This window comes from Tachysurus fulvidraco, chromosome 10 (assembly GCF_022655615.1).
Source record: "Tachysurus fulvidraco isolate hzauxx_2018 chromosome 10, HZAU_PFXX_2.0, whole genome shotgun sequence".
NCBI lineage: Eukaryota > Metazoa > Chordata > Actinopteri > Siluriformes > Bagridae > Tachysurus > Tachysurus fulvidraco.
Genome location: NC_062527.1, coordinates 2967863 through 3112041, shown reverse-complemented (window position 1 = coordinate 3112041; position 144179 = coordinate 2967863). Strand labels below are relative to the sequence as shown.

The window sequence follows — 144179 nt, the reverse complement described above, 5'->3', positions numbered from 1 at the left end:
CATTAATCAGAGAATCAACCAAAAGGAAGAGGTGAGATTTTATTGAGATCGTGTGACACAGGCAGACACTACGGCTGCAACAGACCTAATTTAGAGGTTTAAAATATTAAGAGCTATCTTGTGAAGAGTCATGATATTGTGTAGATTCATATAACCCTAAATATTTCCTATCTGTTCCAGATATATAAAATTATATTACAATAAATTACAATAAATATGTAATATAAATATAAATATAATATAATAAATATAATATAAAATATATATAAAATATAAAATAAATATAATATAATATATAAAATATACATAATATAAAATTATATTACAATAAATTACAATAAATATATATGTAATATATTACAATAAATTATATTACATAAAATTATATTATAAAATATTACACATATATAAAATGTGTGTGTGTGTGTGTGTGTGTGTGTGTGTGTGTGTGTGTGTGTGTGTGTGTGTGTGTGTGTGTGTGTGTGTGTGTAACAAAGGACAGTGACATTGTTGCACTACAGAAACTACAAAAAGTCAATAGATTGAGACTAATCATGATAACTGTATGTATTTTCTTCCACTTACTACACCTGTGTCTGCTCTGTCTCAGGTTGTTGCTAACAGGGACACTCTGGAAACTTTGCTTTGTGTGGCTTATGTGTTCGAAGTGTCGACCAGTGAGCACGGTGCCCAGCATCACATCTACAGACTGGTCAAAGACTGATACACCGAGATTTAGGCCGTTAGACCCCTTTTTACCACTACGACAACTACTACTGCTACTACTACAGTTAAAAGCACCACAGCTCCCCCTACTGACTGCAGTCACGTGCATCGGGGTATTGCTGTCCAGAGGCCTGAGCAGACAAGGCATCACTACAGGAACCTTACACAACGGGAACCATTGGAACGCTCGAGAATGTCAGGAGGTCACTGTGCATGTTGTAACAGGCATTTTGTGTTCTCTTGTGTTTTTCTTTTTGTATAACAGAACCTCTGATTAGAAAGAAAATGCATGATGTTTTTTTTTTTTTTGCTTCTTCTTCTTTAATCCAGTTTTATTCAAGAGTGTTTGTTATGTCTTTCACACAGTTGCATGTGTGAAGCTCTGTCTGGTGCTCACCTAGTGACCACAGATATATAGAGAATCTTGTATAGACTCCAAAGTGGAGGAAAAAAAAAAGGTACACCAAAATGTGATGTTTATTTGGCTCGTTTCGTGTATGGTCATCTCACAATATTTTTATGCAATTATGCAAGAGAAATTTCGTATTTAATTCAAAAACTGTTTTTTGCGAGAGTAGTTTGTCATGGCTTCGGTTTAGGAAGCTTATGAGTTATGAGCTGAATCTGGTGTATTAAAAACATTGGATAAATCCTGTTAACAGTGTAAAGGGGTCTTTAAGGACTGGAGCTGAAAACTACTGACATATACTGTTTGACTTCAATTCATTGTGTACTATTTATCATATATATATATATATATATATATATATATATATATATATATATATATATATATATATATATATATATATATATATATATATATATATATATATATATATACAGTACAGACCAAAAGTTTGGACACACCTTCTCATTCAAAGATTTTTCTTTATTTTCATGACTATGAAAATTGTAGATTCACACTGAAGGCATCAAATCTATGAATTAACACGTGTGGAATTATATACATAACAAAAAACTGTGGGGGGAAAAAATGACCCCAAACACACCTCCAGGCTGTGTAAGGGCTATTTGACCATGAAGGAGAGTGATGGGGTGCTGCGCCAGATGACCTGGCCTCCACAGTCACCGGACCTGAACCCTGATCGAGACGGTTTGGGGTGAGCTGGACCGCAGAGTGAAGGCAAAAGGGCCAACAAGTGCTAAGCATCTCTGGGAACTCCTTCAAGACTGTCGGAAGACCATTTCAGGTGACGACCTCTTGAAGCTCATCAAGAGAATGCCAAGTGTGCAAAGCAGTAATCAAAGCAAAAGGTGGCGACTTTGAAGAACTTAGAATATGACATATTTTCAAATGTTCTCTTTGAATGAGAAGGTGTGTCCAAACTTTTGGTCTGTGTGTATATATATATAGATATATATATATATATATATAGATATATATATATATATATATATATATATATATATATGTATATATATATATATATGTATATATATATATATATACATATAGATATATATATATATATGTATATATATATATACATATATATATACATATATATATATATATATATATGTATATATATATGTATATATATATACATATATATATACATATATATATATATATACATATATATATACAGCACTGTGTAAAGGTTTTAGGCAGGTGTGAAAAAATGCTGTAAACAAAGAATGCTTTCAAAAATATAAATAATGAGTGTTTATTTCTGTCAATTTACAAAATGCAAAGTGAGCAAACAAAAGAAAAATCTAAATCAGATCAATATTTGGTGTTACTGCATTTTGCCTTCAAACCAGCATGAAGCGATGGCACGACCCCCACAGAGCCCTGATCTCGACATCATCGAATGTGTCTGGGATTACATGAAGAGACAGAAGGATGTGAGAAAGCCGACATCCACAGAAGATCTGTGGTTAGTTCTCCAAGATGTCTGGAACAAAATACCAGCCGAGTTCCTTCAAAAACTGTGTGCGAGTGTACCTAGAAGAATTACTGCTGGCGAATTCTGGTCACACCAAATATTGATTTGATTTAGATTTCTCTTTTGTTCATTCACTGCATTTTGTTCATTTATGAAAATAAATGTTTAACACTTCCATTTTTGAAAGCATTCTTTTTTTCAGCATTTTTTCACACCTGCCTAAAACTTTTGCACAGTACTATATATATATATATATATATATACAGAGATCAAGATGTATTCTTTTCTAACTTGAAGCAGAATTCTGTCACGTGCGGAAAGAGAAAGATAGCCACGTATGAGAAAGTGTGCCAGTATGAGCCTGCACAAAGTAAACTGGGAAGACAAACTTCGAACTGTGCATATCAGGACTTGACTACAGAGTCATGTGTTTAATTTGTAAGCTAAACCTCCCAAATCACATTTTGACAAAATGAAATTAAAGGAAGTAAATGTCACAGCCTCTCAGTTTACCTGTATTCAAAATCTTAAGTCAATTCTACAATTCAATTGTTGACCTTAGGGTTTGTACTTTTTTATTTGAAAATCTGTATGCACAAGATGGCTGCCACACTGATCGGCACACCAGACGTGTGTGTCTGAAAAAATAAAACGAATAAATCCAACCATCACTTGGTGCAATGAAACCCACACTAATGAATAAATAGTGTAGGTTTCTCCAAGATTATGTGACAGTGTCTGCAATTGATTAAACATACTAAATCACATGCTTAGGACTTATTATAGACATTTCATAGAAAACTGATGATCACAGATGTTTAAATTCAGATGTGCCATCTAGTGGATGTCTCTTTAATCCTGCAGTAAGTCAAGGATGCAGCCAGTGTTACCACAGCATCTACACACACAATTACACAAAGAGTCATGTGTCAAGTATTCAGTTAATCTGATCATCTTAATCGGTACATATAGTGTCAGCAAACTAATTGTGAATCTGTAACTGACGATTAAAAAAAACCTGAATGAATATGGCAGCAGATTTGACGACATTGTAACGACAACCCAGATGCCTGAGTTGGATCCATATGCGGTGTTTAATGACACGTGTATTAGGAAACAAACATAAGTCATAGTCACAAAGGAAAGCAAGCGTCAAACAGAATCAATCCACGTGGCAAACAAGCCCAAAGGGCAAACACAGAAAAATTAGACACCAGTATCAGCGTGAGAACTAGCTAATTACTCAGAACCAGTATGTGTTTACTGAGTGAAGCAGTAATAACCATAGCCGCAATATTAGCAGTAAAAAAAGGCTCTTAAATAGAAAGTGTCAGGTGTTTGAATAGTCTGTATGAGTGATCTGACCGGCCAAGGGAAGAAACTGTTGCAGAGTTTGCTGGTGGTGACACAGATGCCCCTGTACCTTCTGCCAGGTGGTAGGTAGGTGAAGTCCATGGGATGGGTAAGAGGAGTCATCTGGTGGCTTTGCGGATACTGAAGTAATAGTGGATTTTCACCATGGTCCTGCATATAGGATGCTTTCTCTTGTCCCTCAGTAGAAGGTAGTGAGGATAGGAGGGGAGACTTTGGCTCTTTTCTGCCTCTGTAGGAAATAGAGGTTTGATTAGGCAGGTGGTCTTTAGAGTCCTAGACAGGTCCTCTTTTGTGTGGTTCAAGAAGATGTTGAAGGTGTCTGTAAACACATGTGAAACACTGACCAAGTATGTTATCAAGACCTGCAGCTTTCAATTCAATTTCATTTTATTTTTATAGAGCTTTTAACAACGGACATTTTTTTATTATTTGATTTGCAAAGCAGATTTGCAGAGATTTATAAGTTCAGTATAAAAATCTATAATCTATATTTTAATATAAATAAAAAAGGTTCTAATTCTTAAATTATAATTTATATTTATCCCTAAAGACAAAGCCAGAGGCAACGGTGATGAAGGAAAAACTCTGTGAAACAATATGAGGTAGAAATTTTGAGAGAAAACAGACTCAGAAAGGAAGTCATACTTATCTGGGTGACCAATCATTTCCTTCCCTGTACAACTATATAGTCAGTTTTAGCGGGTTAATTCAGGTGTTCCACTACCACAGAGTACTTGCTCGGGGGAATCTGAGTGGTCTTCTCTGCTGGCATGTTGTTCTTTGTTGTAAACCAGGCATAAAAATCATTTAGTACATCTGGGAGCGAAGCATCACCATCAGAGATATCATTCATTCATTTTCTACCGCTTAGCCGAACTACTCGGGTCACGGGGAGCCTGTGCCTATCCCAGGCGTCATTGGGCATCAAGGCAGGATACACCCTGGACGGAGTGCCAACCCATCACAGGGCACACACACACACACACTCTCATTCACTACGGACATTTTTATAGAGATGCCAGTCAACCTACCATGCATGTCTTTAGACCGGGGGAGGAAACCGGAGTACCCTGAGGAAACCCCCGAGGCACGGGGAGAACATGCAAACTCCACACACACAAGGCGGAGGCGGGAATCAAACCCCCGACCCTGGAGGTGTGAGGCAAACGTGCTAAATACTAAGCCACCGTGCCCCCCATCAGAGATATGTGCTACAGCTTTGTAGACCACACACAGGACACAGTAAGCTATACAGCTATACAGTTATCACATGAATATCTTGCCATATTAAACTGCTGTGTGTGTTGTATAGATTTGTGATAAAAATGATTCGTCTGTTCTGACTTTCAATGCTTCTTTTCCAAAATGTTTATTTGATTCTATGGTGACAAATAATTTAAAAAAAGAAAAAAACAAAGAAAATGGTTATACACTGCAGCTTTGGCTTTCTTTCATTGGTACAAGAATAATGTTTAGATCTTCTATGTATCCTGCTACGTTAATCAATTAAGTCAGTTTATTTATTTAATTACAATTTTTTTGAAACAACCTTAAATAAATGTAACATTACATTAAGATGTTTTCTAGTCGGTTTGAATGGCATAGCCTTCTGTGGAACATCACCAAAATGCAAATCAGTGAAGACTTCATGCTTTGTGTAGTTTTGTACACTTGAGGCATGATGCTTTTCTTAAATCATGTTGTTCCAACACGACACAACTTTACTGAGTACAACAACAATGCACAAACATGAAGCCATTCTACTCATTCGCACCGGGCTACATTACGGTTACCTTTTAAGACTGGGACGGATTGTGCCGTGACTCTTTGTGTAAGCAACACTAAATCCTTTCGAAATCAACTTCGTGGATCCCTTAGAGACCTTGCAAAACACACACCAGTTGTTCACCAGGTATGAATGTTTCCTGAGGTAGGTGACTATAAACAAAAAATCTATTCCTCTTCAAAATGCATATTTTAAGGAATACAGTGACTGCTGGGTAGATTTCAAGCATACATTTATGAGGAAAAGGTGACAGAATCTATTCAAAATCCATATTGGTCATCTTTTTACTATACCCCAGGGTTCAAGTTCATATTTTCAGTATGGCTGAGAAAAATATCTTTCTCCCTGTGTGAATCCACTCTGTTTAAAGAAGTTTAACCTTTAAAATGTGCAACAACAAGTATTTTAGATTTCTGTTGGTTTATATATATATATATAATACAGTATAAATAATATATAACAATCCATTTTATTTTAACAAAGTAAACTTTAACAAGTATATGGTAACTTTGATGCAAAGTGTGTGTGTGTGTGTGTGTGTGTGTGTGTGTGTGTGTGTGTGTGTGTGTGTGTGTGTGTGTGTGTGTGTGTGTGTGTGTGTGTCTGTGTGTGTGTCTGTGTGTGTGTTTTAGCTAACTGTCCATAAAATAAATTCAGTATTTCTCCAGCAAATTGTATTTTCCAAGAAAATAACTTCTGATTGACAGTGTAAAAGGGGCGTGTACAATAGTTCTATCTAATAGCACCAGAACACACACACACACACACACACACACACACACACACACACACACACACACACACACACACACACACACAGGCGCGCGCGCACTTTCAGTCCATTGCGCTCTGAAGACCAGGAGCTCCAGAGATGTTCACGTTGACGTGACTGAAATTGCGCGATGATCGTCACGTGGAGGTTCCTGACCATCTTGAGTCTGGTCAGTTACACAGAGTCCGAGTGCTCCTCGACATCATACTACAGGGACTGCTGGATCCGGCGGTTCCCGGGACTGCACGTGGACCCGGAGGAGTCTCAGCGCAGAGGCGCGCAGCTGCTGCAGCTTTACCGTGGAGACAGCGCACAGAACTGCAGCCGAGCCTGCTGTCTCTCCTCCAACTGTGAGTCCCAGCCTCCAAATATCCCCCTGTGTATAAGCTGTATAATTGGGTCTGAAATGTTTTCATGACATTAAAATATTCAATTCAATTCAAATTTATTTCTATAGAGCTTTTTATTTGAGCAATTGACATTGTCTTAAAGCGGCTTTACAGAACAAAAGCTTAGAACAACACGTTATTATAAAGAATAATATAAAGATTAATATGATACAAAAGTTCAAGATGAATATTAGGTATATTTAAATGTGTTTGTATTTATCCCTACTGAGCAAGTCTGAGGTGACTTACCCTTAGATGGTGAAGGAAGAAACCTTAAGCGGAACCAGACTCAAAAGGGGAACCTCATCCTCATATGGGTGACACTGGATGGTGTGATTATAAATATACAGTCTGATAAATGTTGTATTGATGAGGAGATTGTTGTCCTCAAAGACCACATGGAGTTGGCATCTCCTCTATAGTATAGCAGGGTCTAAAATACATAATAAACATAAAACTCTCTAAATTATTTTAGCACTTCTGTACTATTTTGCTTTTAATAATGGAATGACCTACTTTTAGAAATGTAAAAGTACAAAATAAGGTATTTAAAAGAAATATATGGTGTATAATCCTTGCAGGAATATCTTAACTGAGCTCATGAAGTGTGCAAACAGTATAAAGACCTTAAAGGCACAACAGTGGAGATTATATATATATTAGAATGCAAATTGCTGTATGATTTTTGCTCTGTATTTGATGTTCATGAATGTTCTGATTTGGGGTGTGTGTGTGTGTGTGTGTGTGTGTGTGTGTGTGTGTGTGTGTGTGTGTGTGTGTGTGTGTGTGTGTGTGTGTGTGGCACTTAGATGAATTGTAATTAAAACCTGCTTGTGTTTATGATATAAGTTGACCCATTCTCTCTCAACTCGCAGCCTCCTGTAATGTGGCTGTGTTTCATTACTACACCACTCAGGACAGTGTCAATTGCTTTCACCTCCACTGCCCAACACTGGAAAGCTGTATACGCCATCAAAGGGCCAATGTCATCGTCTACAATGTTACCAAAGGTGGATGTTCAAGTATTTAATTATTGTCTACACTATATGACAACAAGCTTGTGACCAGCACACCCATACATGCTTTTTATACATCCCATTCCAGTGTAGTTTATCATAATTCCTTCCCCTCTTATGGGAAGGCTTCTCACTAGATTTTGAAGCATGGGGAATGTTGGCATTGCTATGCTGGAACAGGTTTGGGTCTCAGTTCCAGTAAAGAGAAATTACAATTCTATAGCATACAAAAACATCCTCTACAATTTTGTGGTTCTAAATTTCTTGTAAGTTTGTGAAAGTAAAAAATTTGGGTGTGATGGTCAGGTGTCCATACAGGGCAAGAGCTTTTGTCAATGGTTACATCACACTTTAAAATTAGGGGAAAATGTGATCCCAGTGACTTGATCCTGGCATGGATTTGGTGCTAGATGGTCTTGCTTTTCTCCTGAAATTCCACATATAATGGTCTAAGGAGTTTGCAAAGAATGGTATAAAACAAAAAACATCCATTGAGCAACAGATCTGTGGGCAGAAATGCCATGGTGATGAGATTATACATTTGGCAGTGACCAGGTCCAAGCAGTAGTCAAACACCTTAACCACTGAGCCACCACATTCGTGATAAGATGGGGCAGAGAAGATGGCTAGACTGTTTCCAACTTAACAGAGAGGCTAAAGTAATTCAAATTGTTACTATTTACAACCGTAGTAAACAGATAAGCATCTTAAAACAGAAAAACTGTCAAACCCTGAGGTATATGGGCTACAACAGCAGATCATCTCATCGGGTTCTAATTCAGTCAGTCAAGAACAGGAATCTGGGGCTATAGTAAGCACAGGCTCATCGAAACTGGACAAGCAAAACTGTTAAATAAATAAATAAATAAATAATTAAACAAATTAATTAATAAATAAATAAATAAATAAAAGGAAAAAGTAACAGGCATTGTATTTGAGCCTAACCTTGTATCCACTGTATAATCCGGTTCCTTTTCTTGGGTTCACATTTTTTTAAATTATTATTTTATTATTTTTTTAAAACCTCTTTGCCTGTATTTGCATGATATTGTGCATTGTGCTGCTGCTGGCTTGTTGAATACTTGCAGAAAATCTACTGTATATATGAATGGTCTCATAAGGGAGTTGCCTTATTAATTAAATTATGTTTGAACCAGATAATATAGATCCAGTATGACAGCTTGAAACGTTTATGTTTGTGTATTGCAGGAATGGATCCTGACCTTTTGATATTTGGGAAACCCTTCCCCTCTAATGCCCAGGTGCACCCTTACCTGGCCTCACTAAACATCTCTGATTCATCTGGCACAGACAGACGTCAGTTCAACCGGCCTCACATGGACCCCAGCAGCTCAGCACATCCTACTATTCTTGCCTCTACTCCTATTACATCTACCAGCACACCAGCATCCAGCTTTCCCATCTCTTCTTCTCCGCCTCTTTCTGTTTATTCCACTCAAGATAAGCAAGACACATTTCCGGCTTCAGCGATACAGACATCTACAGCCCTGAAGCAGTCATCTCATCTCATTTCTTCTCGTATTATTATTACCAATCCTTCGACAGACCCTACTATAATGTCTACTACAAATACGTCCCCAGCTCCTAGGAGATCAGTGCAAACCTCTGTCAGATTAACAAACAGGCAAACAAGCTCAATTCCCCAACCCACACATACTTCCAGTACCACTATAACACCTTCACAACTATCCAGTCAGCTTACATCAAGCTCATCATCCTCCTCCCAAGTAGGTCTCCTTGGAACCACAAGTGCATATACGATCAGCCAAATTGTATCCACAGAGATAAAAACAATGCCATATTTAGCCATTAGTACAACCCTCAGTAGTGGCCGTACCACAACAACCTCGCTTGCCCCTTTCTCAGGTACAGGAGAGACTACAACCGTCTCTGTTCCGTTGACAAGTACTCCAGAAAGTAGTACAGGAATACCTGTATCACTCAAAACTACTCCACCTAGTAGTATAGGAATGACTCCAACCTTGACTGTTCCTCTTTCTAGTACTCTGCAAAGTAGTACAGGAAAGACCCCAACCACGATTTTCCCTTTCTCAAGTGCTCCACAAATTATTACAGAAGAGACTTCAACCTTGCCTGTCTCTCTCTCAAGTATTCTGCAAAGTAGGACAGAAAAGTCCCCAACTTTGACTGTCCCTCTGCCAAGTTCTCTGCAAAGTAGAATAAAAGAGACTATAACCCTGCCTGTCTCTCCATCAAGTAATCCACAAACTGATACAGGAAAGACTACAACCCAAACTACACTTCCCCCAGCCCAGCTAAGCTCTGCAAGTGCATCCATTGCCTCAACTCCAGCATTTATTCCAGTCAAAACCACAACAGGTTATGGAACTACAACTACAGGACCACAACTGGTGACGAATACCATAACAACCACCTCATGGTTCTATAATCATGCCCAAACACCGCAATCAACAGCATCTCCTCTAAAAGTAAAAAAGATTACTCCATCCTCAGCAACAGATGGAGTTTCTCAAAAGCATTCCAACATAAATGTGGGTACCACTGATGTTTCTGTGACTAATATCAGTCCAACGACGTTAAATAGACTTCACTCATCTGTGGCAGCTTCAGAAACCAACTCTGACCTACACACATCAACAACAATCCCTACCATCTTGGAGGACAGCCAACCGTACCCCAACGACACAAAAGGTTACGTTAGCCGTAACGTTACGACAGGTAACAGTCCACAGCCTGTAAGTGATGGAGAATTGTCACAAGTTTGGCATCTGGCAGCTAACTCTGTCCTGGTAGCCTTGGCAACCTGCGCAGCCTTAGCTTTTGGTTGTTGTTGTTCAGTGCTGATGGTGGCGAGCTGGAGAGGAAGGAGGAGGAGGAAAGGGAGATACCAGACAAAGCTAAAAGGCAAGAAGTGCTCCATGCGCCTCATCAAATACGTCTTTGTGAGGGAGAGCTCGTGATTCAGGTCCTTCTGACACTTTTGTGAGATTTCAAACTTGCCACACGATCACGGTTACTCGAACTCGCATAAAGGAACGATCCATGAAGTTCATGAATGTGTGTACGTTTCTTTTCTGCCTTAAATAAAATCAATATAATGTTTAAAACAAAAAATTGTTATATAAAGACCAAAATGAATTGAAAGCTTTAACATTTCCAAGTATTGTATGAGTGTTTATCAGTCACCATTAACTCTTAACCTTAACCATGATGAGTATTATGAGTTTATCTGAAACGTCATGAATGTAATACCACTCGCGTGTCTGAGAAAATTCAGCAGTTCTAATAATCTAATAAACATCTAATAAACTCATTTCGATAACTATTGCCATAAATAATAAAAAAATATGGATGTTTTTAGTTCTGTAGAGAAACCAAAACCAGCAAAGAAATCTTGATGTTCACATTAAGTAGTTTGATGGGTGCTTCCAAGCAAGACCGCCAACAAGCTAAGTTTTGTTCTGTAAAAGTAGTTGGGCTTTAAGTGCTAGAAGCTGTTAAGTGTGTTACAGCGACCTGGGCTTGCTCTAGTTTTTGCTCAAACGGAAAGAGCCGGAACTTTTTTCGAAGGAATCGTGTTACACTTTTCCCACAACCCACAGATCAGAACAGAAACTAAATGGTGCGACTGGGTTTATTTAGCAAACTTTGTTGAAAGAATTCTTTGAACGGGGTAGGGAGAGATCATTTACTCTTACTGATCATGTTGTGCTGTTAGAGTAGACTGTTAGAGTCATATTCATGCATAAGAAGCTGGAACGTTTTCCTGGTTGTGTGTGTGTGGGGGGGAATGGCGAAATAAATAAATAAATAAATCGTACGCTTCATTAATGTGTCACAACATAAGCAAGTGTTGGGTGCAAAGATTTTATTTGCCGTTAAAGAGAATAGACGACAGACGGGAAAGACGGAGAATACAGAATGAAGGTATTTGGTAGATAAACTCAATGAATCAAACATCTTAAAGTGATCATTTATGAGATCCAATGTATCAACAGAACTGCATTATGGCAAACAGCTGAAAACTGTTCATGGATCTTTTAACTTCATGGAAACAAGTGGCATCTTCTTTCAGCTATTTATACTTTTTTTTTTTTTTAGACGTTTAGTAGTTTCTTCACTGCCTCCTTGTACTGCTGCAGGTTGTTCTCTGTCTCTCCGTCGTTCTTGAGCTTGGTCACGGAGTTTTTGTACTCCTGCACCTCTGGCCGTCCCAGCAGCTCCTCCCGCGCTCCTCCCTCTTCCTCCAAGTTCTCTTGTGCTTGACGCATACGCGACAGAGTTTCCAGAATGTTCTTCTGAGAGGGGCTGTCCTCCCAAACGTACTCCTCCATGTCAGCTCGTGTCTTATCTTTCTCCCACGCCTCTGTTTTCTGAAATGGAGAAGTGGAAAACGAACAGTGTTTGAATGGTAAAACCGGGATAACACCAGAGGCACATCAAGGAGTAGTAATAATCCTGGATTTAGATCACCTGCTTAAGTAGATCTCCCTAGCCTAGTACTGCATTTCAGGCTAATCATAAATGTAAAGTCTTGTGTGAAGATCTCATCTCATCTATTAAAGCCTTCAACCTATGAAAGTCTCCAACATTCCTGCTAACCGAAGAGAAAAAATGCTCTCTCACTGACTTATGCTTTGTGCTTTAGGCAACGCTTCAAAATAATTGGATTTTATTAAGATATTTCTAATGTGTTGACCCTCTCTGATCGAATTAGGTCCTGAGTTTAAAGAGGCAGAGTGATTAGTCGTAGGCCTGATGATGTGATTACCCTTTCGCAAAACAGAGAATAAAGGTTTACTTAATTATGCTGCATGCATTCTCTTGTTTTTAAAAGGCCCAGGACAGCTACATAGTGATGTCTCCATGATGTAACACGTGTGAGCTACATATACAATTGTTGGGATTAAATAGCATCCGATACATAAGTCTTTCTCTGTAGATCAAATAAGTAAATCTAAGTTTTGTACCAAATCCAAAACGTTGTCGTCGGGGGCGGTTCTAGGCCTTTTTTAGGGTGGCTCCAGCGCCCCCTGTCTGTGATCTCAGCCACCCTAAAACTAAAAGTATCATTTTTACTTTCATAAATAAACAATAAAAATTACGTTAAAATGTAGGACGTGTCGTCGATGGGAAAGAAAATTATTTATCAGTTTGATCCAAGAGCGAATTTTTTTTACTTTGCTTTTACGCACGTGCGTTGTAGTCTTTCAATAGTGTGTCATCAGCAATAGTGCGTCATCATCATCGTCCACGCGCAGTCAGAGCTGGAGGCGTTTATCTATAACGTTAATCGGCGGAAAGCCGCAAATACGGCAACCAAAAGCAGTGAAATGTCACTATTCTTATTACCAGAGTTGTAGCACAAACAAAATATTAATGCAAACAATCCATTCAATACTGAATAAAAATAACATTTACTGATTTGGTCTTTGTCTTGTGAATATTTTTTTATTAATGACTGCATTCATAGGACACACTGTTCGTAGAGAATGCACATGAACTGATTTGATTCGAGACTGGCATCATTACATCATGCATAAAATTTTGGTGTCCGCTTTCGCCATTTTAAATAATACCATAACTTTTGGCTTACTATGTAGTCATATAATATATAATATAAAACTCTTCTTGTTTTAAATTCTCACTGAGGGCTAAAAACCCCTAAAGATGAAATCCTAGAAACGCCCCTGCTTGTCGTAGCAGTAGAAATGTTTCAGTCTGCTCTTTTTAACAGAATATGCAGTTTATGCAGAAAACTTTAGCTTTAGATCAACATGTTGTTTAAACTAATAGCAATGTTGCCGTATTTGTAAGTAAATCAGGCCTCGGAGATATAAATCACTCGTATGGTCACTAACAATCACTACCATTGTTAGCTCCATCCCCCGACCACCCCCGCCTGCCCCTAGCAACTCAACGTCACTAGCTGTGTCGAGCCATTCGCTGGCACCTCTATGGCAACCATTGTAGCCGCAAAGGCCAGTGGACATGGTTACACTTCCCAGCCAGGAAGGCTAACAATACTCGACCATGGCCTTTCTCTGGTAAAGCTGTGTCCTTGGAGCAAAGCGAAGGTGCATGTTACGAAAAACAAATAGTCCATGTGGTCCTTGGGGAGAACAGCATGCTGGGAAACGCACCTGACCGATTTAACCGATTTGGAACGGGCCGTTCTGAGGTATTCTGCGAGGAAGTGAGGAATGTCAAAGCGAGTAGAAGGGAATAAATAAGGGTTTTGTTTTAGTCTTGTTCTAAACTCTAGGACAAACGTGGCTAAGCTGTGTACTGGTAAAGGGTGTGGTCTTTTGGGTCTCACAAATGTCAGTGTGGGAGAAGTTCAGCCGTATCGTATTCATTCGCCCGAAACTTACACTGTAGTCAATTACACCCTCCAGCTTTGCTGTGGAACGAGAGAATGACAAGTATTTAAGGTGTGTACACTGCGTCCTGTTTGCTGGTGTAATCATGCACTTCTTCACTGTGAGAAATGGGGCACTGCAGAAAGTCCCTCCTCATCTGGTCATTTACAACCAGCGACTGAAGAGTGATGTGTCTGTTATTCTGCCAAACACTAACTAAAGCACACTATTACACAAGCCCTCTCTCTCTCTATCTGTCTGTCTGTCTTATCTGTCTGTCTGTCTTATCTGTCTGTCTCTCTATCTGTCTGTCTCTCTATCTGTCTGTCTGTCTTATCTGTCTGTCTCTCTATCTGTCTGTCTGTCTTATCTGTCTGTCTGTCTTATCTGTCTGTCTGTCTTATCTGTCTGTCTCTCTATCTGTCTGTCTCTCTATCTGTCTGTCTGTCTTATCTGTCTGTCTCTCTTATCTGTCTGTCTGTCTCTCTTATCTGTCTGTCTCTCTCTCTATCTGTCTGTCTCTCTCTCTGTCTGTCTGTCTCTCTATCTGTCTGTCTGTCTCTCTATCTGTCTGTCTGTCTCTCTATCTGTCTGTCTGTCTCTCTATCTGTCTGTCTCTCTATCTGTCTGTCTCTTTATCGCCATCTCACTCTCTAACCCCATCTCGCTCTACATCTTACTCTGCCTCGATCTCAATATCTCGCTCTCTCTCTCTCTCTCTCTCCCCATCTCGCGCTCTCTCTCTCTCTCTCTCGCCCCATCTCGCTCTCTCTCTCTCTCTCCCCATCTCGCTCTCTCTCTCTCTCTCCCCATCTCGCTCTCTCCCCATCTCGCTCTCTCCCCATCTCGCTCTCTCCCCATCTCGCTCTCTCCCCATCTCGCTCTCGCTCTCTCCCCATCTCGCTCTCGCTCTCTCCCCATCTCGCTCTCGCTCTCTCCCCATCTCGCTCTCGCTCTCTCCCCATCTCGCTCTCGCTCTCTCTCCCCATCTCGCTCTCTCTCTCTCTCCCCATCTCGCTCTCTCTCTCGCTCTCGCTCTCTCTCTCTCCCCATCTCGCTCTCTCTCTCTCTCCCCATCTCGCTCTCGCTCTCTCTCTCTCTCCCCATCTCGCTCTCGCTCTCTCTCCCCATCTCGCTCTCTCTCTCTCTCCCTCTCTCTCTCTCTCTCTCTCACTCTCGCTCTCTCTCTCTCCCCATCTCGCTCTCGCTCTCTCCCCATCTCGCTCTCGCTCTCTCCCCATCTCGCTCTCGCTCTCTCTCTCTCTCCCCATCTCGCTCTCTCTCTCCCCATCTCGCTCTCGCTCTCTCTCTCTCCCCATCTCGCTCTCTCTCTCTCCCCATCTCGCTCTCGCTCTCTCTCTCTCCCCATCTCGCTCTCGCTCTCTCCCCATCTCGCTCTCTCTCTCTCTCTCCCCATCTCGCTCTCGCTCTCTCTCTCTCCCCATCTCGCTCTCGCTCTCTCTCTCCCCATCTCGCTCTCGCTCTCTCTCTCTCCCCATCTCGCTCTCGCTCTCTCTCTCTCCCCATCTCGCTCTCGCTCTCTCTCCCCATCTCGCTCTCGCTCTCTCTCTCTCCCCATCTCGCTCTCGCTCTCTCTCTCTCTCCCCATCTCGCTCTCGCTCTCTCTCTCCCCATCTCGCTCTCTCTCTCTCCCTATCTCTCTCTCTCTCTCTCTCCCCATCTCGCTCTCGCTCTCTCTCTCCCCATCTCGCTCTCGCTCTCTCTCTCTCCCCATCTCGCTCTCGCTCTCTCCCCATCTCGCTCTCGCTCTCTCCCCATCTCGCTCTCTCTCTCTCCCCATCTCGCTCTCGCTCTCTCCCCATCTCGCTCTCGCTCTCTCTCTCTCCCCATCTCGCTCTCGCTCTCTCTCTCCCCATCTCGCTCTCGCTCTCTCTCTCTCCCCATCTCGCTCTCGCTCCCCCCCATCTCGCTCTCTCTCTCCCCATCTCGCTCTCGCTCTCCCCATCTCGCTCTCGCTCTCCCCATCTCGCTCTCGCTCTCTCTCTCTCCCCATCTCGCTCTCTCTCGCTCTCCATCTCGCTCCCTCTCCATCTCGCTCTCTCTCTCTCCCCATCTCGCTCTCGCTCTCTCTCTCTCCCCATCTCGCTCTCGCTCTCTCCCCATCTCGCTCTCGCTCTCTCCCCATCTCGCTCTCGCTCTCTCCCCATCTCTCGCTCTCTCCCCATCTCGCTCTCGCTCTCTCTCTCTCCCCATCTCGCTCTCGCTCTCTCTCTCTCCCCCTCTCTCTCTCGCTCTCTCCCCCCATCTCGCTCTCTCTCTCCTCCCATCTCGCCTCTCGCTCTCTCTCTCTCCCCATCTCGCTCTCGCTCTCCCTCTCGCTTCTCCCATCTCGCTCTCGCTCTCTACCCATCTCGCTCTCGTCTCTCTCTCCCCATCTCGCTCTCGCTCTCTCTCCCCATCTCGCTCTCGCTCTCTCTCTCTCCCCATCTCGCTCTCGCTCTCTCTCTCCCCATCTCGCTCTCGCTCTCTCTCTCCCCACTCTCGCTCTCTCTCTCGCTCTCTCACACTCTCTCTCTCTCTCTCTCTCTCTCTCTCTCCCCATCTCGCTCTCGCTCTCTCTCTCCCCATCTCGCTCTCGCTCTCTCTCTCCCCATCTCGCTCTCGCTCTCTCTCTCCCCATCTCGCTCTCGCGCTCTCTCTCTCCCCATCTCGCTCTCGCTCTCTCTCTCCCCATCTCGCTCCCTCTCTCTCTCCCCATCTCTCTCTCTCTCTCTCTCTCCCCATCTCGCTCTCGCTCTCTCTCTCCCCATCTCGCTCTCGCTCTCTCTCTCTCCCCATCTCGCTCTCGCTCTCTCTCTCCCCATCTCGCTCTCGCTCTCTCTCTCCCCATCTCGCTCTCGCTCTCTCTCTCCCCATCTCGCTCTCGCTCCCCCCCATCTCGCTCTCGCTCTCTCCCCATCTCGCTCTCTCTCTCTCTCTCCATCTCGCTCTCTCTCCCCATCTCGCTCTCTCTCTCTCCCCATCTCGCTCTCGCTCTCTCCCCATCTCGCTCTCGCTCTCTCCCCATCTCGCTCTCTCTCTCCCCATCTCGCTCTCTCTCTCTCCCCATCTCGCTCTCGCTCCCTCTCCATCTCGCTCTCGCTCTCTCGCTCTCCCCATCTCGCTCTCGCTCTCTCGCTCTCCCCATCTCGCTCTCTCTCTCGCTCTCCCCATCTCGCTCTCCCTCTCGCTCTCCCCATCTCGCTCTCTCTCTCGCTCTCCCCATCTCGCTCTCGCTCTCTCCCCATCTCGCTCTCGCTCTCTCGCTCTCTCTCCCCATCTCGCTCTCGCTCTCTCCCCATCTCGCTCTCGCTCTCTCGCTCTCCCCATCTCGCTCTCGCTCTCTCCCCATCTCGCTCTCGCTCTCCCCATCTCGCTCTCTCTCTCTCCCCATCTCGCTCTCTCTCTCTCCCCATCTCGCTCTCGCTCTCTCTCCATCTCGCTCTCGCTCTCTCCCCATCTCGCTCTCGCTCTCTCTCTCCCCATCTCGCTCTCGCTCTCTCCCCATCTCGCTCTCGCTCTCCCCATCTCGCTCTCGCTCTCCCCATCTCGCTCTCGCTCTCTCTCCCCATCTCGCTCTCGCTCTCTCTCTCTCCCCATCTCGCTCTCGCTCTCTCTCCATCTCGCTCTCGCTCTCTCTCCATCTCGCTCTCGCTCTCTCCCCATCTCGCTCTCTCTCTCTCCCCATCTCGCTCTCGCTCTCTCTCCCCATCTCGCTCTCTCTCTCTCCCCATCTCGCTCTCTCTCTCTCCCCATCTCGCTCTCGCTCTCTCTCTCTCCCCATCTCGCTCTCTCTCTCCCCATCTCGCTCTCTCTCTCCCCATCTCGCTCTCTCTCTCCCCATCTCGCTCTCGCTCTCCCCATCTCGCTCTCGCTCTCTCTCTCCCCATCTCGCTCTCTCTCGCTCCCCCCCATCTCGCTCTCGCTCTCCCCCTCTCGCTCTCGCTCTCTCTCCCCCCATCTCGCTCTCGCTCTCTCTCCCCCCAGCTCGCTCTCGCTCTCTCTCCCCCCATCTCGCTCTCGCTCTCTCTCCCCCCATCTCGCTCTCGCTCTCTCTCCCCCCACCTCGCTCTCGCTCTCTCTCCCCCCACCTCGCTCTCGCTCTCTCTCCCCCCACCTCGCTCTCGCTCTCTCTCCCCCCACCTCGCTCTCGCTCTCTCTCCCCCCACCTCGCTCTCGCTCTCTCTCCCCCCACCTCGCTCTCGCTCTCTCTACCCCCTTCTCGCTCTCGCTCTCTCTCCCCCCACCTCGCTCTCGCTCTCTCTCCCCCCACCTCGCTCTCGCTCTCTCTCCCCCCACCTCGCTCTCGCTCTCTCTCCCCCCACCTCGCTCTCGCTCTCTCTCCCCCCACCCTCGCTCTCGCTCTCTCTCCCCCCACCTCGCTCTCTCTCGCCCCCCACCGCGCTCTCTCTCTCCCCCACATCGCTCTCTCTCTCCCCCACATCGCTCTCTCTCTCCCCCCCAACCTCACTCTCTCTCGCCCCCCACCTCGCTCTCTCTCGCCCCCCCACCTCGCTCTCTCTCGCCCCCCACCTCGCTCTCTCTCGCCCCCCACCTCGCTCTCTCTCGCCCCCCACCTCGCTCTCTCCTAATTCTCAAGGTCTCTTCTGTTGAATCCCCTGTGGCACATTGTGTACATCATGGAAACGCAACTGTCAGCATGCAGGAGACCGATGAAAACAACGGAGACCCTGAATGTATGTCCGAGAAGAAAGATGACGCGGCTACAGCTACGATGATCGGTTCATATCCCATAGAATAGGAGCACTGGCATCACACACCAAGGCCGAGCGAATACTTCAGCACTCGCATTTGGTTTGTTCAGAAGGACTTACCCACGACTCGTGGTACAGAACAGTGAGCAGGTACATGGCGTAGTCATAGTTCTGCTGTCTCAGTGGACAACTGTGGAGAAAGCAGAAATACATTTTTACAATTAACATGCTTATGCTAAAGAGAGTCGACCATTTTTAAAAGAGAACTGTTTAACAAAACTACCACATCTACAATAGGAAAGCTTTGAATTGCAACAAATCGGTAGTGGGAGGAATCTGAAATCGATTCTTTTCCCACAGGATTTCTTGTGTGTTAATGATGAAAACGGAGAGATGAAGTCGATCAAGTTATTTTCTAAGCAAATTAACATGCTGTATTTAGAAGCCGACACCATAGAACTGAGAGGCTTGATGGACTCCTCCTTATAGCTCAGTTGTCGTTTACCCTCCCTGTTGCTCGTCTGATGAGTCGGGGCAGGTGATGTCTACTGCCATTTCTGGTAGATACCAGAGTGATAACGTCCCTTTGGTTTAACTCCGGTCTCAGCTGAAACACATGCCAGCATCTAGCAGCTTTTGTTTTTTTGTGCAAGTTTCTAACATGACAGATCACAAGCAGGTACGTTAAATATCTGCCACGGATGCCTGTAATCGTATCGCTGGTGGTCTCACCGGACGGAGATCGACGCCCAGATGTACTGAGTAACAGACGATGTTCGACTGAGTTTTTAATGTATTGTGTTTGGCATGCACGCGTTTGCAATACACAAGCCGCTTTACTGCAAGCTTTGGTACAATGAGTCCACTGCACCACACCTTAGGAACACCTTGGGTTTTAGCATGCTGACAAGTCAAAAACACAGAACAACATTGAGCAAACGCAAAGAATGCCTTCACCGATGAACAGCCTGCGACAGCGTGGAATGCTTTGACAGACCTAGTCGATATTTACACCTTAACAAACCTATTTTGAAAGTAATTTGTTCCGTGTTGAAAAGACGCTTGACTGAAAAAGTGTTCCGAAGAGTTTTACTAAAGGATTATGGGTATCTTGACTAGACAGCGTGTTGGACATGATGCCACTGCGATGTGCAATGTTATGCCATGTGCTGCTCGTGTGTTTACTCCTTAATTCTTCCCTGCAGGTCAACGGTGGCTCAAGCGGTTAAGGCATTGAGTTGTTGATTGCCGTTTGGCCCTTGAACAAGGCCCCTAAACCTCTCTGCTCCAGGTATCATGTTGTATCATGGCTGACACTGTGCTCTCACTGTGCTGTAATGTCTATGTGACAAAATAAAGGCTTCTATCGATCTATTGCTCCTGCACCAAACGTTCGCTTAGCGATTACCAAAGTACTCGTTACTATCTAAGAAGGGAATATTCAATGAAAGCAATGCCGCTTTAATGATAACCAATAAGATGGTTTTAATTGTTGCTTGAAAATATTCCACAGATCGACTTAATATGCGACTTTATAAATAGAAGAACTTTTTAACAACAGTGCTACGTGTTAGAAGGTGAGAATGCGGTGCAGGCTACCTGTCAGTGGTGATGGTGAGCATGTCTGTATCTTTGTTGTAACGCTCTCCGCACAGTTTGATCGTTTTCTTCCTGGCATGGTCGTCTAGGTTCAAACTGGACAGCTTTACCTGAGGCGACGATTAAATATTAATAGACGGATTGATATTAGTCTGGTTTTCATATGTAGAAATATAGAGAATAAATGCTCTCCAGGCAATAAAAAAAAAAAAAACTGAAGCAAAGTTTCAGATGATATGTACTTCAATAATAAATAAATAAACAAACAAACAAACAAATAAATAAAAATAGATAAACAAACAAATAAATAAACAAATAGATAGATAAATAAATAAACAAACAAACAAACTAATGAATGAACGAATAGATTAATCCATTATTAATCCATCATCAAGTGCGACTGAAGCATATGGCAGTAGAGGAACTGATAAATATGATGTTTAGGTGCAGGAGTAATAATAATGCTTTACATTTGGTTGTAGTATAAAGAATGGTATGTCAATCAGAGATTAAGTTATTAAACTGGTGACTTGACAAGTAAGGATGTCATATTAACCTGTAGATTAAATGCTGATAAAGATAAAAAAAAATATGTAAATAATAAATAAATCCTGTGTCTTTACAACTAAAGTACGATCTGACGACAGAAAAGTCATTTTAAGGTTCAGACGAGGCTCACTGTGAGTGTGACGATACGAGCGTCTGGGTTCCTGAGCGATGGTCCAGCAGACACGAAGTCCTTGGTCTGTATCTGGATGGGAAAACGTTCCTCGCACTTCACATCCGAGTCCAGTGCGGCAGGCCACTCGGTGCAGAATGCTGCGACAAACAAAACACAAGCTCAGAGAGTTCGGAAATGCAACTGTGCTGCTACCGACAAGAGGAAGGGCAGATTTATAGAAGACGTACGTTTGAGCGCTTCACAATGTTTCTTGATGGCAGCTGGGGTTAAGTGTAAGAAGTTGGGAACCTGTAAGACAGTGACATGATGTTGATTCTCTAAAAGGAAAAGAGAATAATTTATATAGCTGAAAATAACGTCACAGTGGTACTTTGCATGGATCAGATTTGATAAGGAACTCGATTTTTCAGCAAAAACGTCTATACAGAACAGAGAGTAGTCTCCATGGTGATTGAGTCATGCTAGCTAGCGATATCTAACTTGTTCAGTGTTAGCACACACGTGTTGGAAGGCCTGGTTTAGATATCCGTGTCTGCAAATTTGTGAAGAAGCAAAAGCACTGCCAGCGGACGGTCGCACAGACGTCTGCCGTAAGACTTGAACGTGCACTGAAATTAAAGAGACTCAGTTTTGAAGCCATGTGATTTAGCTGAGTAATATTAACACCATCAATTTTCATGCATCCAATATGATTATCACACATTTTCAAAACCCTGAATGAAATCAAACTGAGCTCACACCCGAGCTGAGAATCGAACCCACGAAGCACATGAAAACATGAAACACGTTACCAGTGTGCTACCATATACTCTTTAATCGACTAAATTTAATACTATAGCTATAATTATAATATAGTTCCCATTAGGATGCACAGTGTATGGGGCGGGTGCGCAGTGTAAGGTGCTGGTGCGCAGTGTAAGGTGCGGGTGCGCAGTGTAAGGTGCGGGTGCGCAGTGTAAGGTGCGGGTGCGCAGTGTAAAGGTGCGGGTGCGCAGTGTATGGGGCGGGTGCGCAGTGTAGGGGGCGGGTGCGCAGTGTATGGGGCGGGTGCGCAGTGTAAGGTGCGGGTGCGCAGTGTAAGGTGCGGGTGCGCAGTGTAAGGTGCGGGTGCGCAGTGTAAGGGGCGGGTGCGCAGTGTAAGGGGCGGGTGCGCAGTGTAAGGGGCGGGTGCGCAGTGTAAGGGGCGGGTGCGCAGTGTATGGGGCGGGTGCGCAGTGTATGGGGCGGGTGCGCAGTGTAAGGGGCTGGTGCGCAGTGTATGGGGCGGGTGCGCAGTGTAAGGTGCGGGTGCGCAGTGTAAGGGGCTGGTGCGCAGTGTATGGGGCGGGTGCGCAGTGTAAGGTGCGGGTGCGCAGTGTAAGGGGCGGGTGCGCAGTGTATGGGGCGGGTGCGCAGTGTATGGGGCGGGTGCGCAGTGTATGGGGCGGGTGCGCAGTGTAAGGGGCGGGTGCGCAGTGTATGGGGCGGGTGCGCAGTGTATGGGGCGGGTGCGCAGTGTATGGGGCGGGTGCGCAGTGTATGGGGCGGGTGCGCAGTGTCAGGTGCGGGTGCGCAGTGTATGGGGCGGGTGCGCAGTGTATGGGGCGGGTGCGCAGTGTGCTCATCTCACCTTTATGAGTTCCAAATTGCCCTTTTTCTCAGGAGGCACTCCTCTTTTCACTGGGTAGCCCATTCGCACTGGTAGTGGCACAGCATCGGGTTTAAAAGGCTTAGCGGTGGGATAAACTGCAGTCCAGTCCTGATCCACCACCATCCGCTCTGTCCGCGGCTCTCCAGCCTGCATTGCGCAGAGGAAAAAAAAACCCTGCGTGTCATTCCGAAGCCCGAACTGAAACGTTTTAAGATTAAACTAAATAAAGAAATGAATCAGTACTTGCCGCCCGTCTCGGTTTCCTCGGGCCCCGACTGCCTCTCTCTAATACACCTGAAATGGAAATAAAGACAGCTGTGAAAATAGTTTAATGACCTTTAAGTTTCATTAAAGGTGATGACTACTATTATATTAAAACAGTTTAATTAAGCTGTCGTGATAGTAGTTACATCACTTGTGGCTAAGGTTTATAATAAATAAACAAACAAACAAACAAACAAACCAACCTCATTCATTTTATTTGCCCTTTTAAGCACCCGTGGGCCATCAGAACAACCGAACAAACAAGGTCTTAATCCTAAAACAGTTCTTTATGTGATTATAGGCTGTACATATGACTTGTGACTATACTGTATGTCTGTATCTCAGCATCATTACAGATAACAGTTGCATTAAATCTATTTGTTAACGATCGCATTCACATGTTGCTTCGACATCACTACTTTATAGTATCGTAATAATTTAACACAGCATGAACTAACCACGGCCCTGTACTCTTTCACCTATTAGTGCTTCCACATGCTGATCCAGCTCATTAGCTAAGGAACACTTATTACTGAGCTGAAGCTAAAGCAACTACACTGGCATGAGCAGGGGTTACACCAGGATTAGGACAGTGTTGGCCAAGAAGATTTTTCCCCTTTGTTACGACAACATGCGTGTCGTTTTCTGCCGTCAATATGGTTATGGTTGTTTGAGCTAGCACGAGATGAGAGCTGACTCCAATGAGGTCCCAGATGGTGCATGTGCTCCTCACCCAACTCAACACAATGTAAATAAGTCCTTTGAGAATACAGAGAAAGCAGCAGCAGGGTGGATCCGAGATTTGAACTCATAACCTTCCAATCATTAGTCCAACATCTTAAACACTCAGATACGACTTTCCTATAAGAGATCATTGTGGATTAGGTTACGGGTTGTGGATTGGGGGACAGGGTTTCCTCAGAATGATGAGGGTACCTGTCTCCTGAATTGCACAAAACAATAAACTAGCTAACAATCCACACCATGAGTCTTCCTTTTTTTTAAAAAAAAAAAAATTCAGGCTAATTTAATAAGCCAACAAATGTTTTACATGCAGCTTTAAGTTCTTGGGAGTTCACATCTCTGAAGATCTGTCCTGGCACCAGAACACTTCAGCTCTGGTTAGGAAGGCACAACAAAACCTGGCGTTCTTGAAAAGTCTTAAGAAATCTCATCCATCCCCAGGGATTTTAAGGAGTTTCTACCGCTGCATCATCGAGAGCATCCTGACCATCTCCATCACTGTATGGTACAAATGCTCAACTGTGTGTGAACGTAAAGCCCTGCAAATGGTGGTCAAAATCACCCAATTTGGCACCACCTGCCATTGAGCACCTCCACCACAGCAGATGTCTGCGCAGAGCTCACAACATCATCAAGGACTCTTCACATCCCAGTCACAAACTGTTTAACGTCCTTCCATTAAGGAGATACAGGAACATCCACACCAGAACCAGCAGGTTCAGGGACTGCTTCTGACTCACACTACATCATTAGTACACTGTAAAAAATACTGTATATAACTTTTGTACAATTCTACATACAATGTTCATATTACATATCGTTTTTTTTTTAATACTCCTCATTTCTCTACATACATAGTGCTTTACATACATCTGCACTATTTTATTTATGTGTATCTTATAGCCTTTATATTTATTCACTGTATAAATGTTTACACATATATTCAATTCAATTCAAATTTATATCTATTGAGTCTTTTACAATTGACATTGTCTCAAAGCGGCTTTAAAGAACAAACACAGAACAAAAAAGTGATTATAAAGAATAATATAAAAATTAATACAATACAAAAAGTTAAAGATTAATATTAGGTATATTAAATGTGTTTGTATTTATCCCCAATGAGTAAGTCTGAGGTGACTCAGGTGACTGTGGGGAGGAAAAACTCCCTTAGATGGTAAAGGAAGAAACCTTGAGAGGAACCAGAGTCAAAGGGGAACCTCATCCTCATATGGGTGACACTGGAGGGTGTGATTATAAATATACAGTCTGATAAATGTTGTACTGATGAGGAGCTGGTTGTCCTCAAAGATAACACTGAGTTGGCATCTCCTCTTTAGTATAGCAGAGTCCAACTGTATCTCTCTCTAAATACACACACACACACACACACACACACACACACACACATATATATATATATATATGGTGTCCAACACACTAGTCTACTTGCACAATTGCTTCTCTTTGCACTTCTGGTAGATGACAAACTGCATTTCGTTGCTGTGTATCTGTACTATACAATGACAGTAAATGACAATACTATAAAATGACAATAATACAATGACAATCGATGTACATAGATAAATCTATCCATGTACACTTCGAGATAAACTGTGGTCTTGTGCGCATATAAACACACACACACACACACACACATATATATATATATATATATACACACTGTGAACTATATACAACTAATAATAATCTAGAATTTTTATTCGGTTAATTCTTATTTCTTTTATTATTCGTTATTTCCTTTATCATTAATTATGTTTACCTTCTGCTCTGTGTTTATGTTCTGTAAAGCTGCTTTGAGACAATGTCTATTGTAAAAAGTGCTATACAAATAAACTTGAACACACACACACACACACACACACACACACACACACACACACGCCCAGACAGACAGACAGACAGACAGAGCTTGTGTGCTCTACATGAGAAAGTGCTAAAACATTTATGAAACGGTTAGCACGTTCACCTCACACCTCCAGGGTTGGGGGTTCGATTCCCACCTCCGCCTTGTGTGTGTGGAGTTTGCATGTTCTCTACGTGCCTCGGGGGTTTCCGGATAAGCGGTAGAAAATGAATGAATGAATGTATACAGGTTGTTAACACAGTACAGATTATTAACAGTAGTGACTAGGGATGCCACAATTCTCAATATAATATTGAACCGTTCGGTACGACATCCACGGTTCAATACGCGCTTGTGAATTGCGTTTTTTTTTTCGGTTTTACGTTTAAATAATTTATGTGCTTTTTACTTCTCTCCGAATTGACTGTTTGTGTGTGCCAGTATGTCTACGAGCTGAGATGAGGAAACTCCTCCCCGCGAGTAAATGTTCAATCTCTATGCTCTAAAGTTAGGGGGCGCTGAACCATCATTCCACACTGCCTACTCAAACGGAAACACTTCCAATATGATTACACATCTGCGGCGCCATCACCCAGCAACATCAATGTCTGAATGCAGGATGGAAGAGCAGGTAATAAAGTCCTCCAAAAAACAACAGTCCCTCGCTGAATCCTTCCAGCATACATACCCAACTGGTTCCGAGAGACACATGAAAATCAGTGTTGCAATGTAACGTAGTACAAATACTTTGTTACTGTACTTAATGTCACGTATCTGTACTTTACTTCGCTATTTAAATTTATGTCAACTTTCACTTTTACTCCACTACATTTCCGAGATAAAATGTCTACTTTTACTCCGTTATATTTCCACTAAGCATCTTCGGCATTTATCTATAACGGCGGCAACCAAAAGCAGTGAAATGTCACTATTCTTATTACCAGAGTTGATAGCACAAACAAAATATTAATGCAATATCAATACTAAATAAAAATAACATTTATTTAATTGTTCTTTGTCTTGTGAATATTTGTTTATTAATGACTGCATTCATCGGACACACTGTTTGTAGAGAATGCACACATACATGAACTGATCTGATTCAAGACTGACATCATTACATCATGCATAAAATGTTGGTGTCCACTTTTGCCATTTAATAATAGCATAATTACTTTTGATACTTAAGTACAGTAAATATCAGATACTTTAAGACTTTTACTTTAGTAATATCCTAAAAGGTGACTTTCACTTCTACCAAAGTCTTTTTCTAGTGCGATACTTGTACTTTTACTCAAGTATTGCTTTCTAATACTTTATACAACACTGATGAAAATAACAAAGGCAGTAGGGGTGTTCATTGCCAAAGATTTGCAGCCGTTTTCGGTGATTGGAGATGCAGGCTTTTGTCATCTTATAAAAACTCGCACTTTTTTCAGCATCGAGATAATTCCCGACCTCTATGAAAAGACATGCAACAGTATTGTGTACGAATTGGCTCAAGCACAGAGCCTTGCTCTGACCACAGATGGTTGGACCTCGCGGGCAACCGTGAGTTAACTCACTGTAACTGTTCACTAGGAACTAGTGGACTTTTCTTTGCTTTTAAGTAAAATAAAGGAGTATCGCAATAAATCGTTTTTATTTATTTCTTCTTAACCTCTTACTGTTCCTATTGCCTAAGCATAGAATAACAAAAAAAAACCACTTGTGTTAATCCATCAGAACCGAACCGAACCGAAGGTATGTATTGAACCGTGGGCTAATTGTATTGTTGCATCCCTAGTAGTGACATTTACAGTCCTGTATCACAAACACAACACGCATAGTGACAAACCCTCACCTTGGCTCCCAGCGCCATTGCTCGTCTGCAGTCTTATGGAATATGCGAATCTTTGGTTAAGTAAAATAAATGTGTTAAATCCGTTCCTTTTGCATGTTAACCTAATTAAGGGCGAAAGCACGGGACTCAGCGTGGACGCCGCCATGATGCGTCTGTCCGGTGTGTCACGTACCGTTAGAGGGCGCAAAGATACACTGAGCTTCACATCATTTCCGCAACAAGTCTTGTGGTGTAAATGCTATCCAGATCTGCGCCTTGATCGTGCGTAGCGAAGATCGTACTACGGTGGCTTAGACGGCGCAAATCCGCACCTGTCTTAAAAATGCGAATTAAAAAAACTTTCGTTGGCACATAAACACATAAATTATTCGTTCAACATTACATTTTTCTCAAAACCTACCTGCACATTGATCATACAGATAGAATAGTATGTTGTGGTATTATACCAGTGTAGTGTACTGTGGTATAGTGTAGTATAATGCGGTATAGTGTGCTTTAGTACGGTGTAGTGCAGTATGGTATGGTACAGTATGTTTTTTTTTATTGTGGGCGTGGTCTTAGCGAATGGAGGGCGGAGCCAAGAAAAGTGAGTTGTAGCAAACTACACCTGACCTTCACATTAACCCTCCAACGTCAGAGGTATCACAGTGTAGTATAGTATTATATAGTATAGTATAGTGTAGTATACTATACTACATTATACCGTGACAGCTCACGTGTATTCTGCTCACGTCACGTGATGTCACGTAAAGATAAAAAATTGGCACAACATGGACATGTGACATTCTGAATATTAGCATAATATATGCATATCCCTCTATTTGAATGCATTATACATACTAATACATACTGCTTACTTACCCTCGTTTATGGGGAGAAGCAGCCTTGTACTGTCTGTTTTGGTCTCCACCTTGTGGGCAATTTTCAGTATGTGAGTGACCAAGCAATGCTGTGGTGGAATAATAACAACATTATTATTATTATTATTATTATCACTCACTCAGTCATTTTCTACCGCTTTATCAGAACTTCTCGGGTCACGGGGAGCCTGTGCCTATCTCAGGCGTCATCGGGCATCGAGGCAGGATACACCCTAATATTATTATTATTATTATTATTATTATTATTATTATTTCTACTACTATTATTATTACTATTATTATTAATATTTTATTAGTAGTATATTTTTTTATTTCATAAAATATGTTTAATGTACAGTAATGTCACATATATAACATATATCACATATTTAACAGTAACTATAAGGGTAAAAACAATTTGCTATGAATTTGTATATGTAAAATGGTTTATTGCAAATTACTGTGTTTTCATGAAAATATTACCATAAATGGAGCACCATGCAAAATGTGTTGTGGTTAATTATTAAACCTGGTATATACCTGATACATAAAACCCTTCTTTCTGTCTGACCACAGCATCCATCTGATAGCATTTATTCTATATTCAGAGCTGATATAGAACTTAGCATGAAACATAGAAGACCGTAGAAATTACTTCCTCATGGTGCGTTAGCTCCAAGGTCTCATCTGTAAATTAATTATTTGACCAACATGCTGTAAACACTTGTGAGAATTAACTTCACATGTAATAGTAAAGTTGCATCTTGAGATTCACTTATTATCAGTTTGGTGTCTGTACAACACCAGATTATTACAGACTTAACAGGTTCAGTCTGCTGGCAGAAATGTATTTGCTTGTTAGAGGAAAAAAGTGTAATTACTTCTGAACACCAAGGTTTCAGCTGATGGGACAATTTCTACAGAAAACCGATGAGAAATGCTTATGATGTTTTACAAGAAAGAGACACTTGAGACATGAGTGTTGAACAAAAAAATGTAATTTATTGATTATTAAAAAACTATTTATAACCTGTAAAATTTGTACAGATGTTTTATAAATTACATTTTCTTCTTAAAATCCTAAAAATATATATTTATACTCTATGATATTAATCTTAAAATTATTTGTAACTTACGATTCTCATCTTAAAATCCTAAAAATATAAAATAATATATATATTTACAGATCTACAAGAAACACAAGAAACTTACTACATATATTATATCTCTTGTGAAGAATATGAAGTTAACAAGAAAGAGACACCTGAGACCTGAGTGTTGAAGAAAAATAAATTATTTATTGATTATTTAAAAAGCTTAAAGATAATTTATAATTATATATTATAAAATTATATATTATAATTATATATTATAATTATATATTAAATAAAATATAAATATTATAATATAAAAGCTTATTGATTATTTAAAAAGCTATTTAAAAACTGTAAACTTATTAGATATTAGTACATTTGAAACATGAGTGCTTGAAGAAAAATAAATAATTTATTGATTATTTAAAAAGCTTAAAGATGATTTATAATTATATATTATAAAATTATATATTATATATTATAATTATATATTATAATTATATATTGAATAAAATATAAATATTATAATATAAAAGCTTATTAATTATTTAAAAAGCTATTTATAAACTGTAAACTTAGTACAGACATTAATACATTTATAACAAAACAAATGCTCAAATGTAATTGGAATAGGTTAGATTATTTTATTACTATTATTTTAGTAGCATGGGCAGTTCCAGCTGTAATTTATTGAAGGTTAAATTTGTTGTTAATATTTATTATTCCAGAATAATTACTCACAGAGTAATGCTATCATAGGCAAAGTGCTGTGGTATAAATGCATTAACAAACTGTACATTATTGGTGTGGATGATGGTTAGAGAGGGTTTAGAAGAGGCTGAGAGGGGGGTTAGTTGTGGTTCAGGGAGTTAGGTGTGCACTACAAAACTACTACTATTTACAAAAATCTTAAAATCCTAATAATATAAAATAATATATACATATTTACATATCTACAACAATAAAATATACTAACTATAGATATTATACCTCTAGTGAAGAACATGAGGTGATGAATATGAGGTGAAGACTATGTACTAAATTTACATCTCTGTCATTAAAGCCGAAATCATCCTAACAGAAATTTGGACGGGCCTACTGATAAAATCCACCTCCCCATCAGGATCCACACGCCGCCTACTACTAGGAGGAGCTTCCTGATTGAAGTCCTCTTCATCCCTCCTCCTCCTGCCCTGCCGTGGGACTGGAAGAACCATGATGGCAAAGGCATAAGGCTGACCAGGCACTATGTCATCGATGTTCACATGATAGTGAGGTCGGGGTGGAGGGACTGTAGAGTAGCGTGGACTCCTCAAAGGGGATGGACTTCTTGCAGGAAATGGGATCCATAGACGGGATGGGCTCCTCTCAGGAGATGGGCCCCATATAGGGGATAGACCCCTCATAGGCGGGGATGGGCAGGGGATAGGGGATGGGCTTGACACCTCATGCTCACCACCATCACGGGCTTCATTCGGTCGCCTCGGCCCGTTGTCGTCGTCCTCGTTATCGCTGTCCTCGTTATCGCTGAGCTCTCTGCTGTAGTAGAGCTCGTCCTCTGAGAAATTTTCCGCCGTCCCCCTCCGTCTCCCTGTGTCAAAAAAGATGAACAATCAATGTGACACATCGAATACCATCTGATAAAAGGAAGCACAAATCTTTAGTTTAATAGCACAGTGTCTGTTTTGTACAGCAGGAAAATCTCACTCTAAATCGGCTTTACACAAAAAGCATTTATTATACACTACAGTGATAAATAAAGCCTCGCTGTCCAGAATTTAAACAGCAACTTTATACTTTTGGTTAATCTGCACTGTACATTGCCACACTAGCTCTATTTATTTGTACTGATTGAGCTTCGCTCAGCTCGCTGACTTTCCTAACAGCACCTTTCAAACTCAGCTTTCACAACAAATGACACTGAAAAATCGTTCTCAGAAATATCTTCAAAACATAAACAATTAAGGAATTTCATCCTTTTTATTTCTCCTTGTGAGATATACATAAATATGTACAAAGACAATTCTGTATGAGAATAAATATTGGCTTCAATTTCCACCACAAGCTTGTGTTTTTAAAAACCATAGGCTTAGTTATCATACAGTGAACATTTATTAAAACATTTTGCCAAATGGTTTAACGTTTTAGACTATTGTTATACTGTTTATGAATCAATTTCTGTAACGCAAAACTGACAACACAAAAATAATTAGCTATGCTAACTAGCCGTCTAGCTAATCTTTGCTACCATTCTTAATCGGCTTGACTTTAATAAACTCTAAGTAAACTTTAAAAACAAGTTAAAATTATAATTTAATACATTTAGAGACACTTATAATCGAGTCTGTTGGCCTTGATACTGTCATTATTGACTGTAGTGTTGTAACTTTATATCCGCTAACTTTAGCATAACGATCGTGTATGTAAATAGATTAGCCTAATAACGATTAGCCGAACAGGTCGCGTTCCTCAAAACCACATAAAACCAGATTCCTGATTGCGTTTCCACCTGTTTAGTGATATATAAAAGCGATTTAAACACTTAAGTGGAAAAAAGGAAAAGGTCAGAAGTTACCGTTCCAGGGGTCGTACAGTCCGCTCCATCCGGGCTCGGGATCCACATCCTGGTGCTGCGTCGCGTCTCCTCCGAAATTCATCGTCGCTACCGGTGTAGAGTCGGTGTAGTGTCGATCAAAATCCACAATTGGAGGCGGACAAGAAGTAAAATAGCGGTGTTGAAGTATTGCAGTCGCTAATCCACCTCTTGCGAGCTTCACCACCGCGACACTTTTGATTTAAAAACATTCCAAGATTTAAACCCAAACAAATGCCATTACCAGGTCGACGTGTCACGTGACACCAAAAAAAGCTACCAGTGAGCAGAGGATTCGGGAAAATTCTTACTGATGGTGTCTATAATATATAAATGATTAAGGTGATATGATTTATATGATCAATGTGAATAAATTCCATATATTATACAGTCATTTGACAAAATCCCATAAAAGTTCTCATAAAGTAATGTCTAGAGTAAATAATAACAAAGTATTTTTGAATTCTAGCTTTGAAGCTGAAATCCTGCATTATGTTGGTGACATTATCATGTGATCAGTAATAAAAAGTTCGCAAGACCCATTTTGATTGTACATTTATTTATTGCACAAATTCACCATTACATTACCAGGAAATGCAGTATAATAGACAACAGACCAGTTTAAAAGAGTGATGAATAAAATGTACAAATTCATGTCTCCGGGAGTCTCGCGCATATTGATAGCGGCTCCCTGATGCCCGCAATCTAGAGCCAGCGAGCAAGAGCGCGCATGCGCGGCAGAGAGGTAGGGAGAGCTAGAGAGCTTGCCTGTGTGTGCTAGAGTGCGCGTGTGCGTCATTAAGTGCATGTAAGACCGAGCATCCGGATTGGCCTGTTTCGGTAAGTCAACCAATCAATTGTCAGTGTGTGGGCGGGGCTTTTATCTCTTCTCCGGAACCGAATTAATCAGTGTATTAGTGATGGGAAGTTCGGTTCTTTTCCGCGAACCGGTTCTTTCGGACAGTTCGATTTAATGAACCAGTTCAAAAATCCAGTTCACCAGTTCTTTTACGTCCTGACGTAATGACGTCATTCACAATGACGTAATGACGCTAATTCCATTATCCAGCTGCCGGCAGATATTAATACAATCAATTTAACACATTCGAAAAGTTCTTTGTAATCATAATTTTAGTTGAATACGTTTCTTACATTTAAGTTTTGCAACTAAAACACGCAGTACAGGCATTTATGTGCAAACGTGGATGTTTTACGTGTCTTAAAGATATAAAGTTAAACTAATCTTCATCAATTTACAAAAAGCGGCATATAAAAATACAGACTAACCTGCACAATAGTCAATAGTAAAATTAACTGACATATATTGAGTGACATATTTTGATTTTTTTTTTATATAAATGTTTAATAGCTTATGACTAGTTACTATGCATATCCCAATATGTATAATTTGCTCTGAAGGTTTACGCATGCGCAGCATCAACAGTATGTCGGACGCGTCCGAAACAGTTCTCAGTTCAGTGTACTGATGATTCGCTGTATCGGTTCAGTAATTCACGCATGCGCAGTATCAACAGCTCGCGCTCACAGTTCTCTCAGCACAACATGTCTCAGTTCAGTGTACAGGAGTTACATGTACTCCGGGATATTAGTTTATTTAGAGTCAGACCGACTGTCAGGCATGACCGAAAGTGAGTAACTTTAGTAACTTGTGGATCAGCGCTGACTCAAGTCGCGAACTGTTTAGAACGAATCAGTCCGATTTGGTGAACCGGTTCATCCAGTTCACTAAAAAGAACTGGTTCAAAAGAACGATTCGTTCATGAACTGGCCATCACTACAGTGTATCTAGAAACAGGAGCGCCATCTTGGCTCATGGCAGGGAGAGAGAGCCCCAAAAAACCACAGTATAAAACACATTTTACACCATCATGGCCCATGGCAGAGGGAGAGAGCCCCAAACAGCACAGTATAAGACACATTTTACACCATCATGGCCCATGAGGGAGAGAGAGCCCCCATAAAAACACACTATAAGACACAAACACCATCAAAAACAAAAAATATAATATTTTACAAGTGTTTATTGTAGTTCATTTGTGGTCTTTGACAAAAATACAAATGAAAATACACTAAATGCATATTTATTCACTAAAAGCTTAAAGAGTCATCATAACAATTTACTGACAAGATGCATAAGTTGAAACCAATATTCTTTGGCATGGAGTCTAGACAATGGTGGTGATGCTGGGCTGAGTAGCAATGCTGAGATCTGGATGAATGTGGAGCTCAGTGGAAGGATCCATGGGAGCTGAATGCAATGACGACTGGAGGTGAATGGGGTGGAAGAGGGTCACGTCGATTTGCCTGAAATGACAACTGACAGCATCTAAGGAACAGCTTTAAACTTGAACAACTATGACACATTTGGTTCAAGAGGATTGAGGCGAAAATATGATTGGTTTAAGAAATAAAACCCCAACAGTCAGCTGACAAGTTCGAAGTGGAAGACAGTGAGAGTGTCGGAGAGAGAATGTACTGTAATAGTATGAAGATGGTCACTTATTGTTGAACCATATTCACTTCATTGCGCTCAATCCACTTCCCAGGTAAAGCCACGAGACTTGAATGTAATGATCAAATTTTTTAAATGTTATAATTGTTGCTTTTCTTTGCCATTAGTCTCACATGGTTTACATGTTAGAGCAACGAATTAAAGGCCGACCAACGGTTTCCATATTAACAGTACAAAAAAAAAGAGAAAAGGACGTGCCTTTTGTGCAGTCATACAGAAAATGGGAAAAACGTGAATTTTGTTGAATTATTAAGTATTTTAAAGAAAACTGGTATCTCTCACTATCGGGGTACACATTTTAAACCTTTTTTCAACATATCTAGCCTTCACTACATAATGAACATGTTCTGTTCTCCCTGCAGATCCTGTCATACTTCACCTTCACCCTATAGATACACCTGATTTCCAAAAACCAAAGGCACTTTTAAGAGTCAACCTCTATCCATTCTTCATCATTTTCTATCCCTCTCTCATAACCTCTCTGTCCATCTATATTTCTATCTCTTCAATGTCTATCTGTTATCTATCTCAATTTCTCAATCTTTCCCTTTTTTCTGTTTTTGTCTACATGTCTGACAATGAAGAAGCCTCAAGAAGAAGCTTCAGAGGTTTGATGACAAGCGAGAGGAAGGAGTGTTTGGTCATAAGAAGAACCACAACAGTGCATCCATCAAGGATGCCACCATTATCATGGTAGGTGCAATTTCTTAAAGTAGTTTTTGTTAATACAATAAAGTTTACATGAGCCACTAGAGTAATTAAAAATATACAAAATAATATGCTGATAAATAGAATGAACATCACGTGCATGCAATTCTGAGTCCATAACAAATACAGGCATGCATTATTACAGAATCACAGGTGAAATATAATAATCAAACTTTCTTATCAACGAGAAATAACAAACGGACTGTGTTCATACTACTACATTCATTAAAGCATTTTACAATGTACACACGTCAAGTGTAAATGTATGTGCAGCATTCACCCATTTGGTCATATAATCTCAAAGATTCTGCCTTTATTTATTTATTTTTTTAAAATAAATCTATAGATTGTCACTGTCCAATTGCACAGTGGTTACACAATCCTATCAATGTAGGCGATAAACCCGAGCGACTAATGTTGCAAAAAATTCTCTTTTTACCCTCATGTTGTGAGATTCATCTTTTTAATGTTTTTCTAAATAGAAGAGTTGGAATTTGCTTCTAGTTTATGAGCCTTTCCTGTTTGCACATACTTGGTATACAAAAGCTAAACTTACCATGAAGTTAAATATCCTAAATGGCATTAACCTGGATGCTGTCATTAAGAATGATATATATTTTCTAAATAATTAATATTTAGTTATTTTTGCTGTTGTTTTTCTATTACTTTAAACAGCAAATTCACAAGGTTGTCATTTCATTACAGCTTGACAAACTCCATGCCATTGGATACAAGCCAGTGCTGCTTCTTGGAAAGAAGAACAAAAAAAAGAAAAAGAAAATAAGTGTGAAATATTAACCCCTCGCTGCACACATTCCCACCTATGCCCAGGTCTATCTTCAGAAGATAGGCTTACTTTATGAAAACATTTGTTAAGGTGAGATGCACACACTGTATTTTCACTTGTTTTTTTAGAACACAAAAGATTTTGTCAGTGTTTAAATCATAAAGGGATCGCTTAACCCTAAAAAAAAACCTTAAATTCAGTCAATTTCACTCTCAACCTCCTTGACAGTAGAAACTTGGGAGAGGTTTCCATTTTTATGTCCAACACAGAGTTTGTTAGCACAACACTGGATCTTTTAAAACAATTGAAGTATTTATCTAGCCTTGTACAGTCAAACAGCACTCAAACCATTTTGTAAGATTTTGGCAAACTACAAATTGTAAGACAACTGACTTCAAAATGTCTCTACCTCTCCACTGCCACTGTTTTTATCTGCATAGTATTGTGAGGTATTGAAAAGTATTGAAAGCAAGTGCACAAGATTTGGGGATGAGGAGCGAACTACTATGATTATGTGATTGGGTAGATTAATAAGACATGGATAATTCTGCATGGGGGACTTCTGAGGACATGTAATGTAACCGTTATTGATCTGGAAAGAAGTGGACACTAACCTTGTGTATTTTTTTGATTGTAAGCAAGTGTTTAAGATTGTTTCATTTTACATTTGTTACTTTAATGTGCATTTATGTTGAAAGGGACATGAAAGAGTTAAATTAATGTCACATGATCATGGTGGAGGGTCACGGGATTACCTGGGAATAGGAATATTAGTCACCTGTTCACTTAGTGTGGTGGAGAGAGGGGGTGAGTCAGGACGATGTATTCTTTTTTGACCATACTCATATACACTTTTGAAAGAAAAAATATCTGTCTGTGCAATAAAAAGGGACTATTAACAGCTGTTTGCCTCACTGATACTTCATAAGGGTCGCAAATGCATTGAGTTCTTGCTTCAGCCTCTCGGCGGCTTTTAACAATGCAAGATAGCCGCTACATATGTTATAACAATATTAGGATTAAACATACTGCCAACTATGGAATTATTATGTTTGGGATGGTTTTTGTAGAAGCCATATTTCCTTTCTGTTTTCAGTCCACATACAACAATATTTTTAATGTTTAGGCATGCTGACCAAAGCAATGTTTGTAGTGACATATACTAATTAGATCCATGAAATCTGCTAAGGTCTGTTTTGGTCACTGAGTCAATGAATCAAATTGTAATCAATCTCAATATAGTGCTGACTGTAGAGCTCACAATGCAAGGGACCATTAAAGGAAATAGCACAAAGAAAAAGAAAGGCATCAATTGTTGGCTGGATACACCACACACACTACTACTAACTTGGAGGCATAAAGCCCAAAGTTTTTTAGTACACGACACAGTCCAGTCTGAACTAAATACAGACTCAGTCTGTAAACAAACATTACTCTTGGTGTCATTTTTTGAATACATATTATGAGCACTCTGTTTTTTTCCTGAATAAAAGACGTATTTGTTTTAGTCACAGAAAATCAAATAAATCTAGATTTGCAGATATCGAGTACATCCAGTAGACTATCAATAGTTTCCCTGGATTCTAAAGTGCCCACAAATCTGGTTAGGAAAAATTTGACTATATGATTCAAACAGATTAACACTTAAAATATGTACAGTTCAAGTTCATGGTTAACCTCTATTTTATAAATGTGTGTAAAACAAGACTTGTTTAACTTGCACAGGTTGGACCCAGGATATCAATGATGATCAGCTGATTATGCTGCACCTCACACCCTGTGACCCATTGGAGAACGCAAGCAACCGCGAGGTGTTGAGGACCATGCGGTTGGAGCAGATGAGCACTAAAGAGGGGGAGATGGAGCAGACGACCACTACAGAGGGAGAGATGGAGCAGACGACCACTACAGTGGGGGAGATGGAGCAGACGACCACTACAGTGGGGGAGATGGAGCAGACGACCACTACAGTGGGGGAGATGGAGCAGACGACCACCACGGACTGTTCAGGAGTCAGGAACATGCCCAGGTGTTGTAGGGAGGTCATACACACGCCTTGACTGGCACGAGATGTATCTGGGGTGTCTGTAGAATTAATAGTAAAAACAAATTCACTGTTAAAACACAGAACTGTTTCAGTGTTTGAATTTATACATAAAACTCATTTTTTAACTTCATTGAACTTGGTATGTACAGGAAACTGTAATATAAAATAAACCAGACATATATATGTGGTAGTGATAGTACCAATAGTAGACTTACCTTCACATATCTTGTGGAAAGTGCCAGATGTAGAGAGAGACTTTTTTTTGTGGTTCCACCCCACTGCATGCAAAGTAACCATGTCCACCCATGCTGTTGAAAGCAAATAATGAGGTTATGATGCGTAATCTAATAAAAGGGATTTAGGAATATTGCAAGCACTCTGATCACCTGCTTTGGACATACAGTATATTTGGTAGTCAGGGCACAACGTGACAGGTAGCTGTTCACTTGCTCCACCTCCTCTCCGGCTGTTGTTCCTGCTCCTTCCTGGTTCCTACCACTCCATTTAATCTGTTAGTAAATGGTGGAAGAAATTCAAGTCAATTTTATTTATATATCCCTATATCACAAATTGCCTCAAAGGGCTCTACAATGTGTACAAGAAATTGTTAAGCAAAAGGCTACCTAGTATAGTAGCTTTTTCATTTCATATTATTAATGTGCTTGTATACATTACAAATGTACATATGATGCAAATATATTATACATACCTCACACTTTGTAGCATGGGCTCGAGCATGCATTATGCTGAGGAAGGGTTTCATTTCGGTGAGCTCCTGAAGGGCAGGAAGGACTTGAGCAACTTTCTCCAAGTATGGCCAATATTTGCAAGCCACATCCATAGCAAAGAATTTTGCCTTGGCTGGCATGAGCTCCTTCTGAAAATACAGGGGGTAGGCAAATATCTCCCCCCTGTACATTTTAAGGGCTTTCAGAAGGAACCCATGGTGACAGCAACATCCATCCCATCTTCATCCAATTTGGAAGCCCTCCTTGAAGTCTCCCTCGCTGCTGTTCACTGGGAGTCCTCACATGAGCCTCTTCCCTGTGTCTATGACACACATAACAAACACAACAAATCAAATAAAAGCAATGGAGTCTTACCATATATAGCATTTATTCTCTCAATTTGATTTTAGAGTAGTTGGTAGGCAGAAGTATTTGAAGTGGGGAGGAAATCAAAGTCGGACACATACGTATGGTTATTTTTTTTAACAACTCTTTTGTCAAGTTAAGATTAAAACTTGCATTTCTCACTGCTTTCTGTATGGTGTCGACAAATGTAGACACCACACTGTCTTCAGCCACAAAGAGCCCTTCAAAAAACCAGGATCTTCAGAGCCGAGGAAGAAAGAAAATTAGAGAATCCATCCTTTACATATATAAAGTAAATAAATAAACCAATAAAAAGACTGAAACAAAAACCACCTTGTGTTTCGGTGAAAGCGATATAGCTTTCTGTTCCCTTCGGTGGAAACAGCCAACATTTCCGGCATGCAGGCTGGGCAGGAGCACTACAGCAGAGCTGGTCTTCTTCAAAAGAAGCGTAGGAAAACTCCAAGAAGCTCCGCTGCAGTGCATCGCCGTTGATATGTCCATTCTGGAAGATAGATAGAAAGAAATAGTATTTGTGATGATGTCTGCTTATGGAAAGACATGTTATAAGTAATAACAGTAATAACAATTACACTTACTCTTCCTGCACACTTAGTCCGATGCTCCAGCAGCTTTGCAATGGCTTGTCTGGAGAATCCTGGAGCGATGACCTTGAGCTCCTGAAAGGCGCTCAGATGGTCCAGTGTATACAGCATTGAATTGCTGACAGAAGCTGGCCAATATCCACTCCTAAGGAGGTCCTTTGAATCAGGAGTCCACTGCTGCTGGCATGTTTAGTTGAGCCGGGTTGCCTTGATCCACGCGGAATCCTATGTTCTGTCCTGTCGTTGTCGTCTTGTCCTAGTCTCTGTTTGGTGCTTTTTAAGTTATTAAAACCTGTTTATTTTATCCCCGTGCCTGACACTATGACACGAACTGCCGTGAGACTGGGTTGTCTCATCATGGTGATATATCTCACTTACCAATTAAAAGCAAACAAACTAAATATCTGAAGTTTAAATAATTCAAGCCTCCTTCATAATGCTTTGTAAACATGTTCTAATAATTTGCACTTGCTGTGATTTATCTGCAAGTTGTTTTTAGACATTTATAGTACAAATAAATGTGCGGGTGTCCTTACTTTTTCACGTGACACGTCGACCTAGTCAATCTAAAAAATCAGATGTGTCACGGTGGTGAAGCTCGCAAGACGTGGATTACCGACTGCAATATTTCTACACCGCTATTTTGCCTGTTCTCTGCCTCCAATTGTGTATTTTTATCCCTACACCGACTCTACTACAGCAGAGACCTCAGCGATTACGAGGACAACGACAACAGGCCCGGGCGACCAAATGAAGCGCATGATGGTGGTGAGCATGAGGTGTCGAGCCCATCCCCTATCCCCTACCCATACCCACCTATGAGGGGTCTATCCCCTATATGGGGCCCATCACCTTTGAGGAGAACATCCCCTCTGTGGGTCCCATTTCCTGTAAGAAGCCCATCCTTTTGAAGAGGCCACCCCACCCTACACTTCCTCTGTCCCGACCTCACTATCATGTTAACAACGAGGACATACAGTAGTGCCTGGTCAGCCTTATGCTCGTGCCATCATGGTTGTTCCAGTCCCACGGCAGGGCAGAAGGACGAGGGAGGACGAGGACATCAATTGGGAAGCTCCTCCTAGTAGTAGGCGGCGTGTGGATCCTGATGGGGAGGTGGAATTTATCAGTGGGCCCATCCAAATCTCTGTTAGGCTGATTTCTGCTTTAATGAGAGAGATGTAAATTTAGTACATAGTCTTCACCTCATGTTCTTCACTAGAGGTATAATATCTGTTGTTACTATCTTTTATTGTTGTAGATATGTAGATATGTATATATTATTTTATATTATTAGAATTTTAAGATTTTTGTAAATGTAGTGCACCCCTAACTCCCCTCTCAGCCTCTTCTAAACCCTCTCTAACCATCATTCACACCACTAATGTACAGTTTGTTAATGCATTTATACCACAGCACTTGATGATAGCGTTACTCTGTGATTAATTCTGGAATAATAAATATTAACAATAAAATTAACTTTCATTAAATTACAGCTGGAACTGCCCATGCTACTAAAACAATAGTAATAAAATAGTTTTGAAATAATTAAAAATAAAGCACAACTTATTCCATTTACATTTGAGCATTCATTTTGGTATAAATGTATCAATATCTGTACTAAGTTTACAGTATATAAATAGCTTTTTAAATAATCAATAAGCTTTTATATTAGAATATTTATTTACTATATAATTATAAATGATATTTAAGCTTTTTAAATAATCAATAAATTATTTATTTTTCTTCAACACTCATGTCTCAAGTGTCTATTGTTCACCTCATTCTTCACAAGAGGTATAATATGTAGTAAGTTTCTTGTATTGTTGTAGATATGTAAATATGTATATATTATTTTATGTTATTAGGATTTTAAGATGAGTCATAAGTTTCAAATAATTTTAAGATTAATATCATAGTTTAAATATATATTTTTAGGATTTTAAGAAGAAAGTGTAATTTATAAACATCTGTACATATTTTACAGTTCATAAATTGCTTTTTAAATAATCAATAAATATTTTTTTTTGTTCAACATTCATGTCTCAGGTGTCTCTTACTTGTAAAACATCATAAGCATTTCTCATCAGTTTCTCCTATAATTACACTGTAGAAATTGTCCAGCAGTGTTCAGAAGTAATTGGGGGAGACCAGGGACAGTTGTAACACTCGTTGCAATTTTTAGCAATACATCAAAAACCATTTTTACTGGAATAACCAATTTTGTTATATTATAAACTTCAATCTGTCAACTGCTGAAGCAATATATTTAAGTGGTTTTATGAAATATGTACAGGTTGCAAAATTGATTTTAATAGTCTCTCCACTGTTACAACCATCCCAGTGTACAGGGGCGGTTGTAACACGTCATCTCAATGTTAGCTAGCTTGACTGCTAGTTTTGACACTTAGCCATTTATATTTGTATCTTACAAAATAGTGATTCTAATACTTGTTTGAATTCATAGACATTTGATCCTATATCATCATCCAAAAAAGTACATCAGAAAGAAAAGATGTTGTTTTTTTTTTTTTTTACCTCCAAAACAATCTTTTGTAGATAACTCCGTCAGGAAGATTCTAATGTGGCTCCCTTTATGGCAAAAATGGAGGGAAACTAACTGAGCATGCGCAGTGAGTGTGATCACTCTAGGTTGTCTCTAATTGGAGGAATTCAAGGTGTTACAACCGTCCCGTTACAACTGTCTCGTCTCCCCTACACTGTTGTCCTCTAACAAGCAAATACATTTCTGCCAGCAGACTGAACCTGTTAAATCTGTAATAATCTGGTGTTGTACAGACACCAAACTGATAACAAGTGAATCTCAAGATGCAATTTAGCTATTACATGTGAAGTTAATTCTCACAAGTGTTTACAGCATGTTGGTCAAATAATTAATTTACAGATGAGACCTTGGAGCTAACGCACCATGAGGAAGTCATTTCTACGGTCTTCTATGTTTCATGCTAAGTTCTCTATCAGCTCTGAATATAGAAGAAATGCTATCAGATGGATGCTGTGGTCAGACAGAAAGAAGGGCTTTATACGGTGGCCGAGAAGTGCAAAACACATTAACAAATCCGAAAACACAACGACAATTCAGACAACCCGGAAACGGCAGGTATGGAATCTTATGTGTAATGTGTAAAGTTCTCCGTTTAAATATAAGAAAATAACAGAATTAATCCACAGTAACCCATCCATCCATCCAACCATTCCAACTTTTCCCTGCCGCAGACTGTTGAACTTCATTTACAGTATACCTTGAGTGACAGGTGTCTTGTCCAATGATCGCTAAGTGTTCACAAACTGCACCAACCTCTTACGGGTTGTCTGAATTGTTGTGTTTTCGGATTTGTTAATGTGTTTCGTGCAACGACTCAGACAACCCGGAAAAAGTTGGTATAGTTTGTGAATGGAAACTTACCGATCATTGTACAAGAGACCTGTCATTCAAGATATACAGGTGAATGTCAGGTGTCTTGTCCGATGATCGGTAAGTTTCCATTCGCAAACTATACCAACCTTTTCCAGGTTGTCTGAATTGTCGTTGTGTTTTCGGATTTGTTCATTTGTTTTGCACTTCTCGGCCACCGTAGTTTTATGTACCAGGTATATACCAGGTTTAATAATTAAATTAATTAAAAATAAACCACAACACATTTTGCATGTGTAGTACCCTCACCGCCTGAGGGGATAAGTTAACTTGTATTATGCTATTTGTGAGACCGCATGGTCTCCATCATTAGCATGAGAATTATAACTAGCACATACAATACACAGACAAACTTTTACACTATTAACAAGAACTTAAACGTTTTAAACGTTTGTTTGGTGTCATTTATATTCTTTAAAATAACTACAACATGTAAAAACACATTTTCAACACTGTTAAGGTTTTCCATACCTGATGAGGGGAGATAAATGTTACTAAAATAAGCGACACGGAGCTGCTGCTGCTTCACTGTCAGTGTGTATTGTTTAAGCAGCGCGTCCTCTCCCCACTCAGGTGAACGCTTCAGCCAAGACAAAAGCAATCGAATGATCGATTGTCAGATAACATTAATACAATTATTTAATCACTATTATTTATTTACTGTTTTTTTAAACCAACACACTCTCCCCTTCGAAAACAAATGTTCCGACATTCAAATTCTAATTTATGAATGCACTGCAGATTAAATGTATGTACAATTATTCAATAAAGGACTATACTGGACATTATGGTCTGTTGTCTTCTTTAACTATGACCCTTTTCCCCCCTGTCTGTTTCAGGTCTTTTCGGTATGCAAATAAATATATGGGCTGATACTGTGACACTGGGTATGTCCATGGTGTAAAGTTCTGCAATTCATATGGTGTGAGGTAAAATGATATTCTGTTTGGATGTATACTATAGCATGCAGGGGTTCCCAGGTAATCGTAGGTGAATGTTTTTGGGGGTCTCCTCTCTCTCCTAGGCCATCTGTACCCCTGTTCTCCTTCACCGTTACTTTCGTCTGAGGCTGCATGAGCATCTGCTACATCATCAGGTTGTCCTGCAGGTTGTTCCTCATCCATCGCATCACCTTCCTGTTGAGGTGAGCATTCGTTCATTGTTTGAGCTGTTTCATCAGCATTCGTTATCTCTGGGTTAACTTCTCTTCCTTCCTCTTCAGGTTTGCTGGGCTGGACAGCAGGTAAGTATGTATTATCTAATTCACTGTTTTCTTCTGCAGGTTGCTGATGCTGCACAGCAGGTAAGTAATAGTAATAGTCCTCATCCTCCCCTTCTTCTGGACTAGACTCATCTTCGCCGGCTAACCTTTGTGTGTTCACTAGTTTCTTTGTCTTTGACTCCTTCCTGAGTTCAACCTAAAATGGTAGGTAATCACAAGACAGTAAGAGATTATGGTGAAGAACATAAGATCTTCCCTTTCCTTGTTTCAGTTTCATTTCATAAATCAGTCTCCCTTGACATACTACTGTGTGTACCACATCTTCCCAGTGGTTGCGGAGCTTCCCGGTCTGACCTCTTGGTGTCAAGTTTCGCACTAGGACACGATCTCCAGGGCACAATATGGAACTTCTCACTTTCCCATCATAATTCTTCTTATTCCTCTCTGCCGACTTTGCTGTCTGTCATACTCTTTATAGTCCATAGTTCCTGTTTCAGAGATCAAGCCAAAGACCAGATCCACATCCTTGTACAGTTTAGTAAATATAGGTGTAGAGGAGAGGGCATGTGTCTTAATCTTCCTAATTTAACTCATACAACTCAAACACTCATTAAACAGAGATACATGTTTTCATTTCTTTAAAAACCATGGCATATACAAAAAAACTACACAGGCAACATGTTTATAACAAATATAATAGAAATCAAGAAGAAACCGAAGATGTCCATTATAAGAGTATGAGGAGACTTTGCTGATTTAATGGTAGAGGTAAGTGTGTTCTGATAATACATTTAACACAAAAGCTCTGTTGTAAACTGTTGTGGAAGTTTTGAGGTTTGCGAGAATTAAAGCATAAAATATCACACTGGTAGACACGGGCAAGAGTAAAAAAGGTTTCATGTTTGTTATTGTGTTTAGCTGTGCAGCAGGACCCAACACTCTGCACGTAACCTGAGAGAGGAAGGGCAACGATCATTGATTACATCAAGATTTTATAGACAGGATTCAGACAAACAGGACAAAACATCATCAACCATTGGCTTAGAAGCATCGCCTGCTCATCTTCTGACCAAACTAATCTGTACCTACCAAGGTCCCACTGCAATCTCTAGTCACAATAACTACCAGCCATGAAAAATACAGAAGCATAGAAGGACAGGTTCTTATGAACATCTCTAAAGTTAAAACTTCCACTACAATTCCCCCTTTTGTCTCTGGGATAATACACAAAATTTTTACTTTTCATTAATCTGTAACAAAATCTAAACTTTAAATGATATATACCAGTATTGTTAATCAACTACTTAATCCACAACATTGTTAGTCAATTGCTGAATCAGTATCAATTAATCAGCTAGAATATAATCACATATGCCTTAAGCTAAGCTTATTCATGTACAATCTCACATCAGCGTATCATTTCCCATGAATGCTGCATAAAATACATGATCTTCAGTGGACAATATTCTGTTTTTGTGGGGACAGCACTCGTATAAAAAATGCAGTTAAAGGCAAAGCATTAAGCATTAATCTTGTTGTAACTTCACTACAAGTCACAGTCTCTACTGTCTGTATTCACCTTTGTCGGTTTCTGGATCAGTCTGGGCAAATTCGGAGAAATAGTCATCGTCAAATGGAGGAATGCATTCAGTCTCGTCGTCAATATCGTCCAGTTTCACAAGTTGTTTGGTCGTTAGGTTGGACATTATGATGTAATGAACGCATTTTTATGCACAGGGGCCAAACAAACATAAGATAAATACCACACTCACTGGGATTATCACTGATAGATAGGGAGTCCACTGTCCAAACAGTGTATACCAGAGTCGCCGACTATGATCTCTGTGTTCGTCTCGTTTCACTTGGTTTGCTACTTTGTGCATATCATGCAGTGCATCAGAGATAGACCCATGGTCATCATCATTAGAGGGAATGAAGGTGCAACATTGATCTCCTATCATGGCACATACATCTCCCTCTTTAGCTAATAAAATATTTAAGGCTATTCTGTTTTGTGTTGTAGTCAATCTAAGGACAGCGAGTTCTTGCTTGACACCTTCGGCTGCCCGATTAGTGGAGTTAATATATGTGACTTCTAGTTGATTCCATATCTGAGTCATCCCATATTGTGGGAAGAAGGAATCAAAGAATTTACTGTTTACTTTTTAGTCTGTGCTCTGATGGGGGAAATCATCATTGGAAACGTCTCTTTTGGGTCGCTTTATCGGTGAGTGTGAGTGAAGTATGACCACACCAGGGTACTTAAACTTTGCTAAAGTACATGCTCCTTTCCAGTTACAGGGTAAGGCCAAATACACGTTTTTACCACAGACCAAGTACCAATCGTCAGCCCTGAGTAATGTGCCGGTGTCAGATGGATGAATAAGGGAACACTCTGCCTGTGGGCAGGTCCTGTCATCCGAATATGGGTAATATAAGTGAGTGCATCTCTGGCTGGCGATATTACCTAATGGTATGTTTCCTGTTCCTACAAAACAGTGTGTCTAGTTTAATTTAGGAGGAGGATGTGCAATCAATGTGTTAATTCTGGTTTGATTTACCTTAGGTGTTCGTTTCAACACACGCATTAGAGTCCGTAGACATGTAGTGGCATTAGTTAAATCAGTCCTCCCAGGTCCTCCATCTTCACACCATGGGAATCGTTGTGTGTTTGCTAGCAGACGTGGAGACAATCATGCACACATAACAGGACTCATTTCTGATCATTTTGGCAGTGTAGTTGGCGAGTAGCCAGTAAGTGTTTTCATACACGTTTCTGCGACTTCTACTAGAAGTGGGATTTTCTGGAGTCTTTTCTGCATTCTCTTTTATTAACAGGCAGATCATAAGGATGCCAATGGTCCCTAGGATTCTAGGGTGATAGTTAACAAGGCTCCTCATCTTAACAGGAGCTTCTACCTTGCCTACTACTTTGACCATCCTTTGAAGTCAGATCTTTGTGTGTGCGTGTGTGTAGATGACAGTCTGGGGTGGTAGTCAGTATGTAATACTGTATAATCGTCTACTGCCATCTACTATCTTAAATGTCACATTTACTTCTCTCACTAAGTCTATAAACTTCATTAACATTTGTGTTTAGACACTTTCAGAGTCAGTTGGAGCTCACGGGAGAGGTTACTAGTACGTCACCGTGTGCCCTGATGCTCCTTTTTGTTCCTCTTAGCAGTTGATTCCTGTTTTTTCCTCTGGCTCAGGGACCCGCTTACAATGGCTAACATGACTCCATGCCGCTCTCTCTGCAACCTTCACCGCAGTCTGTGTGGTCAGAAATACCTGAAATGGTCCAAGCCACCTCCTGCTTCTCCAGCTTTTCCTCTCGAAATCGCCTTAGCCAGCGTTTCCTTCACCTGCTTATAAATTTGTGAACGAATAGAGGACAAGGTTGCATAATGACACAGCATCGCTCACACAATATTTGGTGCACCGACATCTAGAGATACTGTTGTACCTCCCTCCTTTTGATGCATGGTCTTACTCATGCGTCAACTTATTATAGTATGGAAACTATTTATTTGGCAAGAATGGTATGTAATTGGGGCTGTAACAAAACCTATTTCTTACCACACATCCTGCTTTTCTCCATGCTGCTTTTTCTTCTGCTGTGCAACGTGCCTGAAGATCCACAAGGTCAGCTGTGGGAGTTCATATTTTCAAAATACACAAAGTTTCTTTATACATAGAGGATTTTTTTTCAGCTGCCTTTGCTGCTGCATCCGCTTTGGCATTACCCTGTGAAATGGAGTCAGTTATCCCTGTATGTGCTTCAAATTCACATATAGCAATATATTTTGTTCATAGGACTGTATTCAGGAGGTCAGAAATCAGGCCATTGATTCATTTACCTAATAAGTAAGGAAACCTCCAAGTTTCCACAACGTGCCAAAATCATGTACTACGCTGAATCAATATAAATGTAAATACTTTTTGCCTTGTGCTAATTTACATGTTTCTGTTAGAAAAATGAACTCTGCTGCTTGTTCAGAGAGGTTTCCTGGTAATGATTAAGCTTACACTATTTCATATTCTGTGACTGCTGCATATCTCAAACAGCTACGGCCTGTTTTCTAGTTTCTGAAGGCTGATCCATTTACAAACAGTTCAAGGTCTGGATTCAATGATGGATTCAATGATGGTGTCTCCTGCAAATCAGACCTGCAAATTTACTTTAAAGGTAAATTTAATGAGGAAACGCTTCAGCTAACTTCTGATTCCGACTTAAATGTTAAAGTTTTGAATGCTATTGATTTTCTTGAAGAGAAACATACTCCACAGGGCACATATGCAAAGTACAGTTTAGATGCCTACAAGCACATGCCAGTGCACACATTAAATGTAGAAGGTCAAGACATTGTGTTTTTAGTAGATTCTGGTGAAGGAAACTCAAAAAACAAATTACATGAGTTGAGTGAGATGCCAAAAATGACTCTCTCCTGCTCTTCCTCTTCTGCCACTTCCTCGATATCTCCCTCTTCCCCGATACGTTCGAGACCTCACCACAGCTTGCATCATTGTCAGCTGAACTTTGTGTGTTTGTGCTTCTTTCTTTTTTCCTGCTCCTGCTTGTGTTGTGCGAGCAGCTTTTCCGCATGCAGAGCATGATGTTTGATAAGGCTCAGTTTTCCAGTATCCCACATGATGCATAGGTTTTTCACCTTGTCAGATATTCCTGGGATCAGTCCATTCATGAAACTGTTTCTCAAGTGCGCCTCGTACGCTGTCACTACCCCCTCACTCATATCCTGTGTGCGTTGGCGATGAAGATAATGCACAACTGTCTCGCTGTCCTCCTGTTTGAATAGCACAATCTTTGTCATATCCATCTTTACTGGAAAAGCCTCACTACACGCTTCACGTAATTCCGTTATGACGTTAGATTACGTGGCATTCCTCCCGTTCTCATGATCTGGGTGTCTCATCCACAGATTTTCATCCGGCCATACATACTTAATCTTGTAGGTAAATTATGTCAGCTGCTAGTTTTCTTCCCAGCAGGCAGCTCAGTTCAAGTGAGGTGGGATGAAATTATTTGCAAAACTGTTCCAACTCCACACCAAACTTTTCCCCCTGACTTCTCTCGGGTCAGGGAGATGCTCATGAGAGCATGAGGTCTCCATCTGGCTCCGCTACTAGACTTTGTGAGCTTCTTATTGTACTTTTTGTATTCTGTACATATTGTGTAAATAATCTCTTTGGAGTAGAACTATATATATCTTGAATTTTTTATTTATCTCTATATTTCTCCTTATGTTTACCTTCTGTACTATGTTTATGTTCTGTAAAGCTGCTTTGAGACAATGTCCATTGTAAAAAGCGCTATACAAATAAACTTGAATTGAATTAATTTTTCAGTGAGTGTTTCAGGTTAAAACTGCTGCCATCAGGGAGGACACACTCCGTCACGCACCACATTAATTGTGACACAGAATCAGGACCATAATTATTTCTCATATAATTCACAGGTCTAGTGATACACACTGTGTTTTTACTGAGTTTGCTCTTAGATTTACTGTTGCCCACGACTATCTAAGTATAATGTTGACAGTCTCCGTGCCAGAAAACCTGTTTTGTCTCACTGTCTTAATCTCTTAGTCTCTATCTGTTCTCTGTGTTATGTGTGTGTGCTTTATCCTTTTTTGTTGGCCTTTTCTCTTTTCCCCTTACCAGCTTTACTCTCCGGAGAGTCTACGCCGAGCTTTTTCTGGGTTTTCTGAAAACCTCACAAACAAGACACCTTTAGCCCCAATCCCAGATTAGTGCCATGCTTTACCTTTTATTTCTAGGCCATGCACTAGGTGCCTATCCAGGTCCCTGACCCATCGAAAGATCCAGGTCTAAATCCTGTCTTTACAGCCATTTTCACACAGAGATAATAGTTTTAGACAAAATAGTTATAGAAAAAATAGTTGTTAGAGACAAAATAGTTTTACTATTTTATAGTTTTACTATTCAACACTAATAAATTTAACTAGGGTTCTCTGGAAAAACCTTTACAACTTTACAATTAAAATAAAATAAATTCTCTTCCCTTCCTCGTGTCCAATTACTTTTGATTCCGGCGTTGAGGCGGCTCACGGTGAATTACCGTGTCCTCTCAAGCTCATGGCCAATTTTGTGGTTCAAGGTGAAGTTAACAGCCTCCAAGGCGCCTGCAGTTCGCCTCCTCAGGAGTTCCCTTAGCCGAGCCTCAAGCGTGGAATCCTGCCGACAACGCCAACTTGTCGTGGAAGTTCTGAGGTTTGATAGTTTTAAAGTATAAAGTATCACACTGGTAGACACGGCAAGAGTAAAAAAGGTTTCACAATTTATTGTGCTCAGCTGCACAGCAGGACCCAACACTCCGCATATAGCATGAGAGATGAAGAGCCTCGATCATTGAAGAGCCTCATCTACTGATCAAGCTAATCGGGACCTGGCCAAGGTCTGCTAGAAGGCCTACTAGAAGATTTACTGGATGTTGTTTATGCCTAAACTCCATCAGGAAGATTCAAATGTGGCTCCCATTACTGAGCATGTGCACTGTGAGTGTCATCACTCTAGATTGTTTCTGATTGGAGGAATTCAAGGTGTTACAACCGTCCCCTGTTACAACTGTCCCTGGTCTCCCCTATCATAAAGGTGTAAAAAAAAATACAGCTAGTTAAGTTACTTACTGCACAGTAGGGCTACCCATGATTAAAGTAGTCATTTATGCTGACAGTTAAAGTTGAGTTTGAATAAAAAAAAAAATCTGTATTTGATGCTTAAATGCATTATATCCATGTGTCATATTTTTACATAGGGTCAGTAAAAAAATGAAAAGAAAGGCAGAGATATCAGACTTCTTTTTAAAGAAGCAAACACATACAGTGCAGATCAGGTGCAAACAGACCCCAGCCCAGCCCCCAGCCCCTGCATCACCACAGTACCCCAGAGCAGCTTCCTGCCTGATGCTAGTAGTCAGACTTCACAAGAACCACCAACAGGTTTGAAAACCCACCAGTCAGTCAGTCAGTCAGTCACATGTCCAGTTCAGAATTTAAGTTTAGCTTGTTATAAATGGTTTCAGCAGTTTAGGCTTTAGATAAACATGTAATTAGGTGTTGATTTATGTGTGTTCATGTTTTGATATAGCTATGGCATTTTTATTGTGATTATACACTAATGGGTCTTGTGTTATTGTAATAGGTGTATTAAAGATTGACACAGAGAATTCTGACTCTGAGCAGGACAGTGAGCCAGAGCTGCTAGAAGATGTAATAGAGCCCCAACCATCCACATCAAGCACCAGATATGCTGTTCCTGAAGGACCCAATGGCAGGCCAGGAATCTACTTTAACTAATAAACTAGTAAGCAGCTGTTAGTAATATTGTGGATTTCCACCAAAAAGAACCGGGTGCTGGTTCAGAGCTAGTGCTGGAGCTGGTTCAAAGTTGGTTCCACTGGCGAACCTTCTAAGGGTGCTTTCACACCTATAGTTCGGTTCATTTGGTCCGAACCAAAAGCAAATAAATGATACATTGTATATTTTCAGCAGTTTTGGTTCCTTTGCACACCACACTGATCGTTCTGTTCCGCACCAGTTGAAACGAACCAAAATGCAGTCATGTGATAACATCCACATCACTCATTGGCCACATGTATTTCCTAAACTGCTTCTCGATTGGTCAGAATAAACGTGCGGGAAATTTCAACGAAACTCCGGAAGTAAACAAAAAGAGGAAAATACAATAAAATACAGCATACAGTACACCATGGAGAGACGACTGTGCGCTGCAATTATGTTCGTGGTTGTATCTACTACATCGCTTGTATACAGCATTCTATGCAAAGTCTTAATTTTCAGAATAAAGCGCGGATGCGGCTTTAAAATATAATTTTAATGCACTGCAAACGGCGAAGACGCATCGCAAGACACTTCAGGAGGCGGCGAGCATTACTTTTGCGAAACTGTGACATGCTTATCTTCGACAATATTGCCAACGACCCACTACGGCAGCTGGTTTAGTCCAAAATGCGCAATACTTTTTGCAGTTAGATCTATTCGATTTCGGACCGTGTTCTCACCACAAACAAACCGTACCAGAGTTCGTTTGAAAGCGTACCGAGACCACCTCTTCAAGGAGGTCTCGGTACGGTTGTTTAGTCCGCTTTTGTGCGCACCAGAGTTCGATTGCTGCATTCTCACCTGCCCAAACGAACCGCACCAAACGAGCAATCGAACTCTGGTACGATTCAACCGAACTAAACAAGGCAGGTGTGAAAGCACCCTAAGAACCGGTTTGTCTTTCCACCGGTTAAGAGAGCCAAGTCTGACGTCACTGTATACGTATCACGTTTCCCGGCAACGTTAGCGCAGCAGCGGCAAACACAAACACATCAACAATGGCGGATGCTGTTGTACAGTTCATGCTCGTGGCTTTGCGAACCTACTTTCTCATCCAAAAGAAACAAATCCATCGTGTATGTGCAGCTCAATCTAGTTTATATAAACGGAGGGTGCACTCGAGAATAAGGGTAAGTACATAACATTATTTTTTATCAATAACACGGAAATAAAGTTAGCCTTAGCATGTAGCTACCTACTATCATGTGTGCTGATAGTTTAACATATTGAGGTAAAGTAAAAGTGTATCAAACATTAGTGTACTAAAGGTACATTATCAAAACTTAATATTAATGCTGCTGTAATATGTAGTTTATGTTGCATTTTACTCCTACTGTAACTACTGTATGTACTGTTGGATTGATCAATTAACAGAACATGACATTGTTTTTAATCAGAAAGTGGTACATCTATATTGATAAACTAAGGAACCATTGCAAATTCATGTCAAATAATTTGTATTTATACTTTGTACTTATATTACAGAAAAATTATACATGCAACCTATTTTTATCTTGACAGGCAATCTTGTGGTTGAAGGCAAGGGGGAGGTCACCTGCAATATGGGCATACCCAAGATCTGAACACTGGTGGGAGACAACAGTTCCTGCTCAATTTTCGTGTGGCCCCAGAAACATTTGAGTACATCTGCAGTCAGCTGAAGCATGTAATGGAGAGAAGGAACACAAACTATCGCTTGTGTGTCCCAATCCGGAAGCATGTTGCAATTGCCATCTGGAAACTGGCCACAGGCAGTGAATACAGGACCATCAGCCATCTTTTTGGAGTAGGCCTCAGCACTGTATTTAATTGAGTTCAGGAATTCTGCAATGCTGTAATCACGATGCTGCTTCCTTACCACATAAGATTTCCTGATGCCGACAAGTTATTGGAAACGTCCACTTTCTTTAACAATTGTTGGCGAGTGTGTCGGTGCAATTGATGGAACCCACATTCCAATAATTGCACCAGAGAACCGTCCGCAAGATTATTACAATCGCAAAGGCTTACAAGCAGTTGTGGATGGAAAAGGACTACTCTGGGATGTTTGTGTTGGCTATCCAGGGAGTGTGCATGATGCCAGAGTGCTACGACAGTCACATTTGTGGGAGGTCCTAAGTGATGGGGAATTACTAGGACAAACCAAAGTGACCATATCTGGCTATGATGTTGGCTATTACCCGATAGGTGATCCTGCATACCCCATGCAGAAGTGGCTCATGAAGCCCTTTTCAGATACTGGCAGACTGACCCCTGAACAACACACCTATAATTACAGGTTGAGCAGTGCACGGTCGGTTGTGGAGATGTCTTTTGGGAGATTAAAATGACGATGGAGGTGCCTCCAAAAAAGAAATGACTGCAAGCTGGAACTGTGCAAGACAATGGCACTGACCTGCTGTGTTCTCCATAACATTTGTGAGGAACATGGTGATAATTTCACTGAGGAGCACACAAACAGGACTGAAAACATTCAGCCTCCTGTTCAGGCAATACCCGAGCATGGTAATACAGAAGGGGCTGACACCAGAGCTGCATTAATGATGCATTTTAACAGAGAAGTGAGTTATTAAAGTGCTTTGTACCACAATGATAATGTTTGTAATTGTAACAGTTGTGTTAGGACATCCAAACTGTCAAATTGTATTCTATTCCCGTACATTGCTTAAAGAAACACAACCAGACATTCTTGAAAAGTGCAATAGCAGCCAAACATTTAAAAAAAAAGAAGTAAATTCTAAATAAAAAATTTTTTTAAAAACAAACGGTATTGTCATGGTGCAGTTTTCTCAATGGCGTTCACCATGCGCTCCATGAGTCCATGAGTTGCTCTCATTTTTTGCAACAATGCATTTTCCATGTCCTTGGAGTGCTGAAAGAACCGCTCATCTGCTCTTTCAAAATAAGCCACCAATTCGGATATGCTGTCTCTTTTCCCTTTTCCTGTGCATCAAGAATAGCAAGACAGATCAGTAGTGTAAAAGCTATGCATTTGCTAAACAGTTAAAAAATATCTATTACAGATTTGTCTGCTATTAATCTATTATGTTATATTACTGAACTATAGCATCATACTACATCACCGCACTTCATCTTGTGCACACATGGCATACAAGTTCATCATGTAAGAATTCGATTGTAAATGATCAAACGAATGTCAGTTATTGTTTCAAACCTTTAAGGTTGTTCTATATATTACTTTCTATTTGGCTTGTGTACTGCATTCTACTTTGATGAGTGATACATATCAAATCAATTTAATGGTCCTGAATATAAATGAAGAATTTAACTAAACATTGTTGCTGCACCCGAGAGAACATGTATGTCAGTGTTGGTATAGTACATGGTGTGATAATTATTCGCAAATCTTACCACGTTTGTCCTGTGCTGAAGATGTACATGCATCTCCAGAGCTTCTACTCGACGGTGAGGGAGAGCTGCAGCTCAATGGTGGTGGAAACTCAAGGTCATCACCGTCGTTGATGGCAGACAATTCTTAAAAAAAAACAAGAGACAACATTGATTTAAAACATTACTGTCCACTACACACCTTATACAACATTCAGAGATAAGTCATACAATAAAAACACAGCGACTGCTACCCTCGCTAGCATAGCCTGTAAGTGTAAAATAGAACTTACCAGGATCAGTGTGACTTTTCTCAAGCGAATTATTAGCCATTCCTTCGAGTATCAAAGTTGCGGAGTTCAGTGCCCCGGTAAGCTGGAAGGCTGGTCTGTCGCCGAGGACAGAGTCGAGAACATCGTAATGTGGATAACGATGTGGCCGACCACTGCCGCTTCGACCGAGGTCCTTTTTTTGGTCTCTGTACTCCTCTTTTAATTTTTTAAGCTTATTGTTAATTTGACCGACACTCTTGTTGAACCCCGCTGCAGCCATCTCACGCTGAATTTGCTGTAGCACCGGTTTTGTTCTTGTCGCTCCATCCAACTTCTTCTGGACTTCTTCCGAGGACCAGAGTGCAAGTAGGCAGTTGATTTCGTCAACGGACCACTGTTTTTTGGTTTGCACGTCCATTGTTTATTGCTGCTGCTGGTGGTGATTTAAAAGTGGCGCTTGCCGTTCTCTTTTTTCTAACAGTAGCCCGGCCCACAGCCCCTGACGCAAGCGGTTCTTAAGTCTAGACCAGCAACGTTTTGGTGCTACTTAAGAACCATTTTTCCTGGTTCAGAGCCGGTGCTCTGGCTCCGAACCAGCACCCGAACTGCCTCGGTGGAAAAGGGGCATTAAGGAGGTTTTGCAAGATGCTGTGAGAATTGTAAACTTTGCAAGGCCTTTGAATTCTCGATTGTTTTCTGCATTGTGCAATGAAATGGGCAGTGACCATGTCACACTGTTACTCCATACTGATGTGCGATGGCTGTCCAGGAGAAAGGTACTGACATGACTGTTTGAATTGAAGGACGAACTTAAAGCTTTTTTTATCGACCATTCATTTAAATTGTGTAACTCTTACACGACGAAAAGTGGCTCACAATACTGGCCTATCTGGGCGATGTTTTTTCTCGTTTGAATGAGCTTAACCTCGGACTGCAGGGAATTTCAACGACCATATTTAATGTGCAGGACAAAATTGAGGCCATGATCAGAAAGTTTGCTCTCAGGTTTAATTGCATTAACAAGAACAACACAGAAGCCTTTTCGTCGTTGCATGATAGGTTGCTAACAAATTAACTCAGCCTTACCAACAGTGTTAAACGCGACATAATGAAACTCTGAGCTGTCCGCACAATTGCGCAGCTATTTTCCAGATACGGACAATGCAAACAACTGGATTCGCCATCCATTCTCTTCCACCCCCACAGCACACCTGCCCATTTCTGAGCAAGAGAGTCTCATTGAAATCTCTACGAATGGCGCATTGAAAATTGAGTTTAGACAAAAATCATGTTACGCAGAATGATGTTAAATCCCTGGGGGGTAGGTCTCTGTAAAAAGTTTGGGAACCACTGATATAGGCCTATTTATGAAAGTGTATTTCATGTATTTCATACACAAGATAAAATGATAACATCATATACTATAAATTATAAAATAGATTATGAGAGATATATTCTACCTCTAATGGGCAATTATGGGATTCATCCATGCTCCTTGTTAGGTTAATTTGTGTCATAGTCTGTCGACCCCCTAAAGTTGCCTTGGCCACCCCATATATAAAACTCTATTTCCGCCACTGAGGCCAGCAGGCAATTTCTCAGTGTCGGACCTTTACAATCATCAGTGGCACCAGGTCCAGCACCTGTCAAACACCTTCTGGGACAGGTGGAGGAAAGAGTTCTTTCCCACACTACAACCATGGCGCAAGTGGCAGTTAAACCAACCAAATGTAACCCCAGGGAGTATGGCTGTACTCAAGGACAGTCAAATACCCAGAAACGAATGGCCTCTTGGACTCATAACACAGGTGTTTCCATCTAAAAATGGTAAAGAATGCACAGTGGAGATTAAGGTTGCCAAATCAGATGGTACCAAAGTCCTAACTAAGCCAATCTCAGAGGTTGTTGTGTTAGTTCCTTTATAACAAGGGTTTGTTATCTTTGAGTTAATTTATGGTGTTTAGTCATGGCAGGTGGGGAGTGTTCTGTTATGCAAAAGTTGTTTTAAGTTGTCGAAATGTGTGTAATATTATTTGTCAGTAATCTGATTTGATTTCCAGTTGTGTTATATGTTTAATATTTGTATTCTGTGTATAATAAGGCTTAAGAATCCTAAACAAATCCTATACATATTTACAACAATGCATAAATATGTGCAACAATATAATTTAGCACTAATATCCCACACATTTTATAAATATAAATTGGTTTAATATACTGTAGTGGCAGTCATTCAGCGAAAGGCATCATCCATACAGTGCAAAGTTATACAGAGCGAAGAGGCAAAAACTAGTGTTTTAGCTCTCCCTTTTGTTCCCCAGGTGTGTGTGTGTGTGTGTGTGTGTTTTCATACACCCTCCCTGGTTACTGAAGATGTTTCCCTTTAAGTAATCACCTCAACAAGGCCACATACCATTTTCAGTTCTTATCAAACACCTGCACACAAACTCCCTTAATGTTCCCATAACAGTTGGAATAAGGGCCTCTTGTTCTTTCTCATGAGTCTTTCACACAGAGTACTGTAAAAGCACATAACGTTATATAAAAAAATTCATTACACTGGTAGATAAAACCCTTCTTTCTGTCTGACCACAGCATCCATCTGATAGCGTTTCTTCTATATTCAGAGCTGATAGAGAACTTAGCATGAAACATAGAAGAGCAGACGCCACACGGACTGTCCAAGAGTTGGCGGATGCTTTAGTCCAGGTCTGGGAGGAGATCCCTCAGGAGACCATCCACCACCTCATCAGGAGCATGCCCAGGCGTTGTAGGGATGTCATACAGGCACATGGAGGCCACACACACTACTTGACTGGCACGAGATGTATCTGGTGTCTCTGTAGAATTAATAGTGAAAACAAATTCACTGTTAAAACACAGAACTGTTTCAGTGTTTGAATTTATACATAAAACTCATTTTAATCCAACTTCATTGAACTTGGTATGTGCATTTCCTGCAGGGAAATTGGAATATAAAATAAACCAGACATATATATGTGGCATAACATTGGATAGGTGGTCTTTGGTGGCAGGTGACGATCAGCCTACTATCTTTGGCTGCTCTTTAATATCAAACTTAAAATTTCAAATAGTACTGAAGAAGGAAATTTGTTGTTTCTTTTATCTGGTCATGCTTACCATCAGCTGCCAATTCCTTCACATCAGAGAGCCACTGTGACACCAATTCATCTATGCAATGTAGCTCTGTTTTGAGTTCAGCTTGCCTTGCAGTCTCATCCTAGAGTCTCTGACAAGTCTGATAAACAGTGTTAATCATACAATAATCAGGATTAAAACTTGGCAAGTGCACACAACAAAAGGACACCCAAAGCAATTAATAGTAGACTCACCTTCACATTATCTTGTGGAAAGTGCCGGATGTAGAGAGAGACTTTTTTTTGTGGTTCCACCCCACTGCATGCAAAGTAACCATGTCCACCCGTGCTGTTGAAAGCAAATAATGAGGTTATGATGCTTAATCTAATAAAAGTATTTAGGAATTTTGCAAGCACTCCGATCACCTGCTTTGGACATACAGTATATTTGGTAGTCAGGGCACAACGTGACAGGTAGCTGTTCACTTGCTCCACCTCCTCTCCGGCTGTTGTTCCTGCTCCTTCCTGGTTCCTACCACTCCATTTAATCTGTTAGTAAAGGGTGGAAGAAATTCAAGTCAATTTTATTTATATGTCCCTATATCACAAATTGCCTCAAAGGGCTCTACAATGTGTACAAGAAATTGTTAAGCAAAAGGCTACCTATTATAGTAGCCTTTTCATTTCATATTATTAATGTGCTTGTAAACATTACAAATGTACATATGATGCAAATATATTATACATACTGTACCTCACACTTTATAGCATGGGCTCGAGCATGCATTATGCTGAGGAAGGGTTTCATTTCGGTGAGCTCCTGAAGAGCAGGAAGGACTTGAGCAGCTTTCTCCAAGTATGGCCAATATTTGCAAACCACATCCATAGCAAAGAATTTTGCCTTGGCTGGCATGAGCTCCTTCTGAAAATACAGGGGGTAGGCAAATATCTCCCCACTGTACATATTAAGGGCTTTCAGAAGGAACCCACAGCAACCTCCATCCCCTCTTCATCCAATTTAGAAGCAGGTTGGGCAGGTGAAAGGAGCACTACAGCAGAGCTGGTCTTCTTCAAAAGAAGCTCCGCTGCAGTGCATCGCCGTTGATATGTCGTGATGACATCACAGACCATTACCTCATAATGTACACACTACCTATAGAACAGACTAACTGTGTCTCACCACGTTATCGACTCGGTAGAACCATTATTTCGACCACCAAAGACAGATTCACAAATAACCTGCCTGATCTGTCTGGATTTCTTAATGTACCCTCAAACGACCTAGATGCAATGACTAACAGCATAGACGCTATATTCACTAGCACATTAGACACTGTTGCCCCAGTCAGATTACAGAAGGTTAGAGATAAAACACTTGCACCATGGTATAATAGTCATACTCACACCCTCAAGAGGGAGACCCGTAACCTCGAACGGAAATGGAGAAAAACTAAATTAGAGGTTTTTAGAATTGCGTATAAGGACAGTATGTCCAGCTACAGACAGGCTCTAAAAGCTGCTAGGGCTGAGCACCTGAGCAAACTCATAGAAAATAACCAGAACAATCCCAGGTTTTTATTTAGCACAGTGGCTAGTTTAACAAAAAATCAGAAATCTGAACACACTATTTTATCACATTTCAGTAGTGAGGACTTTATGAGATTCTTCACTGATAAAATCGAAAGTATCAGGAATAAAATAGGTGACGCTCAACATATGAGAGCAACCAGTGACACAATCTCACCTAAGGCTTTACACAGCTTTACAAGTACAGGACAGGAAGAGTTAGATAAACTTATTACTACAGCTAAATCAACAACATGTTCACTAGACCCCATCCCAACTAAACTACTGAAAGAAGTGTTACATAAAGCTGGTGAGCCCCTTCTTAATATCATTAACTCCTCGTTATCTTTAGGTTACGTCCCGAAGTCTTTTAAGTTGGCAGTTATTAGGCCACTCATCAAAAAACCTAACTTAGACCCTAATGAACTATCAAATTACAGACCTATTTCATACCTTCCGTTTATGTCTAAAATACTTGAAAAGGTTGTGTCTGTTCAACTGAGCTCCTTCTTACAGGAGAGCAACATCCTTGAAGAGTTTCAGTCAGGTTTCAGGCCCCATCATAGCACAGAAACTGCACTTGTTAAAGTTACAAACGACTTGTTCTTAGCTTCGGACCAAGACTGTATGTCACTATTAGTTCTACTTGACCTTAGTGCTGCATTCGACACTATAGATCACAACATTCTTCTAGATCGCTTACAATATTACACAGGTATTCATGGTCAGGCTTTAAGCTGGTTTAGATCCTACCTGTCTGACCGATACCATTTTGTAGAATTAAATGGTGAATCCTCCAGTTTACTACCAGTTAATTATGGGGTCCCTCAAGGATCAGTTCTAGGACCTCTGCTTTTCTCTATATACATGCTTCCATTAGGGAACATTATTAGAAGACATGGGATTAGTTTCCATTGTTATGCTGATGACACACAGTTATATCTCTCATCAAAACCAGATGAAATAGCCACAGTGTCCAAATTAACTCAGTGCCTTAGAGAGATAAAACACTGGATGAGCTGCAACTTTCTATTGTTAAACTCCGATAAGACAGAAATACTACTCATAGGTCCAAAAACCAGTGCACATAAACTCTCACAACTTAACTCCCATTTAGAGGGATATACTATTACAAGTAGCTCGACAGTGAAAGACCTCGGTGTTATATTAGACAGTAACTTGTCTTTTAAAAATCATATCGCCCATACTACCAAAACAGCCTTCTTCCACCTTAGAAACATTGCCAAGCTGAGAAACATCCTGTCTGTATCTGATGCTGAGAAGCTAGTTCATGCATTCATGACCTCTAGACTGGACTATTGTAATGCATTACTAGGTGGTTGTCCTGCATCTTTAATAAATAGGTTACAGTTAGTCCAAAATGCAGCTGCCAGAGTTCTCACTAGGACAAGAAAGTATGACCATATAACCCCAATTTTATCATCTCTACACTGGCTACCTGTTAAGTATAGAATTGACTACAAACTGCTGCTACTTACGTACAAGGCTCTTAATGGTTTAGCTCCCATGTATCTAACTAGTCTTTTAACACGTTACAATCCTTCACGCTCTCTGAGATCACAAAACTCAGGACTTCTGCTAGTTCCCAGAATATCTAAGTCTACTAAAGGTGGTAGAGCGTTTTCTTATTTAGCTCCCAAACTTTGGAATAGTCTTCCTGATAGTGTTCGGGGCGCAGACACACTTTCCCAGTTTAAATGTAGATTAAAAACTCATCTCTTCAGTCAGGCGTACACATAATACATCCCATAATATCATGCACCAGTACATCAGACCAGCACATTTTTATGAACAGCAGATATGTTAATCCCTTTCCACTGCTTCTCTCTGTACCCATCCCGAGGCATCCAGACACTGTACCAGCTCCCAACGTCCTCTGTGGGACGAGGCCTTTGGACGTCCACTGAGCCGAGGCCGACTCTAAGAATCCTGAGACATCTCCAGTTAGACTCTGTGGTACTCAGGAGATCAGAAGTCCTTGAACCTCACACCAATACAACATTTAACTGACTGTATATTACAATCACACCCCCAGTGTCACCCATATGAGGATGGGTTCCCCCTTGAGTCCGGTTCCTCTCAAGGTTTCTTCCTTTACCATTTTAAGGGAGTTTTTCCTTGCCACTGCTGCCTGAGTCATCTCAGACGTGCTCATAGGGGAATAAATACATATACACTGTGAACTATATACATCTAATAATAATCTAGAATTTTTATTCTGTTAATTCTTATTTCTTTTATTATTCGTTATTTCCTTCATCATTAATTATGTTTACCTTCTGCTCTATGTTTATGTTCTGTAAAGCTGCTTTGAGACAATGTCTATTGTAAAAAGCGCTATACAAATAAACTTGAATTGAATTGAATGTCCATTCTGGAAGATATATAGAAAGAAATAGTATTTGTGATGATGTCTGCTTATGGAAAGACATGTTATAAGTAATAGCAGTAATAACAATTACACTTACTTTTCCTCCACACTTAGTCCGATGCTCCAGCAGCTTTGCAAAGGCTTGTCTGGAGAATCCTGGAGCAGTGACCTTGAGCTCCTGAAAGGTGCTCAGGAGGTCCAGTGTATACAGCATTGAATTGCTGACAGAAGCTGGCCAATATCCACTCCTAAGGAGGTCCTTCAAATCAGGAGTCCACTGCTGCTGGTATGTTTATTTGAGCCGCGTTGTCTTGATCAGCACAAAATCCTGTTTTGTCCTGTCATTGTCGTCTTGTCCTAGTCTCTGTTTGGTGTTTTATTAAAACCTGTTTATTTTATCCCAGTGACTCTGACACCATGCCATGAACTGCTGTGTATCATAGTGATATCTCTCACTTCAACAATTAAAAGCAAACTATACTAAAAGTCTGAAGTTTAAATAATTCAAGCCTCCTTCATAATGCTTTGTAAACATGTTGTAAACATTTGCACCTGCTGTGATTTACCTGTTGGTCATTTTAGACATTTTAAAGTACAAATAAATGTGGGGCTGTCCTTACTTTTTTCTCACTAGAAATTGGATTTGTTTTAAATGACGTTTTATTAAATGACGATTGGATTACTGACTGCAATATTTTTACACCGCTATTTTACTTGTTCTCTGCCTCCAATTGTGGATTTTCATCGACACTACACCGGCAGCGATGATGAAATTCGGAGGAAACGTGACGCAGCACCAGGATGTCGATCCCGAGCCCGTATGGAGTGGACTGTACGACCCTTGGAACGGTAACTTTCTGACTTTTCTTTTTTTTCACTTAAGTATCAAGTGTTTAAAGTGCTTATATATATCATTAACAGGCGAAAATTTTTCAGTGTCATTTGTTGTGAAAGCTGAGTTTGAAAGGTGCTGTTAGGAAAGGCAGCGAGCTGAGCAAAGCTCAATCAATACAAATAAATAGAGCTAGTGTGGCAATGTACAGTGCAGATTAACCAAAAGTATAAAGTTGCTGTTTAAATTCTGGACAGCGAGGCTTTGTTTATCACTGTAGCGTATAATAAATGCTTTTTGTGTAAAGCCGGTTTAGAGTGAGATTTTCCTGCTGTACAAAACAGACACTGTGCTATTAAACTAAAGGTTTCTGCTTCCTTTTATCAGATTACATTTTATCGCATTGATTGTTCATCTTTTTTGACACAGGGAGACGGAGGGAGATGGAAACTTTCCCGGAAGACGAGCTCTACTACAGCAGAGAGCTCAGCGATAACGAGGACGATGACAACAGGCCCGGGCGACCAAATGAAGCACGTGATGGTGGTGAGCATGAGGTGTTCCATGGCAGGACAGGAGAACAAGGGACGATGAGGACAATCAATCAGGAAGCTCCTCCTAGTAGTAGGCGGCGTGTGGATCCTGATGGGGAGGTGGATTTTATCAGTAGGCCCGTCCAAATCAATGTTAGGATGATTTCGGCTTTAATGAGAGAGATGTAAATTTAGTACATAGTCTTCACCTCATATTCATCACATCATGTTCTTCACTAGAGGTACAATATCTGTAGTTAATATCTTTTATTGTTGTAGATATGGTATATATTATTTTATATTATTAGGATTTTAAGATTGTTGTAAATGTAGTGCACCACTAACTCCCTGAACCACAACTAACCCCCCTCTCAGCCTCTTCTAAACCCTCTCTAACCATCATCCACACCAATAATGTACAGTTTGTTAATGCATTTATACCACAGCACTTTGCCAATTATAACATTACTCTGTGAGTAATTATTCTGGAAAAATAAATATTAACAACAAAATTAACCTTCAGCTGGAACTGTCCATGCTACTAAAATAATAGTAATAAAATAGTCTTGAAATAATTAAAAATAAAGCCCAACTTATTCCATTTACATTTGAGCATTCGTTTTGGTATAAATGTATTAATATCTGTACTAAGTTTATCGTTTATAAATAGCTTTTTAAATAATCAATAAGCTTTTATCTTTTACTATTCATATTTTAATTTTATATATAATTATAATATATAATTATAAATAATATTTAAGCTTTTTAAATAATCAATAAATTATTTATTTTTCTTCAACACTCATGTCTCAGGTGTCTTGTTCACCTCATTCTTCAGAAGAGGTATAAAATGTAATAAGTTTCTTGTATTGTTGTAGATATGTAAATATGTATGTATTTTATATTATTAGGATTTTAAGACGAGAATCATAAGTTTAAAATAATTTTAAGATGAATATCATACAGTTTAAATATATATTTTTAGAATTTTAGGAAGAAAATGTAATTTCTAAACATCTGTACAAATTTTACAGTTTAGAAATAGCCTTTCAAACAATCAATAAATATTTTTTGTTTATACTAGTAGCTTACAAAATAGTGTAAATAGAATTTAAAATTCTAATAATACTTGTTTGAATTGAATTGATCCTATAATATCATCCAAAATGTACATCAGAAAGAAAAGTTTTGTTGTTTTTTACCTCAAAAACAATCTTTTGCAGATAACTCCGTCAGGAAGATTCTAATGTGGCTCCCTTTATGGCAAAAATGGAGGGAAACTAACTGAGCATGCGCAGTGAGTGTCATCACTCTAGGTTGTTCCTGATTGGAGGAATTCAAGGTGTTACAACTGTCCCTCGTCTCCCCTACACTGTTTTCCTCTAACAAGCAAATACATTTCTGCCATATTGTTTTAAATATGTATTGGATTTGCAAAGGATTCTTAAGCCTTATTATACGCAGAATACAAATATTAAAACACATCTATGGTAAATATATAAAGATATTTTGAAGATCATTGGCTGCAATACCTAAAGCGACCATTTGGTGGCACTAACACAACTGGAAATCAAATCAGATTACTGACAAATAATATTACACACATTTCAACAACTTTTGCATAACAGAACACTCCCCACCTGCCATGACTAAACACCATAAATTAACTCAAAGATAACAAACCCTTGTTATAAAGGAACTAACACAACAACCTCTGAGATTGGCTTAGTTAGGACTTTGGTACCATCTGATTTGGCAACCTTAATCTCCACTGTGCATTCTTTACCATTATTAGATGGAAACACCTGTGTTATGAGTCCAAGAGGCCATTCGTTTCTGGGTATTTGACTGTCCTTGAGTACAGCCATACTCCCTGGGGTTACATTTGGTTGGTTTAACTGCCACTTGCGCCATGGTTGTAGTGTGGGAAAGAACTCTTTCCTCCACCTGTCCCAGAAGGTGTTTGACAGGTGCTGGACCTGGTGCCACTGATGATTGTAAAGGTCCGACACTGAGAAATTGCCTGCTGGCCTCAGTGGCGGAACTAGAGTTTTATATATGGGGTGGCCCGGGGGTGGCCAACTTTAGGGGGTCGACAGACTATGACACAAATTACCCTAACAAGGAGCATGGATGAATCCCATAATTGCTTCTTTAAAAAGAAGTCTGATATCTCTGCCTTTCTTTTCATTTTTTTACTGACCCTATGTAAAAATATGACACATGGATATAATACATTTAAGCATCAAATACAGATTTTTTTTTATTTCAAACTCAACTTTAACTGTCAGCATAAATGACTACTTTAATCATGGGTAGCCCTACTGTGCAGTAAGTAACTTAGCTACCTGTATTTTTTTTTTTACACCTTTCTGATAGGGGAGACCAGGGACAGTTGTAACAGGGGACGGTTGTAACACCTTGAATTCCTCCAATCAGAAACAATCTAGAGTGATGACACTCACAGTGCACATGCTCAGTTAGTTTCCCTCCATTTTTGCCATAATGGGAGCCACATTTGAATCTTCCTGATGGAATTTAGGCATAAACAACATCCAGTAAATCTTCTAGTAGGCCTTCTAGCAGACCTTGGCCAGGTCCCGATTAGCTTGATCAGTAGATGAGGCTCTTCAATGATCTAGGCTCTTCATCTCTCATGCTATATGCGGAGTGTTGGGTCCTGCTGTGCAGCTGAGCACAATAAATTGTGAAACCTTTTTTACTCTTGCCGTGTCTACCAGTGTGATACTTTATACTTTAAAACTATCAAACCTCAGAACTTCCACGACAACTTGGCGTTGTCGGCAGGATTCCACGCTTGAGGCTCGGCTAAGGGAACTCCTGAGGAGGTGAACTGCAGGCGCCTTGGAGGCTGTTAACTTCACCTTGAACCACAAAATTGGCCATGAGCTTGAGAGGACTCGGTAGTTCACCGTGAGCCGCCTCAACGCCGGAATCAAAAGTAATTGGACACGAGGAAGGGAAGAGAATTTATTTTATTTTAATTGTAAAGGTTTTTCCAGAGAACCCTAGTTAAATTTATTAGTGTTGAATAGTAAAACTATATTTTTGGTTGTCTCTGTGTGAAAATGGCTGTAAAGACAGGATTTAGACCTGGATCTGTCGATGGGTCAGGGACCTGGATAGGCACCTAGTGCATGGCCTAGAAATAAAAAGTAAAGCACGGCACTAATCTGGGATTGGGGCTAAAGATGTCTTGTTTGTGAGGTTTTCAGAAAACCCAGAAAAAGCTCGGCGTAGACTCTCCGGAGAGTAAAGCAGGTAAGGGGAAAAGAAAAAGGCCAACAAAAAAGGATAAAGCGCACACACAACACAGAGAACAGATAGAGACTAAGAGATTAAGACAGTGAGACAAAACAGGTTTTCTGGCACGGAGACGGTCAACATTATACTTAGATAGTCATGGGCAACAGTAAATCTAAGAGCAAACTCAGTAAAAACACAGTGTGTATCACTAGAGCTGTGAATTATATGAGAAATAATTATGGTCCTGATTCTGTGTCACAACTAATGTGGTGCGTGACGGAGTGTGTCCTCCCTGATGGCAGCAGTTTTAACCTGAAACACTCACTGAAAAATTAATTCAATTCAAGTTTATTTGTATAGCGCTTTTTACAATGGACATTGTCTCAAAGCAGCTTTACAGAACATAAACATAGTACAGAAGGTAAATATAAGGAGAAATATAGAGTATTAATATAATAAAAATTCAAGATATATATAGTTCACAGTGTGTATGTATGTAAAGTATGTATGTATGTACTGTATGTATATGTATTTATCCCCAATGAGCAAGTCTGAGGTGATATTATCTACTCCAAACTGAAAAAGATAATGTCAGGAAGAAGGAGAACAGAGTAAATGTAAACTGGACAGCTTTTCACATGTGAGGCAGAGAAAAGTTTAAGAAAAGCACAATCTACTCCAATGAGATTATTTACACAATATGTACAGAATACACAAAGTACAATAAGAAGCTCACAAAGTCTCCAGTTTCTTTTTCAGATGATCCTGACCTGGACGGACTGTCTCCTCGACCACGTCTGGGAGCGGTTGTGTCATGTCGACAGGTTTGCATGGATACAGAGCCGAGAAGAGTCCTTCTTTACGAAGAAGAGTTCACCCTCCCCACCGATCGCGGATCGTACACGTCAGAGAGAAAAGCAAAAGGAGAATGCTGATCCTGGACCTGTCGAAGAAGAGGCTTCTACTCCAGAGGTTAAAGAGCAACTTCAGAGTTTGATTACAATGCCCATGGTGGAAGTAGCAGGGCCAGATGTAGACCCCATGGCCGGATGAAAATCTGTGCATGAGACACCCAGATCATGAGAACGGGAGGAATGCCACGTACTCTAACGTCATAACGGAATTACGTGAAGCGTGTAGTGAGGCTTTTTCAGTAAAGATGGATATGACAAAGATTGTGCTGTTAAAACAGGAGGACAGCGAGACAGTTGTGCATTATCTCCATCGCCAACACACACAGGATATGAGTGAGGGGGTAGTGACAGCGTACGAGGCGCACTTGAGAAACAGTTTCATGAATGGACTGATCCCAGGAATATCTGACAAGATGAAAAACCTATGCATCACGTGGGACACTGGAAAACTGAGCCTTATCGAACATCATGCTCTGCATGCGGAAAAGCTGCTCGCACAACACAAGCAGGAGCAGGAAAAAAGAAAGAAGCACAAACACACAAAGTTCAGCTGACAATGATGCAAGCTGTGGTGAGGTCTCGAACGTATCGGGGAAGAGGGAGATATCTAGGAAGTGGCAGAAGAGCCTTCAGAAACTAGAAAACAGGCCGTAGCTGTTTAAGATATGCAGCAGTCACAGAATATGAAAGTGTAAGCTTAATCATTACCAGGAAACCTCTCTGAACAAGCAGCAGAGTTCATTTTTCTAACAGAAACATGTAAATTAGCACAAGGCAAAAGTATTTACATTTATATTGATAGCAGATATGCTTTCAGCGTAGTACATGATTTTGGCACATTGTGGAAACTTGGAGGTTTCCTTACTTATTAGGTAAATAAATCATGTACAATGGCCTAATTTCTGACTTTCTGAACAGTCCTATGAACAAAATATATTGCTATATGTGAATTTGAAGCACATACAGGGATAACTGACTCCATTTCACAGGGTAATGCCAAAGCAGATGCAGCAGCAAAGGCAGCTGAATAAAAATCCTCTATGTATAAAGAAACTTTGTGTATTTTGAAAATATGAACTCCCACAGCTGACCTTGTGGATCTTCAGGCACGTTGCACAGCAGAAGAAAAAGCAGCATGGAGAAAAGCAGGATGTGTGGTAAGAAATAGGTTTTGGTACAGCCCCAATTACATACCATTCTTGCCAAATAAATTGTTTCCTTACTATAATAAGTTGACGCATGAGTAAGACCATGCATCAAAAGGAGGGAGGTACAACAGTATCTCTAGATGTCGGTGCACCAAATATTGTGTGAGCGATGCTGTGTTATTATGCAACCTTGTCCTCTATTCGTTCACAAATTTATAAGCAGGTGAAGGAAACGCTGGCTAAGGCGATTTCGAGAGGAAAAGCTGGAGAAGCAGGAGGTGGCTTGGACCATTTCAGGTATTTCTGACCACACAGACTGCGGTGAAGGTTGCAGAGAGAGCGGCATGGAGTCATGTTAGCCATTGTAAGCGGGTCCCTGAGCCAGAGGAAAAAACAGGAATCAACTGCTAAGAGGAACAAAAAGGAGCATCAGGGCACACGGTGACGTACTAGTAACCTCTCCCGTGAGCTCCAGCTGACTCTGAAAGTGTCTGAACACAAATGTTAATGAAGTTAATAGACTTAGTGAGAGAATGAAATGTGACATTTAAGATAGTAGATGGCAGTAGACGATTATACAGTATTACATACTGACTACCACCCCAGACTGTCATCTACACACACGCACACACAAAGATCTGACTTCAAAGGATGGTCAAAGTAGGCAAGGTAGAAGCTCCTGTTAAGATGAGGAGCCTTGTTAACTATCACCCTAGAATCCTAGGGACCATTGGCATCCTTATGATCTGCCTGTTAATAAAAGAGAATGCAGAAAAGACTCCAGAAAATCCCACTTCTAGTAGAAGTCGCAGAGGCGTGTATGAAAACACTTACTGGTAACTCGCCAACTACACTGCCAAAATGATCAGAAATGAGTCCTGTTATGTGTGCATGATGGTCTCCATGTCTGCTAGCAAACACACAATGATTCCCATCATAAATTCACCAGCCTCCCTATGGTGTGAAGATGGAGGACCTAGGAGGATTGATTTAACTAATGCCACTATATGTCTACGGACTCTAATGCGTGTGTTGAAACGAACACCCAAGGTAAATCAAACAAGAATTAACACATTCATTGCACATCCTCCTCCTAAATTAAACTAGACACACTGTTTTGTAGGAACAGGAAACATACCATTAGGTAATATCGCCAGCCAGAGATGCACTCACTTATATTACCCATATTCGGATGACAGGACCTGCCCACAGGCAGAGTGTTCCCTTATTCATCCATCTGACACCGGCACATTACTCAGGGCTGACGATTGGTACTTGGTCTGTGGTAAAAATGTGTATTTGGCCTTACCCTGTAACTGGAAAGGAGCATGTACTTTAGCAAAGTTTAAGTACCCTGGTGTGGTCATACTTCACTCACACTCACCGATAAAGCGACCCAAAAGAGACGTTTCCAATGATGATTTCCCCCATCAGAGCACAGACTAAAAAGTAAACAGTAAATTCTTTGATTCCTTCTTCCCACAATATGGGATGACTCAGATATGGAATCAACTAGAAGTCACATATATTAACTCCACTAATCGGGCAGCCGAAGGTGTCAAGCAAGAACTCGCTGTCCTTAGATTGACTACAACACAAAACAGAATAGCCTTAAATATTTTATTAGCTAAAGAGGGAGATGTATGATGATGACCATGGGTCTATCTCTGATGCACTGCATGATATGCACAAAGTAGCAAACCAAGTGAAACGAGACGAACACAGAGATCATAGTCGGGGACTCTGGTATACACTGTTTGGACAGTGGACTCCCTATCGATCAGTGATAATCCCAGTGAGTGTGGTATTTATCTTATTATGTTTGTTTGGCCCTTGCGCATATAAATGCGTTCATTACATCATAATGTCCAATCTAACGACCAAACAACTTGTGAAACTGGACGATATTGGGGACGACGATGAATGCATTCCTCCATTTGATGATGACTTTGTTTCCGAATTTGCCCAGACTGATCCAGAAACAGACAAAGGTGAATACAGACAGTAGAGACTGTGACTTGTAGTGAAGTTACAACAAAATTAATGCTCAATGCTTTGCCTTTAACTGCATTTTTTATATACGGGTCCTGTCCCCACAAAAACAGAATATTGTCCACTGAAGATCATGTATTTTATGAAGCATTCATGGGAAATGATACGCTGATGTAGCGTCTGGTACAGGTCATTTTAGATTTCATGTCCCAGGCACCCTAAATTTCAACATCTACTCCTCAATTAACCGATGACCACTCAGTTTTACGATTTTATTGAGGGCTACAGCAACAACTGGCTCCAGAATGTCTGGCGCCTACACAAAGACCAGATAACCCCATGCAGCTTCTCCGATTGAACTCATAGGGGCCCTCAACACACACACACACACACACACACACACACACACACACACACACACACACACACACACACACACACAACACAATGAGACATTCCTTTTACTAATAAAACCCGAAGATAAGGTAATTCTCATTCTTATAACCCTTTTTGTAATGTGTTCTTCTTTTAAGGCTTGCCTGACTTAAAATTATTTGCTCCTTAATTTCCTGACAAGGGTGTATTTTATTCATGTGTCAGAAAACAACATTGTATTTAACATCAGTTATACTCTAATTACTGATCATGGCATGTTAACATATACCTGTTCTAATGCTGTATGCCCGTTTAAGGTCTGATGTCAGAATGTATACGAAGCTATCGTTTTCTTTTTACTTCCCTAATGAAAGTGCATCTTGTTTTATGTTTCATTTTTGTTTCTTTGCCTTTATAAGAACACAATATCGTATTAACATCAGTTACCCTTCGATTACTGATCCGTGTATATAATGTACCGCTGCCTTTATACCGTCATTACCCTTCATGTTTAGTATCCAAATGACCACAAAATTATCGGTTACTCGTTTTTCAAACAATGGTGTATTTTATTTGAGCACGAAAGGCGCCATACCATCTTAATACACCCTGGATCAAACTTTAAAGTCATCTAAAAGTTTGATAGCTAAACCACGCCCACAGACACCTGAAACAAAGGGAGTTTTTCCCTCCAAAATCCTGACCGAAGTATTGGTCATCTCCCCAAAGATGGGTGGAGTTCGCGACCTTTAAATTGTCACAAACACCACTAATCCGTGGTCAGACTTTCGGAACAGCTTCAAGACGACTCCATCTTCCTTCAAAGAAGTTCCAGCAAGCTTCACTTCCAAGAACGACAACTGCTCTGATCTTCAGGAGAACTTGGAAGAACGTCTGACCCCACCCTAACTGACTTTTCAGAGATTTATCTGTTGCATCCGGACTCTTGTGCAGTAAGCCAATGCAAGTAACCGTTTCCTTTACCAACCAATTTAGATGCGTAATTTGAAGTAGTAATCTTACATTGAATCTTAAGGTGAATTTAAGTTTCTGTGACGATTTCCCAGTTAGGGTGTGATTTAATTTTGAAGTCTAAGCTTGCCATTCCTTTCCTTCCTTTCTCTAATTTCTTCTTTCCAGCCTCTTCCTCCCTTTCCCCAAAATCGCTACACTGATGTGAGATTGTACATGATTAAGCTTAGCTTAAGGCATATGTGATTATATTCTAGCTGATTAATTGATACTGATTCAACAATTGACTAACAATGTTGTGGATTAAGTAGTTGATTAACAATACTGGTATATATCATTTAAAGTTTAGATTTTGTTACAGATTAATTAAAAGTAAAAATTTTGTGTATTATCCCAGAGACAAAAGGGGGAATTGTAGTGGAAGTTTTAACTTTAGAGATGTTCATAAGAACCTGTCCTTCTATGCTTCTATATTTCTCATGGCTGATAGTTATTGTGACTAGAGATTGCAGTGGGACCTTGGTAGGTACAGATTAGTTTGGTCAGAAGATGAGCAGGCGATGCTTCTAAGCCAATGGTTGATGATGTTTTGTCCTGTTTGTCTGAATCCTGTCTATAAAATCTTGATGTAATCAATGATCGTTGCCCTTCCTCTCTCAGGTTACGTGCGGAGTGTTGGGACCTGCTGCACAGCTGAACAGAATAACAAACATGAAACCTTTTTTACTCTTTCCCGTGTCTACCAGTGTGATATTTTATGCTTTAATTCTCGCAAACCTCAAAACTTCCACAACAGTTTACAACAGAGCTTTTGTGTTGAATGTATTATCAGAACACACTTACCTCTACCATTAAATCAGCAAAGACTCCTCATACTCTCATAATGGACATCTTCAGTTTCTTCTTGATTTCTATTATATTTGTTATAAACATGTTGCCTGTGTAGTTTTTTTTGTATATGCCATGGTTTTTAAAGAAATGAAAACATGTATTCACATCTCTGTTTAATGAGTGTTTGAGTTGTATGAGTTAAATTAGGAAGATTAAGACACATGCCCTCTCCTCCACACCTATATTTACTAAACTGTACAAAGCTGGATTTTTATTGTTTATTTGCAGAAAAAAACGTTTATTTTTTTGTCAGTATTTCACAGTACGATTACTGTATTTATAGAAAAATACTGATATAGAGTACAGCAATACTGTTTAAAAGTAAATCTCAGGCAACCACAGCTGCCAGCTTTTTAAGAAAAAACAATGAAAAAACGATCGTTAATGTACAGTAATATCACATATATAACAGTATCACATATTTAACAGTAACTATAAAGGTAAAAGCAGTTTGCTATGAATTTGTTTATGTATAATGGTTTGTTGTTGACTTTTGTAAATTACTGTGTTTTTTCATGAAAATATTACCACAAATGGAGCGCCTTTACTGTTAGGAAGGTCCCCAAGGTTGCCTGTGGATCTGGTGTTTGGCTTGATCTCTGAAACAGGAACTATGGACTATAATGAGTATGTAAAGAAATGGAGGCAAGAAATGCAAGAAGCTTCTGAAATTACCAGACAGACAGCAAAGAAGTCGGCAGAGGGGAATAAGAAGAATTATGATGGGAAAGTGTGAAGTTCCATATTGTGCCCTGGAGATCGTGTCCTAGTGCGAAACTTGACACCAAGAGGTCAGACCGGGAAGCTCCGCAACCACTGGGAAGATGTGGTACACACAGTAGTACGTCAAGTGGGAGAAGGGAGACTGATTTATGAAATGAACCTGGAACAAGGAAAGGGAAGATCTCATGTTCTTCATCGTAATCTCTTACTGTCTTGCGATTACCTACCATTGGAGGTTGAACTCAGGAAGGAGTCAAAGACAAAGAAACTAGTGAACACACAAAGGTTAGCTGGTGAAGATGAGTCTAGTCCAGAAGAAGGGGAGGATGAGGACTATTACTATTACTTACCTGCTGTGCAGCATCAGCAACCTGCAGAAGAAAACAGCGAATTAGATAATACATACTTACCTGCTGTCCAGCCCAGCAAACCTGAAGAGGAAGGAAGAGAAGTTAACCCAGAGATAACGAATGCTGATGAAACAGCTCAAACAATGAACGAATGCTCACCTCAACAGGAAGGTGATGCGATGGATGAGGAACAACCTGCAGGACAACCTGATGATGTAGCAGATGCTCATGCAGCCTCAGACGAAAGTAACGGTGAAGGAGAACAGGGGTACAGATGGCCTAGGAGAGAGAGGAGACCCCCAAAAACATTCACCTGGGAACCCCTGCATGCTATAGTATACATCCAAACAGAATATCATTTTACCTCACACCATATGAATTGCAGAACTTTACACCATGGACATACCCAGTGTCACAGTATCAGCCCATATATTTATTTGCATACCGAAAAGACCTGAAACAGACAGGGGGGAAAAGGGTCATAGTTAAAGAAGACAACAGACCATAATGTCCAGTATAGTCCTTTATTGAATAATTGTACATACATTTAATCTGCAGTGCATTCATAAATTAGAATTTGAATGTCGGAACATTTGTTTTCGAAGGGGAGAGTGTGGTGTAAAAAAAAACCAGCAAATAAATAATAGTGATTAAATAATTGTATTAATGTTATCTGACAATCGATCATTCGATTGCTTTTGTCTTGGCTGAAGCGTTCACCTGAGTGGGGAGAGGACGCGCTGCTTAAACAATACACACTGACAGTGAAGCAGCAGCAGCTCCGTGTCGCTTATTTTATTAACATTTATCTCCCCTCATCAGGTATGGAAAACCTTAACAGTGTTGAAAATGTGTTTTACATGTTGTAGTTATTTTAAAGAATATAAATGACACCAACCAAACGTTTAAAACGTTTAAGTTCTTGTTAATAGTGTAAAAGTTTGTCTGTGTATTGTATGTGCTAGTTATAATTCTCATGCTAATGATGGAGACCATGCGGTCTCACAAATAGCATAATACAAGTTAACTTATCCCCTCAGGCGGTGAGGGTACTACACATGCAAAATGTGTTGTGGTTTATTTTTAATTAATTTAATTATTAAACCTGGTATATACCTGGTACATAAAACTACGGTGGCCGAGAAGTGCAAAACAAATGAACAAATCCGAAAACACAACGACAATTCAGACAACCTGGAAAAGGTTGGTATAGTTTGCGAATGGAAACTTACCGATCATCGGACAAGACACCTGACATTCACCTGTATATCTTGAATGACAGGTCTCTTGTACAATGATCGGTAAGTTTCCATTCACAAACTATACCAACTTTTTCCGGGTTGTCTGAGTCGTTGCACGAAACACATTAACAAATCCGAAAACACAACAATTCAGACAACCCGTAAGAGGTTGGTGCAGTTTGTGAACACTTAGCGATCATTGGACAAGACACCTGTCACTCAAGGTATACTGTAAATGAAGTTCAACAGTCTGCGGCAGGGAAAAGTTGGAATGGTTGGATGGATGGATGGGTTACTGTGGATTAATTCTGTTATTTTCTTATATTTAAACGGAGAACTTTACACATTACACATAAGATTCCATACCTGCCGTTTCCGGGTTGTCTGAATTGTCGTTGTGTTTTCGGATTTGTTAATGTGTTTTGCACTTCTCGGCCACCGTATAAAGCCCTTCTTTCTGTCTGACCACAGCATCCATCTGATAGCATTTCTTCTATATTCAGAGCTGATATAGAACTTAGCATGAAACATAGAAGACCGTAGAAATGACTTCCTCATGGTGCGTTAGCTCCAAGGTCTCATCTGTAAATTAATTATTTGACCAACATGCTGTAAACACTTGTGAGAATTAACTTCACATGTAATAGCAAAATTGCATCTTGAGATTCACTTGTTATCAGTTTGGTGTCTGTACAACACCAGATTATTACAGATTTAACAGGTTCAGTCTGCTGGCAGAAATGTATTTGCTTGTTAGAGGACAACAGTGTAGGGGAGACGAGACAGTTGTAACGGGACGGTTGTAACACCTTGAATTCCTCCAATTAGAAACAACCTAGAGTGATCACACTCACTGCGCATGCTCAGTTAGTTTCCCTCCATTTTTGCCATAAAGGGAGCCACATTAGAATCTTCCTGACGGAGTTATCTACAAAAGATTGTTTTTGAGGTAAAAAAAAATTACTTTTCTTTCTGATGTACTTTTTTTCAATGATGATATAGGATCAAATGTCTATGAATTCAAACAAGTATTAGAATCACTATTTTATAAGATACAAATATAAATGGCTAACAAGTGTCAAAACTAGCAGTCAAGCTAGCTAACATTGAGATGACGTGTTACAACCGCCCCTGTACACTGGGATGGTTGTAACAGTGGAGAGACTATTAAAATCAATTTTGCAACCTGTACATATTTCATAAAACCACTTAAATATATTGCTTCAGCAGTTGACAGATTGAAGTTTATAATATAACAAAATTGGTTATTCCAGTAAAAATGGTTTTTGATGTATTGCTAAAAATTGCAACGAGTGTTACAACTGTCCCTGGTCTCCCCCAATTACTTCTGAACACTGCTGGACAATTTCTACAGTGTAATTATAGGAGAAACTGATGAGAAATGCTTATGATGTTTTACAAGCAAGAGACACCTGAGACATGAATGTTGAAAAAAATTGATTGATTATGAATGTTGATAAAAATTGATTATTTAAAAAGCAATTTATGGACTGTAAAATATGTACAGATATGTATATGTGAAAATTACATTTTCTTCTTAAAATCGTAAAAATATATTTAAACTATGATATTCATCTTAAAATTATTTGAAACTTGACTCATCTTAAAATCCTAATAACATGAAATAATATATACATATTTACATATCTACAACAATACAAGAAACTTACTACATATTATACCTCTTGTGAAGAATGAGGTGAACAATAGACACTTGAGACATGAGTGTTGAAGAAAAATAAATAATTTTTTGATTATTTAAAAAGCTTAAATGTCGTTTATAATTATATAGTAAATAAATATTCTAATATAAAAGCTTATTGATTATTTAAAAAGCTATTTGTAAACTGTAAACTTAGTACAGATATTAATACATTTATACCAAAACGAATGCTCAAATGTAAATGGAATAAGTTGTGCTTTATTTTTAATTATTTCAAAACTATTTTATTACTATTATTTTAGTAGCATGGACAGTTCCAGCTGTAATTTAATGAAAGTTAATTTTATTGTTAATATTTATTATTCCAGAATTAATTAATCACAGAGTAACACTATCATTGGCAAAGTGCTGTGGTATAAATGCATTAACAAACTGTACATTAGTGGTGTGAATGATGGTTAGAGAGGGTTTAGAAGAGGCTGAGAGGGGAGTTAGGGGTGCGCTTTATTTACAAAAATCTTAAAATCCTAATAATATAAAATAATATATACATATTTACATATCTACAACAATAAAAGATAGTAACAACAGATATTATACCTCTAGTGAAGAACAAGAGGTGAAGACTATGTACTAAATTTACATCTCTCTCATTAAAGCAGAAATCATCCTAACAGAGATTTGGATGGGCCCACTGATAAATTCCACCTCCCCATCAGGATCCACACGCCGCCTACTACTAGGAGGAGCTTCCCAATTGATGTCCTCCCTCGTCCTCCTGCCCTGCCGTGGGACTGGAACAACCATGATGGCACGAGCATAAGGCCAACCAGGCACTACTGCATGTCCTCGATGTTAACATGATAGTGAGGTCGGGAAAGAGGAAGTGTAGGGTGGGGTGGCCTCCTCAAAAGGGATGGGCTTCTTACAGGAAATGGGACCCATAGAGGGGATGTTCTCCTCAAAGGTGATGGGCCCCATATAGGGGATAGACCCCTCATAGGCGGTGATGGGTAGGGGGTGGGCTCGACACCTCATGCTCACCACCATCATGCGCTTCATTTGGTCGCCCGGGCCTGTTGTCGTCGTCCTCGTAATCGCTGAGGTCTCTGCTGTAGTAGAGTCGGTGTAGGGATAAAAATACACAATTGGAGGCAGAGAACAAGCAAAATAGCGGTGTAGAAATATTGCAGTCGGTAATCCACATCTTGCGAGCTTCACCACCGTGATACATCTGATTTTTAGATTGACTAGGTTGACGTGTCACGTGACACCAAAAAAACTACCAGTCAGCAGAGGATTTGTGAAAATTCTTACTGATGGTGTCTATAATATATAAATGATTACGGTGAATAAATTGCATATATTATACAGTCATTTGACAAAATTAGAACATGCCACAAAAGGCATTTTTTACAAATAAAACATTTGGGCATTTATTCTACATTTTTTACAACATTGGAAGATTCAGGGAATATAACTAAACAATTACTACAAAAAAGTCTTTATTAAATGATCTGTAAAACGTCATTTAAATCAAATCCAATTTTTAGTGAGGAAAAAGTAAGGACACCCCCACATTTATTTGTACTATAAATGTCTAAAAACGACTAAGATAAATCACAGCAAGTGCAAATTATTAGAACATGTTTACAAAGCATTATGAAGGAGGCTTGAATTATTTAAACTTCAGATATTTAGTTTGGTTTGATTTTAATTGGTAAGTGAGATATATCACCATGATGAGACAACCCAGTCTCACGGCAAGCCTTTGCAAAGCTGCTGGAGCATCGGACTAAGTGTGGAGGAAGAGTAAGTGTAATTGTTATTACTGTTATTACTTATAACATGTCTTTCCATAAGCAGACATCATCACAAATACTATTTCTTTCTATATATCTTCCAGAATGGACATATCAATGGCGATGCACTGCAGCGGAGCTTCTTGGAGTTTTCCTACGCTTCTTTTGAAGAAGACCAGCTCTGCTGTAGTGCTCCTTTCACCTGCCCAGCCTGCATGCCGGAAATGTTGGCTGTTTCCGCTGATGGGAACAGAAAGCTATATCGCTTTCACCGAAACACAAGGTGGTTTTTGTTTCAGTCTTTTTATTGGTTTATTTATTGACTTTATATATGTAAAGGATGGATTCTCTCTTTTTGACACCATACAGAAAGCAGTGAGAAATGCAAGTTTTAATCTTAACTTGACAAAAGAGTTGTTAAAAAAATAACCATATGTATGTGTCCGACTTTGATTTCCTCCCCACTTCAACTACTTCTGCTTACCAACTACTCTAAAATCAAATTGAGAGAATAAATGCTATATATGGTAAGACTCCATTGCTTTTATTTGATTTGTTGTGTTTGTTATGTGTGTCATAGACACAGGGAAGAGGCACATGTGAGGACTCCCAGTGAACAGCAGCGAGGGAGACTTCAAGGAGGGCTTCCAAATTGGATGAAGATGGGATGGATGTTGCTGTCACCATGGGTTCCTTCTGAAAGCCCTTAAAATGTACAGGGGGGAGATATTTGCCTACCCCCTGTATTTTCAGAAGGAGCTCATGCCAGCCAAGGCAAAATTCTTTGCTATGGATGTGGTTTGCAAATATTGGCCATACTTGGAGAAAGTTGCTCAAGTCCTTCCTGCTCTTCAGGAGCTCACCGAAATGAAACCCTTCCTCAGCATAATGCATGCTCGAGCCCATGCTATAAAGTGTGAGGTACAGTATGTATAATATATTTGCATCATATGTACATTTGTAATGTTTACAAGCACATTAATAATATGAAATGAAAAGGCTACTATAATAGGTAGCCTTTTGCTTAACAATTTCTTGTACACATTGTAGAGCCCTTTGAGGCAATTTGTGATATAGGGACATATAAATAAAATTGACTTGAATTTCTTCCACCCTTTACTAACAGATTAAATGGAGTGGTAGGAACCAGGAAGGAGCAGGAACAACAGCCGGAGAGGAGGTGGAGCAAGTGAACAGCTACCTGTCACGTTGTGCCCTGACTACCAAATATACTGTATGTCCAAAGCAGGTGATCGGAGTGCTTGCAAAATTCCTAAATACTTTTATTAGATTAAGCATCATAACCTCATTATTTGCTTTCAACAGCACGGGTGGACATGGTTACTTTGCATGCAGTGGGGTGGAACCACAAAAAAGTCTCTCTCTATATCTGGCACTTTCCACAAGATATGTGAAGGTAAGTCTACTATTGGTACTATCACTACCACATATATATGTCTGGTTTATTTTATATTCCAGTTTCCCTGCAGGAAATGCACATACCAAGTTCAATGAAGTTAAAAAATGAGTTTTATGTATAAATTCGAACACTGAAACAGTTCTGTGTTTTAACATTGAATTTGTTTTCACTATTAATTCTACAGAGACACCAGATACATCTCGTGCCAGTCAAGGAGTGTGTATGACCTCCCTACAACACCTGGGCATGCTCCTGATGAGGTGGCGGATGGTCTCCTGAGGGATCTCCTCCCAGACCTGGACTAAAGCATCCGCCAACTCCTGGACAGTCCGTGGTGCTCGTCTGCTCCATCTCCCCCACTGTAGTGGTCGTCTGCTCCATCTCCCCCACTGTAGTGGTCGTCTGCTCCATCTCCCCCACTGTAGTGGTCGTCTGCTCCATCTCCCCCACTGTAGTGGTCGTCTGCTCCATCTCCCCCACTGTAGTGGTCGTCTGCTCCATCTCCCCCACTGTAGTGGTCGTCTGCTCCATCTCCCCCACTGTAGTGGTCGTCTGCTCCATCTCCCCCACTGTAGTGGTCGTCTGCTCCATCTCCCCCACTGTAGTGGTCGTCTGCTCCATCTCCCCCACTGTAGTGGTCGTCTGCTCCATCTCCCCCACTGTAGTGGTCGTCTGCTCCATCTCCCCCACTGTAGTGGTCGTCTGCTCCATCTCCCCCACTGTAGTGGTCGTCTGCTCCATCTCCCCCACTGTAGTGGTCGTCTGCTCCATCTCCCCCACTGTAGTGGTCGTCTGCTCCATCTCCCCCACTGTAGTGGTCGTCTGCTCCATCTCCCCCACTGTAGTGGTCGTCTGCTCCATCTCCCCCACTGTAGTGGTCGTCTGCTCCATCTCCCCCACTGTAGTGGTCGTCTGCTCCATCTCCCCCACTGTAGTGGTCGTCTGCTCCATCTCCCCCACTGTAGTGGTCGTCTGCTCCATCTCCCCCACTGTAGTGGTCGTCTGCTCCATCTCCCCCACTGTAGTGGTCGTCTGCTCCATCTCCCCCACTGTAGTGGTCGTCTGCTCCATCTCCCCCACTGTAGTGGTCGTCTGCTCCATCTCCCCCACTGTAGTGGTCGTCTGCTCCATCTCCCCCACTGTAGTGGTCGTCTGCTCCATCTCCCCCACTGTAGTGGTCGTCTGCTCCATCTCCCCCACTGTAGTGGTCGTCTGCTCCATCTCCCCCACTGTAGTGGTCGTCTGCTCCATCTCCCCCACTGTAGTGGTCGTCTGCTCCATCTCCCCCACTGTAGTGGTCGTCTGCTCCATCTCCCCCACTGTAGTGGTCGTCTGCTCCATCTCCCCCACTGTAGTGGTCGTCTGCTCCATCTCCCCCACTGTAGTGGTCGTCTGCTCCATCTCCCCCACTGTAGTGGTCGTCTGCTCCATCTCCCCCACTGTAGTGGTCGTCTGCTCCATCTCCCCCACTGTAGTGGTCGTCTGCTCCATCTCCCCCACTGTAGTGGTCGTCTGCTCCATCTCCCCCACTGTAGTGGTCGTCTGCTCCATCTTCCCCACTGTAGTGGTCGTCTGCTCCATCTCCCCCACTGTAGTGGTCGTCTGCTCCATCTCCCCCACTGTAGTGGTCGTCTGCTCCATCTCCCCCACTGTAGTGGTCGTCTGCTCCATCTCCCCCACTGTAGTGGTCGTCTGCTCCATCTCCCCCACTGTAGTGGTCGTCTGCTCCATCTCCCCCACTGTAGTGCTCGTCTGCTCCATCTCCCCCACTGTAGTGCTCGTCTGCTCCATCTCCCCCACTGTAGTGCTCGTCTGCTCCATCTCCCCCACTGTAGTGCTCGTCTGCTCCATCTCCCCCACTGTAGTGCTCGTCTGCTCCATCTCCCCCACTGTAGTGCTCGTCTGCTCCATCTCCCCCACTGTAGTGCTCGTCTGCTCCATCTCCCCCACTGTAGTGCTCGTCTGCTCCATCTCCCCCACTGTAGTGCTCGTCTGCTCCACCCGCATGGTTCTCAACACCTCGCGGTTGCTTGTATTCTCCAATGGGTCACAGGGTGTGAGGTGCAGCATAATCAGCTGATCATCATTGATATCCTGGGTCCAACCTGTGCAAGTTAAACAAGTCTTGTTTTACACACATTTATAAAATAGAGGTTAACCATGAACTTGAACTGTACATATTTTAAGTGTTAATCTGTTTGAATCATATAGTCAAATTTTTCCTAACCAGATTTGTGGGCACTTTCGAATCCAGGGAAACTATTGATAGTCTACTGGATGTACTCGATATCTGCAAATCTAGATTTATTTGATTTTCTGTGACTAAAACAAATACGTCTTTTATTCAGGAAAAAAACAGAGTGCTCATAATATGTATTCAAAAAATGACACCAAGAGTAATGTTTGTTTACAGACTGAGTGTGTATTTAGTTCAGACTGGACTGTGTCGTGTACTAAAAAACTTTGGGCTTTATGCCTCCAAGTTAGTAGTAGTGTGTGTGGTGTATCCAGCCAACAATTGATGCTTTTCTTTTTCTTTGTGCTATTTCCATTAATGCTCCCTTGCATCATGAGCTCTACAGTCAGCACTATATTGAGATTGATTACAATTTGATTCGTTGACTCAGTGACCAAAACAGACCTTAGCAGATTTCATGGATCTAATTAGTATATGTCACTACAAACATTGCTTTGGTCAGCATGCCTAAACATTAAAAATATTGTTGTATGTGGGCTGAAAACAGAAAGGAAATATGGCTTCTACAAAAACCATCCCAAACATAATAATTCCATAGATGGCAGTATGTTTAATCCTAATATTGTTATAACATATGTAGCGGCTATCTTGCATTGTTAAAAGCCGCCGAGAGGCTGAAGCAGGAACTCAATGCATTTGCGACGCATGTGAGCAAACAGCTGTTATTAGTCCCTTTTTATTGCACAGACAAATATTTTTTCTTTCAAAAGTGTATATGAGTATGGTCAAAAAAGAATACATCGTCCTGACTCACCCCCTCTCTCCACCACACTAAGTGAACAGGTGACTAATATTCCTATTCTCAGGTAATCCCGTGACCCTCCACCATGATCACGTGACATTAATTTAACTCTTTCATGTCCCTTTCAACATAAATGCACATTAAAGTAACAAATGTAAAATGAAACAATCTTAAACACTTGCTTACAATCAAAAAAATACACAAGGTTAGTGTCCACTTCTTTCCAGATCAATAACGGTTACATTACATGTCCTCAGAAGTCCCCCATGCAGAATTATCCATGTCTTATTAATTTACCCAATCACATAATCATAGTAGTTCGCTCCTCATCCCCAAATCTTGTGCATTTGCTTTCAATACTTTTCAATACTTCACAATACTATGCAGATAAAAACAGTGGCAGTGGACAGGTAGAAACATTTTGAAGTCAGTTGTCTTACAATTTGTAGTTTGCCAAAATCTTACAAAATGGTTTGAGTGCTGTTTGACTGTACAAGGCTAGATAAATACTTCAATTGTTTTATAAGATCCAGTGTTGTGCTAACAAACTCTGTGTTGGACATAAAAATGGAAACCTCTCCCAAGTTTCTACTGTCAAGGAGGTTGAAAGTGAAATTGACTGAATTTAAGGGTTTTTTTAGGCTTGTCATCAAACCTCTGAAGCTTCTTCTTGAGGCTTCTTCATTGTCAGACATGTAGACAAAAACAGAAAAAAGGGAAAGATTGAGATAGATAACAGATAGAGATTGAAGAGATGGATAGAAATATAGATGGACAGAGAGGTTGTGAGAGATAGGGATAGAAAATGATGAAGAATGGATAGAGTCTTTTTATAGACTCTTAAAAGTGCCTTTGGTTTTTGGAAATCAGGTGTATCTATAGGGTGAAGGTGAAGTTTGACAGGATCTGCAGGGAAAACAGAACATGTTCATTGTGTAGTGAAGGCTAGATATGTTGAAAAAAGGTTTAAAATGTGTACCCCGATAGTGAGAGATAACAATTTTCTTCAAAATACGTTTTTCCCATTTTCTGTATGACTGCACAAAAGGTGCGTCCTTTTCTTCTTTTTTTTTTACTGTTAATATGGAAACCGTTGGTCGGCCTTTAATTCGTTGCTCTAACATACCATGTGAGTCTAATGGCAAAGAAAAGCAACAATTATAACATTTAAAAAATTTGATCATTACATTCAAGTCTCGTGGCTTTACCTGGGAAGTGGATTGAGTGCAATGAAGTGAATATGGTTCAACAATAAGTGACCATCTTCATACTATTACAGTACATTCTCTCTCCCACACTCTCACTGTCTTCCACTTCGAACTTGTCAGCTGACTGTTGGGGTTTTACTACTCAATCCTCTTGAACCAAATGTGTCATAGTTGTTCAAATTTAAAGTTGTTCCTTAGCTGCTGTCAGTTGTCATTTCAGGCAAATCGACTTGACCCTCTTCCACCCCATTCACCTCCAGTCGTCATTGCATTCAGCTCCCATGGATCCTTCCACGGAGCTCCACATTTATCCAGATCTCAGCATTGCTACTCAGCCCAGCATCACCACCATTGTCTAGACTCCATGCCAAAGAATATTGGTTTCAACTTATGCATCTTGTCAGTAAATTGTTATGATGACTCTTTAGGCCTTTAGTGAATAAATAGGCATTTAGTGTATTTTCATTTGTATTTTTGTCAAAGACCACAAATGAACTACAATAAACACGTAAAATATAAGTTTTGTTTTTGATGGTGTTTGTGTCTTATAGTGTGTTTTTTGGGGCTCTCTCTCTCTCATGGGCCATGATGGTGTAAAATGTGTTTTACTGTGGTGTTTGGGGCTCTCTCCCTCTGCCATGGGCCATGATGGTGTAAAATGTGTTTTATACTGTGGTTTTTTGGGTCTCTCTCTCTCTGCCATGAGCCAAGATGGCGCTCCTGTTTCTAGATACACTGATTAACTCGGTTCCGGAGAAGAGATAAAAGCCCCGCCCACACTGACAATTGATTGGTTGACTTACCGAAACAGGCCAATCCGGATGCTCGGTCTTACATGCGCTTAATGACGCACACGCGCACTCTAGCACACACAGGCAAGCTCTCTAGCTTCCCTGCCGCGCTTGCGCGCTAAAAGGTTCGGAGCGCAGTCTCTGCCGCGCATGCGCGCTCTTGCTCACTGGCTCTAGATTGCGGGCATCAGGGAGCCGCTATCAATATGCGCGAGACTCCCGGAGACATGAATTTGTACATTTTATTCATCACTCTTTTAAACTGGTCTGTTGTCTATTATACTGCATTTCCTGGTGCGAACTTTTTTGCGAACTTTTTATTACTGATCACATGATAATGTCACCAACATAATGCAGGATTTCAGCTTCAAAGCTAGAATTCAAAAATACTTTGTTATTATTTACTCTAGACATTACTTTATGAGAACTTTTATGGGATGTCCTAATTTTGTCAAATGACTGTATAATATATGCAATTTATTCACATTGATCATATAAATCATATCACCTTAATCATTTATATATTATAGACACCATCAGTAAGAATTTTCCCGAATCCTCTGCTCACTGGTAGCTTTTTTTGGTGTCACGTGACACGTCGACCTGGTAATGGCATTTGTTTGGGTTTAAATCTTGGAATGTTTTTAAATCAAAAGTGTCGCGGTGGTGAAGCTCGCAAGAGGTGGATTAGCGACTGCAATACTTCAACACCGCTATTTTACTTCTTGTCCGCCTCCAATTGTGGATTTTGATCGACACTACACCGACTCTACACCGGTAGCGACGATGAATTTCGGAGGAGACGCGACGCAGCACCAGGATGTGGATCCCGAGCCCGGATGGAGCGGACTGTACGACCCCTGGAACGGTAACTTCTGACCTTTTCCTTTTTTCCACTTAAGTGTTTAAATCGCTTTTATATATCACTAAACAGGTGGAAACGCAATCAGGAATCTGGTTTTATGTGGTTTTGAGGAACGCGACCTGTTCGGCTAATCGTTATTAGGCTAATCTAATTACATACACGATCGTTATGCTAAAGTTAGCGGACATAAAGTTACAACACTACAGTCAATAATGACAGTATCAAGGCCAACAGACTCGATTATAAGTGTCTCTAAATTTATTAAGTTATAATTTTAACTTGTTTTTAAAGTTTATTTGGAGTTTATTAAAGTCAAGCCGATTAAGAATGGTAGCAAAGATTAGGTAGACGGCTAGTTAGCATAGCTAATTATTTTTGTGTTGTCAGTTTTGCGTTACAGAAATTGATTCATAAACAGTATAACAATAGTCTAAAACGTTAAACCATTTGGCAAAACGTTTTAATAAATGTTAACTGTATGTTGACTAAGCCTATGGTTTTTAAAAACACAAGCTTGTGGTGGAAATTGAAGCCAATATTTATTCTCATACAGAATTGTCTTTGTACATATTTATGTATATCTCACAAGGAGAAATAAAAAAGGATGAAATTCCTTAATTGTTTATGTTTTGAAGATATTTCTGAGAATCAGTCAAATAAATATAAATAAATAAATCAATCAGTACAAATAAATAGAGCTAGTGTGGCAATGTACAGTGCAGATTAACCAAAAGTATAAAGTTGCTGTTTAAATTCTGGACAGCGAGGCTTTATTTATCACTGTAGTGTATAATAAATGCTTTTTGTGTAAAGCCGATTTAGAGTGAGATTTTCCTGCTGTACAAAACAGACACTGTGCTATTAAACTAAAGATTTGTGCTTCCTTTTATCAGATGGTATTCGATGTGTCACATTGATTGTTCATCTCTTTTGACACAGGGAGACGGAGGGGGACGGCAGAAAATTTCCCAGAGGACGAGCTCTACTACAGCAGAGAGCTCAGCGATAACGAGGACGACGACAACGGGCCGAGGCGACCGAATGAAGCGCGTGATGGTGAGGAGCATGAGGTTTCAAGCCCATCCCCTATCCCCTGCCCATCCCCGCCTATGAGGGGTCTATCCCCTATATGGGGCCCATCTCCTGAGAGGAGCCCATCCCGTCTATGGATCCCATTTCCTGCAAGAAGTCCATCCCCTTTGAGGAGTCCACGCCACTCTACAGTCCCTCCACCCCGACCTCACTATCATGTGAACATCGAAGACATAGTGCCTGGTCAGCCTTATGCCTTTGCCATCATGGTTCTTCCAGTCCCAAGGCAGGGCAGGAGGAGGAGGGACGAAGAGGACTTCAATCAGGAAGCTCCTCCTAGTAGTAGGCGGCGTGTGGATCCTGATGGGGAGGTGGATTTTATCAGTAGGCCCGTCCAAATTTCTGTTAGGATGATTTCGGCTTTAATGAGAGAGATGTAAATTTAGTACATAGTCTTCACCTCATATTCATCACCTCATGTTCTTCACTAGAGGTATAATATCTATAGTTAGTATCTTTTATTGTTGTAGATATGTAAATATGTATATATTATTTTATATTATTAGGATTTTAAGATTTTTGTAAATGTAGTGCACCCCTAACTCCCTGAACCACAACTAACCCCCCTCTCAGCCTCTTCTAAACCCCTCAAACCATCATCCACACCACTAATGTACAGTTTGTTAATGCATTTATACCACAGCACTTTGCCAATGATAGCATTACTCTGTGAGTAATTATTCTGGAATAATAAATATTAACAACAAATTTAACCTTCATTAAATTACAGCTGTAACTGCCCATGCTACTAAAATAATACTGATAAAATAATCTAACTTATTCCAATTACATTTGAGCATTCGTTTTGTTATAAATGTATTAATATCTGTACTAAGTTTACAGTTTATAAATAGCTTTTTAAATAATCAATAAGCTTTTATATTATAATATTTAGATTTCATTCAATATATAATTATAATATATAATATATAATTTTATAATATATAATTATAAATTATCTTTAAGCTTTTTAAATAATCAATAAATTATTTATTTTTCTTCAAACACTCACGTTTCAAATGTATTAATATCTACTAAGTTTACAGTTTATAAATAGCTTTTTAAACAATCAATAAGCTTTTATATTATAATATTTATATTTTATTTAATATATAATCATAATATATAATTATAATATAATTTTATAATATATAAATATAAATAATATTTAAGCTTTTTAAATAATCAATAAATTATTTTATTTTCTTCAACACTCATGTTTCAAATGTCTCTTTCTTGTTCACCTCATATTCTTCACAAGAGGTATAATATCTGTATTAAGTTTCTTGTGTTTCTTGTAGATCTGTAAATATGTATATATTATTTTATATTTTTAGGATTTTAAGATGATAATCGTAAGTTTCAAATAATTTTAAGATGAATATTATACAGTTTAAATATATATTTTTAGGATTTTAAGAAAATGAAGAAAATGTCATTTCTAAACATTTTTAAACATATTTACAGTTTAAATAATCAATAAATATTTTTTTTGTTCAACACTCGTGTCTCAAGTGTCTCTTGCTTGTAAAAGATCATAAGCATTTCTCATTGGTTTCTCCTATAATTACACTAGAAATTGTCCCATCAGCTGAAACCTTGGTGTTCAGAAGTAATTACACTTTTTTCCTCTAACAAGCAAATACATTTCTGCCAGCAGTCTGAAACTGTTAAATCTGTAATAATCTGGTGTTGTACAGACACCAAACTGATAACAAGTGAATCTCAAGATGCAATTTAGCTATTACATGTGAAGTTAATTCTCACAAGTGTTTACAGCATGTTGGTCAAATAATTAATTTACAGATGAGACCTTGGAGCTAACGCACCATGAGGAAGTCATTTCTACGGTCTTCTATGTTTCATGCTAAGTTCTCTATCAGCTCTGAATATAGAAGAAATGCTATCAGATGGATGCTGTGGTCAGACAGAAAGAAGGGTTTTATGTACCAGTGTAATGAATTTTTTTATATAACGTTATGTGCTTTTAGATTATTCTGTGTGAAAGACTCATGAGAAAGAACAAGAGGCCCTTATTCTAACTGTTATGGGAACATTAAGGGAGTTTGTGTGCAGGTGTTTGATAAGAACTGAAAATGGTATGTGGCCTTGTTGAGGTGATTACTTAAAGGGAAACATCTTCAGGAACGAGGGAGTGTGTATAAAAACACACACACACACATCTGGGGTACAAAAGGGAGAGCTAAAACACTAGTTTTTGCCTCTTCACTGTGTATAACTTTGCACTGTATGGTAGACGCCTTTCGCTGAAGGAAAATAAAATTCTATCTTTACTTCTTTTGCTTTTACTGTCACCTCTGAGTGTCGGAACTCAGAGCCGGTCTCCAAGTCAACACATCACAGGGTGATCTCTTCTCTTAGGCCTTTAGTTAAATTTCACTGTTAACTCTATAATTACTACAAAAATACTGAGAAAACTCCTCAGACCTGGATGAGAATGAGCAAACTTCTTTATTGTGGTCAATCAGCCAACAAATTATAATTTGCCAAATTCAAAGTAACAAATTGCCAAATTCAAAGTATCAAATTGCCAAATTAGAAGTAACAAATTGCCAAATTAAAAGTAACAAATGAAAACCCCCAAAAAGAGCATGTCATGCAAAATCAATCAAGAAAAACAAGAACTCTCGCGACGTCCTTGCAAAAATAAAAACCACCCACCTTGACCCGCGGACACGGGCACGCGCCCGCGCGCGCACACGCGCCCCTACGCGCACACACACCTTCGCCCCTGAAGAACCAAAAAAAAAACCTCAGATATCTTCTCAATATATACCCTGGCACTCCTAGGAGCCCAGGTGCCATATCACCTTATTTACCGGAATCATCTCCTATGTTTTCTAAATACACTGACCCAATTTCCCCTTATTTCCCATTACCTTTCACCCATATGCCCATTTATGGATTTTCCTTCCCTTATTTTTCATGACCTCAGACTAAACACCTGGGCCTTCTTCAGTCTGCACAACAAGTTTATGAGCACCACATGCCCATTTATGGATTTTCCTCCCCTTATTTTTCAGGGCCTAGGTCTGTGGACCACTGTTTTTTTCATTCTACATAACATGTTATTGCTATGGACCAAGGTCTGAGAACCATGGTGTTCTTCATTTTCCATAACAATTTATGAGCTAAGGTCTGGGAACAATGGTATTTTCCCTTCTACATAACAAGTTGTTATTACAAATATGCTCAGACTGACTAGGCCTGACAGCCCCGAATCTGGTTGCAATAAACATCTTTGGCCTACAACATCACCTACATATGTCTTATGACAGCAATTGTAATATTTTGCAAGACCTAATACTTTACTTTGGTTATAGTATTGTAAGGAATAATATTTTAATTATTTCTATTAAGATTTTTTTCCAACATGAGTCTGACAGTATTTTATACATACAGATCAAAACTGCCACTACAGTATATTAAACCAATTTATATTTATAAAATGTGTAGGATATTAGTGCTAAATTATATTGTTGCACATTTTTATGCATTGTTGTAAATATGTATAGGATTGTTTAGGATTTTTAAGCCTTATTATACACAGAATACAAATATTAAACATCTATGGTAAATACATAAAGACATTTTGAAGATCATTGGCTGCAATACCTAAAGCGACCATTTGGTGGCACTAACACCACTGGAAAATAAATTAGATTACTGACAAATAATATTACACACATTTCGACAACTTAAAACAACTTTTGCATAACAGAACACACCACACTTTCCAGGATTAAACACCATAAATTAACTCAAAGATAACAAACCCTTGTTATAAAGGAACTAATACAACAACCTCTGAGATTGGCTTAGTTAGGACCATCTGATTTGGCAACCTTAATCTCCACTGTGCATTCTTTACCATTATTAGATGGAAACACCTGTGTTATGAGTCCAAGAGGCCATTCGTTTCTGGGTATTTGACTGTCCTTGAGTACAGCCATACTCCCTGGGGTTACATTTGGTTGGTTTAACTGCCACTTGCTCCATGGTTGTAGTGTGGGCAAAAACTCGTTCCTCCACCTGTCCCCGAAAGGTGTTTGACAGGTGCTGGACCTGGTGCCAATGATAACTGTAAAGGTCCGAAACTGAGAAATTTCTTGCTGGACCTTGAAGTGAGGTCCCTTTTTGAGTCAGCAGAGTTGCTGGGGTCAAAATTAGTGGGTCATAGTCATAGTCTTGGTCACTGTCCATTGGAACAGGTAAAGGAGGCCTAGCATTAATAATCGCTGACACCTCTGCCATTATGGTGACAAGAACTTCATGGGTGAGTTTAGTTGTCTTAAGCTGGACAAACATAGTGTCCAATATTTTGCGGGCAAGACTGATCATTCTTTCTCACGACCCGCCAAACTGTAAAGCATGCATACATCCTTGTTTTTTCAAGTAGGTCTGTACAGCTTTAGTGTCCATGTTCGAGGGGATTTTGAGTTCTTTACAAGCACTGACATACAGTAGTTCATGCCTCTGTCAGAGAGGATGGTTTTCACAAGTCACCTGATAGCCTGAAACTGAATATGTCAAGTGACTCTATCACTTCAATATGAACTGCTCTTCTACTTAAACATGTGATAATGACAGCCCATCTTTTGTTTTGGATAACATGTCCTCAACATCTTTGCCACACATTTGTGACTGGGGTGTCTGTGTGTGGAGGTCTGGTGTGAGATTGGACATTTTTTGTGTGCTGAGAGGGGCTCTGAGCCTTTTGCAAGTTATACTGTGGTAAATGATTGTGCTACCCTTTCTTTTGCCTTTGGAGGGTGAGATGTAATTGTCAAGTCTGGTTTGTTTGAACGCATTACACCCTAAGTGGTCGGTCTCACATGTGGTCGGGCTACATGCTGAGGTTGAAAGGTACTTGTATGTCGCAGTTTTTTTTTCTTTTATGCTGTAAACATTTAGACATGGCTCAAATATGGTGGTATGGCCTTTCTCTGTTGCATTAAAGAAGAAAGTTTTTACTGCAAGTGTCTTGTGGATATCACCTAAGCACCCATCCCCTACTTTGATCCACCCCAGGTCTGATTTTTGTGTGTGGGGTGCGTCATGATGGCCACTTATCTGCTTGTGGACTTTGTGAACTCTCACTATGTCCCGTCTGCTTAGCATGAGTATTTGAGCGTTAGAGTCCAACTCTGTAATGAGATAAGTCACAGAATTGAGGTGATTGTGATGGGTAGTAACACTATGTGTGGGTATTTCATCTCTGTCATTAGGGATATTTTCACATTCAGTGAGGCTAGTTAGTGGGATTTGCTGTACCATCTAAAGCTTCCAGTAAGTTACCAATGGATCTCCTACCAATAGTCTCTTTCATACCTGTACATGTTCTTATTGAGTATGGAGAGCTGAGACCACAGTCATTAAACAACTCTGGGCAGACTATTGACCTGTTACTCTGTTCATCATGAATGGCACAGAGTCTTTCTGCTTTGTCTGGACAGCGTGCAGGGTATACAGTAGTTACGCAAGACACATTTTAGAGCATAATGCCTCACTTTCACCACAAACCTATGTGTATTTGGAGTTGATCTTTTCTGGCTCAGCTGTGTCCGGCTCCCAGTTCAGTGACTTTTTGCCATAGGGCTGGATCACTGTGGAGAGCTGAACAATGTTTTTCATTGCCACACTCAGAACATTGGACTTGGACTTTGCAATTCTTTGCCATGTGCATAGATGAGGCACAGCATTTGAAGCAAATGTTGTTTTCTTTTACCAACGCTTTTCTCTCATCCAGTGATTTCATGCAAAACGTTCTACATTTTGGGAGATAATGAGCTTTTGATGTGTAGTTTGTCACTGTCTACTGTTTCGTTAACATGTGTTCGTATGTATCTGGATTGGAGCTAGAAACCAGCTCGGTTTTGTGCGCTGATATTTCTCTTTGACTCTGTTAAGTTTGACATGGTCTTTGGATGTGATTTTTGGGAATGAGTCTACTCTTTTAAAAAGTGTATCCTCGATCGCTTTAGCTGAGCCGTAACATTGTTCAAGTCTATTCCAAATCATCTCGAGACCTGCGACACGGTTATTAATGTGTATGGCTCTGATTTGCTCAGCGTGCACAGCAGATTCTTTACCGAGCCACTTTAACAATGAATCCATCTCCTCATTTGCTGTCAAGTCTAAACCACTGATTGCGTTATTGAAGGAGCACTTCCATGCTCTGACGTTTTGGGGCTTGTCATTAAACTAATTAATTAAAAGTAATTTTATCTCAAATGCAGCGTGAGATGCGTGCTGACATTGTCTACCGATTGTCACTTTCATTCAATAAAGTTGTGTTCGAAATTACGGCCACAATACCTAAATCGACACACTATAAACACTCAGAAATAATTACGATTACTGACAGATAATATTACACACTTTTTGACAACATTAAACAACTTTTGCATAACAGAACAGTTATATATATGACATTACTGTACAAATGAGTGTTTTTTTCATATATTTTTTGGTAAAAAGCTGGCAGCATCAGTATTTTTCTATAACTACAGCAATCGTACTGTAAAATACTGACAAAAAAGTAAACATATTTCCTTATTTTCTGCAAGTAAACAATAAAAATCCAGCTTTGTACAGTTTTATTAAATATAGGTGTATGTATGTGTGTGTGTGTGTGTGTGTGTGTGTGTGTGTGTGTGTGTGTGTGTGTGTGTGTGTGTGTGTGTGTGTGTGTGTGTCCTGTGAGCTAAAATAAATGAAAAGGTAGTTGAAAAAGAGAAAAATGAAGAGACTATTTTAAGTTGTGTGATACCTGTCTCCTATCTGCAAAATAATCAAAACACCTGTTACTTAGAGCTGTTGTCAACAATCCTCCTAATTTAACTCATACAACTCAAACACTCATTAAACAGAGATGTGAATGGAGGTTTTAATTTTAAACAGTTTGTTAATGCATTTATACCTGTATTCTGTGTGAAAGACTCATGAGAAAGAACAAGCTGGCGCTATTAGCTGCCGCTGCTCTGGGAAGAAATTTGAAAAAACCTATAGTGATTCATAATCGTCCTGCACTTATGAATGCATGGATGTATATATGAACTGTTTTTAAATTGATTTAAGGAGTCTGATTTCGGTATCCACGCTGATTTCGGCGGGTTTGTACGCTGGTTGATGTACCTGCGTACCTGTGACTGTTGATGCTCTCTGCGATTGCCGATTTGACTGCCATTGACAGTTATTGACTGTTCTTTGCAGTACTTCTTGCACACGGTACAACTATGAAGATCATTGAACTACTGGTGCGGATGAACTTCATCTGGGTTGTCCTTTCTGTAGTATACCACTCGGTAGCATGGACGACGCTCCAGTATTCTGCGGCGGAACTTATTCAGCTCCGTCTGCGTTCTTTTAATCTTCTGTCAGCTCCACATCTTCCCCTGGATATTGTGTACATACCACGTCGGAAATATATACATCGCGGGTCTCGGCGGGGTTATAACATCGATGGCTCAGGTCAAATACGGTCCTTTTGGTCATCTAAACCACGGCCGCTTAGGAGGCTTACACGGACTGTCAATCAAAGTGCATTAATTAATCCGGCCAGATCGGTTGGTAACGATTCTGGTAAAGACAATTTTTCCTTTGGATTGCTTAATATACGATCGCTTTCCACTAAAGGGCCCCTGGTGTACGATCTACTGTCTGACCGTGAGGTTGACTTTTTCTGTCTAACTGAAACTTGGCAGAAACCGAATGACGTTTTCCATCTAAACCAGTCTGTTCCCCCATGATATAGCTATGTTTGTAAATCTCGTGAAACGGGAAGGGGAGGTGGACTAGCAATACTTTATAAAAAGAAATTGAAAGTATCCCATTTAACTTTGTCTACATATTCTTCATAATTGCCATAAAAATCAATGGTGCGATTCCTGCCATCCTCATAACTATCTACCGCCCTCCCAAGAACAATAATGCCTTTTTAACTGAACTATCTGAACTCTTGATTTATCTATGTTCCATATCCTCAAATGTTATCCTTCTGGGTGATTTTAACATTCATGTAGATAATGTCAGTAATGCATCTACAAGCGAATTTTTATCATGTTTGGATTGCTTTGGTATACAACACTTTAATACACTGCCCACTCATACTAAGGGGCATACTCTTGATCTCATTTGCTGCTTTGGTATAACACATTTTAATTGTAATGTCTCTGATCTATCCATGTCAGATCACTTTCTGGTGTTATTTTATGCCAAACTAGCTATTTTTAAGGTAAACCTGTGTCGCCCGATTACATTTTGGAATATTAAGAATTGATTTGCCTACTTTTGCTGATGAACTTTCCATTTTCTCCAGTAAATCTGATTTCTCTACTGTTGATGAACTGGTAAAATGTTACGATGATGGACTGAGCATGATTTTAGATGAATTCGCACCTGTGAAAACTCGAACTGTCTCATTTATACATTCAGCTCCTTGGTTTACACCTGAACTGCGTGAACTTAAAACTAAAGGCCGTAGGTTAGAGCAGCTGTACGTCAGATCTGGCCTTACTGTTCATAAAGAAATGTATGCTGAACATATTCAAAATTATAAAAATGCACTGACTAAAGCTAAATCCGATTATTACTCCAACATAATTGGAGTTAGCAATGGGAACTCTAGGTCTCTTTTCTTGGTGGTAAACAATATTCTGAAACCACCTGATTGCCATCTGATATGTATTCTACTGACCTATGTGATCGCTTTTTGACTTTTTTTTATATCTAAGGTTGAGAATGTACATCGGCAATTACCTACTGGTACCCTTCACAATGATTCTTGTCAGTCTATCACTCACACACCTCCCCACTCTGTTTTCTCTAATTTTACACTACCAACTATCTCAGAGATAGTAGGTCTGATAGGTAAATCTAAATCTTCGACTTATCAGTTAGACCCTCTACCAACTCCTTTAGTAAAAGCTTGTTTACTGGCCCTCTTGCCATTGATTACCAAAATTGTTCATGCTTCACTTGGTTCTGGTTTTGTACCTCCATCTCTTAAATCTTCTATTATCACACCCATACATAAGAAACCAGGGGGTGATCCATTCAATTTTGAAAATTTACATCCTATTTCAAATTCACCATTTATCTCTAACGTACAGTAGTTGAAAAGTGTATTGCAACTCAAATTCATGAACATCTGTCCAATAATAACGTGTATGAAACGTTCCGATCTGGTTTTCGTCCTCACCACAGCACTGAGACTGCTCTTGTCAGAATAACCAATGATCTACTGTTGGCAGCTGACTACTTGTCCTTCTAGACTTGAGCGCTGCCTTTGATACTATCTCACATACTTATTGACAGATTAGTTTCCATTGGTATTACTGGCACTGTTCTGTTTTGTTTTAGGTCATATCTATCTGGGCACAGTCAGCGTATTCAATTAAATGGTTTTAGTTCAAGAACATCTACAGTCACCACTGGTGTTCCCCAGGGTTCTGTCTTGGGCCCACTTCTTTTCATTATATATATGCTTCCTCTTGGTGATATCTTAAGGAAATATGGTACTAATTTTCACTGCTATGCGGATGACACCCAACTCTACCTGTCTGCCAAACCCACTGGTACTTTTCCTCTGCCGTCTTTGTCAAGCTGTTTGGCTGAAATTAAAGACTGGCTCTCAGCGAACCTTTTGAAGGCAAATGGCAATAAAACTGAGGCTCTGCTTGTTGGCACTAGATCAATTGTGTCCAAATCTAACTGTTTCTCTTTACATATCGACAATACTGCAATCTGTCCTTCCTCTTAGGTTAAAAGTTTGGGTGTCAGGTAGCACACGATCTTTTAAAGCTCAAATTAATAATATCACACGGATTGCATACTTCCATTTGCACATTTCTCCGGTTCTCCAGCAATTGCATTGGCTTCCATTAAAATATAGAGTTCAGTTTAAAATCCTGCTACTCACTTATAAGGCACTTCATAACCTTGCACCACAATACCTTACTCGATTTCTCCAGGTTTACACTCCTCCACATGCACTCAGATCTTCATTTTCAAATTCTCTTGTGGTACCTCGGATTCAACTCACTATTATGGGTGCCAGATCTTTTAGTTATGTTGCCCCCCACCTATGGAATTCTCTTCCCCTCGATGTTCGCAATAGCGAGAGCTTGTTGACTTTTAAAATGCGTCTTAAGACTTATCTTTTTATACAGGCTTTCTTATGTTTTATTATGACTTAAATGCACTTTATATATATATGCTGTTTGTTTATGTGTTTTTTTTATGCAGTGACCTGTATATTGCTTGTAAGGTGACCTTGGGTGTTCTGAAAGGCGCCATGAAATAAAATGCATTATTATTATTATTATTATTATTATTATTATTATTATTATTATTATTATTATTATTATTATTATTATTATTATTATCAATGCATTTCATGAATAGCTTAAGAACAGAGAAAAAAACAACAGACACCGACGGATAACATTAGAATGTTTAATTGTTAAAAATGATATGGAATATTATCTACTATATAACCATCCACGTTGTCTGAGCTTCTTTTGTCTGTAGAGTTGGGCCTTTACACTGACATGGAGCTATTTCTCTTGATTTAATGGTACTGTGTGAAGCTGGATATTTCCAAAGCTCATTCTTAGTCTGAACACTGCATATACTGTAGCTATCAATGGCAAACCTATTATATTAAACACACAACCAAAAGCCAATAGTAAAAATGCTTATGTGTGTGTGTGTGTGTATTTATATATATATATATGTGTTTTTATATATATATATATATATATATATATATATATATATATATATATATATATATTGCATAGAATAAAAGCCATGCTGTATAGTATGCATATGTAAAACTCCGAGTCATAGATAATATTTATCATTAGAAAATGACCAGTTCAGAATTCACCCGACCACTTAGTGCGTTAGATAACATTTAGATAATTATGGATATCTCCAGTGGCATGATACATACATAAATTAATTCATGAACAATATATGTTAAAATTATGGGACATTGTCAAGCCCTTATCCGTTATTATTAAACCATTGTTAAAAACATTAATGACTTAAATAAAGTTATATAATAAAGTGATAACCACTTTACCTACAGAGATGTTGTGAAATAATAAACTGTACAAAAACAATTAATCTACATATCTGGTGGTTGATTGGTTTATAACACAAAGCTGATTTGACTGAAATATAAATATTATCTAGGTTTAGTGCCACTATGAAATACACAAACAAAACCTCTTAGACAGCAGGTTAATATTGCATGCAATACATTTTCAATTTCTTTGACATGAAAAAGAAAAGGCATTGGGAATAAAAGATATTGAAAGCAACACAATCATGCAATAAAATATTCATAATATTTACACTGTTATTAGTAATATTTCTCATCATACATCCACTTACCAACACATTCATAAGGCATGCCTTGAGTTGTCATTTTATATTTAATTTCACAAATACTTTCTTAACATCAATATTTGCAATGTCCAATATCTTAAACAACAAGCTTCTTTATGTTACGTTCAAATGGTCATGATATGAATGTCTTCATCTAAACAAAACAAACAAAAAAAGAGCAGAAAATAGAGGGTCACAAAGATAATCTCAGCATTTTTCACCAACATCAACAGCAGGCATTAAGGATGTTAGAACCTTTTCTTAGTTTTAATATTTGTAAATAACTTTATCTTTATAAGTACAATGTGGGAATATTTCACTTACTGTACTAGTGGTTTAATTTGTATTCCTTTGACGTAGGTTTTTGTCTTTGTGATTGTTAGTTGAATTTGTTTTCCTGGGAAACGACATAAGCATCGTTCAGCATTCACCAGCACAATAATATTACTGTATTACAAAGCTGTTACTAAGTTGTACCGAAATTGTCTTTAAAAATTGTAAAGGATATCAACTTTAATTAGGCTCATACATTAAATAAGAATCATAGTCACAAAGTTCCATGTCAAACTCAACCTGGTTTTCTGTATATTTTAAAACATAAAAATTATATCACAATAATCACAATAAATCAAAATAAGACCTTAAACTAAAGATAGTTTGTGAGATATGGAGTTGATTTGGACATAAGCTTAGATTTTTATTTATATAGTATATTTTTTATTTATAATGCCTTATATGGAATTTCATACTTAAAACAAAGGAGGACATCGGACCTTGGGTTATATAAAAATATATAAGTTTCTGGGGTGTGATAGGTACAGTAATAACACTAGTTAATAGTATATGAGAGCAAATGAATGGTCTGATACTTACATTGGCCCAGCTGATTCATCATCTTGAGCAGATTAGGAAATAGAACATTAAAATAGTTAGACAAGGAGCTTTGGCAACTTGTTTTTTATCAAAACTTACAGTACAAGCACAAACTATGACAGATTTAAAGGCATTACATCGTGTCAGATATGATCTAATGCACTAGACTCCGTCATGCACAATGTCAGTGATTATATCTTCAGGATGGTTAATAATGTGGGCTGCAGGTTAGTGAAATTGAAATATCATATTCACATTGAAAGACAAAAAAACAAACACTGTTTTTACATCATTCAAACAATGCTTTTAAAGGTATGATAGAAATGTCATTTTTGCCACATCGATAGTTTGTGTAAATGATTTACTTTGGCTTTCTTACACTTAGATTAAATGATGATAGCCTAATGTAAAGCATGTAGCAATATCATGCTCATGTCAACATACATATAACATTTGACCATGTAAGCAAGTAAATGAAATTTTCCATGATATCAGTTTAAATTCAAAACACAAACAAGGAAGATTTCATTTCAAATAAAGAGTCTAGCAGAAGACCAGTGGATTAAAGTGGCAAAAGATAATGCGGTATAGTGGAAAATGTCTGGAAGGACAGCAAACTTTAACACCATGCAGGTTCTCTCACTTACCACCCAGTGTTTTAGGTTATGCAAATCGGGGAGAGAAAGGTGTGTTATAGTATGAAAATAACTACAACTTCATATTATAAAATATAATTTCAAACAAAACATGACTTTTAGCCATCAGATGCCACTATCTAACAACACACCCTAGTGTGCAGCAAAGACCCCTGTAAATCCATTCAGGCCCATCGGTGTTACAAATCGGTGTAAATGGACCTCTGTCTTTAGGTTAGACCTCAGCATTATCAATAATTTAATGTTGACATTTGTTCTACTGGATTTAATCCACTTCACTGACCTCTATTTTATTGTGTGTGTGTGGGTGTGGGTGTGGGTGTGGGCTGGTCCTCCTTTATCTAAATTATTAAGTGATAATTAGTGTGATAGTATAGCAGTAAAGGTTCCACATATTATACTTTAAAAGGCCGTAAGGACAAAACAACGGTGTGATTATCATCACATTCCTGTCAAAGCAGTCCAAAGAAAGTCGGTTATAGAAAAATGTATATATCTGGATCAATTTTATTTTATTTTTATCCAAAATTTTCAACATAATGTACAAAGAATGGTTTCATGATTCCAACCCTGGTTTCACATATTCACATATTCACTCACCATCTAGAACGTCGTCAGGCTTCTTTTTTTTCTCATAGATAACAATGATGAGGACTAAAATGAGGACTTCAGCAACGACACCCAGGAAGGGCCAGAGGGGAGCCAGGTGACTCCGCACACGAAGCACTGAGACCATGACAGCAGAGCCAACACTATTAGTGGCATTGCACTCGTATTCTCCAGGATCGGAATTGATGTCCAATTTAATGATTGACAGCTCTGTGTAGTTGTCCTTGCTGCTAATGACAAAGCGGGAGTTGTTGACAATCTCCTGCAAGGTGATTTACAAGGATGATTAAGAACAATGTAATTCAAGAGGAAGTTACCAGGAATTATGTATCTGATGTCAGCAATTATGAATTTGTACTATTATGCTATTTTCTCATAAAATCAAAGCCTGTCCTCATATTTTTTTTAAATATGTGTAAATAAGGCGCTTTCAAAATCCAATCTCTATTCCATGCAGCAGCTTAAGCAATACACCAGGTAGAAGGGCAGCGGATCTCGGTTGTGAATGCAATAAGATGCATTGCAGATGTTGATGTTCTAATTAGAGTCTAGTTAGCCTGATATCTAATGGAAAATGCATTCCTCACATTCAACAGAGTAGCAGCAATGGACATGTATTGCTGCTTGGTTGAATTTAAAGAACAGTAAAAAAAAATATATTATTAAATTCATTCATATAATAAAAAAACTATGTGCTGCCTAGGTTTGATGCCCTTTTTTAAAATTCATCTGACACCATGTAGCTGGTCTTTACTGTCATTACCACAATATCCAAGATGTGATAGACTAGCTCTTGTTTGGTGTAATTCAATATTGCAGTGGGTTTTCAGCTCACAACTCTTTCCACAAGTTAAGTCGTTATAATTCTGAACAAATCAAGAGGGAACGCCATTATAAGTTTGAAATAAACCGAGGTAATATGCTGGAATAACAGTAAAACATACAGTAAAGACACCATTCTCTAGCCTGCGCCAATTCCAGACAGGATTAGGGTAGCCGACAGACTTGCAATATAGGACAGCATTTTCTCCCTCATTCTTATTCTCACTGCGCTTGTGTCCGGTGATGTCTGGAGCAGCTATGGGAGAAAAAAGGACATGAAAGGACATAAAACCTTTTTTTTGTAGTCTACACAAAATCCTTATTTTAATAAATGTATTGCACAGCCATCTATTTTTGACATTTCATGCAAAGTATGAAATATTTTACCCAGGTCATTTTATTTAGCTTTGTGATGATGTACAAATGTAAATACCAACAATGTCAAGGCCACCAGCCAAAATTTATCCAGAATAAAGGTTATAGGGAAATAAAGGAAAAGGAAAAAATATAATGCTTGACTGTGCAGTTTGTTCAACCTTTACTACATCCTCTATGTGAGCAATGGTGTACTGCAGAAACTTCCTGGAATCCTCTATATGTGTTTTTCTATATAAAAAGCATTACACAATCATCCTAGTGCGCATTCAGAGTAAGAGCAGGCTTTCAGTTGAATTTATTTGTCAGAAGAAAGACAAGGGTGTGTATATTTCTCACAACAATTCCAAAACAAAAAAAAAATCCTCACCAATTATTATAATATAATTATTTATTATTATACATTGTATTATACAATGTATAATAATATGTATAATACATTGTATTATACAATGAAGGTCTAAGTTCTGTTCATACTGTATGAGGAAAGGGAGTATTTGATCACCAACCCCTTAGAGAAGCCACAATATAGGTTCTGCAGAACAAAATATAACCAGAGAGAGAAACTCCTTTTCCATACCTAAATCTATTCTATAGTTTCAAAAAAGGTGGCATCTTATGGCACAAATCCTTACTTCCGCAGTATCTGAAGGAATCAAGAAAATTGTAGGACACAAAGAGAGAGAGCTACAGTAACAGTCATGGGAATTTATCCTGGACTCCATTTTAACGCCTTGTTTCATGACTTTGTCCTTTATTGACTGAACTACATGATTTTCAGCTTCTGTTTCTGACTGTTTCCTGTAAGCCATACAGAGCCAAAAAACATGTGATTAAGCTGATTATTAGCCCTAATTATATTTAGGTGCCAGGTTGAAATACATTGACACAGAATGGCCTATTTGAAAAGAGACATCTATAAAAAAAAAACATTAAAGTGCAATACAATTTTTAATCATTAACTAGATTTGTAAAGTTTGTCGCAACAAACTTTGATGTTGGCTTTGACGGTGCAAGTATTCGCAAAGGACGGTGTTTTTGGAGGCATGTAGACATACATGTAAGGATTAGTGTTGCTTTTGGAGGCAAGTGGACAGAAATCTAGGGTGCCAAAACATTTGGAGGTAAGTGGAGACAAGCATGTGACATCATCCAAAAACTCTTGAGGAAGTTCCCCTCATTTGTCTGAGTGTTTTGATATGTCACATGTCCATGTTGTGCTCATTTTTGATTTTCACATGAAATCACATGACGTCACGTGACGTGACCAGAATACTCTTGAGGCAGTTTACCTCATTGTGCTGAGTGTTTTGATATATCACATGCCCATGTTGTGCACATTTTTCTTTTCATGTGACATCATCAGAATACATGTGAGGAAGTTCTGAGTGTTTTGATATGTCACATGTTGTAAAAAGTTTTTTGATTTTGCATATTTTGGGGGCGGGGCTGCGGCACAATGGAAAGGCCAGTCGGTACACCAATTTAAACCTTTGTTCAGAGTATCACCCTAAAGGAGCTGGCCGAGTTTGGTGTAGAAAAGGTGTTGAAAGCTTGTCGAGTTATAAACCTCCAAAATTTATTGTATAATGGGAGTCTATGGGAAAAAAAGGCCATTTTGTGACCCAGTACCTGAAGTACCGGTACTCGGATCGCTTAGAAAAGTAATAGCAACAAACTTCAGACCAGGGTCTACGACATATCCAAATTTGGCGCATGTGGTTCAAAAGCCCTAGGAGGAGTTACTCTTGATAAATCTTTGTCTAAGCTTAAATAGGAAAACAGAATGTTGGCTTCTACAAAGCGACATAATAACGCTACAGTATTTGTATCCTTGGAGAAACCATACAGAGAGAAACCATTAAAACTGTAAAAAACAAGCAACCTTAATCTTTTTAAGTTGGGAAAATCCTACCTTTCACTTCAATTGTGGCATTCGCAGTTGAACTGTCATCAAATGTGTACACACACGTATACTCTCCAGCATCATCTACCCTTGGTTTAAGGATACTGTATATAAGAAATAGTTTAGTTAATGGCATTAGAGTACTACTGTCAGCTCTGTAAGCTGGTGTTTCAACACAATGTTTGGAGCAGTTGCTGCATTCTGTGACATTGAAATGTGTGACACAGATTACATGTATACATAGGTTACTGTATATATATAGGTTATAGGGTATACATATAAAGGTTATATGCAAAATTAAAAATGTTCTGACTAGCCCCTTCTACTGCTACCTAAATCCTGATTTTTTTTTTCTTTCTCATTTAACCTTTCATTGAGCCCTTAAGTCCTGTGGATAAAAAAATATTTCGTTTTATGATAAAGGGAAACAGTGAGAATTGATTTCGGTGATGGTTCCCTCTAATGTAAAAAAAGATCCACTCTATGCTAGAGAAAAAGATCCACTCTATGCTAGAGAAATGCACCCCCACAGAATCACAAAGCCAGCACGATTTTACTTACATTTGTCAGTTGACTGTATAAAACATGTTTTAACATGAAACCAATGGCTTGTGTGCAGCTGATGTACAGTAAGCTATTTTTATTCCCAGAACGAGTGTAAATCAAGGCAGCATTTAAACCATTCCTTGGGTTAGGGTTAGGGTTAGTTATTAATAAGTCAGAGTTATAAAAAGAACTTTTTGAATCTGTGGTGTTCATGTGCTTTAAAAATCCTCAGAAAAAAAAATTGCCGGTTGTGTCGGAGTCTCCAAATATCAGAGAGCCAAAAAAAGTGTAAAGCTGTGCTAATGTGAACTGCTGTGAAAGGTTGAATATTAATTCCATGATTTTAGCTATAAATGTTCTTGCTTTGTGCACCAGGTTATTAGATTATTGTAACCTGATAAATCGATATTTTAAAATATGAAACCAGGAGTACTTTAGGTAAGGATCAGCAGTGTTTCTGACTAGAAGATCGAAGCAGTTGACTAAAAAAATAAATCATATCAGATATACAGCTGTATTGCTCTTTTTAGCATAAGTACTTATTTTAAGAGCCAATTATATTTACTTAATTATACTTTTCTATGTATGTTTTTTTTTTATTCTATACTGAATGGTAGTAGAAAAGCCTCATACGTCTTGTCCTGGCTGACACTAATAGCTATTCCGTCCTAGCTTCATGGTCTCTGAGGTAAAGAGGTAATCAAGATCAAAGATTTTAGCAAAAGGTAACAAGGTGGGAATCTAATAGAGTGCAATGAATAAATGAATGTAGGGACTTATATTATGTTTAGTATGATAATTTGCAGATTGATAAATATTTTGCCATTATTTACAGTAAATGATACATAATTTATAGTGTGCACTGCCTACATGTGCTCAGTGTCCCTCAGCACTTTCCGGGTCCCTTGGATCTCTTCTCCATTCTTCATCCAATAGCTATTAGGTTGAATGTTTGGGGAGGAAGTCAGGTTACACTGGAGTGTGATCGGTGGCCCATGGGGTTCTGTTAGGATGATGTGGTCTGAAGAATTGATTGATTTCTCTGGAAACAAATGTAAGACAAAAGAAAGTAATTTCTAACTTTATTTGTATTGATATAGCCCTGTTAACTCATATTCTGCAAATGATTCTGCAATTTTAAATGCATGTGTGAGAAATACACACAATGTTAATAAAATATATGTAACAAGGAAAATCTTTGGGTTATTTTATGTGTTCAAAGTAATGTCTAATGTACTGTACCTTCTCTGTTTTTTGTAATCAGGCATGCCAGACCATCAAATTCATATATGATTTATTGAACATCTTTTTCCAAAAATCTCATTCATCTGGAAAGGATTTGGGAACATGGTTGTGTCTTATTATGCAGTATTAATGAGGTCAGGCACTGACGTTGGGGAAGGAGGACTGGTGCACAGTCAGCATTCCCAAAGGTGTTCACTAAGGTTGAGGTTAGCACTCTGTGTAGGACACTTTAGCTCTTCCACTGCAACCTTGCAAACCATGTTTTTACAGTATGTACTAAACTTTGCACAGAAGTATTGTCATACTAAACCGAGATTAACCCTTTAGCTCCACTGAAATGAAACTACAATGCTACATCAGAATCCTATACAACTGTGTGCTTCCAACATTGTGGCAACAGTTTGGGGCGAAGGGACAGATATTGGTGTGATCAGGTGTCAACAATCTGTTGACTACTGTATGTAATGTATCCCAGACAGCCACAGAAAGTCTCACCAACTCTCCTTTCACCGGCAAGAATTATTTTTGTTTTTTTATTATCTAACAAACTTAGTTGCTTCTATTTCCCAGGTATAAATTATTAATTGAAACCACAGAATCCCTGACCAGAATAAAGCACTTACTGATAATTAATGAATGACCATGGTATCACAAGCAGCACACTGTTTCCACTCCAATGCTTGACTGTTCATAAATGTGTAATTTCTTTGTACATGACATTTATCTGACCACGACTTCCCAAAAAACATGAAAATCACTTGCTCACTTGTGTTATTTTTTCTTTTCACATCCTCAAGAGCAAATTCTGTGATTATAACAAAACAGTCCAAACACCATGGTTACAGCCATCACCACCAAGTGACAGTGCTCAAGCCATAGCTCTGTGAATCATGTTATGTTACTTCACTTAAAATTAGGAGATTGTGAACACAATGATTTTAAGATGTCGGACTACTGTACATGCGGTAAGCACAATGTTAACTAATTTGTAGTTAGCTGAGCTCATTTATGTGGTTATTATTATACGTATAGAACATTCTGGGAAAATGTAAATAAATGTAAAGAAAAAGCATCGATTATTTCATGTAAACAAACCCTATACAACATCAGAATTATAACATAGCGATCAACACGCAGCCCTTAAACAATAGTAACAAAAGAATATGATATTTGATAAGATTTTTTTATTAAGATATTTAATTAAGATATTGATAAGATATTTGATAATAACAAAATCATCCCAGTTATGGTTAACTGTAGCATTAACTTTTTAAAAACAAATCTGTATACACATTTAGATAAAAATGTGGATCTTTAGAGTATAAACTACAGATGCAAAGGAAGCTGAGCTCCTGATAAGCATGTAGCCTCGTTTTGTAAGCCATCGTGTAACCAGATAGTCCAAAGTGGACAGTCTTCTCCATCCAATTAACACCATCTCCTTTTGTGTTATTAATCTTTTGGGTAGTTGCATTGTTCAGTCAGAACAGTCACCTCAGGATTGCTCATTTGGGATATATATACACACATATTTAAATATATCTAATATTAATCTTGAATTTTTGTATTATATTTATCTCTATATTAACTTTCTGTTTTATGTTTATGTACCGTAAAGCTGCTTTGAGACAAAGTCCACTGTTAAAAGGGCTATACAAAAAAACGGGCCAAGTTAAAAATAACTCACAAAAATATCATTTTTATGGTATCCATTTATAAGATTATGCTAATTTTTATTTTCTAATTATTGATTTATTGTAAGGGGCATAGTGACTTAGTGGTTAGCACATTCGCCTCACACCTCCAGGGTTCTGGGTTCGATTCCCACCTCCGCCTTGTGTGTGTGGAGTTTGCATGTTCTCCCCGTGCCTCGGGGGTTTCCTCCGGGTACTCCGGTTTCCTGTCCTCGTCCAAAGACATGCATGGTAGGTTGATTGGCATCTCTGGAAAATTGTCCGTAGTGTGAGTGAATGAGAGTGTGTGTGTGTGTGTGCCCTGCGATGGGTTGGCACTCCGTCCAGGGTGTATCCTGCCTTGATGCACGATGACGCCTGAGATAGGCACAGGCTCCCCGTGACCCGAGTAGTTCGGATAAGCGGTAGAAAATGAATGAATGAATGAATGAATGATTTATTGTCTTATTACCTAAATATGTGTTAACGCAAAGTGATTTAGCTTCCCTCTCTTTTGTTCTCTGTCCATTCACTTTATGAGGATGCTGTATCTTCATCAGTAATGCAACAACCATAAAATGTGATGCAACTTCTCTTCAATATATCAAGTTAAATGATGGATTCGCATTTCTCTTTAGTCACTACATTCACAAAATCCCAGAACCCTCTGAAGTGAATTGCATGATGTCCAGCTCTTTAATTGTCAGACACTCCCTGATATCTTCTTTACATTTTTCTAACCACCAGCTTGTGGATTATGAAATCGTTGGAACTGTGAGATTTAGAGGGGATGATATATTCAGGGGTTCAACAATGTCTACAGAACTCAATTTTCTAGGTCTAGGATGTTCCATTGATGAGGCATACATGATGAAAGCTACAGGTCTGACACACAAAAGTAGATAAAAAATAATGGCATTAGTTTGATATGTTGTGCTGATGGACATATGTTGTTTGTTTAATTGCCCTGCTGGAAAAAGTGCATCACTTGGACCACAATATCACAGTAGAGACAAAGTTTCTGTTATGCAGGACCTTTACGATTATCTACTGTATTAAGATGGATGACTTGGGAGAAGTGGGAAACATTGCAAGGACATATGGAGGACAATTGTGTTTTTAAAATTAAACAACAATTTGTATTTAGAAATATGAGGCCCTTCAAATTCAAGTCCATGGATGAATCATGATGTCACTGAATAATGCTTCTGCTTCTAGACTGCTCTGATGTTCCATGTTTCATTGAGACATCTACCTACTCTTGTGTGTGGGTGTGCTCTGAAAGATGACCTCTGTTTCCATAGTAGCACCCTACAGCAACAGAGCAGGTAGGACCCATCATCAGGGGAAGACACACTTTCCACACAAAGCCACCACCCCATTTAGCTACTCGATATTCATAGTAAAATAATTACTACTCTTAAGGCAACAAACATTTATGTGCATAATTTGTTAAAAGAATAGGTATTAGTGCACATTTAACTGGCTAAATTAAACAGGTATCAAGAAAGAGCCAGCAAACAGTAGCAGACAGCGTATTCGTCAGCAGAGATCAGAAGGTTAAATTTCAGCACACTACGAGGAGCTGTTGATGATACATTAAGACCCTCAGATGACGCTGCAGCTCTAAAGATATTAAAGCCATATAATTTTATCGTATGCTTATAATGAAGTTAATTGAGAGAGAAGACTGTTAAGGTTTTGTTGGATTTGGAAAACTGAAAATCCTATATTCCTATATTGCAATATTATATCTAATTATAAACGTTTTGGGAGCTCTACCTTTCCACTAGAGAACACGATGTACATTCCCATCTCACTTTTTTCAATTAATAAAGGTTCTGCTCCCACCACCTCACTGTCTTCCCCCTAAACTCTGCAATACTTACTGAAGAGTGTTGAAGTTCAGGGTGTGTTCTATACTCCCTTTTACTTTACTAGGGAAAGAGGTGGATGTGGGGATGGGGATGATTCCCATTTACATATTCATTGAATTTCCACTTGACATTTAGCAGCTGCTGTATATTTTTCTCTTTTCTCATATTTTTTTAAAAAAAAGTTATCTTGTAAAAGAACCAAAGTGAATATGTAAATGATTATATATGATTGTATAATTTTGCTGGGTTAATTCCCTAATTTAATATTACCCAAATCCTGAGTTGACAGTCCAAACCGAATGCAGGGTTTTACCCAGAACCTGGGTTCTTACTTACACATTTTTATTTTCCTTGAGCACTGAAATCCATTTGGCATCATTGCTGGGCATGAATAAGCACTGATATGTGATATGATCAACATGATGATTTACTGACTACTTTAAATGACTATTATTATTATTATTATTATTATTATTATTATTATTATTATTATTATTATTATTACCAGTAGTGGTAACAGCAGAAGATAAACCAGCACACAGTGGACAAATTATGCAATACATCACTTAAATAATACAGCAGGTTTTCTGTCCAACCCTTACCCAGGCTATAGGTTGTTTTCAACCAAGAATATGTTCACAAATCTTTAATAAACTTGTTTTCAACAAATTACATCAAATCATTTGCACAAATGTCCTGAAAATAACCTTTTTGAGTTGGAAAATCGTATGAGGTCTGGAGAGTAAGGAGGTCAGGTTGCAGGTTTGCATGTAGTAGGTCTAATAGATACATACAGTATGAGTGGATCCAGCTTGAAAGGAACAGAATTCTGAACCTTGTTCTGAAGAATTCTGTTGCCTTCATGGTGGGAAAGAAAGCCTTGTTCAAACAAATAGGTCGATGCATTTGTGCTTAACTGTGTGTGAAAAGATGGAAGAAATTACTATCTTAGTGAATTTACTGACAATCTATTCAGGTGTTGCAACCTGATATCACTGAAAATGTTAAATTGCATTAGGTTGTATAATATGGTTGTATAATGAGGTCAACAGACATTCTGCAAACATCTTAATTGGTTTGTAGTTTTTTTACACAAGAATCCTACAGAAATTTTATATTCTCACAGTACTGCAGTAGAGCAGTGAAAAAAAGGGCCTAAAAGGGCCACCTGAACACATTCACCAGGTTTAACACCAGATGCCTCGTCATCTAGAGATACATTAGTAATTAAATGGGTAGTGCAATCGCTCGTTAATTTGCGAATCGTTTAACAAATCCGAAGTGCTGACGATATTTCTTATGCTCCACTGCGGAGGCTGTAAGAGGACCACCAGGACGACCACCAGGAGGACCACCAGAAGGATGCTCAACTGCTGCAGCGCCTCTCTATAAATAGCAACATGCAGCAGATCGAGCTGCTATTTTCGGTGCTGCAGGGAGCCTGTGCACAAGTACTTATCTCAGCTTAACATCATTTTCATTTTCAACAAACACTTTATATTCAGTGCAGGCCGTGGGATAAGGATGTGTTCTAAAGCCCATGTGACGTATGGAGATAACGCATAGTTCAATCCCGTGTGTGACAGTCTGTCTTATTCAATTCAGTTAATATGGAGCTGTAAAAGATCTGAAACCTAAGCATTTTGTGACCAAATCTATGCTTTTAATGTTTTCTCGCTTATTTCATGTCGCAAGACGCATATAATTAATTAACATGTATCTTTTTTCCCCATTAAAATAGCTAGTGAGTTATATTGAGTTACATTTGTACTGTACATTTGACAAAAATGAAAGAAGGTATGACAAAAAAAATCATCTGGCGTCTTGACCGAAAAGGTCGTCGCCATCATCATCATAAGGACACTGAGCAAAAACAGAACACGTAACCTGGCAGCCACAAGACATTTACATAGATAATAAACAAGCGTCACCGTTCAGTGCAGTCACCGCAAGCAGCACCGCCACTCCGAACACCAGCATCACTCGAGTCCCCGAAACAGACATCTTCTGTCTCGTCTGGCAGGTACAGACTATCTATGTACTATGCGTCTGGAACTGTTCGCCGGGTTTAGCAGCGAGCTGATGATAAAGATAGGCTCGTTATTGCGCAAACCTGAATCGGGTCACTGAGCGCGCTGGTCGCCTAGCAGCGGTAAGCAGAGAGCACCTGCTCCATCCACCCTGTGTGAAACCCGAGAGCGCAGCATCACACCACAGCCTTCTCTCGCCAAGTCCCGCGATACTTTCTCGCGTCTCGTGGACTGCTTACAATTTATATCAATTTACATTTACACAAAGAGAAACCATTCATAAGCAGAAGAACCGAATATTATATAGAATGTATAGAATTATTGATCTAAAACATACCGGTTACATCATTAGGCAAACAAATGATGAACTGGAAAAGTATTATTTTAAACATTAACATTTAAAAGAATAGCATAAAATATTATGCAAACACTATATTAAGTTATTTATTTTATGCTATTGTGTTAATATAAATTTCTAGTGTTTATCCAGCCTTTTTTTTTTAGGTCATCATAAACCGTATGACGTCACCTCTAGGCCAAGTGACATAGAGCCTTGGCCAAGGTCTTCTTGCTACAATATTTTTCATGTCATATGTCATATGAAAAAGAATTGTCCTTTTTCGTTATATTAACATGTTAATTACTTCAGGATAGTATGTAGTTATTCAAAAATAATACTTATCTATCAACTTAACATGTTTTGCCATCAAGTTGACATTCATCTAGTTATTTTGACTTAAGATTCATCATTCTTCCACCAAACTATAACACCATTATATTGAATGCTAACTGCATAATAAGGCTGCCGGCTGCTTCACAGATTGCAAGCATGGATTCCATTTAACAACTGGCTGTGAAAGTTTTAAAATATGTTGAAATGCTAGTTGCTATTTTGATTTAGCAACTCATTATTTTCAAGATATGATTCTGCAATTCAACGTAATAGTTTGCTTTTACAAATGTACTGTAAGGTTTCAAGTTATTTCTTTAATTTAAGATTTGTATCATGCCATTTGGATTCATTGCTTTTGAATATTAAATAATGGGTGGGATATACAATAAATTGCCTTTCCATCAAGTCCTACACTGAAAAAATGAATATGTGGTAGTTCAAATGAAGATAATTAATTATGTATAGTTAACCTAAAATTATTAAGTTTCTCATCAATATGTGGTTTCATTGCTTATACTGAACCTATTTGGTAGAGTTATGTAGAGTGATGGCAATCATGTAAAGTAAACCTTACCTTTATTAATTACCTTATCTTACACATTAACATTACCTTAATGTGATTATAACATGTCGAGTAGAATGACAATGTGGTGGAATCGATTTTATTCAAGGCTTTGAAAATACACAATCAAAATCATGTTGGATGTACAAAAACAAAAATAATAATGTAATTAATATAAATCACATAAAGTAAAACATAAACATTAATTAAATTCAGTCAGGGTTTTTTTTTCAGAGTATAGGAGCCCTTTGTACTTATACAATAATTTTTGACTCATTTGTTGCTATAATATATATTGCTTGGGATTTAGTAAGAATTACTGCACTACAGAGAACTTCCTAAGGGCAAAAAATCTACCATTAGTTTAGGTTTAGCATAATCAGCTGATCAGTGGATAAATACATACATCAAGACAAATACATTTTTCTTGATAATCAAGATATAAATCTAAAATTTATTAGATGGTTCAGACTCAATTTAACTCCTACATCTATAAATAAGTGCATCTTTCACCTTTCAAAATTCACACTTGATTTTTTTTTAAGGATTAATTTAAAAAAAAGACATCTTAGCAACAAAAATGTTAGCCAGCCACTGACCAACAGAGCTCCCAGCAATGTGAGTATAACATCCACAGAGTGATAGGTAATCCAGGACATCCTAAAAGACTGTGTGCGTAAGTGAGGAGCACCTCCATTCCTTATGACATATTCAATCCAGAAGACGGCAAGATCAAGAGGCTTTATGGGCTGGTCATGATGCAGTCGAGACAACCTCTGCATATTCTCTTTGTAAGATGGATTATACAGCACCTCCTTTAATGCCTCTAAAAATACAGAGCTGTCCAATGCAGAAATATCCAGTACTCGAGCTGCTCCCTTTTTTCTCATCCTTGACAGGTTATCGGGTTGGTCAAATGCTATAGGTAGACCTAAAATGGGAACGCCATGATAGATAGCCTCCTGAATACCATTGGTTCCTCCATGAGCTACAAAGACCTTAGTCTTTGTGTGTCCGAGGAGGTCATTCTGTGGCATCCAGTCCACTAGCAACGTGTTATTGCCAAGAGTAGAAGGTCGAGGTCCAGTGTGTCTCCAAATGACTTTCTGAGGCAGTTGTGCAAAGGCAGCTGCTATCTCATCTGCAATGTCACCCGCAAGTTCTCCAAAAAGAGATCCCAGAGACATTATGATGACCCCATGTTTCCCTGAACTCTGGACAAACTTTTCTATATCATCAGGAAGTGGTTTGGAGGGCTTGCACTGGAAGCCACCCATATAGATCACATTTGGCATTGTGGGTCGTGGAAATTCAAAAATAAAGTCATTTCGCATGAGCCAAATATCTGCATTCTGAAGAATGGAAAAATAGTCTACATCAGGTCCAAAGTATTTCTGACAGAAAGCCTTGTAAGGTTGGCCAAAATGTTTAGCTTGTTGATAGTAAGTGATGAAGTAACTGAACACATTTATGACTCTCTGTATAAAAGTCATTTTGTCTGTTAGCTCTGCTCCAGGAACAGGTACATAAGACAGAGGAGAGGGAGCAATGGCAAAATGGCCCTCTCCAAGAATAGTCCATCGAACATTGAACACAAGAGGGAGGCCAAGTTTGTGTGCTAATAGCATACCACCTCCCATAGCAGGGTCTGCTAAAACCATATCAAATTTAGCTTGCTGCAAAGATTTCATTAGAGTCTCATTTTCAAAGATCATGGCAGTTATGTTGCAAATTTTCTCATGAATCTCAGAAAACTTTTTCAAGACCTCCATTCCAAACATAATTTTGCCCCAAGAGGATCTTTGTTGTTGTCGCACTTGTAGTGAAGCAGCAACAAAAGTTGCAAAAAAGTCATCATCAAATGTTCCCACATCAACAGTGATGAATTTGTAGTAGGGTGACTCTTCTTTAATGTACAAACTGTCTGAACTTCGAATCACTGTAATGTTGTGTCCTTTTGAATATAATTCCATAATGAGAACTTTCATATTAATCCAGTGGCTTCCATCAACTGGAAATACCAAAATCTTACCAGAATAGACCCCACATGAAACAGACAGCAGGAACAAAACTGTGAGAAGCGTTGAGTAATGCATCTTCCTTCACAACCTACAGAAGAAAAGAACAATATGCTTAATTGTTATACATTGCTTCTTAAAAAGAAAATATAAATATGCAAAGAAATGCTATGAAGCAGAGATGCCTTCAAATATTAGGAGAATTAAATGCTTCTACACAGAGATATATACTGTATATATCATTAAGAATGTTTTACTTTTCACTTTCTTTCTTTTTTTGCAGAGAAACAGCAAATTTCTATTACAATGAAGACTTTTGAACAATATTTTATATATAAGTATATATATAAACTTCACATCTTCTCATTCAGAGATGATCCTGAAGTATTTACAGTAACGTGACAGGCAGAGAAAGCACAGTAGGTAGATTAATAAAAGCAATTGTTAATATGTAAAAATAAGATGAAATACATTGCCATTGATTCAGTCAGTCCTGAAACAATGGAGTCCTTAAAAACCTACTAATATATTAATTTACCTAAAATGTTTTAATCCTGAATTGTTTGCTTGATCTAATGCAGCTTAATTAATAAACATAGTAATTAGCCAAGGTTAGCCATAGTGTTGTCCAGCAAAATAAATTTTTTATCAGAAATTGTTGACTTCTACTTGTAGATGTGCCATAACCTGGAAAATACTAGGAAGTAGGAGTGGTATATAAAAAAAAATTACTTCATTGTAAGTTTTTACTCCAGAAATCACTTTTAGGAGAGTTGCCAAGTGCTTACCTGAGTAAAAGCAAATCTCATGGGTTGCTCAGAATTACAGTATTGTATGAAAATCCTTGAGGAAATGAATACGACCACACCGTTTGAATATGTAAATGAAAAGCCAGTGTGAATGAACCTAAGAAGTATAAACAGTACCTCTGAATGTCCAAAGATCATGTTCTTTGTAGTAGAAATGGTGAAACTTCTGATATGTTTTATAGCTTTAAAGCCATTCAGTTCATTATGTTGCGTAAATGATAAACGGTTATGTATTTCTTCAGGATTTGTTATCTACACAAACCTCGTCCAGAGCATGTATTTGTTCATACATCTAAACTATTAATATTATCATTATTGTCATGAAAATAAAATGTTGTTTAATCCAGAATTTCAAAGGTACGAGCTCAAGTTACTTTTCAAACAATCCCCTCAACGATGACCTGGAAAATAAATGGTGCAATCAGGTCCATCCATCCATCCATCTTCTACCGCTTATCCGGGGACGGGTCGCGGGGGCAGCAGTCTAAGCAGGGATGCCCAGACTTCCCTCTCCCCAGAACGGGAGAAATAAGGGGTTTAAAACAAAATGTAACTTAAACTAAATTTGGGGGACATTCTCAGTGCTAGAGGCACACTAGTCTAACGTCCACGTCTAACCATCATACATCATAAATATATACGGATACTTTTACTAAATTCATCTGCCCATTTTTAGACTCATACTGTAGTAAAATCTATATAACCTCAAGCTTGCATACTTAATCTTTTTTGTGCCAAAGCACCGATATGTTTACTGATGCAAATTTGTTACAGATACCAAACAGCTGATTTGATTTGGACCTGTATGTTTGTCTCCCAAACCATTTAAGTATCTGTCATTTAAACGACTCTCTCCTTTTCCCTGCTTTGGTGCTCCTGTTTCCTGCTTGTCCCTGCACTGCTCCTTCTCTCTGTTCTGTTTAACTTTTTATTCACGTTCTTTGCCAGTTCTCTGGCTGCTATATCCCTCCTATCAAAAAAGTTACTTATTTAGTTATTTCATTTGAATAATTTCATACACATGCATGTGAAAATTTGAGAACAAAATATCAATTGTGTGATTATGAATTTTATTTTTCAGTTCATGTTAACACTTTTGCCTCACACCTCCAGGGTTGGGGGTTCGATTCCCGCCTCCACCTTGTGTGTGTGGAGTTTGTATGTTCTCCTCGTGCCTCGGGGGTTTCCTCCGGGTACTCGGGTTTCTTCCCCCGGTCCAAAGACATGCATGGTAGGTTGACTGACATCTCTGGAAACTTGTCCGTAGTGTGTGTGTGTGAGTGAATGAGTGTGTGTGTGTGTGCCCTGTGATGGGTTGGCACTCCGTCCAGGATGTATCCTGCCTTGATGCCCGATGACGCCTGAGATACGCACAGGCTCCCCGTGACCCGAGAAGTTCGGATAAGCGGTAGAAAATGAATGAATGAACGTTAGCTACAGGACACAAGCTTAAAAAAAGAGCAACATTGCAGTGTCACGTTTATAACATGATAGAGTTAACTGAACACACATTTTTACACATTTTTGTTGAATGCCACAGTGATACAGTAGATAGTGTCACAGTACCACCTTGTAAAACTTCCAAAGGATGTTTAGTCAAATTTGAATGACTATGGACTTACAGACTAATGCGTTATTCAAAGTGTATTTGTGTATTGCACCCTCTGACCAGAACAAATCAGGTACTAAAGATTAATAAATGAATAAATTGATATTTATTAGACGTTTTTGCTCCTGACTGTGGGAAAATACTTAAATCAACTCAGAATACTTGAGTCAGAAATCTTCACCAACAGTCATTTACAGATACCTTGTTAAGTTTAAATCAATTCTGGATCACTCTAATTGTTAATGCATGTTTGAAATATTTGAAATGCAATTTATTCTTCTTCTTATTATTATTATTAATATTATTATTATAAGTAATCATTTGTAATAATGCTGTTTATTTTCCATGCAAATCTGGACTTTGTTTGATGTGGGCAAAAAAAAATAGCTTGAGATCACATCTTTGAATGTTTGATTTAAAGAACATTTTATTTCTTTATTTCTATCACAATAACGATAATAATTAATAATAAAAGTGTAGATGTATGAACAAATACTTTGGATGAACTTTGTGTAGATAACAACATATCTTAAAGAAATACATAACCATTTATGACTTACACAACTGAATGAACTGAATGGCTTTATAGCATATCAGAGGTTTCACCATTTGTGGTGTTGGTACATGATCTTTGGATATTATGCTCAGAGCTACTGTTTATTCTTCTTAAACACATGCATTCACACAGGCTTTTTACCTGCAAGTTAACAGACATACGTTTGTTAAAACATTAAGTTCCTAATTACCTTCTCAAAAAAGTTATTAATATGTTCAATGTTATAGATTTAACAAAGTACTGTGTTTGTGTATTAATAGTAGAGAATGGGTACTCGTCAATTTGATGTCACTGCATTAAAACGGAGGGAACTGGTAATTGAGAAAACTATATTGCTAAGTTGAGGTTACATTTTGGTGGTTATTACTGGTTATAGAATAGGGTATAGAATAAGTTGCAAGTTTGCTTCAAATGTAGACACAATTTGGTTGGGCTCATATTGTTGGGATTTATTGGATGTGTCATGAAATTGCCTCAAGTGGTTATGATTTTCACTTATTTTAACATTAGATGTTAACAATATTTGACACATGAGAACACCAGTAGGGGGTCACGGTGGCTTAGTGGTTAGCATGTTCGCCTCACACCTCCTGGGTTGGGAGTTCGATTCCCGCCTCCGCCTTGTTTGTGTGGAGTTTGCATGTTCTCCCCGTGCATTGGGGGTTTCCTCCGGGTACTCCGGTTTCCTCCCCCGGTCCAAAGACATGCATGGTAGGTTGATTGGCATCTCTGGAAAATTGTCCGTAGTGTGTGATTGCGTGAGTGAATGAGAGTGTGTGTGTGCCCTGCGATGGGCTGGCACTCCGTCCAGGGTGTATCCTGCCTCGATGCTTGATAACGCCTGAGATTAGGCTCAGATAAGCGGTAAAATGAATGAATGAATGAACACCAGTATTTACAAATTTGTTTAATAATCGAGATAGAGAGGTGAAACCTGAGTACATGGTTCATGCTGGTTTTAAGCAATACATCTGTACACAATTACACCCTTTACCTCCTGTCTACAAATAAGCAAATATATCATTCATGCTTAGTTTTATTATTAAGGATTAATTTAAAACAAAGACATCTTAGCAACAAAAATGTTAGCCAGCCACTGATCAACAGAGCTCCCAGCAATGTGAGTATAACATCCACAGAGTGATAGGTAATCCAGGACATCCTAAAAGACTGTGTGCGTAAGTGAGGAGCACCTCCATTCCTTATGACATATTCAATCCAGAAGACGGCAAGATCAAGAGGCTTTATGGGCTGGTCATGATGCAGTCGAGACAACCTCTGCATATTCTCTTTGTAAGATGGATTATACAGCACCTCCTTTAATGCCTCTAAAAATACAGAGCTGTCCAATGCAGAAATATCCAGTACTCGAGCTGCTCCCTTTTTTCTCATCCTTGACAGGTTATCGGGTTGGTCGAATGCTATAGGTAGACCTAAAATGGGAACGCCATGATAGATAGCCTCCTGAATACCATTGGTTCCTCCATGAGCTACAAAGACCTTAGTCTTTGTGTGTCCGAGGAGGTCATTCTGTGGCATCCAGTCCACTAGCAACGTGTTATTGCCAAGAGTAGAAGGTCGAGGTCCAGTGTGTCTCCAAATGACTTTCTGAGGCAGTTGTGCAAAGGCAGCTGCTATCTCATCTGCAACGTCACCTCCAAGTTCTCCAAAAAGAGATCCCAGAGACATTATGATGACCCCATGTTTCCCTGAACTCTGGACAAACTTTTCTATATCATCAGGAAGTGGTTTGGAGGGCTTGCACTGGAAGCCACCCATATAGATCACATTTGGCATTGTGGGTCGTGGAAATTCAAAAATAAAGTCATTTCGCATGAGCCAAATATCTGCATTCTGAAGAATAGAAAAATAATCCACATCAGGTCCAAAGTATTTCTGACAGAAAGCCTTGTAAGGTTGGCCAAAATGTTTACCGTGTTGATAGTAAGTGATGAAGTAACTGAACACATTTATGACTCTCTGTATAAAAGTCATTTTGTCTGTTAGCTCTGCTCCAGGAACAGGTACATAAGACAGAGGAGAGGGAGCAATGGCAAAATGGCCCTCTCCAAGAATAGTCCATCGAACATTTAACACAAGAGGGAGGCCAAGTTTGTGTGCCAATAGCACACCACCTCCCATAGCAGGGTCTGCTAAAACCATATCAAATTTAGCTTGCTGCAAAGATTTCATTAGAGTCTCATTTTCAAAGATCATGGCAGTTATGTTGCAAATTTTCTCATGAATCTCAGAAAACTTTTTGATAACCTCAAATACAATCATGATTTTGCTCCAAGAGGATCTTTGGTGTTGCTGTGCTTGTAGTACCTGAGACACAAAATTGGCAAAAAAGTCATCATCAAAGGTTCCCACATCAACAGTGATGAATTTGTAGTAGGGTGACTCTTCTTTAATGTACATACTGTCTGAACTTCGAATCACTGTAATGTTGTGTCCTTTTGAATATAATTCCATAATGAGAACTTTCATATTAATCCAGTGGCTTCCATCAACTGGAAATACCAAAATCTTACCAGAATAGACCCCACATGAAACAGACAGCAGGAACAAAACTGTGAGAAGCGTTGAGTAATGCATCTTCCTTCACAACCTACAGAAGAAAAGAACAATATGCTTAATTGTTATACATTGCTTCTTAAAAAGAAAATATAAATATGCAAAGAAATGCTATGAAGCAGAGATGCCTTCAAATGTTAGGAGAATTAAATGCTTCTGCACAGAGATATATACTGTATATATCATAAGGAATGTTTTACTTTTCACTTTTGTTTTGAACTTTTGTTTTGAGACTTTTGAACAATATTTTATATATAAGTAAATATATAAACTTCACATCTCATTCAGAGATGATCCTGGAGTATATAATGTGACAGGCAGAGAAAGTAGGTAGATTAATAAAAGCAATTGTTAATATGTAAAAGTAAGATGAAATACATTGCCATTGAGTCAGTCAGTCCCCAACATACAAAACTTACTAATATTAATATACCTAAAATGTTTTAATCCTTTTCTTTTCTTGATCCAATGCAGCTAAATAAAATAAACATAGTAATTAGCCAGGGTTAGCTACGGAAGCATATTGCATTCACTTGAGGAAAAAAAAATCTCTGTTTTTCTGAATTAACGAGTTAATTATCTCAGAATTGTGAGAATTTTTTCTTGAAATTCAATTAAATTCAAGTTTATTTGTATAGCGCTTTTTACAATGGGCTTTGTCTCAAAGCAGCTTTACAGAACATAAACATAAAACAGAAGTTAAACATAAGGAGAAAAAATAATTAATATAGTAAAAAATTAAGATATATATAGTTCACAGTGTGTATGTATGTAGGTATGTATTTATCCCCAAAGAACAAGTCTGATGGGACTCAGGCAGCAGTGGCAAGGAAAAACTCCCTTAAATTGGTAAGGAAGAAACCTTGAGAGGAACCGGACTCAAAGGGGAACCCATCCTTGTATGGGTGACACTGGGGGTGTGATTACAAATATACAGTCAAACAAGTGTTGAATTGGTGTAAAGATCACATGGAGTTCAGATCTCCTCTTGGTATCATAGAGTCCAACTGGAGCTGGTAGATCTGTAGATGTCTCAGGATTTTCATAGAGTCAGCCTCATCTCAGTGGAGGTCCAAAATCTTCATTGCATGGAAGACGATCCGAGCTGGTACATTATGTATTTGCTCTGTTTTTCTGAATTATTGAGTTAATTATCTCAGAATTATGAGATAATTTTTCCTAAAAAAAAAATTGTTCTGCTTTTCTGAATTAATGAGATCCCTCAAAATCCTGCCAGGAGTTCTATTTTAGGTGGATTGCATGGAAGTAAACCTGTCCCGCCTTTCAAGTTTAATCCGGTTTTATTTTACTTTGGGTTTGAGACATTGGGAGACACTGAAGCAATGTCAGAATATATTCAACATTATTATTGGTGTAGCACGCTGAACACTATACTAAACGTCCGTGCAAAACTTAGTATCCCTGCTGGCTTTGAAACTGGCAAAGTTCTGAATGTTTCTTTACTGTTATGTAGTAATGTCGCGATGTCCAACGTGCTGCATGCACTGGGGCTTTCTGACGTGACTTTTTCACTCCCCCTGACAGCAGCCTCGCTGTGTTCGAGGACCTCTTGATTTACAAATTAAGCACTAAAGTTACAGCAAATAGCGTGGTTTACTTATCTTAGCCAACAAACTGAAAGAAAGGTGGTTAACGTAATATTCCTTCTAAAAATCACACGTTAATTTCCCCTCGACCTTAAAAGTTAAGGCTCCTTTTGCTGACTAATGGTAAATATTAGCTTAACGTTAGATAAGTTAGCCTATCAACTGCAATTGATGGTGTAACTTAAGTTAACGTAGTTAGCAAAAAATATGCCGTAACATTATCGTTAACATACGTTTATAAACAGCAACTGTGGTCTGACGTTACTTCGTGCAGGTGAGAGCTTCTCGCATGATTTCGAGGGATCTCGTTAATTCAGAAAACTAATTCAGAGCAAAATAATTTATGAAGATTATTATCATAATTCTGAGAATTAACTCGTTAATTCAGAAAAACAGAGCAAAAAACTTTTTATTCATGAAAAATTCTCACAATTCTGAGATAATTAACTCGTTAATTCAGAAAAAAAACCCAGTATATTTCCTCAAGTGAATGCAATACGCTTCCGTAGTTAGCCATAGTTTTGTCCAGCAAAAGAAATTTTTCATCAGAAATTGTTGACTTCTACTTGTAGAGGTGCCATAAACTGGAAAATATAGGAAGTAGGAGTGGTATAAAAAAATCACTTCCTTGTAAGTTTTTACTCCATAAATCACTTTTAGGAGAGTTGCCAAGTGCTTACCTGAGTAAAAGCAAATCTCATGGGTTGCCCAGAATTACAGTATTGTGTGAAAATCCTTGAGGAAATGAATACGACCACACTGTTTGAATATGTAAATGAAAAGCCCTTGTGGATGAACGTAAGGGTTTTTTTTTTACACCTGGTTACTTCATGCGTTTTCTGTGATCCGATAGCCATCCGATCGTAATAAGACCAGGTGTAAATACCCTCCGAAACGTTTTCGAGACAGATATAAATCCTATCGCTCAAACCCCTTCAGGAGGTGGTCTGGGACGCATTTCAGATGAAACCGGATAGGTGTAAATGCATGTGGTTGTTCAAGCCACATACGTCAGCGCTGTACTCCTCCCAAATGGAAGTACGTAACGCAGGTGACTCGCGAGTCGTGCATCGCGCCAGGAACAAACATGTTTTCCCACCAGCGCTGGCTCCGATCTTTCACCCAGGCGTCTCGTTTGGTCTTAAAATGCACTGCTGCCGCTAACGAAAATGCAGCAAACAGTAAACAAATGCTGTTTTTTTGTAGCAACCGCATACATCAAAGCGTGTTCCATTTCAATTACCCCGGAAATGAAGTAAAATATATTTGCAAATTGGGTGGGAGTAAAAAGATCGGATTGATATCCGATTCGCCGAGACGCATTTATGTGGCCTAAAGTACTGTAAATTGAACAGTTTTAACAAATCAGATAGCTATCGGATCAGAGACAACACATGAAGTGACCAGGTGTAAAAAGGCCCTAAGACGTATAAACAGTACGTCCAAAGATCATGTTCTTTGTAGTTGTAATGAGGAGTCATAAGGCTGAGGATCCTTGTGCAGCAGTATTTAATGGATCCAAACTCAGATTCAGACAGGCAGGGTCGAGACCGGCAACCACAATATCAGACAGCAGAAAGAAATCAGAAACGGTGGGACAGGCAGCAAACAATCAGAGAAACCAGAATACAGAAGCAGGATCAAAACCGAAGCAGGATCAAAACCGAAGCAGGATCAAAACCGAAGCAGGATCAAAACCGAAGCAGGATCAAAACCGAAGCAGGAACACACGGGAAACGCTCAGAATGATTGCCAGGACTAATCGAGACTTCGCAATGAGGTCGAGGTCAAGTTCGCCTTTTATGGCGTGGGAAATTGGCAACAGCTGACGGCGTAATTAGTACCGGTGCGGAGTATGGGAACTGTAGTCCGGAAGTGCTTCAATATTCCGGAGACGCTTCTCTTCACCGGTGTTCGGGAGGTGCGTGCGGCGCGTCGGCCGTGACAGTAGTAGAAATGGTGAAACTTCTGATATGTTTTATAGCTTTAAATCCATTCAGTTCATTATGTTGCGTAAATGATAAACGGTTATGTATTTATTCAGGATTCAGGATCATCCAAAGCATGTATTTGTTCATACATCTAAACTATGAATATTATCATTATTGTCATGAAAATAAAATGTTGTTTAATCCAGAATTTCAAAGGTACGAGCTCAAGTTACTTTTCAAAAGATCCCCTCAACGATGACCTGGAAAATAAATGGTGCAATCAGGTGAACGGGAGAAATAAGGGGTTTAAAACAAAATGTAACTTAAACTAAATTTGGGGGACATTCTCAGTGCTAGAGGCACACTAGTCTAACCTCCACGTCTAACCATCATAAATATATACGGATACTTTTACTAAATTCATCTGCCCATTTTTAGACTCATACTGTAGTAAAATCTATATAACCTCAAGCTTGCATACTTAATCTTTTTTGTGCCAAAGCACCGATATGTTTACTGATGCAAATTTGTTACAGATACCAAACAGCTGATTTGATTTGGACCTGTATGTTTGTCTCCCAAACCATTTAAGTATCTGTCATTTAAACGACTCTCTCCTTTTCCCTGCTTTGGTGCTCCTGTTTCCTGCTTGTCCCTGCACTGCTCCTTCTCTCCCTCCTATCTACCAGTCTTTCTTCTGCATACTCCATGTTTATCCACTGTTTATCTTTTTATTCATGTTCTTTGCCAGTTCTCTGGCTGCTATATCCCTCCTATCAAAAAAGTTTATTATTTAGTTATTTCATTTGAATAATTTCGTACACATGCATGTGAAAATATGAGAACAAAATATCAATTGTGTGATTATGAACTTTTTTATTTATCAGTTCATGTTAGCTACAGGGGGGGGCACGGTGATTAGTGTTTAGCACGTTTGCCTCACACCTCCAGGGTTGGGGGTTCGATTCCCACCTCCGCCTTGTGTGTGTGGAGTTTGCATGTTCTCCCTGTGCCTCAAGGGTTTCCTCCGGGTACTCCGGTTTCCTCCCCTGGTCCAAACAAAGACATGCATGGTAGGTTGATTGTCATCTCTGGAAAATTGTCTGGAGTGTGTGAGTATGTGAGTGAATGAGAGTGTGTGTGTGCCCTGCGATTGGTTGGCACTCCGTCCAGGGTGTATCCTGCCTCGATGCCCGATGACACCTGAGATAGGCACAGGCTCACCCCGTGACCCGAGGTAGTTCGGATAAGCGGTAGAAAATAAATAGATGAATGTTAGCTACAGGCCACTAGCTTAAAAAATTAAAAACATGGCAGTGTCACATTTATAACATGATAGAGTTAACTGAATACACATTTTTACACATTTTTGTGGAGTGCCATAGTGATACAGTAGATAGTGTCACAGCTCCACCTTCTGAAAATGCCAAGGGATGTTTAGTCAAATTGCCCCAGTTGTGAATGACTATGGACTAACAGACTAGTGCCTTATTCAAAGTGTATTTGTGTATTGCACCCTCTGACCAGAACAAATCAGTTAATAAAGATTAATAAACGAATAAATTGATATATATTAGATGTTTTTGCTCCTGACTGTGGGAAAATACTTATATCAACACAGAATCACAGAATACTTGAATCAGAAATCTTGACCAACAGTCACTTACAGATACCTTGATAAGTTTAAATCAAGTGTGGATCACTCTAAATGTTAATGCATGTTTGAAATATTTGAAATATCTTATTATTATTATTGTAAGTAATCATTTGTAATAATGCTGTTTATTTTCCATGCAAATCTGAACTTTGTTTGATGTGGGCAAAAAAATAGCTTGAGATCCAGTGTTGTATAAAGTACTAGAAAGCAATACTTGAGTAAAAGTACAAGTATCGTTCTAGAAAAAAAAAGACTTTGGTAGAAGTGAAAGTCACCTTTTAGAATATTCCTCAAGTAAAAGTCTTAAAGTATCTGGTATTTACTTTACTTTAGTACCAAAAGTAATTTTCTGATATTTAATGTACTTAAGTATTTGAAGTAAAAGTAAAAAGTTACATTTCAGTGATTTTCGATAGCCATAAGAGCAGGGGCGGTTTTAGGATTTCATCTTTAGGGGTTTTAGCCCTCAGTGAGAATTTAAAACAAGAAGCGTTTTATATTATATATTATATGACTACATAGTAAGCCAAAAGTTATGGCATTACTAAAAATGGTCACCAAAATTTTATGCATGATGTAATGATGCCAGTCAGCATCATGTAATGGATGGCTCCAGCTCTGACTGCGCGTGCACGCTGCGCGTGCCAGTGCTTCTCCGTGGAGAGTGCGGACTTGCGTAATGCAATCTAGGAGCAGTGATTCGCCAAACCTCCCTTATTACAGTCACACACATTTCTTCTGATTTTATTTTGTAGTAACGAGTAACGAAGACGCTTAGTGGAAATATAACGGAGTAAAAGTAGACATTTTATCTAGGAAATGTAGTGGAGTAAAAGTGAAAGTTGACATCAATTTAAATAGCGAAGTAAAGTACAGATACGTGAAATTTCTACTTAAGTACAGTAACGAAGTATTTTTACTCCGTTACATTACAACACTGTTGAGATCACATCTTTGAATGTTTGGTCAAAAGAACATTTTATTTCTTTATTTCTATCACAATAATGATAATAAATAATAATAAAAGTGTAGATGTATGAACAAATACTTTGGATGAACTTTGTGTAGATAACAACATATCTTAAAGAAATACATAACCATTTATGACTTACACAACTGAATGAACTGAATGGCTTTATAGCATATCAGAGGTTTCACCATTTGTGGTGTTGGTACATGATCTTTGGATATTATGTTCAGAGCTACTGTTTATTCTTCTTAAACACATGCATTCACACAGGCTTTTTACCTGCAAGTTAACAGACATACGTTTGTTAAAACATTAAGTTCCTAATTACCTTCTCAAAAAAGTTATTAATATGTTCAATGTTATAGATTTAACAAAGTACTGTGTTTGTGTATTAATAGTAGAGAATGGGTACTCGTCAATTTGATGTCCCTGCATTAAAACGGAGGGAACTGGTAATTGAGAAAACTATATTGCTAAGTTGAGGTTACATTTTGGTGGTTATTACTGGTTATAGAATAGGGATTGCAAGTTGCAACTTTGCTTCAAATGTAGACACAATTTGGTTGAGCTCATATTGTTGGGATTTATTGGATGTGTCATGAAATTGCCTCAAGTGGTTATGATTTTTACTTATTTTAACATTAGATGTTAACAATATTTGACACATGAGAACACCAGTAGGGGGGTCACGGTGGCTTAGTGTTTAGCACGTTCGCCTCACACCTCCAAGGTTGGGGGTTCGATTCCCGCCTCCGCCTTGTTTGTGTGGAGTTTGCATGTTCTCCTCGTGCCTCAGGGGTTTCTTCTGGGTACTCCGCTTTCCTCCCCCGGTCCAGGGTGGCACTCCGTCCAGGGTGTATCCTGCCTCGATACTTGATGACGCCTGAGATAGGCACAGGCTCGGATAAGTGGTAGAAAATGAATGAATGAATGAATGAACACCAGTATTTACAAATTTGTTTAATAATCGAGATAGAGAGGTGAAACCTTAGTACATGGTTCATGCTGGTTTTAAGCAATACATCTGTACACAATTACACCCTTTACCTCCTGTTTACAAATAAGCAAATATATCATTCATGCTTAATTTTATTATTACGGATTAATTTAAAACAAAGACATCTTAGCAACAAAAATGTTAGCCAGCCACTGATCAACAGAGCTCCCAGCAATGTGAGTATAACATCCACAGAGTGATAGGTAATCCAGGACATCCTAAAAGACTGTGTGCGTAAGTGAGGAGCACCTCCATTCCTTATGACATATTCAATCCAGAAGACGGCAAGATCAAGAGGCTTTATGGGCTGGTCATGATGCAGTCGAGACAACCTCTGCATATTCTCTTTGTAAGATGGATTATACAGCACCTCCTTTAATGCCTCTAAAAATACAGAGCTGTCCAATGCAGAAATATCCAGTACTTGAGCTGCTCCCTTTTTTCTCATCCTTGACAGGTTATCGGGTTGATCGAATGCTATAGGTAGACCTAAAATGGGAACGCCATGATAGATAGCCTCCTGAATACCATTGGTTCCTCCATGAGCTACAAAGACCTTAGTCTTTGTGTGTCCGAGGAGGTCATTCTGTGGCATCCAGTCCACTAGCAACGTGTTATTGCCAAGAGTAGAAGGTCGAGGTCCAGTGTGTCTCCAAATGACTTTCTGAGGCAGTTGTGCAAAGGCAGCTGCTATCTCATCTGCAATGTCACCTCCAAGTTCTCCAAAAAGAGATCCCAAAGACATTATGATGACCCCATGTTTCCCTGAACTCTGGACAAACTTTTCTATATCATCAGGAAGTGGTTTGGAGGGCTTGCACTGGAAGCCACCCATATAGATCACATTTGGCATTGTGGGTCGTGGAAATTCAAAAATAAAGTCATTTCTCATGAGCCAAATATCTGCATTCTGAAGAATGGAAAAATAGTCTACATCAGGTCCAAAGTATTTCTGACAGAAAGCCTTGTAAGGTTGGCCAAAATGTTTACCGTGTTGATAGTAAGTGATGAAGTAACTGAACACATTTATGACTCTCTGTATAAAAGTCATTTTGTCTGTTAGCTCTGCTCCAGGAACAGGTACATAAGACAGAGGAGAGGGAGCAATGGCAAAATGGCCCTCAACAAGAATAGTCCACCGAACATTGAACACAAGAGGGAGACCAAGTTTGTGTGCTAATAGCACACCACCTCCCATAGCAGGGTCTGCTAAAACCATATCAAATTTAGCTTGCTGCAAAGATTTCATTAGAGTCTCATTTTCAAAGATCATGGCAGTCATGTTGCAAATTTTCTCATGAATCTCAGAAAACTTTTTCAAGACCTCCATTCCAAACATAATTTTGCCCCAAGAGGATCTTTGTTGTTGTCGCACTTGTAGTGAAGCAGCAACAAAAGTTGCAAAAAAGTCATCATCAAATGTTCCCACATCAACAGTGATGAATTTGTAGTAGGGTGACTCTTCTTTAATGTACATACTGTCTGAACTTCGAATCACTGTAATGTTGTGTCCTTTTGAATATAATTCCATAATGAGAACTTTCATATTAATCCAGTGGCTTCCATCAACTGGAAATACCAAAATCTTACCAGAATAGACCCCACATGAAACAGACAGCAGGAACAAAACTGTGAGAAGCGTTGAGTAATGCATCTTCCTTCACAACCTACAGAAGAAAAGAACAATATGCTTAATTGAAAGAAATGCTATGTAACGAATATTTTAAAAACAATGAATATAGTTTACCAAAAAAATATAATATAAAGTGTACGAAACACTAATAATAAACAAAGTCATTCATTCATTTTCTACCGTGTGCCTGTGCCTATCTCAGGCGTCATCGGGCATCAAGGCAGGATACACCCTGGACGGAGTGCCAACCCATCACAGGACACACACACACACTCATACACAAACACTCATTCACTCACAGTACAGACAATTTTCCGGAGGTTCCAATCAACCTACCATGCATGTCTTTGGACCGGGGGAGGAAACCGGAGTACCCGGAGGAAACCCCCGTGGCACGGGGAGAACATGCAAACTTCACACACACAAGGCGGAAGCGGGATTCGAACCCACAACCCTGGAGATGTGAGGTGAACGTGCAAACCACTAAGCCACCGTGCCCCCATAAACAAAGTCAGTATCTGGTAAATCTTTTTAAAATGCATCATTAACCTTTAAGTTGTTAAATTAGTTACATTTTGTGCAGTTTTATAATGAAATTGTTTGGAATTCATTGTATGTCCAAGGTGTATTTGGCTGATGCAGGTGACAGTTAAAGGTGGTGCATCTTCTGACATGGCAGAATGAACAGAGCTGAGTGCTCAGCAGCAGGGACTGCATTAAAAACCGGACAACTATAATATGAGTAGCTACTGAATTCTGTGTAGATACAGGTGCATCTCAATAAATTAGAATGAGCTTGAATAAACTTGTGCCTGTAGGTGGCATCACAAAGCCTTATTTAAACCTTGAAATCACTTTTTTTCCCCATGAAATAGTTTGTATATAATTTGGGACAATTTATGAATAAGGGTGCAGGACTATAATTGTTTGTGATTATAATGGCCTGCATGGCGCCATCTACAGGTATAAGAATGGAAGTAATTGACTGGTAGGTTGTAGTTGGAGAATTCTGCATCATTCTGACAAGGGCTTCTGGGGTGATGTGTGTGGAAAGCAATGGCTAGCTCATCTGCACCAATCTTAACCAAGTCTACTGTAGAAGTTGTTGAAAATGATCATGCTGGCATGATGCATGATTAAAGAAACAAAAACAAACAGTAGTCTTTTACATTATGTTGTCTTTCACATTATATTCTTTGATGTAATGAAAAACAACGTATGAAGTCGATGTAATAAGCTACATAATCACTATTGCAAAGTAAATACACCCCTGCATTGGTATTCCCTCATCTCAGGCGCCTCCTTTAGCACGATCATGCATTCTGACACACTGCAAAAATTCTTCAGGAACGGTTTGAGGAACATGACAAAGAGAACAACGCGTCTGATCACCTACCTTACAGATAGACAGCACATTGTCGGAGGTTTTGTGGAGTTCAATCACTCCTCTAATAGTCGTGTTTTACTAATGTAATTATATATCTGTGCTGTTTTTATAATAAATCATTCGCTTAAATTAACACAGATTAATTCCTAAACACAGTAATTAGTCACCCACTTACAGTTTTGTCTAGCAAACAAGATTCGGTTAAAATGTTTATATCTAGTGAAATCCTCATTAGCTGCTAGAAGCACCATAAACTGAAAAATACAAAAAAACGAAACAACTATTAAGAGAGTTACAGATACTCACCTAAGTAAAAGCAAATCTATCTGGTATGTAGGTGAAAAGCCCCTGTGAATGATTGTGCCGCCCGGGAGCTTATCAGCAGCAATAAGACCTCGGAAAAAGTACATTATGTTCAAAGATCATGTTCACGTGCTTGAAAGGGTGAAACTATCATGTACTGCTGATATGATTTACAACTAAAACGTTTAATGTAAATGGTAACTATTTACATATTTCTAAGATTTCTTATCTACATTCATCCGAAGCACGTATTTCTCCAAACATCTAGTTTTCTTCAAACTATGAATATATTATTTTAAGATGCCAAAAAATAATAGTCTCATTTGAAGGATACTTTTGTCAGCTCAAGGTGTACTGGAGAAAGAATTGGTTTATATCAAGTAAAGTAAATTTGGGCTTAGATTTGCCAATCTTGTTTCTAGCACTATTCATTAATCATCTTGTAAACTAAACATTAGCTCAGAACAGGCGGTTATGTAATAATGATGCAACATGACAAACCCTTCAGTGGCTTATAGTTTTGAAATTGTGTAAAATGCAATGCAAGTAATTGTGAGTTATGTTAGCATCTTAATAGGAAGGAGGGTCTTCTTTTTCTCATGATCAACACTACTTTGCTAAATCTGCTCCTGCCATCTAGTTCAGAGTTAGAGCAGTGTCACACATATGGCTTACAAAAGCCTGGGAGCGGCTTGATTAACACTCCATTATGGCCTGCTGAATTAATTTTAGATCTGTGTTCTTTATTGTAATTGTTTTATAGACAGTAACTGAATCAAAACAGTCGATGCAATCGATGCATCTTGCAGTCTGGTACTTAATTGAATAAATATAAAATACTTAATCAGGTTTAGATGCAACGCTAGGGTGGTTCATCTGCATGGAGTTCTGTATATTACCTTCACTCACCAAATGTACTTCCTTTGTGCAACCTGTGGATTTAATGCAGGAGCAGAGAGATAACACAAACCTTTAACCCAGACCACAGAAACTTGAAGCAATGGTTACAGAAAATACATATACATTAATATAGCATATTAATTAGTGATCCGTGTCATATTTCATAGTAAATCATCATTTGTTTCCTGTGCACACAAATATTTGCTGTTTATACAGGCCACATTAAGCAGGAACACATATAAATTTATCCAGTTATCTAATCAGCAAATCTATTGGGGCATAATAACACAATACATACACAAACTAATAATGCAAACCAATTAATACTGTAAAATACTTTATTCATAAACTTGATGCAAGTTTAAACAAAGTTTACTGTACATGATCAAAGTTCTCTTGCAATGGAAAAGAACAACCTGAACTAGATTTGTAAAGTTCGTCGTGACAAACTTGGATGTTGGCTTTGATGATGCAAGTATTCGCAACGGATGGTGCTTTTTGGAGGCATGTGGACATAAGGGTTAGTGTTGCTTTTGGAGGCAAGTGGACAGAAAGCTAGGTTGCCAAAACATTTGGAGGTAAGTGGAGACAAGCATGTGACATCATCCAAATACTCCTGAGGATGTTCCCCTCATTGGGCTGATTGTTTTGATACGTCACTTGTCCATGTTGTGCTAATTTTTGATTTTCACGTGACATCACGTGACGTGAGCAGAATACATGTGAGGCAGTTCCCCTCATTGTACTGAGTGTTTTGATATGTCACATGCCAATGGTGTAAAAGGTTTTTTGATTTTGCATATTTTGGGGGCGGGGCTGCGGCACAACTGAAAGGCCAGTCAGTACACCAATTTAAACCTTTGTTCAGAGTATCACCCTAAAGGAGCTGGCTGAGTTTGGTGTAGATAGTTCAAAAGCTTGCCGAGTTATAAACCTCCAATATTTATAATGGGAGTCTATGGGAAAAAAAGGCCACTCTGAGACCCGGTACCAGAAGTACCGGTACTCGAGTCGCTTAGAAAAGTAATAGCAACAAACTTCAGACCAGGTTCTACAACATAAGTTGTACCGAATTTAATGCATGTGGCTCAAAAGCCCTAGGAGGATTTACTCTTGATAAATTTTTGTCTAAGTTTAAATAGGAAAACAGAATTCCAAAAGAATGATTCCACCAGGAGATGGTGCCAAAAAGAACACAAGCTGTGGTCAGTATTTAAAAAAAAAAGCTCTCGTTATACATTTACATTTCACCTTGTGTGTGTGGAGTTTCCATGTTCTCCCCGTGCCTTAGGGGTCCAAAGTCATGCATGGTAGGTTGATTGGCATCTCTGGAAAATTGTCCGTAGTGTGTGAGCATGTGAGTGAATGAGAGTGTGTGTGCCCTGTGATGGGTTGGCACTCCGATCAGGGTGTATCCTGCCTCGATGCCCGATGACGCCTGAGATAGGCACAGGCTCCAAGTGACCCGAGAAGTTCAGATAAGCGGTAGGAAATGAGTGAGTGAATGAGTGAGTGTGAGAGAATTCCTACCATTCTTTTCATGAATCTGGACCAAAGACTTATATGATTGTTGTGCTCTGGCAAGATTATACTGGTTCTGTGATAAAAAAGCAAAAAAGGTTGCATGTTACAGTGGGCAAAGAAATATTCATGTATAAACAGAAAAAATCCAGAAGTCATTGAACAAACCTTATTAACTCCGAACTGTACTCTAGCTTTCCCTTTGACCAGGGTGGCATTGATTTGCATAATGACAGACTCTATGGAATAGGCACTGCTCCAGCCCTGAAGGTGCGTGCGTGTGTGTGTGTGTGTGTGTGTGTGTGTGTGTGTGTGTGTGTGTGTGTGTGTGTGTGTGTGTGAGTGAGAGAGAGAGAGAGAGAGAGAGAGAGAGAGAGAGAGAGAGAGAGAGAGAGAGAGAGAGAGAGAGAGAGATGCTGATTAGAAAACATGTACACAATTAGAGACATGGCCTGTGTCACTCAAATTCTAACCTGTTTCGTTAGTAGTTCCGTACACAAAGCTCCTCCTCCAAGAACATAACTAAGAGAGAAATACACAATGTGACTGAATTAAAATAAGAAATGGTTTATAAAGTGGGCTACAGTAAATATATCAATTTATACACACTCTAAAAAAATAATAAACTGGCTCAACGTAAAAAAAAATGAAGGTAACAATTTGCAAGCATATTTTAAAGTAATTTCAACTCAGTCGTTATTAAGTAGAGATCATGAACCTTTTATAGTTTGACTAACCCAATTTGTTTAGTACAACCAACATGTTTCGACTTAACCTTAACCTCTAAGAGCTTAATTAAGTTGAAACAACTTAATTTTAATTTCAAAGTTTTGGTCATATTAAGTGGTCAAATTACATAATTTATGCTATTCAAAATTTTTTTATTTTGACTTCATTCTTCTTAGATATGGCCATGAAAACTGTTACCTTAAACTTTTGGAGTATAAGTAACTTATTTCACTTCAATCAGGAGAAATAACAACAATTCCAGTTTTATGATGAAACTGATTTATTATAAAACCAATATCAACTTATGTACAAAGCTTTTACAATATTTGGACAAAAAGATAATTATCCAGGACTCAAGTATTTCTCAAGTAAAGTCAAGTAAAGTATCAAGTATTTTTCTTAGTAACCTGATAGGTACATTTCAGAAAGAAAAAAAAATAATAATAAAAAAAAGCTGAAACAAAGTTTTCCTTCTTTTTATATATATATATATATATATATATATATATATATATATATATATATATATATATATATATATATATAATTGCAAAGTATTAAAGTCTCAAACAAATACAACATTGTAACCTTCATGTAAAAAAATTGTCAAAATCACAGTGCAAACCCAGTGTAAACTTTAAATTCGGACGACACTGAACATGTTCGATGTCAATTAACATCATTCAGCTGCCGCTGTAATACAAAACAAAGTCTATTTTGAACACACAGCTAGCTAAAAGTCTATTAACTTTAGAATCGATGAATTAGCTTAGGTCAAACTGTCTTTTCAGTTTAGTGTGTGACAACAACAATTTTTTGTGTATACAGCTAGCTGCTAAGATTAAAACAAAGCAAAAAATATTAGCTCATCTATATAGCCTCGATTCTCCTGTATCTCCGGCTCTTAGTGGTCCCGCTCTGGCAACAAAACAAGTCCGGGCAAATTCAGCCTTTAATCAGCTTTTAAAGGATGCTCACTAGATATACAAGTTTCACTAACTTAATATTTTTCTGTTGTTACATGAAGGTAAAAGTGTTTATTCAAAATCGAAATATAATTAAGTTAAAAACTTAATAAGACTTATTAAAATGAGTTGTCAACTGTATCAACTGTAATTGTACTCACCAATACAAGTACATATTACAAACTAGGGCTGGGCGATATGGCCTAAAATAAAAATCCCCGATTTTTTCACAAAAAATCCGATTTATGATTTAAATCGATTTCCCCCTCCTTCTGAAAAAAATCTATTTGCAGATTGCAAAGAAATTGTTCAAAACCAGTTAAACAAGATAACCCCTTGTGGTTAAAGTGCAATCAGAAACAAAAAGGTAAAATGACAAGATGGCAGGCCCTGCCATTGTAAACAGTGAAAAAATAACATAAGGACCCTTTTTTCTTTAAACACAAGTTTAACATCTTGTTATTCAGAAGACAGGAGGTAGTTCTGATAAAGTGCAAACAAAACATTCAACAGCATTAAATATCAGTAAGAGAGCATTAGATGCTTATTTGTTTGTTCTTTAGTATGAACATCCTTTTTTCCTAAACATTCTTAGCCAGGAAGGCAAGCCTGTCTACTTGAGACCATATCTTTAGCAATATACATCGCTTTCCAACGGGCCCCTTCTTATCATACTGGATACGGTTTGTAAATGATTCTAAGACGGTAGGTTGTTTTTTGGAGGTGTGCTGGTGCTGCCGCCGTCTTTTTCATTTCGCAGGGCACAGCATCTATCCCACTCGACAGCATACTGTAACTCCGTTTAAGGTGCTGCAGTAAATTAGTCGTACTGCTACCTTTGCTAGCAACAGACTTTAAACACACTTTGCAGAGGAGTGTTGTTTGTTCTGCGCAGAGCTGACCCTGACCTCCCTGGGGCCCTAAGTAAAATTCTGCTAAGGGGCCCTCCTACCTGACCCGTGAGCCATGTAAACCATTTGTCACACATTCACACTTGACACCCCACTGCTCCCACTACAAACCTCCCTCATTTTAAAAAAGGTTTGCTCTATCTCTCGGTCAAAGAGTTAAACAATACAGAATTGAATGAGGTATAAACAAATCTTTATTGAATGGAATATTTTATAATATATACTTGGTATTTTGGAATCTGTAATCTTGCTGTAAGTCTTCGTGTCAGTCCTTTTCATGTCTGGCAGCAGTGCACAGCTAATTTTACTGTAGCTAGTCAGATAGAGACTAGACACAGAATCACATCGACTTAACTTTACTGTTATTTGATCTTGTTGACATCAAACTTGAAGAGAACACAAGTTTACCTGATTGCTGTTCTTGCATTTCACTCTCATTTTATTTCTTTTTTCTCTTTTCATGGCCAGATGGATAGCTCCGCTTCATATTGTCATCTACACAGTAAACATGGGGGAGGCGGGGCCTTGCGTAATTTGCGGGGCCCTACGCAACTTGTGTAGTGGGCGTATAGGGCCGATCGGCTCTGGTTCTGCGTCTGACGCCATGCCACTGTGCCTTTCTTGGGAACGAGTTCTTCCCTGCTCGCTGGTGGCAAACGCAGGTGGTGGTGGTGGTGGTGGTGGTGGGGCATCAGCAGACGTTAAAGAGAAAACCGATTTTCATTCGAACAAGTCGACATAAACTACACATCCGAGTAAATCGATAAAATATAAAAATATAAAATCGATTTATCGCCCAGACCTTTCCCCAAACTTATTTTTTTAATGCTCAAAATATTTTATATATAGTTTATTTTAGGTTTTACAAACTAACCCCATGAGTGCATGAACTGAACAGGACCAGGCTCCTTTATAACACAATAATATATCATCAGTTATTTGCACAAGAGCTTCTTTGCTGCTCAAGAAAACCGAAAAGATCCCTGTTCTATATATTAGTTAAATGTTGTATTTCATAACTTCAACAAAATTCTAAATTCCAATGAACTGTTAGCTATTTGTGCCAGATTCAGGTTTCTGCATCATATACAGACCGATTCTGATACCAAAGGAATTTCAAATGTGTATTATAAAACAGATGTAGACATCTCAAATATCAAACAAATTAATGAATTATGTTGTCATAAAATGATGTACATTACAGTTCCCTGCAGCAAGGTTCAAGTCCCCGGGGCTTTAAATTAAAAAAAAAACAGCTCTGTGCAATGGTGCGGCTTAAATCTCCTCCTCCAATCAAATCAGCTCACCAATCATTGGAGTCACGTGCTAACTATTACTTCTTGCTTGTTGGAAGTAGAGAGAGGAAAAACAGGAAAGGGGATGAGGTTTAAAATTATATTTAAAACATAAAAGAAACATTTCTGGATATTTTTTTTAATTAGGAGATTTGTATTTGCATTTTCTTTCAATAAAATGTATGAAAATATACATTGTACAATTAAATAACCTACAAGTGTACAGTAATATTAAAAAATAGTACTGTATTTTCTCCACATTTGTTCAACACGTTGTTTCAATGAGAGCACAGCAGGGGGCAGTGTACCTGCTGCCAGCATCTAGTATAGTCTTTTGTGTTCTTCTGTTACTATTTTGTCTGTTTTGTAAGTTTTTTTGTAAATGATTGTTTTAATGTAATGCCAAAAATAGAAGTCAGTTAAGTCTATTGCCAAACCTAAAGTGTCCTTCTCGGCTGTTCTGAATCTGACGGCTGGAAATGCTACCTGGGAGGACTTAATGAAAAACCTTCAAAAAATACTGAGGAATAGAACTCTTTGTGCTCATAGCTAGTTATGGCCGTGACGCTGCTGAAGTAAATGTTCTTAAAGGATGGAATCAAAGCCACACTTAAAACAGAAATGTCATGCAGACACAGAAGGGTGTAAGATAAGTGAGCTTGTGTATGCTTGTCCCATTCTGTTTAGCAGTAGATGCAAAAGGTGTGCAATAAGCATAGTGTTAAAAAAAAAAGGTTATGATAAGTGTTTTACAACAACATTCGGTACATACAGTACACTACAAGGTTCATGAATCCATGATGCACAGTGATAGAGTGTGTTAAATGATTCGTTTCATATGATTCAATCCAAAGTGATGTACTTTCTGAACCATAATGATCACATTTGGGCAATTGCCACTAGTGCACACTTTAGAGACGCACAGTACTGTACAGTATATACCACCTAGAGTCCCACTGACCTGTCCACTAAATTTCTAGACTTCCCAATCTGCTCTCTTTTAATTTCCTGTGTGGACAGGGCAGGGGTCATCTGAGGCGTCCTTTCTCAGTGGACTGAGATAATCTGGTTATTTGATTTTTTTGTGTTAGTAGCTTCTAAAAGAAGAAATACTACAGGATGTTTTTATATTGCTGTTCAGAATGAATTGTCCTGGTCATCTTGTCTCTTTGGGGGGGGCACGGTGGCTTAGTGGTTAGCATGTTTGCCTCAAACCTCCAGGTTTCGGGGTTCGATTCCCGCCTCCGCCTTGTGTGGGTGGAGTTTGCATGTTCTCCCCGTGCCTCGGGGGTTTCCTCCGGGTACTCCGGTTTCCTCCCCTGGTCCAAAGACATGCATGGTAGGTTGACTGGCATCTCTGGAAAATTGTCCCTAGTGTGTGATTGTGTGAGTGAATGAGAGTGTGTGTGTGCCCTGCGATGGGTTGGCACTCTGATCAGGGTGTATCCTGCCTCGATGCCCGATGGTGCCTGAGATCACAGGCACAGGCTCCCCGTGACCCGAGAAGTTCGGATAAGCGTTAGAAAATGAATGAATGAATCTTGTCTCATTAAAAAAAATATTAGCAAATTCATAATGTAGTTCAAACAATATTTCAGTCATTAAGAGCAGCTAATCTTACTAGCTATTATACTTTTTATGACTAAGAAAAAATCGAATGAGTGATGTTAGGTGTTGAAACATTTGAGCCCGATTATAAAACATGAAAGCGCAGAGAATGACACTGTCAATGTGAAAACTAACACAAACAACAGTGGAAGCCTTGTGAAAGAAAATGATATGAGATTACATTGATGACGTTTATGACAGTTGTTATGTGCTGTGCTGCAGCTGAGTTATAATTTTCCCATGTTTAGAGTTATAATGAGATACTTCTGTTTGATTTTACCTTTTATAGGTCTTATCTCCAAGCATGAGCCCAAAAAGCCTACTCAAATACATAAAGGTCACAATGACCAATGCTGCAATCAGTATTTTTTTTTTGTCAAATAAAAGGTGTCCAATATTTTTTATCTTTATGTTCAACTTAATGCAATACTTTAAGACCTTGATGATGTATAAAACATTGTATTTAATATTTCAGTCATTTTCATTTGTTCACTTACTTTGTACATATACAATCACTGGCCACTTTAATAGGAACATTTACAACAAGCGCTCATCCATACAATTAATGAGCCAAATATGTGGCACTGGAAATGCACTGGTGCAGTTTGGACAATCTTTTATAAAGACTTAAGTTAATAAGACAAAAAAGTTTATTTTTTCAGGAACTGACATTGTTGAGACCCACAAACAAGATTTCTGAGGAAAACATGGAATGTCATGGATTCCAGATATTTTGCTGATGAAATATTGCAAAAGATCAAACAGGCCCTGTGTGTGAATTCTAGTGCTACAGTAGGAAGGAGATAATAAACAAGTAAGTAAGTAAGTAAATAAATAAATAGAAAGCATAGTTAAACATTAAAGAATAAAAAAAAAACACCCCAGTGCGTAGTGATGAATGCAAAAAGCACATAGAAATGTTTCCCCCCGAAACTCCACATCAAGAGCTGCCCCAAATATCTCAAATATTCATGTCCCCATTCATAGCATTGTTTAGCCATTCACTGGAGACAGTGTCTCATTTCAGAACAAAGAGGACAATAGAAGATATACCTGTTACCAGCCATTGGCAAAGAAAGGGGAGAGTGTTTTCCCCTAGAGAGCATCCTCGAATCAAGAATTTATATGGAGCTCTGTCTTTTATTGGTTTTGCTGCTGTAGACTAAATACATGATCATATGTAACATACAAGCAAATTTTATTCATTCATTCATTTTCTACAGCTTATCCGAACTATCTCGGGTCACGGGGAGCCTGTGCCTATCTCAGGCGTCATCGGGCATCGAGGAAGGATACACCCTGGATGGAGTGCCAACCCATCACAGGGCACACACACTCTCGCAAATTTTATTATTTGATGTAATTATTACTTTTTATTTCTTATGCATTATTGCTTTTTTTCTTGTTAAATCTAAATAGGTTTATTGTGAAAGACCACCCTTGTCTAGTAACCCCTCCACTTCTTTGAAAGGTTTAGGAGGTTCCTTTTAGATATCTGCTTACAGATTTGAATACATGGTCAAAACACCCCCACTCCAAAAGGTTCAGCTTCCCACAAAACATCTTCTTTTATCTCCATTCAGTTCATCTTCTTCATTCTTCCTTAAGTTAGGAAAACAATTAAGGAGAATGTTGAAAATAAATACAAACTAATGTATTTTGTCTCACTCTCACTCACTCATTTTCTACAGCTTATCCGAACTACTCGGGTCACGGGGAGCCTGTGCCTATCTCAGGCGTCATCGGGCATCGAGGCAGGATACACCCTGGACGGAGTGCCAACCCATCACAGGGCACACACTCTCATTCACTCACACTACGGACAATTTTCCAGAGATGCCAATCAACCTACCATGCATGTCTTTGGACGAGGACAGGAAACCGGAGTACCCGGAGGAAACCCCCGAAGCACGGGGAGAACATGCAAACTCCACACACACAAGGCGGAGGCGGGAATCGAACCCAGAACCCTGGAGGTGTGAGGCGAATGTCCTAACCACTAAGTCACCATGCCCCCGACAATAAATCAATAATTAGAAAATAAAAATTAGCATAATCTTATAAATGGATACCATAAAAATTATATTTTTGTGAGTTATTTTTAACTTGACCCGTTTTTTTGTATAGCCCTTTTAACAGTGGACTTTGTCTCAAAGCAGCTTTACGGTACATAAACATAAAACAGAAAGTTAATATAGAGATAACTCCGCACACACAAGGCAAATCGAACCCCCGACCCTGGAGATGTGAGGCGAACATGCTAACCACTAAGCCACCGTGCCCCCCTGTATTTTGTCTAATTAGTGAATTAAATTAAAAGCCATAAATTATTTTAAAGCATCTGCCACATATAACATTAAACTAATGAATTAAAGGGTGAGCAATGTCATCATAGCAGCAATCTATTTTAATGCTATTAGTTGCTTTTCCTTCGAACAGGTTCTGCTTGTTGTACTGAAGCAAATACTGGTGGAGAACGTACAGTATGGAGTTAGAACTACATTTGCTATCTCAGATTAATGATCATATCAAAGAGGACAGCAAGATCTAGACAGCCTGTGCCATGCAAACAAAAGACAAACAACAGATGCCCACTTATATGTTACACTTATAGCTATATTAAATGATATATAGTAAATGAGCTATAGTGCATTGGTGCTGCCCAAGATTGTATTTTGGAATACCTCCAAATAATATGAAGGCTTTTGTAGTGCATCATGTCTGCAAAATAACAAGCACCTGGGTTCAGTGGCAAATTTATTAACTAGCCACCCATGTCAACCATGTCTCAGCTCATGATGAATTTAGCGCTGTGTCACTGAGTTAAGGAAAATATTCTGTGTCTCCTGCTTCATCTGCTAGTGGGAGACTATTTCAGACCAGTATTGAATTACACTGTATTCAAAAATTGGAAGGAAACCTTTCTGACACACATTATAATAAATGCTAAATACTCAAGAAATTACAATTACTATAAATATATATTTTTAAAAAATGGTTACTTTTTAAAGACAGTATATATAATATATAATTTCAACGTGATTTAGTAGGCAAAATGGTGGTTCATTCATAAGGGCAAGTGGGGCAGAGATCTAACATTTATATCAGCCATTCGATAAATATTCATCTTCAATGTCTTCATTCATAACTTCGTACATTTTAAATTACATTGAAATACTAATTGTTTCTTTTGAGCGCCCAATTTTCTACCGCTTATCCGAACTACCTCGGGTCACGGGGAGCCTGTTCCTATCTCAGGCGTCATCGGGCATCGAGGCAGGATACACCCTAGACGGAGTGCCAACCCATCACAGGGCACACACACACTCTCATTCACTCACGCAATCACACACTACGGACAATTTTCCAGAAATGCCAAACAACATATCATGCATGTCTTTGGACCGGGGGAGGAAACCGGAGTACCCGGAGGAAACCCCCGAGGCACGGGGAGAACATGCAAACTCCACACACCCAAGGCGGAGGCGGGAATCGAACCCCGGCCCTGGAGGTGTGAGGCGAACGTTTATGTTTGTTTATTTTTATTTTTATTTATCTAGACTTCTGTAAAGCCTCTTTGAGTGCTGTACAAATAAATTGAATTGAACTGAAATTGAATTAAATTTAATTTAAAAACGTGTTGCTATTTCACACGTATAAGTCGAATCGTTTGTGTTTTTATCTTGCACAATAGCATCCACAGAGTTTTTCCACAGACAAAGTGATAACAATGATCGATACAGACAAGATTTTTTCTGCCTTGTGCTCGTCTATGAACATTTTCAGTGGAGGAGGAGCAGTGGGAAAAAAACATTTCACATAGAAGTGACAAGGTTGAAAGTTATATAATACTCCAAGACCACCAAAGATCAAACTATCTAATTAAATCTAATATATTTATATTTATATACTCATAAAGGCAGTTTCATTGACAGACTCTCAAGTTCATTTTTGTCTTCTGGTCCCCCCAAAATCTATGATCGTGAGTCACTGCTGGCTAAAATTACTCTATTAGCACATATTGGCTGTGAACTCTAAAGCCCAGCTGTTCTTAAGTGGTGTCTGACTTTTACTGGACAGTTTTCGGAAAATTTACCCCATCCACAGCCTCTCCTGTGTGTGTGTGTGTGTGTGTGTGTGTGTGTGTGTGTGTGTGTGTGTGTGTGTGTGTGTGTGTGTGTGTGTGTGTGTGTGCGCGCAAATGACTTGAAAGTCCAGAATAATATCCACAGATTGTGCTAAGGCACATCTGCAGCATCTGGCAGCAGGTGGGCAGTGTTATCATGCCAAATCCCTACATGGTCAGCTGTTGCACCACACTGGCTGCTCTTCCACAAGCTAATCTTTACCATCTCTTTTTGGGCACAGACGGAGGACACATGCTCTTTTTAGGGTTGTGAGGGACTGATCATGTTCCTAAATGCCATGGACGAGGCTCCTAAGCACTGGGCACTATTGAGTGCAGTGCAGATCTGGTGACTAAGTGTGCTGGAATGCAGGAGAGGATGAGAACAGAAGTCAAGTCAAGAAGCTTTTATTGTCATTTCATCCATATATAGCTGTTGCAGTACATAGGGAAATGAGACAACGTTCCTCCAGGACCAGGGTGCTACATAGAACAAAGACAGTGCAGAAATATTGGAATTGTAATGTATTTTGCAAAATAGCCATCGACTGAAATGTGAAAGACAGCATGCGCAAACAGCAGAAACAGTGTGTATAAACATCATGTAAACAGTTTGATATGGTGGTGCTGTAGACATGGATGTAAACTGGATGACTGTGTGTTTGGTGTAGGTCAGTGCAGTCCAAACAGTTAAGTGTTTATGTATTGTGCTCAGTACAGTTTAGTTCAGTTACTGAGGAGTCTGATGGCTCGTGGAAAGGAACTGTTAGACAGACTGGTGTTGAGTGACCAGGTGAAGTTCTCCGCTAGATGAGCACAAAGAAATTTGGTGCTCTTGATGATCTCTGCAGGTGATCCCTCAATGTTCAGTGGAGAGTGGTCACTCTGTGCTCTCAAACATCTCTAGTTTTATCAACATTCAGAGACAGGTTGTTGGCTCTACACCAGGCAGGTAGCTGTATAGTGACTCATCAT

The 144179-nt window shown here is 39.2% G+C and overlaps 9 protein-coding genes and 4 long non-coding RNA genes across 33 annotated transcripts in view; 5 read left to right on the top strand and 8 right to left on the bottom strand.

The window, feature by feature from the left end:
* The window catches only part of LOC113653880 (transcriptional enhancer factor TEF-3-like), a 27566-nt gene extending 26186 nt beyond the window's left edge, over nucleotides 1-1380 (top strand). For all 4 annotated transcript variants that reach the window (XM_047819867.1, XM_047819870.1, XM_047819868.1 and 1 more), the window contains exon 11: nucleotides 611-1380. In XM_047819867.1, the coding sequence (XP_047675823.1) occupies nucleotides 611-724 (114 nt within the window). In that variant the 3' untranslated portion in view covers nucleotides 725-1380. The remainder of the gene's footprint in view (nucleotides 1-610) is intronic.
* A 5226-nt stretch (nucleotides 1381-6606) lies between these two features.
* LOC113653881 (uncharacterized protein PB18E9.04c) lies at nucleotides 6607-11186 on the top strand. Its single transcript, XM_047819880.1, has 3 exons — nucleotides 6607-6924; nucleotides 7839-7973; nucleotides 9189-11186. Exons 1-3 carry the CDS (start codon nucleotides 6705-6707, stop codon nucleotides 10940-10942), a joined length of 2109 nt encoding a protein of 702 aa, XP_047675836.1. The 5' UTR covers nucleotides 6607-6704; the 3' UTR covers nucleotides 10943-11186.
* Nucleotides 11187-11835: 649 nt separating this feature from the next.
* mrps35 (mitochondrial ribosomal protein S35) lies at nucleotides 11836-27854 on the bottom strand. The gene is made up of 8 exons (XM_047819871.1): nucleotides 27689-27854; nucleotides 23218-23264; nucleotides 22950-23117; nucleotides 21568-21628; nucleotides 21338-21477; nucleotides 20659-20768; nucleotides 19180-19249; nucleotides 11836-12355 (listed from the first exon to the last, which is right to left on the bottom strand). The coding sequence occupies exons 1-8, from the start codon at nucleotides 27831-27833 to the stop codon at nucleotides 12080-12082; spliced, it is 1017 nt and encodes a 338-aa protein (XP_047675827.1). The 5' UTR covers nucleotides 27834-27854; the 3' UTR covers nucleotides 11836-12079.
* A 2400-nt stretch (nucleotides 27855-30254) lies between these two features.
* LOC113654002 lies at nucleotides 30255-32559 on the bottom strand. Of its 3 annotated transcripts, none has more exons than XM_047819876.1 (3): nucleotides 32218-32559; nucleotides 31004-31233; nucleotides 30255-30967 (listed from the first exon to the last, which is right to left on the bottom strand). In XM_047819876.1, exons 1-3 carry the CDS (start codon nucleotides 32297-32299, stop codon nucleotides 30686-30688), a joined length of 594 nt encoding a protein of 197 aa, XP_047675832.1. In that variant the 5' UTR covers nucleotides 32300-32559; the 3' UTR covers nucleotides 30255-30685. The 3 variants fall into 3 exon arrangements, with proteins under 3 accessions (XP_047675832.1, XP_047675831.1, XP_027019732.1); XM_047819875.1 differs by having other exon boundaries at nucleotides 30256-30971; nucleotides 31008-31233; nucleotides 32218-32558; XM_027163931.2 differs by having other exon boundaries at nucleotides 30259-31233; nucleotides 32218-32556.
* A 1700-nt stretch (nucleotides 32560-34259) lies between these two features.
* Nucleotides 34260-44062, bottom strand: LOC113654005. 7 transcript variants are annotated; one of them, XR_007144178.1, is made up of 7 exons: nucleotides 43917-44062; nucleotides 40004-41171; nucleotides 39738-39909; nucleotides 39020-39360; nucleotides 38712-38819; nucleotides 38526-38618; nucleotides 34260-38348 (listed from the first exon to the last, which is right to left on the bottom strand). It is a non-coding gene; the product is annotated as an uncharacterized LOC113654005 (long non-coding RNA). The 7 variants fall into 7 exon arrangements; XR_007144177.1 differs by having other exon boundaries at nucleotides 40004-41174; nucleotides 43917-44055; XR_007144180.1 differs by lacking the exon at nucleotides 43917-44062 and adding an exon at nucleotides 42938-43052 and having other exon boundaries at nucleotides 40004-41174.
* Nucleotides 44063-44281: 219 nt separating this feature from the next.
* Nucleotides 44282-51402, top strand: LOC113654007. The gene is made up of 2 exons (XR_007144190.1): nucleotides 44282-44374; nucleotides 44470-51402. It is a non-coding gene; the product is annotated as an uncharacterized LOC113654007 (long non-coding RNA).
* A 6935-nt stretch (nucleotides 51403-58337) lies between these two features.
* LOC113654006 lies at nucleotides 58338-65368 on the bottom strand. Of its 2 annotated transcripts, XR_007144189.1 has the most exons (6): nucleotides 65296-65368; nucleotides 62826-64262; nucleotides 59212-59319; nucleotides 59026-59119; nucleotides 58814-58931; nucleotides 58338-58512 (listed from the first exon to the last, which is right to left on the bottom strand). It is a non-coding gene; the product is annotated as an uncharacterized LOC113654006 (long non-coding RNA). The 2 variants fall into 2 exon arrangements; XR_003443279.2 differs by lacking the exons at nucleotides 62826-64262; nucleotides 65296-65368 and adding an exon at nucleotides 59525-59985.
* A 10052-nt stretch (nucleotides 65369-75420) lies between these two features.
* Nucleotides 75421-81336, top strand: LOC113653901. Of its 6 annotated transcripts, none has more exons than XR_003443218.2 (7): nucleotides 75421-75547; nucleotides 78313-79462; nucleotides 79557-79735; nucleotides 80033-80373; nucleotides 80579-80686; nucleotides 80779-80869; nucleotides 81057-81336. It is a non-coding gene; the product is annotated as an uncharacterized LOC113653901 (long non-coding RNA). The 6 variants fall into 6 exon arrangements; XR_003443215.2 differs by having other exon boundaries at nucleotides 75428-75547; nucleotides 78310-79462; XR_003443216.2 differs by lacking the exon at nucleotides 75421-75547 and adding an exon at nucleotides 76395-76525.
* Nucleotides 81337-86358: 5022 nt separating this feature from the next.
* LOC113653928 lies at nucleotides 86359-88654 on the top strand. 2 transcript variants are annotated; one of them, XM_047819877.1, is made up of 3 exons: nucleotides 86359-86738; nucleotides 87675-87889; nucleotides 87926-88654. In XM_047819877.1, the coding sequence occupies exons 1-3, from the start codon at nucleotides 86657-86659 to the stop codon at nucleotides 88205-88207; spliced, it is 579 nt and encodes a 192-aa protein (XP_047675833.1). In that variant the 5' UTR covers nucleotides 86359-86656; the 3' UTR covers nucleotides 88208-88654. The 2 variants fall into 2 exon arrangements, with proteins under 2 accessions (XP_047675833.1, XP_027019618.1); XM_027163817.2 differs by having other exon boundaries at nucleotides 86365-86738; nucleotides 87675-88653.
* Nucleotides 88655-99276: 10622 nt separating this feature from the next.
* On the bottom strand, nucleotides 99277-112063 carry LOC113654066 (neuroplastin-like). Of its 2 annotated transcripts, none has more exons than XM_027164026.2 (8): nucleotides 111762-112063; nucleotides 105906-106077; nucleotides 104499-104593; nucleotides 102331-102464; nucleotides 101378-101648; nucleotides 100122-100143; nucleotides 99573-99645; nucleotides 99277-99402 (listed from the first exon to the last, which is right to left on the bottom strand). In XM_027164026.2, exons 1-7 carry the CDS (start codon nucleotides 111832-111834, stop codon nucleotides 99585-99587), a joined length of 828 nt encoding a protein of 275 aa, XP_027019827.1. In that variant the 5' UTR covers nucleotides 111835-112063; the 3' UTR covers nucleotides 99277-99402; nucleotides 99573-99584. The 2 variants fall into 2 exon arrangements, with proteins under 2 accessions (XP_027019827.1, XP_027019828.1); XM_027164027.2 differs by having other exon boundaries at nucleotides 100122-100131; nucleotides 111762-112060.
* A 1541-nt stretch (nucleotides 112064-113604) lies between these two features.
* Nucleotides 113605-116022, bottom strand: LOC113654065 (UDP-glucuronosyltransferase 2A2-like). The gene is made up of 2 exons (XM_047819770.1): nucleotides 115902-116022; nucleotides 113605-115204 (listed from the first exon to the last, which is right to left on the bottom strand). The coding sequence occupies exon 2, from the start codon at nucleotides 115189-115191 to the stop codon at nucleotides 113605-113607; it is 1587 nt and encodes a 528-aa protein (XP_047675726.1). The 5' UTR covers nucleotides 115192-115204; nucleotides 115902-116022.
* Nucleotides 116023-118979: 2957 nt separating this feature from the next.
* LOC113654020 (UDP-glucuronosyltransferase 2A2-like) lies at nucleotides 118980-123158 on the bottom strand. Of its 2 annotated transcripts, XM_047819866.1 has the most exons (3): nucleotides 122952-123158; nucleotides 120622-120698; nucleotides 118980-120415 (listed from the first exon to the last, which is right to left on the bottom strand). In XM_047819866.1, exon 3 carries the CDS (start codon nucleotides 120368-120370, stop codon nucleotides 119108-119110), a length of 1263 nt encoding a protein of 420 aa, XP_047675822.1. In that variant the 5' UTR covers nucleotides 120371-120415; nucleotides 120622-120698; nucleotides 122952-123158; the 3' UTR covers nucleotides 118980-119107. The 2 variants fall into 2 exon arrangements, with proteins under 2 accessions (XP_047675822.1, XP_047675821.1); XM_047819865.1 differs by having other exon boundaries at nucleotides 118980-120698.
* A 4616-nt stretch (nucleotides 123159-127774) lies between these two features.
* LOC113654019 (UDP-glucuronosyltransferase 2A2-like) lies at nucleotides 127775-131422 on the bottom strand. The gene is made up of 2 exons (XM_047819864.1): nucleotides 131153-131422; nucleotides 127775-129493 (listed from the first exon to the last, which is right to left on the bottom strand). The coding sequence occupies exon 2, from the start codon at nucleotides 129478-129480 to the stop codon at nucleotides 127903-127905; it is 1578 nt and encodes a 525-aa protein (XP_047675820.1). The 5' UTR covers nucleotides 129481-129493; nucleotides 131153-131422; the 3' UTR covers nucleotides 127775-127902.
* Nucleotides 131423-144179: the final 12757 nt, after the last annotated feature.

Excerpts from the sequence above, each read along its gene's own strand:
- LOC113653881 (XM_047819880.1), top strand. The coding sequence starts at position 6,705 with ATGATCGTCACGTGGAGGTTCCTGACCATCTTGAGTCTGGTCAGTTAC. Across the intron at positions 6,925-7,838 it reads CTGCTGTCTCTCCTCCAACT|CCTCCTGTAATGTGGCTGTG; the intron begins GTGAGTCCCAGC and ends CTCAACTCGCAG. Across the intron at positions 7,974-9,188 it reads CGTCTACAATGTTACCAAAG|GAATGGATCCTGACCTTTTG; the intron begins GTGGATGTTCAA and ends TGTGTATTGCAG.
- mrps35 (XM_047819871.1), bottom strand. The coding sequence starts at position 27,833 with ATGGCGGCGTCCACGCTGAGTCCCGTGCTTTCGCCCTTAATTAGGTTA. Across the intron at positions 21,629-22,949 it reads GCAATTTGGAACTCATAAAG|GTTCCCAACTTCTTACACTT; the intron begins GTGAGATGAGCA and ends ACTGTCTTACAG. Across the intron at positions 20,769-21,337 it reads CTCGTATCGTCACACTCACA|GTAAAGCTGTCCAGTTTGAA; the intron begins GTGAGCCTCGTC and ends TCGTCGCCTCAG.
- LOC113654002 (XM_027163931.2), bottom strand. The coding sequence starts at position 32,299 with ATGAATTTCGGAGGAGACGCGACGCAGCACCAGGATGTGGATCCCGAG. Across the intron at positions 31,234-32,217 it reads ACTGTACGACCCCTGGAACG|GGAGACGGAGGGGGACGGCG; the intron begins GTAACTTCTGAC and ends TTTTTGACACAG.
- LOC113653928 (XM_027163817.2), top strand. The coding sequence starts at position 86,657 with ATGAATTTCGGAGGAGACGCGACGCAGCACCAGGATGTGGATCCCGAG. Across the intron at positions 86,739-87,674 it reads ACTGTACGACCCCTGGAACG|GGAGACGGAGGGGGACGGCA; the intron begins GTAACTTCTGAC and ends CTTTTGACACAG.
- LOC113654066 (XM_027164026.2), bottom strand. The coding sequence starts at position 111,834 with ATGTCTGTTTCGGGGACTCGAGTGATGCTGGTGTTCGGAGTGGCGGTG. Across the intron at positions 100,144-101,377 it reads GCCTGACGACGTTCTAGATG|ATGATGAATCAGCTGGGCCA; the intron begins GTGAGTGAATAT and ends AATCTGCTCAAG. Across the intron at positions 99,646-100,121 it reads GATGAATCAGCTGGGCCAAT|GAAAACAAATTCAACTAACA; the intron begins GTAAGTATCAGA and ends GTCGTTTCCCAG.
- LOC113654065 (XM_047819770.1), bottom strand. The coding sequence starts at position 115,191 with ATGCATTACTCAACGCTTCTCACAGTTTTGTTCCTGCTGTCTGTTTCA.
- LOC113654020 (XM_047819865.1), bottom strand. The coding sequence starts at position 120,685 with ATGCATTACTCAACGCTTCTCACAGTTTTGTTCCTGCTGTCTGTTTCA.
- LOC113654019 (XM_047819864.1), bottom strand. The coding sequence starts at position 129,480 with ATGCATTACTCAACGCTTCTCACAGTTTTGTTCCTGCTGTCTGTTTCA.